Below are 130298 nucleotides of genomic sequence, written 5' to 3'. Positions count from 1 at the left end.
GGTTGCATTTTGGTGAGAGTTACGCGCTAATATAGACATCGTAGTGTCTTTTAAGAGATACTTATCTAGCAACAGGACAGGAAATTAAGAGTCTGCAGACCGGACAAGAAACTGTTTAATGTGAACGTCCCAGCTGTTAATGATTGGTTTATGAGTTATGCTGTTGTCCTTTGTGAAATGCCTCCCTATGCAGAAAACTTTTAATGGCAAATTTAATTTAAGTTCCAAGAAGTGCTGTGTTGCTTAGGGAATCCCATTTTTCCATCTACGTCTGGCACAGCATATTGGTGTTGTTATTGTTGTGATGTGACACCCAGGGAATGATTCCCACATTGACGCATCACTGACCACAAAATATGGCACATTTGGAGATTGTGCAAAAGTGTTTTGTCTGCAACACACAGAGAATGATCGGAACACTTTCCAGACGGTGATAAACAAATACAACAATTGTTTTGAAGAATGTGGGACTAATCTAATCCTGTATAGGGATGGGAATCGTTCAATACCGGTTCCTGAACAATATTTTTTTCCGATACTAATTTTATAAAATCCTTTTTAACAAAAATAAATGACAACATTACACATTATGATACAAATCTTTTTTTATTATTATTTTTCAGCTTCTTTACACCTATGTGACACACACTTTAGTCAAGTCTCTCAAAATACAACACACGTGAGCTCTGTCACGTGTAACATTAGACAGCCAATCACAAGCATTAATAGATCTTGGGACAAGTATGCTGCATGCTTATTGGTTCACTGACACTGATGAGATTTACGCTTTAGGTATTGAATGACAAGACATTTTTCGATACTATGGAGGCAATTTGGTCGGTGCCTAAAAGTATCGAAGTTAGGTACCCAGCCCTCTAACATATGTCAATAATTCACCTCACCCTTTGTATGCATCCATGGGAAACTTTAAGTTGCTATTGGTTTGAAACATAATGAATGTTATGTCCGTATCATTGGCTCATCCCCTCCACTCTAATGTGCTGCAGTGATTTTATTATTAACAATAAATCATGTGTTTGCGTCGAAGTCTCCCAGATTACAAGAATTGTTTACATGTTGTCTTTAATTGGATCCAAATGACCCAGATGGGAAACTATTTAAAAAAATGGATTGTGGGTGTTGTACACAGTTATTTATCAGTACAGTGACAAACAATGCATTCATTTCACTGGCAGATGTTGGCAGCTCACATGGAAGATCCACAGTTTGTACTAACATGGCATTCAAGAATAATTCACAGATATTTACCAGCAACTCTGAAAAACACAAAGCCAAGGCTATAGGAGAAGTGTCCCCTAGCAACTGCCTGTTTCTTTATTACATTTTTCTTGTGCCTAAACTCCATGGATCCATGTTTCCCTCCTGTTGGTCCTGTATTTCAGCATCATGTGTGGAAATGCAATACTTCATCAATATACTATGAGCAGATCTGACACCTGGGCAACATATTTCCCTTGAAACTTTAAAAGTTGCAAATTCCTGACTAGTTCAGTTCTCACCACTGAGCACACATGACGCATCAAGATGCTACGTGATCCTTTGTTACAAATATTTTTTAAGAATCTGTAATTTCTCTGAAATTTGAAATGCTTCCACCAGCTGTAATCTGACTTGTGGGAGCTTGACTGCAGATTCTGCAACATGTGTGGTTAGGCCATGCACTGCCAGGAACAAGTTGATTCACAAAAATGCAAAACACTGTAAATTCATCTTTAAAAGGCCATGGGATCTTCCTGTTATTACAATAGTCCTTTTTCTTAAACGTCAGTACACTACATTGCATCTTTGTTGCAACTGTTAGTTTTACAGACTTGATTTGGGATCGGACTCAACGGCCAATATCAAATGCCAATTACCAATTACATGATCTATGATGGGAAGCAAAAAAGCTTTTAGTTCTGCGGCTTTATGTACGTCCCAGTGTCAAAGAAAGTTATTGTGCCAGGAACCTTGTAAGTCTTTAGTGTCTTTCTTTTTCCTCTGGCAAGTAAATCAATGGATTCTGTAGCCCTGTTAATACTGCCCCCTCATGTTAGAGCAGTAGAGGGAGGAAGTGACTACATATGGATCTTGTTAAGATGCCTTGATGCACACTTTAGGTCACAAAGCACAAGGGGTGTGCGTGGGGTGTGTGTGTGTGTGTGTGTGTGTGTGTGTGTGTGTGTGTGTGTGTGTGTGTGTGTGTGTGTGTGTGTGTGTGTGTGTGTGTGTGAGAGAGAGAGAGAGAGAGAGAGAGAGAGAGAGAGAGAGAGAAAGGGACACTACAAATGTTATCTGTAATCCTTTTGCACAACTGCTACCACTCTTCTAAAGTCTTACGTATTTATAGGTACTTACTACCAATGGTACCTAAGTACCTAGTGTGACCAGAGCTTCTTCTTTTGATGTTCAAAATAAAAGAGCCATATGTATTATTGGAAATGACTAATGAACTGATTTGCACAACTGAACCTAAACATCGTCACGACTAGGGTTGGGCATCATTTGGATTTTGACGATTCTGATTCCAATTCCGATTCTTCCGGTTCTTATCAATTCTCGATTCCGATTCTTTGAGTGGTGGAGTTGAAACGGGTCACATGCTTATTTCACAAATAAGAGGAAAGTTTTATTTTGATTCAAAAATGGGTTGCAGTTTGACGGGGCTTTTTCAACGTAAAATAAAGCCACACTAGAGCACCGCTTACTGTGCTCCAAGGCTGCAACACAACAAGCGCCTGGCCGCTACGGAAACCAAAACTTGAGCATGTTAAATTTGGAACCCATGATCAGATTTGAAACCAAATCCTCCAAATGATTCCAAACGATTCCAATAAAGAAACGATTCCGATAGAATCGTATTTTTTGAAACGATTCCAAGTAGGAATCGGTTCTCGATGCCCAACCCTAGTCACGACTGCAGCAGACAAAAAAGCAAAGGAAAACATTTCAAACTGAGGGAACTCCTCCCCCTCCCCCCCACCACACACACACACACACACACACACACAAACTATTTCCTGAGCTCTCTGTAAACCACAGGTGATTATTTTCACCAGTTATCATGGGTGCAAAGTTTTAAGAGTGTGAGTGGTTAAGAGAGAGTGAATAAGCATGTGGCATTGTTTGTTTCACTGTCAAACAACACTTCCATAAGAGACAAATGACAATATGGAGTGTCTTTCATGTTTGTCAAACTTCAAGTTATCTCCAGGAAGTTACATGTGAGTTATCCATGTGGTTGCGTCATAATAGCTGTTATCAGTTTATTGTGATCTTTTAGCAATTTGATGAAATAGGCATCAAAAAGTGAAAGAGAAAAAAGTTGGAATATACAACTAAACACAAAAAGATAATATACTGTATATGACTACAGTAAAGACATATTAGTGCCCTTACTGTTGCTGTTGTATCGTCACAGTAGAGAGCAGGGAAGCCTGTTACTACGAGACATCATCTCTCTCGCTCAGCCTGAGTCATGTCTGAGAGACCAGGAGTGGACAGAGGAGCCATTGTAGTACTCACTCAGTTCCCACATCTGACAAACCTATCTCATCTGGGCAAGAAAATATTTCTCTCTTCAGCTGAGCACATGCAGTATTAGCTGAATGATTCTCCTAAATCATAAGTGGATGAACACAAACGATTAAGGGTTCTCTGTCAACTGACATCCTATCTGGGAATTACAAAACGTTGAGAATATGTGGAGGCTAGCAGCATATATCTTCAAGACAACTGTGACCATTTTGCTGTGAATTTTTCTCCTCACTCAGCAATTTCAGCCTCTTTTTCGTCACTACATCACATACCAGTCACACCCATGGACAGACAAATATGTAATGGTGGTTAGGAGATTCAACAGAGCAACTGAAGTAATAGAGGAAAAACAAATTAGGTTGTTAACAATGTGGAACTGAACTAATCTCTTAGACAAAGTACACCATCAGAGGGACTGAAGATGTATTGAATCATAACGTCTCCAAAGCACTGATTTATTGATCCCACGGTAACACTGGACACCCTACATATGTTCCAATATAGTTTATCTTGTGGTGCCTATTTAATGGGCATGACAGCTTGAATCTAAGTGTTATTTCAGCTTTCCTTACAAGTACAACATAGAAAGCCTTTGTGAAGATTTATTTTGTGTTGTTTTTCTCTAATCTTGCTCTGTTTGCACAGTGATTTAAGACTGCATGCATCCAAATCTGTGTCAGTGTTGTTTTTACACTATTAACTGCATATTCAGATAGATGAATGATGCACTCCATTATTCTCTTTATAAACCACTTCTCCTCTAAGCAGCTGCACATCAATGCTCCACTTCCTTGCCATCTTCCTCAGTATGAACGTGTTTCAAAATTCACATTCGAAATCAGAGAACGTAGTGGCCTCAGTTGAGACATTTGGCCTCAGTTCAAGGCAAATACTTAACAATCAGTGCTGTTACCCCTGTTTGTGTGATTGATTTGAACCTTCTGCTTGAGCTGTCCAGTCACTGTGTTTGTTTGGGAAGTGAGGAGAGGCCATTCTGCATGGTCTGCATGATCATGTTAAGAAAATTGTGTTTACATTTTGGCTGATAACTCATCCTCTTGTTTGTGTGACCTGACAGTCACGTGTTGACAAGATTCATTTTGTGGCTAATTTGTTCTGCATAGATAAACAGTTTGAGGAAATAAAGTTGTCAGAGTTTGAGTGATATTTATATTTATAGATTATTTGGACTCCAGATAGGGACTACTGTGTCCAAGTGGCATACTGCCTTTCTTTTCTGGAACATTTTAATGTGTAAATAAAAAAAAGGCAATATGTGACAGAATGACAGAATGTGCTCTGTATTCAAGCCACAACACTACCGCAATACTTTAGTTACTCAAACCTAGAGCCCTTTTTTCATTTCACTTATTCATAAAATATGTTAAGTTTAGCAGAGAAATACAGTGTTGTCAAAGTCGGGATATATTTTCCTCTACTACTCAGCACCAGCCAATGACCCACAGGTGGAGAGTCAGTGACTCGACTCATTGTTGGTTTCCCCCTTAAGCTCCACCCTGCCAAATTTCATCCTATAGATCCAGCTGTTGTGCTAACCTAATGACACTGCTCCAGTGTACTCCCATCAGCCATTTTCAGATATGACAACCCGACACAATGAGCCCAGGTAATGAGAGAGATGGACAAAGGTGCCCTTTTAACTCTATGGTTCGGACTTCAGCTACAAAACTGAAACTTGCAGAAGTACTCTGTTGACTACAGTTATCAATGGTGATGGAAGTTACAAAGACTATGGCTTTTCTCTCAAATTCGCTTCCTGTATATTTGAACGAGAAACTGGACAATAGTTAAATCATAGAAGCACATGAAAGCTTTATTTGTTGAGGAGGCTCAAGTCCTTTAGTGTTTAGAAGATACTCATACGGACCCTTTACAACCAATTACTCTCAGGAATTATATTCAGGATCTTTTGCCCTTCTGTTTGTGTTTCCATCACACATCTCTCATCAGTATTACCAGTACAGCCGATACATGGAGAAATTCTGATGGTAGTTTTGCCCTAAAGTCAGAGGAGTTGGACTCATTGACTCATATATAAACATGCTAATTATACTAACCTTGGTATAAATAAGATCCACCAAGTATTAAGTATGAAGATAGTGAGTCTCTATCACCCACTCCCTGTTATTCTGACATTTTGTACAATTCTTCTACAGCCTCACTAAACTGTTGTTACTCAACAGAGAGGAGTGTTATTTTCATTGCGATGCACCAAATCCTGTGGTCGGCAGAGTGTGAAATGGTCTGTTTTTTGGGCCCGTGCAATGTCACTGTTTATTGCATTACGGCTGTTTTCATCATTCAGCCAAAGAACCTTTACTGTGAATTGAACAAATACGTCAAAATGTAAAGGACCAATAAATACAAGCAAGTGATACACTTGTAGACTTATTAGAAACACATTTTCTGTTAAAGTTTTCATCTGTTTTATGAAGATGTTAATTCTCTAAATCCCAGCAGACCCGCGGCATTGTGCGCAGTCTTTGATATAACAGATTATTCATGTTATTATTTCTCAATTTAAGGTTACACCCATGACTGTGGCTCTGAGGCAAGCATCTGACAGAATTCTCATAGGATATTGAAGCTAGTTGGCATGTTTACATTGGCCAGATGTGCCTCTCCACAGCTCTGTGAGCAGCACTGCTGTCATACTTGTTATGTGCCAGGACGCGCCTGGTGATGTCTACAACTGTGGGTACACTGCATTTGTATTTAACAGATGAAACACTACAAGTCATTTAAAGTTAGAGCAGACTAAGAGAGATGTGTCCCGAGCTGCAAAGAGGATCATAGACTAATAAAGTGAGTTATGGTTATGTGGGAGACAAAGTCTCTTCTTGCGGAACAAGGAAAAAACTGTACTAATGCACTGTACACTGTACATACTGTATATTGAACTGCCTGTGCAAACTATGTTGCCACTCAATGTTATACAGCCTTTAGACATTGAAAATGTATTGCAATGATTAACAGAGGATACAGAATGGCCATAAAGGTGTGATGAAGGACTGTCACACTTATTCAATACAGGCAAAATGCTATAAAAGGTAATCAGATTTACTGACTACCATTAACGTCTCTTGCTGAAATAAGGAAAAAGGCCTGGAAAAACAAAAGGGTGTTTGACATCACCTGAATGAGCCTTTTCTTTTCAAACCAGACCACTGTGTATTAATATCTGACAGAGCCTATATGATTTCATCCTACAAAAAAGATGCTGCATGTCATGCATGTCATGCATCAGTCAGGTGGATTCAGGCATAATTTGATGCATGACTTTGTATAACCTGCTGGTGTAAAATACATTTCAATTCCAGTGCATGTTATATCCATGTTTTTCACCATCGTTTAATGGACATTATGTGTCCTTTTGTGCTTTGGAACAATAAGGATTGTTGGACTAAAGGCTGGATGTAGCAGTCTGGAAGAGAAGCGTTATCCACAACAGAACTGTGTTGTCATATTTGATCTTAACATGCTCACTAGTGAAGTCTGATATTAATGTTCTTCATCAGCTGTAAACAATAACAATCCAGAAGTAGTCTATGTAATTTCAAATGAAAGCATTACAATAACAATAGTACTAATTCATAATTAAATAATAAAATGTGGTCTGTGTGAAACTAGGACTTACACAGAGGCCAAAACTGGTTTTGAGGTTTTGAATACACCTTCATTGCAAAACCATCATTGCATCATTAGTTAATTGGAAGACTAAACCCACACTTTCACATGAAATTATATGCCAAATGTGTAATGTGTTGAGTCATCAAACAGTTCACAACAAACTGTGAGTCTGTTCACAGATAAGAGGACCTGTACATACCCAATGTGGCTTTCATGACAATAAGTGAGTAATCACATCCGATAGCCAGAGCATGTCAGAACAGCCGAGGACAAATCAGCTTTTCATCAGAATTTGTGAACCCCAATTACTTTAGAAATTCTTCATGTTTGTATTTGAGGCCGTAATGACAAGAATGCTAAAAACACCTCTTGACTTTTGAATTTTATTGATGGTATTAGTAGATCAGACATGTCAGATTATTGTTTTAATATTGTGAGAGCTGTGTATGAAGAAATTAAGTAATTTGACTGCTCAGTTTTTCTAATGATGAAAAGACGCAAATGCATGTGTTACATCTGGTGTGTTTCTAACCTGCCTTTTGACACCCAATTCTTTATTAACACATTAAATAGATACAAAATGAAAAAGTATTAACCCTAACCCTGAAAAGCATTCTGGTATCACTGGTATTGCTGTTAAGTTATTGTGCTGATCATTTTCTTGGCTGGTGTTGTCTTTTGAGAGTCATTGCCTTGAAAAGCCCCCTACTGCCGTGCAAAGGCAAAAGGCCGTAACTTCATCTTTGGTCGAAAATGAGTTATTGTCATTTTTAGGATATTCAAGATCTCCTTTATCATGTGGAGAAATATCTTGAGTCAATTTTTTTTTTTTTTCGAAAAACCTGGTGAACATTGATTAATGAAATAGGCTAGCATATTGGTCAAATAAAATGTTTTTGGACCTTATATTATTTCCTAGGGATATTGAATATCGATAAAATATTATTTTTATTATCATTATAATGATTTTCTCTATTCATTTCAGTTCCTTGTGGGGCTGGGTACAGCAACTACAGTATATTAATTATTATGGAAGAGCCTTGGACATGGATCTTTATTTGTTGGCAGATAATACAGAGGGTATACATAAGGCAGAGTACAGTCACTTCCAAATAAGGGTCAAAGGTCAAGTTTGAGCCCAAGATTTTTTTTATGTACAGACTTATCTTCATTAAAACAGGTAATAGCCAGATTTCCAGTGTCCTACCTATAATACATTTGCCTAGACAACAAAGACACTTGAAAGTCATTTTTCTCAGGTCTACGGTCTTTTTGCCTTTGCAGGGCAGAGTAGTCCCGTGCGTTTCGGCCATGGGAGTGTGGATGTTTGTGCGGACCACATGCCTTTATATGTGTATGTGCAATGTCTGTAAATTGTAGTAGGAGCTCCAGTTCTGCAACAGGATCTCAACATGCTCAGTGTTGAATTCTGATAATACTGTTCTTCATCGGCAGGCTCCACTCAGCCTAACATGCACAAGCTGTTACTTTATGTGTGTTGTATACCATCAACTGCACAGTTCCAACTCTGAGAAATGCAATTTAACAGTTTTGTGATTGATACACAAAATAATCCCATCATAAAGGACTACAAGGCCTCAAATTATGCATTTAGTCATATTAAGGAGTGATCAGATTTAAAGCAAAGTGATTAAGTCATTTATTTTTAATAGAAGAATCAACATTAAATAACTCCATAAAATGTGCCCTGAGTAAGACTAGGATTTACACAGAAGCCAAAACCAGTTTGAATACACCTTCATTGCAAAATTGCACACATCATCAGATGATTGGAAGATGAAACGTTGACGAAAATCAAAGTTGTATTAAGATTGCCGCACTTTCACATGAATGTATGTGCCAAATAGATGCTCATCAAACTGTGACTGTGTTCACAGACAAGAACCTGTAGAAACTCAAGGTTTTTGATTGCGTAATCAGCCATTATTCATGACATTTGATAGCCAGAGCATGTCAGAACATCCAAGGCTAAATTGTCACATCAGGACTATTAAGCTGTCTCATTTGCCATGTGTCTACATGTGTCTACTGTACATTTTTACTCAGGGTTATCCTAAATTCAGATCACAGTTACTTCATTCATCTATTTCTACCACAGACAAATCCCTGCTGGCACGGACCTCAAGCTCTCCAGCTTTGTGGAACTGCCTTGTTACGCAGAGACAACTCCTGCCTTGGGCTAATGAGCATGGAGTGAGATGTCCTCTGAACAAACTGCAAATGCCTTCAAAGGAGACATGCAGTGCCCCAGTTTTTGTGGCCACAGGGAGCTGTCTGCCAGGACTAAGGCTAACATTTTCTCTTGTTACCATAAAATCTCTGGTCAAAGATAACACATGGAAGGAGTTAGAGTGACCTAGAAGGCCTGGTTCTCAGGGGGAGACTATATGAGCAAATGTACAGTGTATCCAGTGTCTATTATAAAGTCAATCACACACATTGCCGACCCAGACTTGCCCTACACGTAGGATATTGGTGTCTTTCAGCTGGCAACATTTTTCTTGTCGTTTGTTCCCTCAAAGGCTGAAAACAAAGGTTGCACTTTCCTAATGAGGAAGTGAGGACAGAACAAAGGCTTTACAGTAAGAATGTGATGTCAAGCATTTTTAATCTATCATACTGTGGCCTTTGTAATCCTCTATGTCTAAAGAGGAGTTTGGGGTTGTGGCTGAAACCAGAAGCAGCCACAAGAGAGGACTTGCCCTCCTAGGTATCAGTAAACTAAGAAGTCACAAGCTTTTAAATAAATAAATAACCAAGGAATACTGGGAGGTTGATCGCTGAGATACGTCAGTGGTATAATAAAGACTATTTTTCTCTCCTCTTCTTCTGTTTCCCTGTCATTATCTTTCTAACCCGGTATCTCTTTTGCATTTCCTTTCCCTCGGTTCATCTTTCATTTTCTCCAACAACAAAGAAAAGTGCAGTAGCACCACTGATCATTTAAAGGGTCAAGGCCAGTTTGGACGCTCTGCTCAGCAGGCTATGGTAGCGACTTTATTAGCCTTTTTGCCTGTACTCAAAACGACTGCAAGAAACCTTCCTGCCTGATCAAAGGAATAAAAGAGACAATGACATCAGATTAACATGCTCTTCTGCTGGAGCTGTATCGATGATGATGTATCCAAAACACTTTGGATATAAGTTATTTTGGATTTTATATCCTACAGTGTAGAGCTGCACAAGGAACATCACACATTATCTGTCAAGTATCTGCTGAGGGAACATTTGCAAACACAGTGAGCGATTCAGGAGCATTTGATTTAGTCTCAATGTAAATGTCTTTATCGCTTATCTGAGAATCATTTTCCATCATCACTGCAGGAACAGATAAAAAAATAATGATCTGGAAATGAAACTGAATGAGCTCAGTATTGTACCAATCAGTGAGGTCGGCATGACTCCTGATCTCTGCATCAATCATATGCACCTCTTTACGACGCAGCTGACATTTGCCGTAATTATTCATATAAATTAATGATGCATATAATACCACACTATATTAGATGAGGTGTTTTGGATTCGATGTCTAAATCTCATGCCATCCCACGCTGTCACATCTTTGGCTGCGCCTCTAATCCCTTCAAAATAAAAGGTAAAAGGGTTCATGGAGAAAGGCTCTTTGGAGAGTATCATTTTACAGTATATTTTGCACAAGATATGCATTTAAAATAACAAGGTCATGGCCAGAATATTATAAATTCTGACTTCATGAGTTCCAACCAAAGCAAGTTTTGAACAAACGCCAACTTTTCATATTGTATTTTTATTTTGGTTAACTGTTTAATTATATTGTCTGTAAATGTTATTTTTCTTGATGGATGTCTAAATGTCTTCTTCGTACTACCAGGAATACAGTTCTAGTGGGTGGAATATTGATTTACTTGTTTGTTGGCATAAAAGTAGTCAAATGTAAATATATTAAGTCTATTAAGTTGTTTTTTTATTTTTGAAATTATCACAAATCAAACAGTAGCAAGAATTAAGACATATTGGACATCTACAGTGTAAATCCCACCTTTTCATTGTAAGACATCATTTCAAAACCTAAGGGACCCACGAGAAAGAAAGAAAGAAAAGCATAGAGGATGAAGGTAATAATGACATTTAAAACAGAGTTTTCCCACACTGAAAAGAAAAGGGTCTATTTTCTTATGGTCTTAGCCATTTTGGCATCCACAATTTTGATTAGCCAAGCCAACTCAAACACAGAAATCAGGGCATGTATTCAATCACTTTACAAACAGGAACAGTCCAAATGTTGTTTTAGGTGTAACCGCCAGATATTCGTCATTGCAACTGTGCCCACACTTTAAGGCAGATTAAGAATAATCAGTTTGATTGAACAAGTAAAGAAAATAAAAAATAAAAGTTAGTTCGTTTGACTATCCTCAAAAGGCCTTTAAGCCATGCCCAAGAGTCTGCAGTTTGCAACCATCTGTTGACTTTAATAGTTTGCAGGACAACTCAATACCACTGCACTACAAAAGACTATTCTGTTATGTTTGTTAATTCTGTGTGAAAAACCAGACTGATAATAACAGCTGCTATCATCAGCTGGAGTAAGCGACTTCACGTCTTCCATATCTTTTTCCTTTCATCATCACCCAAGACATTAGCTTGGTTCGATGACCCAGTGATGTCCCCCCAGGCCACCAGTATCTCTGCTTCCCAAGATAGAAGCAGATGACTGAGAGCATCCTGCTCCTCTGTGTCTCCTGTATCTGCGTCACTGCCTGATAATCCAAACTTTACCGGCAGCCTTCACTTGATGCTTTATCTCGACCTGGGAGTGCCAAAACGGATGCATGCCAATATGGGATCCACGTTCCCTAACAAGGGACTGTGAGCGGGGGTGTTGGGATCTGGGTACTCAGCAGTGATCCGAGTATCAAAGGTGAGTGTGTCAACAAGTCTCCTTCTTTATATAAATCCGCAGCACACAGAAGAGAGAACATTGTGTCGGATGTTGTTATCTACTCTAGTAACTGTTTACCTCTATGCTTTTTCTTTCAATTTCATGACAAACCCATAATGCAATTCTACTATTTTCCTTAACAGTACACGTCAGATTTGATAAATTGCGTGGCTGACGGTAAAAATCAAGCGAGACGGTACATTCTGAAGTTATAACTTGCCAGTAACCTTTCATAGCAATCATATAGCTTGTTACATGTGGTGTTTGGAATAATGTCACACTATCTGGCGTTCTGCTTTTATGCTGCCACAGTTGTCCATTGAGAGGATTTGTCATCTAAACCAGCAATTACACAGTTTTAGTTGTAGCCTTCTAATAAACATTCTGGATATCCTCCCCAGTCTCCTGAATTTCATCCAATACTCCAAGGCATTACATCAAAGGTCGTCTTGGTTTGAATGTAATTCTAATGCAGCTTACCCTACAACATATCTGGAACTAAACAGATATCTAGCAAGGTCATGTTGTGTGGTACAATCAGGTGACAGCTCTTTGCAGTAAACTCTGTGAAGATGAGTGTTGACTGCAAGGTTATAGAAGAGGTTATCGCAAACTCTTCACTGCCCATCTCACTCTGAGGACTACACTTCCGTTGTAACGTAATGCAGCCATACTTAAAAGAAGCTGTACTCGATATTCAGTACATTAATAAAGCAGTAAAAAAAGTGGTTGCATTTTTAAGATATAGTGAAGTAATGGCGTCCTGAGCAGAGAATGAAGTCACACTCCCTCTGTGTGTTATGTTATCCGAGCTTCGCTGTTTTGTTTTGGTAGCCAATCCGGCAACGCGTGCACGTTAGTGCCTTGTCCGTCGGTATCAGATGCCAAGGGCCGTGACAAAGCGTAGGTATTTGACGAGTTGGGGAACGGTCTGTGAGAGTCATGTGGAGGCAAACCCAGCCAACTTTTTCCCCAGTATATCAAGTGCAGCCCCTTTAGGGTTGGCGTTTCCTCCTAACCATGAAACATGTTGTCCAACTCTGCATTTGCAATCTGACATGTACAGTATGTGTAATCAAGTCCTTAAAGAGAGATTGACAAAAGTTTAACAGGTTCATCAACATGTATTTTGCATGTTTGAAGTCAATAATGACACTTCATTTTACAGTGTGGCATCGTCACAACAGACACAAACAGATGTCAACAGCCAAAAATGACCAAAAAGGTTGTTTTTAATAAATAGCAGCAAACTGACTGACTTTAAAAACATCAGTAGCTCTTTGAGGCAAACATGTAGCACTATTAGCCACCTGAAGAGCTATACTATCATTTTGTTTGCTGTGAAAAAGGATCATTTCTAGATGCAACAACCAGGGCACAGGCAACAAACAGGGTGCTGAGATGGGTTTAAGTCACACCTCGCTATAACTCAGTTTACAAATATAAGCCTCAATGTGAATCGCATAACAGTTATGAACATTTATGAAGGTCCGTTTTTGTGGAGAATTTCAAAATGGTCGATGCAATTGTGACAACTTCAAAAAAACATCGGTTTGAAATTTTTGGACTAAAAATGTATCATTTTGATCCCACCAGAATGACTTCTTTCCTTTAAACAAAATGGCAGATAACAAAAAAAAAAGAAATTGGCCCCCCCCCACACACACATACATCCGTAAGTAAACATTCCACATAAGCAAACAAGGACAGACCCGGAGTCCGTGGAGGGATCTAGACACACTCTTGGGCTATCAGCTCATCCTTCCCCCCCCCCTACACAAGACACATTTTTTCTCTCTCCGTGGCTACGGTGAGTGGTGACGGCTCTCCCGTTTTTATATTATCTAAGTGATACCCTCGGAGGCCCTGTTGTGCTTCTAGGATTGTACTGTCCATGTCTTGTTGTCTGTTCATTTCCCCAATGTTTCCATTCGTGGTTTTCTTTGGACTGCTACTGTAGAAACAGTATACTAAAAGCCATGATGACACAGCAGCAAGCAACCCAGGGACTCTTCCGCTCACCTGGAGAAATAAATCATGTTAAGTGCAAGGATACAACATTTAATTGATATGAACAAAAAAAAAAGGAAAGAAAATGAAAACACAATAGGCTTACCTATTCTGGCACACTTCCAGAAGATTCCTAGAAGCCTGAAAGAAAAAAACAATTAGAAAATGACAAGCAAGAACAAATGTCTGTTTATTTAGCTGTCTCCATTTATTTTCACTGCTTTTAAAAGTTAATTGTACTTTTACTGCACTAAAACAAAAAGACAAAAAAAAGCCTCTATTAAAAGTTAAAAAGAGGCTGGGCCCTGTGTTGATATGTCAAGGTGGGAGCTACACTAACTGGTAGTCAGACTCCTGGCACAACTTTCCAAGAGGACTGTGCTCAACTTCCTACAAAACCCAGGCAGCATCAGATGTCCATTACCATGTAAGGGGTGTTCACATTGGAAGAGAGGGGGACAGCAGGCAAGTCTTATTATCTTTAGTGACAGCTGAGGCAAATGTTGCATTCCAGGCCTTCACTTTTCTGATGTGCTTGTCGGCCTGTGTGAGGGTGTGTCTGTCTGAAAGTGTACAAGTTTAAAAGCCAACTTTCAAACTGACCAGATGGTGTCAGAATCTCTTTGTGATTTATTTTTATTTTTTATTATGTACAAATGTTTTTATGTAGAAAAGAATTCTTCCCCTCAGATGCCTATCACTACCACCCACAAATGATCTGCATAATGTGTGGCACCAAATCAACACAAATAACATCTAATACCTTAGTCAACAAATCAATCCAGAGGAAAAACTATTAAATCATCCCATCTGCCACTCTCTCATTTGTTGTTGGTCTGAAGAGGGTATCCCTCCCTGCTCTAATGGTGTGTGTGTGTTGTGTGTTGTTCTTGGGCTGTGCCAGACTTATTAGAAGGGAATCATGGAGTTTGCACATCCAAAAATAATAATGATCCAGTGATAATGAACATTTAGGCCTTCTGCTACTTTACTTGCCTCAAGGATCTTATTATTAGCTGAATAAATAAGCAGGTGTCCTTAGTAGTATAGCTGCAACTAATGTTTTTTTTTTTAATTGTTGATTATTTTCTTTATTAATCGATTAGTTGTTTGGTCTTAAATGTCAGAAAATTGTTAACAAATGTTGACCAGTGTTTCCCAAAGATGAAATCCTGAAATGTCTGTTTTGTGCAAAACTCAAATATATTCAGTTTACTGTCATAAAAGCAGTAAAGTGAGTTGCAGAGGGATGGATCATTTAAAATGATAGGGCTTACATACATACACTCCATTCAGATTCTACATTTCAAGCAGAATCAGCTTTATCACAGACTGTTTCTACCACAGAAAGAAAACAAACAGCTCTAATATAAGTTGAAATACAGAACTACTGAATTACTTATAGGATGGAGCAGAATGTATAGCACTTACATGAAAAACAAATAATGTGTATCTTAGCATTGTCACTGATTGCTGTATTACTACACAGTGGCAAGCACTGACTGAATTATAGTGGCCATAAGATAAGAGTGTGATCTTTTTCAATGTATTTATTCCACCCTGAGTCTTAGACTTAGATAATAAGTGATAGTAATTAAGTGTATTAACACTCCAAAGATTTGGTTATGCAGTTTGATATAACATGGTGTCCCAATCTAAGAGACAAAGGCTCAATTAATCACTGGAAAGACATCAATTGCAGCTTCATTGTTTAGTATCTCATATAGTATCTGAGCATACCCGGACTTGTTCTTGTCTAGCATACTGGGAGCCAGCGCTCTGATGTAGGCACAGGTACAAATCAGGAGGAGAATCACTGTTAACAGTGACTGGAAGTTGAAAATGGCCGACTGCAAGATGAAAAAGAAATTATATATTTAGTAACAGACATGATCTAGTGCAGCTTACAAGCAATACATCATACCAATTAGAAACACTGACTTCCCTTTAGTTAATTTTCTGTAACACTGGTGTCATGCTATACTTGTCACAAGGAATGTTGTTGTACCAGCTGTGCATTCTGTGTGACAAAGAACTGGGCTGGCTGTGTAGACCCAGTTAGACTCACACCATTGTCAAAGACTCAACGCCAAATAGCATGTTTTCGATGCCGTGTCAGTCAAAATGATCCTACATTTTCATATACTAATTTACTAAATCAATTTTGTGGCTTAAGAAAAATCTAAATCTCATACTGCCATGTGCCAAAACAAAGACCCAAGACTACTCTGCCAAGCTTTAAGCTACGTAGCTTATTTAAAAGCCATAACAAACTGTAGGACCTGACTTCATGCCAAACAGTCTGAAGTGCAGATTAGTGATTTGTGTTAGTTTTGGTGTGTTAAATGCATACTTTTCTAGCCTTTTGCCAATTGTATGTCTGCTGATGCTCCTGACATGGTAAGCAACGCTAAATGAGGATGATACTGATGAAATTGGCTAATAAGTCATCCCTTCCCTGTTTGGGTATAAATGTGTGGCTCTGTCCTTGCCTGTCATCTACACTGGGGTGCAGCTTAGTTGGCCAACAATACTGGACATCTCACAGTCAAAGACAAGGATCATCATACATGTAATTAACTACTCTGCACTCCAAAGCGGAAACTACCAAAGGGCTTTATAATTATTTCTGATGCAACCTCTTCCTGGAACCTTCCGTTTCTAAGCAAAGAAAGTATTGAGATTAAGTGTATTAATCCTAAAACTTTTAATGTAGTATCATTCTGGGATGCTCCCATATGTGACCTGAAATCCAGATATTTAAATATGATACATTCCTAACATGGTGATTGACATGCATTTTAGGCATTTAGATAATTTGACATAATCATGCATTATAAATAAATAAATAAGCATGCAAACTCTTTTTGTCTTGTTACCAGATAGCACTAACTACACTCCTGCCACAGCTAACTTAGTACTATATTACTACAATTTTATAGTTGGCAAAATGACAACATTATAACCGTTTTGAATTTTACAAGTGTGTATTTGGATTATATTTTGGACATTGTGATACATATGATTCTGCCTGCGGCGATCATACATGTGTGTTTGTTGTTGCTACATGTTTTGTTTAAGAAGGACGTTTTAATACATTTTCCGCTTGTCGTTAAGATTTCAGTTAAATAAGTTATTCTGGGAATAGTCAAGATACCTACTTACTTATGAGCTTTGGTTTTAAATATTCCCGTTATTGCAAGCTCAACTTTGTACTGCCGAGCCACACACATACATATAACGTTACATGCTCCCTAAAGAATGGTGCAGCTACGTGGCACACACCTCAAAACATTGCGATGCCAGCATTGTTTGTAACGTTACTCATTAATTTGCGACATATTAAGCCTTTGTTATCAAACTACTCATGTTGACACACGACTGCAACTTACGTGAGGATATGAAAATATAGGAAAGTGAGATTTAAGAATAGAAACATACATGTGAAAGATAGATTGGCTTAACGTTTAGCCTATTTTAGCTAGCCAATGCTAGCAAGCTAGTTTAGCATTTACTATACGTCCTGCTTTACACCGAATGCAAGCATTAGTTGTTGTTACAGTGTTTTTCGGACACAGATTAGACGTAGAACGTGTGTTATAGAATATGCTTAAAATACACTGTCAAAGAGCAGAAGCACTTGATTAATGAAAAACAACCTTACCATTTTTTGTTGTGAGTCAAAGCCACATTACAGTTCCTGCTCTCTGGAACATACGTAGCTAACGTAACCAAAGATGTTTACGTTACGTAACGACGCATTGCGCGCGAAACCTCGTTTGCTGGTTGGCTAAGAACCTACAGCCTATGCTGAGAACACAGGAGTTGAAGGTTGAAATTTCTTTCAAAAACTGTCAACAGAGAGAGCAGCATGAGTTCAGTTCCATACAAAAATGCCTTCGTTTGGACAACGCTGTAGTTAGCCCATACAATACAGTAAGTATTTTGAGGAAATATGTACGTTAAGTGTTTTACATACACGTGACCAAACCGTGAATTCCGACTAACGTTACCGATAATATTCGTTCCACAATGGTGCACTGGTGACGAAGCAGAACCCGGAAGTTACTATAACGTTAAATAAAATTAGTGTAGGGTGTATTTCATTAGGCTGTGAATTATAATACAATCTGAGGTATTATGGGAAAGAGAAGGAAGTGAACATCTGTATATTATAAGGCAGATATATTGCTGAAAGACTTTTTCAGTTGTATCACTTTGGCCACTGGTAACATGAGATGAGGATTCATAACATGTTTCAGACTTCACAATTATATATAATATATAATAAAACAAATCCTTAGTTTTAATCATATAGAGAAATTTGACTGGTATATTTATCTTTATATTTTCATACCCTGATAGATCCTATCCTCTTTTTTTGGTGACGTAAGACTGACATTTTTGTGGTCCACTTTTCCCTGAACGTTTTTACAATGAAGTCCCCTCCCTCCAACCAGCCACGGCAGCATCTTGATTGCATTGAAACCATGTTTCATAAATTCCCCTCAACCCTTCTTTCACAGACACTCCTGCAGACCTCTTCATGTAAGAAGAAATCTGTCAGATTATAAACCACACATTAATCATGTTTTGCATATTTTTTTCAACAAGAGGATAATGTGGATGTGGATTAAAAACTTGGTGTAAAAAAAGACTAAGTCTTCAAATGGAGAGTTTCCAACAGCAAGAGATGAGCAAGTGTACTTTAAACAGATGCACGTTCCTCTTAAAGGTACTGTAGGTAGGATTGCGAAGATCCAGGACTTAACCAAAAAATTTGAACATCAACAACTTCTCAGTCCCTCCCCCCCTTTCCGCTAAAGCCCAAAACGGTCTCCTAAGCCCCTCCCCCCACAAGGGAGAATGAATGTGTGTGCATGACCAGTGATTGACATGCAGTTAGACACCCCCCCTGGTGCATCTGAACAGGGAGCAGTGGATTTTTGCAAATTTTCTGCTTCATGTAGTTCTACTCGAACATAGGGTCAGTTTCAGCAAATATGACAGAAAGTTAGTTTTATAAGGCTTACCTACTGCACCTTTAATGTGATTATGTTTTAAAGGTTACAGTGCACTGACCTATTTAGTACACACATGCTGATTACTGTAGTCAAATCAAGGCTTGATGTATGTGCAAGCTTTTCTTATTTCTGTTAGAGAGAACATCAGGTCAAACTCTTTAGAATAATATTCATATTTTGATGCCAAGAGTAAAACTTTCTTCAAGGAATGGATGGAAGTACTTGCAGTGACACTGGTCGTGTGGCTTCTTTGCAGTTTTGACCCTCAGATGGGAATAAAAGTTAGGCTAATTACGCCACCAATGTTGTGCTGTCACAGGTTGTATCGTGCCTTGGTCTCTATACTTTTACACAACCACAATCTTCATTGAGAGTTGCTTTACATTTGTGACTTAGCAAGTTTTAAGTACTGTAACTTATTCCTATGTCAAAATTGGAGATGTGAAAATAACCTGTTATTGTGCGGCTGAATCCAGGGTTAGCAAGATGTTGTGTACAACATGATACAGAAGAGCTGAGGCCACGAGGGCAGCCCTTTCAGGCTAGCTATGTATGTTTGTTTAAAAGGATTGCCCTCTTGTCTAAATTAGTCATCTCCTCACAACCAGTGGTGCAAACAACCACTGGTACAGTTTCTATTCTAAAATGGGTTATTGACCAGGGTTTCACCCAGAAAAGTTTTCAAGTGTCTGTTTTTGACAAGGGCCCGCTGATGGCAGCATTAATGTAGAGCCAAATAGTTTCTGTGATAACAGAATCATGGATGGAATCTCGAAATTGAGAATTTAAAAAAGCTTTTCTTATCCCCGATAATGTCGATAAAGGGGGTAAGCTATGTTGACGCTGAGTAGTAGAGAGGCCGAGATAATCCACCAAGACGATGTTAAATATACTGTCGGTCTGAAACTTGTGACCAATCTCAGATGCTTTTGCTACCTTATGGGTACAAGACATCTTTTAATCTAGCCTATGTATAAGGAGTACTGCATGTAAGAGAAGGCACATTTTGTCACACAGCACGAGACAAAGTTTGACTCTGACCCATCACCACTTCATTGCAGTCTCTGCAATCAGCACGAATATAAGTAGTAAAAATCTCCATGGTTAAAGTACAGTAGTTTTTCAAACCTGGTCTTTGAGGCATGCATCAGTTAATTTATGGTCACACACACTTTAGTCTTAGGCCTTGATTCATTGTAGTCAGTGTTATATTTGCAACAACATACTGTTTCTATTTGTCAAGTGGCTTCAGGTAGCCAACACATGGAAAGAACAATGAATAAAAGGCTATGGCACAGTCTGCTGCTGTGATATATCGTGGACTAGCCAAAGAGTTCTCCTTTTCATCTTGAATCCTTTGTATTGGAGAAAACATGATGGGAAAGTCCAGTGAAAGGACAGTGAGAGGACTGGTTTAATAGTCCAGGCCCATTAAAGAGACAGTTAACTGCATTAGCTTGTTCTACTCTGTATGGACTCCTCATTGAAGACACAAGATGTATAATTACAGTAGAGGCTCTCTTTGTGACTCATTTGCTTAGTACTTCCTGCAGAGTTAAGTCTATTTTCATATGCAGCAATGCTGAAGAAATGACAATGAAAAGGTTGAGCAAAGAAATTACAGAGGGAGTAAGAGAGGAGGATAAGGGTTGTGTGTCAAAGCTGTGGGGAGCTTTTTTTGTTGATGATTTAAGCATTCCAGTGATGTGTCCGCCGATCGAGGAACTGAACAGGAAGACTTCGGGATTGACTTTGAAGGTTTTGCGCAGCTCTCCATTCCTGACAGACAGCGCTGTTTATTTAATTGGAGTGTCCTTCTGTCATTACCACAGGGTTATCGTCTCTGCACAACAGATGTTACAGTAACTAATGAGTAGCTGGGCTCTCTTTATGGGGTTAAAGTTGAACCCTTCATCCCCTTTTGTCCAGCCACACCCCTTCTCGAAGCACAAGGGGTCAACTTTAATCTGTTTCTTCAGGTTCTTTGTGCATGTGTGTGTGTGTGTGTTTGTGTGTGCGTGTGTGGAGAGGGCACATGTGTTTGTCTATGTCAGATCTCTGCTGTATGCCTCTGCTGTGTGTCTCATTTTGAATAACCTTGACCACCTGCTCTGTCAGCATATATGGTGGGGGATGCAAAGACAGAATAAAAAAAAAAAAAAAAAAAAGTGCTGTCACATCCTAACTTATTGCATAGTGTCTGAAAGAGGTCATTTTCATTTTTTCAAACATGTCCAGCTTGGCTAACTGCCAATTTAGCCGTCCTTTTCCCTCCATCTCCACACACTTTGCCCTGTAGTTAAGCAGGGAAGATGTCCAACTCACCTCTCACTTCACGTGGAAGCAGTAATCACATGTTCTGGCCTGAACATCCGTAATCAAGTAAAAGTTTCTCAAGCCCTCAGAAGAAAAATACCTGATAAGTTGCCAGTAAACCAAAAGGACATGTCAGGAACCATCTCCTGGATCATATTGTAATCCTTAGATCAACATCTTTCGTAACTGATCTGTTGAACATAGGCTGCTTCTGGCAGGAGACTTAACTTTAACTGCAGCAGTGAATCAGCTAGCAAAGGTATTAGCCTGAGGGCAAGGTGACATTACCAAACGAGCTCGCTCAGCACAGTCATTGAGCAGCGTAGTATTGGCAAATAACGTTTAGTTCACAGTATCAAGTAACTCTAAGAGCATGTATCCCACGGGCTTTGCCGCAATAGATGATTGGCAATCCTCTTAACTCACATCAATGCAATACCTTACATGGGATTGAACGAATGACATGAACATGCTGGCTCTTCTTAAAATGTCCTATTTCTCCCAAACCATCCATTAAAATCTAAATAAATTTGAGATGAGGAATAGTCCACGCAGCTGAGGTTAAAATTTCCCCTACAGTGTAACGTGCAGTTTTAATGGTTGTTACAAAGCTGTGTGAGTTTAAAGAGCTTACGCATGAGCTCAGTCTCTCAAGTTGATGTTTGTAGAATCTTCTTTTGCAAACTCTTGAGATGTAGTTTGGCTGTGTGAGGCAAGGATGTGCAGACTCATGTTAAGAAATATGTGTACTGTAGATTGTTGGATATACACACTGACTAAATCAACAACTGGGCCTTCTTTTAATAGTATTCTTCTATTTATCTTTAAAGCGTGCAATTACCTCACTGGTGGTCAGGGAGCCCACACTCCCATGCAAAAACCTGCCAAACTCTCTGTGTGGCTCCACTGACTCACAGTGACCCCTATTGAAGACACACCGGGATGTTTATTACCAAATCCAAGAAGTAAAACAATTGATGCAACTAGAAGACTAAGACAACCTTACAATATCAAAACGGATTGATAGGAGGGCTGTTTTCGAAGGAAGTCCTAGGACCAAATTCTAGCAGTAGGCCTACGAAACATCCAGAACACAATTCCGTGGGCTCGTTGCAGAAGCAGTGCATCATAATTTCACCTTGTTTCTTAATTCCTATCCGATTTTTTTTTTTTTGCAGGTTATGAGTGGTACAGTGCGACAGATCACTGTAGCTACTGATCCAAGCACCCCCTACATCCTGCGAGTGGACTGGGCTGTAGACCTGGGTGCTGGGTTCACATTAGCACTCACTGATGGCAACTCGGCATGGATCGGAGAAGGTAAAGACTTCAGATATGCAAAAACACATTAAGAATCATGGACTTCTCAAACAATTCCCAACGCACAATCTTCGGCTTATGCCTTCTACAAAGACTGAACTCTTTTGACCATTGACTAGACTGGGTTGTCACCAGGTTTACCATTCATCAGAGCTCCCAAACTGTGTAGGCACCTGGCTGAACCACAGTATTGTAACTATATTAAACTATCCTTTAACCAGAGGGACAGCAGTGACCTTGTTTCACCATCCCTCTTCACTCCTGTGCTGCAGCTTACAGGTGTAGAAAGTAGATTACACTCTACAAGGCTTGTCTTTGTATGTGCAAGTCAGTGTGTGGGTGTGTGTGTGTGTGCGTGTGTGTGCGTGTGCGTGTGCGTGTGTGTGCGTGTGTGTGTGTGTGTGTGTGTGTGTGTGTGTGTGTGTGTGTGTGTGTGGTTACATATACACACAAGTAAATTTTCTCTGAAAGGACACCTGGAACATAACCGCTCACTAGTTTTCTATTGCTGTCCATCTGCAGAGTTGACAGGCAGAGATGGGGTTGTGACAGCTATGTGCGGTCTTCTGGGTCCTCAGCGTTTCAGTGTTTGATGTGTTAATTGGGACCCTCAGCCCCGCGTGAGCAGCTGTGCAACAGCTGACGACATTCCCCTAGGTTTCTCGACAGGCTTTCTTTTAAATCCGCTTTCACATTGCTACATAATTAATGTTTATAGTTTTGCTCTGCAGTCTGCCATCACCTCTTTGGCCTTCCCTCAACTGTACGGATTTGAAACTATGCAAAAATGAGAAAAATGCCTTCTGTTTGTCCAGTTTCAGAGGATGAGGTGACAAGGGAAGTCAACGATATGGGAGCCACAAGGGAAAGATATGTTGAGGATCTTTTTCAAGCGCTAATAGGAGGCGAAGGAGGAAGGAGAGGAGGTGACAAGGAGGCGTATTCTTTTCACATCACTCCAGATCACTGTCACCTCTCGTATCAGAAGATCTGCAATGAAATCTCGGTGAGCAAAAGCTTTGGGCGGCTTTTTATTATAATACTCCGAGTGTGTAGCCAGTATGGTCTAGCTGACAAAACTTTTACATGTTTTAGGTTTTAAAGTTAATATAATAACATTTACAAGCAGCAGCAGCTTTGAGGCTGTGTTCAGACGGACAGCAGCATTGCATTAATGGGACTGCTGCCTTGGCACAGCAGTGATGCTAACGCAGAGGGCTCCGGCAAAATTAATGCAGGATTGGCTGTAAAAAAACAAACAAAAAAACCCCGTTGAATTTGGCTCAACTTTGCTGCAAGCCAATGCAACGTCATCAGGCATGTTTTACAAGCACATTTCTGGTAGATTGCTTTGTAATGTGAATGGCATATTTCTACTGTTTAATAAAATGTATTTAAATGTATGTCCCTGTGATAACGTTTTAGCGTCTGACACACCTTAAAACTTAGGAATTTATTTATCAAACTTATGAATTTTCAGTGCCAACAACATTCCCTGCAGGTGGCACAAGAGTCAGCATTGCAGCAGTTACCTTACCTTACCTGTAGATGGAGAATATCGACATGTCTGCAGTTTTAAACTGCTTACCTCTCTTGCCGACATATGGCAAGTTTGGACTGGAACTGCAGCTCTGAAACCGCTTTGGCTCCTGCGGGTCCATGGTTCAATGATATTTGCTGGAATTGGTTTTGGTTCCTTCGCATCATTGTTCAGGGACACATCACACACATATGGTAATGAACCAAAAGCTGATGAGGAAACTGTTATTGAAGATCAATTTTAGAGAGTTCTTGTTTATTCTTAATGATGTAGATCCATCAGTAGTTCACCGTTGAATTCCACATCATGCACTTCCCCCTTGTCACTGTTCCCCGAGGATAAACGCATCTAACGGCATACAACAAAATAGAAAGGAAGTCTTACTTTTTATAGAGGGCTGTTAAAAAGATAAGGGTTATAGTGTCCCCACATTAAAGCAGAATTAGAACGGCTTGGTTGCCTTCAGGCCACTGTGGAATAAAGCCAGAGATAGGAATCTTTCAGTCATCTAATAGCAACAATATAAGGCAGTTGTTTAATGGCTACAGCTCATAAACGTTTAGAGAAAAGGGTTTGCTGATTAAAGGTTTGTTAAACGGTTTGGTGGATCTCGCTTGCCTTAATGTAAACAATCAGTTCCCTACATAAAAAATCACCTCTTTTTGAATTTATGCAGCAGTCACTGACAAAGACATGCATTACATTCTGTGCTAAGGCGATTTTTACATACTGTAGTTCACAGAGAGTGACAGCTCTGATGGAGTACAGGTCACTTTGCTTTCAGTGGATTTTTGTGTTATTGTTTCAAACTATGAGAGGATGCTGTTGCCTCCAGGGAGCAGGTCACTCCGGGTCCTGGGGCTGCTGTGCAGGTAGAGGAAACCAGAGGGAGAAGGCCAAGGGGTTAGGGTCACTGTAGAGACCATAAAACCCTGATTTATCGACAGGGCCGTCCCCATCTTACAATGTTAAACAACAGTTGATTAGAGCCGTTTTGTTTTATTTGTCCAACTCACCCTTGCTTTCTTTGTGTCTGTGAGTGTGGGCTGTATATCATCGGCGCCGATACCGTGGGTGTTCGAGCACCCACAGAAAATACCGTGCACCCACGTGTGCCTGACTGCCAGTAGGCTACATTCATTTAAAATTAAACATTGCAATTGGTGCTAAGTGGAGCGTCTGTCATAATGTGATTGGTTATGTCGCTGTCAGTCCCCTGCTCCATATCCTATCCACCAATCACAGCGTCTCTTTGATGAAAACGCCTCCATCCCCCCCCACAGTGCGTGCATTTGCGTTAGGTAATCAGAGTGAGAATTAAATGGACAAATTTGTTATTAAAAAAGCAAACCTAATGATGCAAGTGCATCAATGACATCCACCACCAGTGCAGAGAGTTCTTAATTTCCCACGAAGATGATCGCGGTTGATACCCCAGAATCGGTTACTGCGCGCTAGATACAGAGCACCGCGAGCGGCCGGTCGTGGTGCTCCGTCAGGTCAGCGGTAGTTGGTGGTCTAGTTAAACTTCTCATCTCCAATCCTATCTGTATTTGTGAGAAGTGGCGCTGTCCTGAGTTGAAAGATAGCCTACTTTACAGCTTCATTATCGAAGGTAATAGTGGGTTTGTATCGGTCGCTGTCCGTTTCCTAAGGTTCTGAAATGCAAACATTTTTTGACTTACTTGGGCATGCGCCCATGAGCATCCACGGAGGAAAACATAAATCGGCGCCTATGCTGTGTATACAAGTGTGCCTATGTGTGCATGTGTCCAGACGTGCAGTTATACTGTTGGTTTAAGATGAGGTGGCCAGGCTAATTTACATACTTGGCAAAACGGTTATTTTTACTGTAAAGGATTTTGTAACTGCATGCCATATTTCAATAATGAAATGACATCAATAATATAAATACAGAATGGATATTCTAAACAACACATGTATTGTTTTTGTGGATGCTTTCTTTTTCAGACTAAGTAACACATAGAGGTACACATGATTTCCCCAAATGTAGCTTAGTTTAACTGTTAATGCTAAATACAATTCACAGGGATTGACTAGTGTTACTACTATGGATGTAGTAGGAATACGACCAGGTGGTAACATTAGTTAGGCTCATCAAGGCTTTGAAATTGCAATCATTGCTGTGTGCAGTATGTGTGTGTGGTAGACACAATTCTAAGAATCCTGGGGGACAGTTTGCATGAAGTGCTAACTACCACTCTTGTCTAACACCTGCTTCTTTTCTTCCCTTGTTTGCCTTTGTTTTTTCAACACGTCAAGAGGTTAAAAAGTGCAACATATTTTCCCAGCCAGATAATTTCAGGGTGCAGAAATGACCAAAAATGAGGCAAGTTTCCTCTGGAAATAGAAGGAGGCTGGAGACAAAACAGGTGGCGAACTTAAACTGACATTAATATTTTATGAATATGACCCCAGAAGTTGTAATGATGAATGTAATTTGGGTGTTCGTTGTTAAACTGCTACTAAGCAGGTGTTTTACATGGCTAAGTCAGACATGGTCTCCTCCTTAATTGCCTTTTAAGTACCAATCCGTCATTGGTGGAAAAATAAATATTCTCTTACAGACACGTAATGTTCTAAGGACTTTGGAGCATTCAAGTGGAATTAACAGATACTGTACGTCTGTTTAGGAACTTGATTTGGCTCCTCAACAATCTGAAGTATGTATATTTTTTCAGTTGTTTATGTAGGCATAATTGTAATTTCACTGACATAAGTTGATTACACAATTTTACTAAGCGCACACAGTCACACAAATGTTTGATCAGTTATCCAGAGGCATCCTGTCTTCCAGTACCACTAAACTACACAATTCTTACTTCAGACCAGCTTTCTCTAATTCTTGACAGTTGTGGTAATTGAAGCAGCACGATTCTGGATGAGTCTGGGTGGATGCATGTGACACTGATGTTTTATGTTTGTCAAATTTAACTTGTGTTATAGTTCACTGGGGATTCCAGCTGTGCGGCATGACGCCAGTAGTCCATGTTTTTCTTATTCTTATTGAATTATCCCAAATACTGAAGTGTGAAATGATTCAATATATAATTGTGAGTGTTTGTAAATTCACAGCCTGCGTTTGTCAATTATTTACAACTCTGATATTTGTAAATCATGTGTGCATGATCATTTTGCCAAAAGCAAAAACTTCATAGATAAAATGATGATAATACATTAATAGGTGACCTATTTCTGTCCTATAGCTACTTTAGCAACTTTAATGTGGTGATTCACTGGCTTGTTTTTCACTTCCTTGTCTTCATGTACATTTTTCTTATTTGTTGATCTTATTCATCTGTTTGGTGTCCTATTTCCTCTCTTTTTAGACTTTGCAGCTTTTCCACCCTGCTTGGTGGCATATCTCAAAGCTGTCTTATTTTAATTTTTTCTTTCTCTATTTTTGTGTCCCACTGTACCAAATATTGTCAAGCCATGTATCTAATAGCTAACCTCTGCACGTTGTAAATGCAAATGTCTAGTTCACTGTGCATATCATTTTCCGTAATAATATGTTTCAAAACGTGAAGAAAATGCAAACTGGAGATAAATGACAGGATAAGAGATCCCTTCATCAGGGTTTCCTTTTGGTTTTTCAAAACAAGTACTCCTTGTGTATTGATGTTCAGCCTTTGGGTCTTAATCCGTTGTAAAGCTGCTCATTGCTGTATTGAAACAGCTATGATACTGGCTCAGGGCTGCAACGGTTATTTTCATTGTGGATACATTTTTGAATTCTTTTTTTAAGTAATTGTTTTGTGTTTAATGTCAAAAAACTTTTAAAAATACCCACCATAATTTCCCAGAGTCCAAGGTTGCCAAAGGGTCTCCCCTATGTGATTTTTCACTTTATTATCTTAGGTTTTTTGCCAAAGTGCACCATCTGCCTAGCCTGGCTCCTCCCTCCTACGTACTTACGCTCAATTTTCATTTCCCTTCAGTACTATGTCTGGGTTTGCGGTATAGTCACATTTTTTGGCGCTCCAATCAGCGAACAGAGGGAGTGGCTGAGAACGATGACTTTGAGGCTGTGCGCTACAGTTGTAGTTCCGTAATGGCGGCGGAGAAAAATGCAAGCGAAGCCATTCGGTCTGTTGTGGCAACGCTGCCAAATATCCAGAAGTTAAAGCCCGAACAAAAGTCTTTGCTAAGTTGTGTTGGTTGCCATGATGTTGTGGCCCTCCTCCCCACGGGGTTCGGGAAAAGTTAGATTTTCCAGCTCGCTCCGTTAGTGGTGAAGGAGTTGGCTAAGGGCGAACACTAGCAATGCTAAGCCAACGTCACGACCAAACATTAGCGTTTGGTTATGGCAGATCCAGAGTGGCTCTGGGCAGATCCAATAGTTTTAAACTTCAACAGAGTACCCGCCTTCAAGGAAGTTAAAACTTGTCAATGGAGAGTGGCCAGACTCTCTGTACAAATGAAATGTACGAGAGTCTGGTAGGACCAGGCTACCATCTGCCTGCATGAGACTGATCTTTTTAATCACATTAGTCAATGTTAGCAGTGGCCATGTTTTGAGAGGCCCAAATACAAATAAAAACCCATTGCTGGTGATGCAAATTTTCAATCCCATGACGCGGCCAAAAAACTTTTCTTGTGGTTTCAGAAAAAATAGAATAAAATCTGCAATCATCCACAGTTACATGTTTGGCTTTTACAGTTGTAGTAAAGCTTTTGTTCTACTTTTAGTGTGTGGAAAATTGTGGTAGAACACCAATGCATTTCTCCTTCTGTCATCACCAGGAGGTTCCACATCACAGTATATTTTTACTGAGTTGTAGTTTGTCTCTCTGGTTGAGAGTTAACGTTAATAATGTCTACCTTCCTTGCGTTAAACGTCTCTCAACCCAATATTCTAGGCAGATAGCTAAGCGAAATTAACTATTTTAATTATTTTCCCCCACTACCTTTTCTGGTACTGTGCCATAGCATGGCCTTTGTTTATAGGAACATTCATATCAGGGACAGACTGAGTGCTGTCGCCCCTCACTTCCTGCTCTTTATCTGGCCTCACGCCTCTGCATGGCAGATGAAGGAGCTGATGGGACAAGCTGAACTCCGCTCCTTGCCCACACTTCCTATACTGAGCACCCGTGCCCACCCATGAACATCGTGTCTTTGTCATTATGCACACAGTGCTCACCCACTCATTTCCCTGTTCCCTGTTCCCTTGGACATAATAATAGAAAAAAGGGGATTGGACCACTGACTTCATATTTTTCCCTCATATGAAATAATATATTTGATCTTTATTATTATGAGCTGGACTTTTTGTTTGCAACTGAGATAAATAAATGCCAGAGATCTTTAATCTTTGAATTCCAATAATGCTAACTTACTGTAATATTATTGATTACTAGTTATTGATTAATGGGGGTAATTGTCCTCTAATCCATGGGAATAAATGGTGGGTGGTGGTTTGTTGGACAGTGTGACAAGGACAGCTTTGTGTCCTCTGTGCCCACAGAGTGTGTGTTGTGGTATCTTTTTCACTGGGACTGTGTTCTTTTGGCTTTGTCCTCCACACCTGCATCCCCTCTTCTCCACGGGTTTGACCTTATGGTCTGGCTAGCTGTCTGGAGACTCACACACAAACAAACAGTTAGACCACACACACACACACACACACACACACACACACACACACACACACACACACACACACAACACACACACACACACATCGGACAGTGTTTTAATGTCCGGCAATAATCCTGAATCCTGAAAGATTTTACGTTCCCATGTTATGTTAAATCTTTTTAGTCTTTTTTGATGATGTTCTATACAAAATGATTCACCCCAAAAGGTTGATCTTTTGGGGTTTACAAGGTCATGATATTTATCTCAGACTCAGAGAGATGCAGGAAGCATCTCATCTTATTTTAGAGGTTATTTCCTTTTCTGTCTTTCTTGTCATCTTCGCTGCATTGATTTTTTTCATTGCGATAGTTTTAATTGTCATAAATCAGCCCACCCTGTCATATAAAAGTCATATGTCTAATGCTGTTAAAGGCTGAAACAACATCTACGAACAATTTGCTTATTTTATTTAACACAGTAGAAAAATGTGGCAGTGGGTCGTGGATCACAGACAAACAGTCTGACCTCCCACACCTTTGCATAGGGTGGCAACAGTGTCTGACCTTTAACTTTATCTCTGTGTCTCAGGAGAGAAGCAGAAGCTCAGGAAAATAAAGGGAGCTTTGTAGCCCTTTTCTGTCTTTCAACAAGGAACTTAAATCAATAAAACACAGTCATTACTATCTATCTACATTTCCATATTTATATTTTGTTTAGTGCACCCTTACTCTTTCCATCCTGCACAACAAGCTAGAGGTAAACTTTTGGTGATCTGGAATTCTCATGTTTATGTTTGTTTTTCTTAGAAAACTTGAAAGTAAAGACGGTGAAACACACAACCTTTGCTATTTAAAAGAAGGAACAGAAGAAATAAACAACAGCTGCAGTATCATTTACAATGTTAATCCAATAAATAAGGGCTGTGCTTCCAGCACTTTAGATGTCTGTATCTGGTGTCTTAAACTGGTAATACCATGTTAACACACTGGTCAGGAAGATTTATGGTCTTGAACGGTGTCAGTGGGTAAAACATTTATGACAAAGTTGGACATTTGACATTATAATGGAGTGAGACTTGAGTACTTGGAGTGAGTACAGTAAATGTAGGACATTGCAACATCCTTTAAAGTGTGGAAACATTAGTGTATTCAGCATTTTAGACTTCAAAGCCTTTACATTATCATTTCTAACAGGGCTGATTTATTGCCAAATTTCCTTTCATCTGAAAGCACAGGTGGTAAAAGGGAGATGAGGGGTCTGTGGAGAAGATAGAAGAGTTTAGAACAAAGCTTTCACAGTTATTTTATGTTCTTTTTTTTAACAGGGACAATACATGTAGACATTGTTACATTCAAACAAAGTGCAACCGATGCCAGGCCTTGTCCCTAGTTAAGCTTTCAAGAAATAAAAGACATAATACAACAGTCTAATATGAGTGAGCTAAACATCAGCCCTTCTTAATGGGCCTCTTCCTACCTCAGCCTCGCTGTTTCCTGTTAATGGTGGACCATCTTGCACAAACACAGAATCACCACAAAATGTACTTGCCGATGACTTATGAAGCTCAGTATCACACAAATTACCTCTAAATCCCTGAGAGGGGCCTGCACTGTATCACTGTGACATCCTGATGTTCTTTTTATGAGCTCTTGGGAACCTCATCCTCCTTTAGATTCTGGGTCTCCTCTGTGTCCCCACCCTATTAATAATTTTGTTAAATCACAGATTTCCTTCTTTTGATCAGACTGGCAGCACTGGCACTGAATAAGCATGTCACTATTCAAAGAGATTTTCTACAGAATTATCACTTAATCTATATTGATTGTATTGTGGAATGATACTGAGTGGACCGCACGTGAGCCCCTGTGCATGCGAAAGCGGAACCCAAAGCGTAATGGTGGGGAGGCAAACATCAGGAACTATTGCGAGGTGTGAGCTGCAAGGTCTGTAGTACATTGCCATTGCAAATATCCCATTTACATTGATTGAGTTAAAGGGCCAAAACTCGTCTATGTTGACTATAGCGCCCCCTAATGGCCGATCTTCACAACATTTGGTACAGAGCCTCAGAGCAGCATGCCAAACAAGCATCACAAGTTTCATGTTGACAGCAATTACTACGGAAGAGAAATTGCAATTGCAAGTGTTCCATTTACAGGCATTGAGTTATTGGTCAAAACACATAAACGTTTATTATAGCGCCCCTTAATGGCCGATCTTTGCCACATTTGGTACAGAGCATCATAGTGGGATGCTGAACGCAAATTATTCGCTGATAGCATTTAATTTGGCCAAGATATGTTTAAGTTTGTGTTTGGTAGCTATCTACAAAAATGTGTTTGGTCGTAAACTGCGCATACTTTAATGTAGCAAAATTATTTTGATAACTTTTGGTCAGGTCCCTCTAGAGATGCTATGTGCCAAGTTTTGTGCAGATCGGATGCATGGCCTAGGTTGTACATATTGCGCAATATTGCGAAAAAACTTATTAGCGGAAATGGACATGTCCTATATAATTAGATTCAGCTTGATTCAAGGAACACGTGGATGTACGTTTTTTTTTAAGATTATTTTTTGGGGGCTTTTCCCTTTATTACATAGTGACAGTGGATAGACAGGAAAGGGGGAGAGAGATGGGGGATGACATGCAGCAAAGGGCAGCAGGTCGGATTTGAACCTGCGCCGCTGCAGGACTCCACCAACATGGGGTGAGCTAGAAGCCGCCCCGATGTACGGTTTTATAATAATAAATATAATACATAATAAACACGTTTGACGTCATTATAGATGTACATGTGTAATTTTTGGTATGTGAGGTCCCTGACCCATTGCAATTTTTATCCGATAAAGATTATTTTGATAACTCTTTGTCTGGTCGGTCTGGAGATGCTACGTACCAAGTTTAGTGCAGATCGGTCATACGGTCTAGGAGGAGTTCGTAGGTTTACGATGAATTGCGATTTTTCGCGCATAAACGTTTAGGCGGAAATGGGCCTGGCCTATATCAGGAGATTCACCTGAGTTCAGGGAACGCATGGATATGAGTATTTTTTATGTGCGATGTACGGTTTGGGAGTTATAGGGCCAAGTGCGTTTTTTCTGCTATAGCGCCACCTGTCGGTGGAAGTGGGTACATTTTTGTGTCCGAGGTCCTTGCAGGGTTCTGGACCAGTCCTGAAAACGGCACCGCCCTACCATGCACGGTTTAGGCTTGAGAAGCGGAAAAATAAGAAAAATCATAATCCTTAGGAAAACAATAGGGTTCCGCAGCTCCACTTGATCTGTGAACTGAGTTGCGTTGCAAACGCGGTTTCCAGCCCCCTCGGGCTTGGACCCCTAATAATTTGTGTATTCGCCTCTTGATTCAGATTCACCCGAAAATGTAATGAGTTCTTCTTTGGCACGTGCTTCACCCTTCCACCAAGTTTCATGAAAATGGGGCCAGTACATTTTCCGTAATCCTGCTGACCAACAGACAAAACCGAACCTGAAACATAACCTAGGTAATTAGCACTAAACGCAAAGTACAGCTGAGGCGGATGGGAATTTCATTCATTTTGTAGGCATCTGGTTGTAAATGCCAAATAAAAATTCTAACCTGATGGTGGTGCTTAATCAAAAAAAGAGGATCAACAACATCATGCATGAAATTCATGCATGAAATTTCATACATGAAAGTCAGCACAGAGGATTGTGCCAATTCATCTCTTAGATGTTTGATTTTAGATGAGTGAACCATTTGATCTGCTGGTGGCTTTAGAGAAAAAAATCAGGGAGGGAGAGAAAACATAGAGCAGAGAAGAAAATTTGACATTGAGAGAAAAGGACTACCAAAGCAAATAAGGCTAAGGTAGTGAAGCTGTGACAGCGATGTGAGGCGAATGTCCACTCAACATGTTCAGGTTCACCAGTGGAGGGGAAAACAGCTGTGTGGCCTGCCAGGACAGCGGACAGAAATGACAAGTATTTTATGAGATCTTTTGAAGATGGCGGCTTTATTACAGTGGGTCTGTGACTTCGACACAGCCCAGTGAAGATTTAGCACTTGATCACCTTCTGGTTTCCCAGAGCCTCATGAGCTATGTGTGTGTGTGTGTGTGTGTGTGTGTGTGTGTGTGTGTGTGTGTGTGTGTGTGTGTGTGTGTGTGTGTGTGTGTGTGTGTGTGTGTGTGTGTGTGTGTGTGTGTGTGTGAGTGTGAGAGTGCGTGCGTGCGTGCGTGCGTGCGTGCGAGAATCTCCAAGGCAACAAGCAAACAAAGTTTGAACAGCTGTTGATATTTGGTGTGGCAGCTTTGATTTTTGACACATTAACTAAATGTTCAAAAACTTCCACATTTGCAGTGCCTCAGCCCCGCTCTGTGATTTTGTGCCAAAATGCAAACCAAATGAGGAATTTTTTATTACATCTGAAGCCTGTCTGTGATTCCAAAGGGTGACAGACAAGAAGCAACAGAGGGGAAACTGTGTGCATAGTTTACTGGTGACCAATGAATCCATCCTGTATTTCTCCCAGACAGAAGAAAACACGTCAGCATCTTATAAAAAGCCTCCCACTTCAAAGAAAATGTTATGTAATGGTTTGTTGCACCTCTATATTTCAGAGCTTCTTGAGCTTCTAAGGTGCAAATGCTTACTCCTTTTTGACTGTAAACAGGTTTTAGAAGCTGCGTTGGATGTGAGATTATTATCAGCCCCTTACTCATGTCAAGATTGAAGTGCCAGATGTGCTTTTCCTGGGTACTTTCCATCAGAGTCTTTGAGAGGATCCCCTGGTACTCCCAGGGCAGCTGAGATATATAGGCTTAAATCTGTCCTGTTGTCTCCTCCCAGTCGGTCATGCTCAAAGGGAGGCTCCCAGAGGGTATGCTTACCTTGTGCCATGAACTATCTTAACTGTCACCTGTCAATGCAGAGGAAGACCGATTAGGAGTCTGCGGTCATCCCCCATTGCTGAACTCCTCAAATGTTTATGAAAAATTAAACCTGACGACCAATATGAATGCTGATGCTCATGCAGTTTGTACTCTGATTTGATGTTGCGGTCTCATTTTCCTTCTTCTTTTTCTACTCTTCTTTCTTCAGGTGCACTTGGGTTCCGTGGAGCTCCAGCCAGCTCCAGACCCTCTAGAGCTGAACCGGGAGATGATTTGCCTGTCCCTAAAGCGCAGTACAGGTCTGAAGTCAAAAAACTGCCAGCTGTTGGAGGAGAACCGTAGATTGAAACAGGAGCACCAGAGAATACTCAGAGAGTAAGGATGAGGAGGAAAGCATCCTTGTGTTTTCTGCTGATGGATTTAAATATGTGTTTATTAAAGTGCTCATATTATGCTCATTTTCAGGTTCATAATTGTATTTAGAGGTTGTACCAGAATGGGTTTATGTGGTTTAATTTTCATAAAACACCATATTTTTGTTGTACTACACATTGCTGCAGCTCCTCTTTTCACCCTGTGTGTCGAGCTCTCTATTTTAGCTACAGAGTGAGACAAAACACTTCTGTACCATCTTTGTTGGGAGTCGCACATGCATCGTAAGTACTCATACGAGTATGAGGTCGTGCCACGCTAGCAGCTAGGCGAGCATCATAACGTGTGTTAAAAAGTGACGCACGTTCGTCACGGAAGTAAAGGCTGGACTACAATAGAGCTGTTTGGAGCAGTTTGTGAACAGTGTTTTCTGTTGGAGATGGTAAGTCCCTTTGGGGTAGACTTTGGGCTTTTTCACTTTGTAAACCTATTGCACAATGCACAAAAAAGATATATGACACAATACAGGAAAGGGAAAAAGCACAATATGAGCACTTCAAAGAATACGTGATGAAGAGCAAATGTCAAGATTGAATGGAAAATACCCAGAGAGACACTAATTATTTTCTTAGAATGTTCAGCGCTGGTATTTGTTGGTTGTTTGTCTTGTTTGCGGGCAAGCTCTTTTTTGCTTTTTATGTCACGCTGCCAGCTGTTTTTATGTACAGCAATCCCCTAGTATGACATCATCACTGGTCGCCTATTTGGGAGAATAAAGGGTTCCACCCGATGTTGCAAACTGGGCTTGGGATTTCTAGGAACTCATTTCAAATGATTCACTTGTATATCTTTCATTTCATATATCACTTCTCTTCATCAGCATAAGTCTTTTTAGCAAATTACTCTCAGAAGGCAAACAAACAACAACCCTACAGCTTTTAAAACTTGTGTTTGCACATGCACGTATGTCCATGTGCAAGTGGGTGTCCATTTTCCTGCGTGTATGTTTTGGTGTGCTTTAATTGTTGTCTTGTTATGTACTGTCATGTATTATATTGTACTGTCTACAAACTGATTGATATTAAATGTATGTGTGCAGCTGTTGTCAGTACTTTTTGCCCAAGACAAATTTCCCTCGGGACAATAAGGTTTATCTTATCTTATCTTTTCCCACCAGGCTGGAGCAGCAAGTTGAGGATAAGGAGATGTTGGAGGGGGCGCTGTACTCACGTTTTGTCATGGTGCTGAATGAGAAGAAGGCCAAGATCAGATGCCTGCAGGATGCTCTCCGCCAGCTCCAACAGACTGACGACCAGCAGAGAGATGAGGACGGGAGACAAAGGTCAGCAGACTGATTTTGCATGCCTTCAACTAATTCTGTGATGCTCTGGCATAACTTATAAATGCAGGTGAACCAGTGAAATATGTTTTATTCTATGTGTTCACATATATTAGTTTTGATACACAGCAGGATTTACCTGTTAATAGTCCATATCGACGACAATTTATTAAGAGGATTGCTCCGGTGCTGCTGGCAGATCTGCCGGCTGTCCCTCATTTTAGGCCGGATGTCGCTCACCTTCCGCTTTCTTTGTGTTGGCATTCTAAACTCCGGTGGATTTATGAGGACTATGGTTAACTGCTCCTCAGATCTCTGCAGGGTAAATCCAGACAGCTGGCTAGACTATCTGTCCAATCTAAGTTTTCTGTTGCGCGACTGAAACAACTTTTGAACCAGCACATTCCACCAAAACAAGTTCCTTCCCGAGGCTATTTAGCAGAGGCACCATTATTGCATCTGGCGCATAGCACTGCCCAAATGAATTGTGATTTGTTTAAAGAAATGCCAATATACCACAGCACGTTTTTCTCCCATTCAAACTGCACACATTTTGTAAAGTCATTAAAACGCCATGGTTATAAAGAAATATTTTAATCTCAGATGTTATAAAATAATTCCTAAATAAACCTAGTTTATTCTTTATAGCACATATAGTCTTGCTATAGCCTGTATAGTCTATAGGGGTGCACGATTCAGAAAATGTCACGATTCGATTCAATATTGATTTTTAGGCTCAAGATTCGATTCAAAATCGATTTTCGATTCAAAAACGATTCTCGATTCAAACATTCACAGTATGTAAATGCAGTTACTTTCCCCATGTGATTGCAGTAGAAAAAAAAATATGAATTGATTTTTGGAATTCTATGAATCAATTTTGAATCGGTAGAGCTTGAATCGCGATACGAATGTGAATCGATTTTTTTTGGACACCCCTAATAGTCTATCGTTATTCCAGTGTTGTCTAGAGGCTAACTTTGCAGGAATTGGTCTGCATCAGAGCATGTGGCAATCAATGTAGCTCATTTACTGTTTAGCAGTGAGAATTTTGTTTTAGTATTGCTTTAACCCTTGCAAGTTCTGTTTCACAGTGCTGTCAAATCTGTGTTTGCCACACCTTTGGCTTTTGCAGAACACAGATGGTGGCTAATTTGTTTCTTTACAAGCCTGTGTTATTACATATTCCATCATCGCAGGCCACAGTTTATGGATGGAAGATTTTACTCATAAACACTGCTAACGTGTCTGGCTTTGCCACCGTCCCTTGTGGTCAATAATATGAAGTATTGAAAGGTTTTGCAAGTATAGTAAAATGAGATGCTGTATTTTGTAGAACATATTTACACCGTAACTAAATTTTTCTGCTTTGTTCTACACACTCTCCCACACACACACACACACACACACACACACACACACACACACACACACACACACACACACACACACACACACGGTTTGTTCTACATGAAACATGTTCTCTTCTTCTCTCAAACTTGTGTCTTTTTCTTTAGTGACAATAACACAATTCACTGTGAAGACGACAGTCAGGACACAAGACATGAGGCAGTTGAGAGCATCCATTCATCTCAGGAGCCAACTATTCTCATCACAGGTGTGTGTGTGTGTAATGTTAAGTGCAGCTTTTTTTATTTATTTATTTATTTTTTACTTTTTATAGGGAAAACTGCTCCTAAGCCAGTAAAACATGTTCTGCTAACTCAGAATAAGTTATTGGGTATTACAGATGAATAATATTTATGAGGAAAAATCAATTGTTTTCTTCTTTGCCTGCGTCAGAATATGTTGCAATATCAATGATAATAGCAAGACTGGAACATCTCCTTGCCCTCTAATTACTGAGAATTAAATAACAAAGGCTTTTCTCTCGGGGGAAGGCAGAGCCTAACAAATGCAATTCATAACATGATGAGAATTGGAAGTTCGCTGTGTATTTATGAGTTTAAGCTGAAGGATCATTTGGGCTCAGGTGACAGGATTATGTTTCATAAAGTAATTTAAAACTTTGGACACATTCCTGATCTGGGACTTTCTCGTAGGTCACCTTTTATAGAAATGTACTGTTGCAATGACACACCATCAGCACATTGTGCTCCAATATTCCACTCACTTACACATGCACCATGGTTTGGTGGAGCTGGGTGTGTAAGTATTGAACATGGCACGTTTTCGCCCATTCCCGGTACTCCTTGTTATGTCATAGGTCACAATGTGACTCAGTATTAATGCAGACTCTAAGTGAGACTTTCCTCGAACTGATTTTACTGTCTAATAAACTTGGCAGTTGAATGTAATTGATCATGTAAGCAGGGGGTTTTACCATAAACTTAAAAGCACACACAAGCAGAGAGTTTACCCTCGGGTAGCCAGGCTCTGGGAAACACGTGCCAGTGAGTCATGAACCCACCCAGCGGAGTCTGCTATGATTGCTTCAACATGGGCGGCCATGAGGTGGTCTAACCCCCTTCCCGCGTCATGCAGTGATGTCACATGTCCTGAGTCATACCCCCCTGTACTACATTCTGCTGGGATAACCCACTGATCGCTCTCTCTCAGTGGCTGTGTTTGTGTTCAGAGCCAAACTCGACTTCCAGAGGTTAATACAGTTGCAAAACACATTGATACTGTAGTGACTTCAGCAGGTTCTGTTGTTTGGCTCTCATTTTCTCTCACTCACACACATGCACACACACTTTCCCCATCAGTGAAGATGGATGGAGGTTGTAGATTGTGCAGTATGGGTCTTGGCTCACACACTTTGTTGTTTGCCATCCAGCAGGGTTTCACAGTACAATGCCTTCTTATGTTTTTAGCTTGTCAGTATAAATCACCTGGCATTTATCGCCATGCCTTGATGAATTTGTCCCTGTATTCTCTCCATATTCAGAGCTTTTTAACATTATGAGTGTGTTTCAAAAGTTTTTGCAGTATTTACACTAATTCAGCTGTCCAACAAATCCGTCCCTGGGTGTGGTCTCTTTTGGCCATCACTTGGCTGTGGTGGAAACAAGCCATCCATTCATGTCAATGGTTGTTGCTTAATGCATTGTCATTCCTTCTTGTTTATATTGTGCAGCCTTAGTCTGGTAACCCCAGCAACCAATCAATTCACAGCAACCTTCATAGGGATCTAAGGACATTAAAACATGCGACCTAGGACAATATCTTGTGTTTACGAATACATTTTTGCAATTCAGTCTCCACCCATTTAGCTTTTGCAAAATTTGACTTAGATCAGTGCACAATAGCAAATTGATGTTTTATTTGCATTTAGAAATCTACCCAAACTTTAGCCTTTGAATTGATTGACCCCATTGAACCCTCGTGCCTAGGGGTGTGTTTTCATATTAACAGAGCCTGATAAGAAAGAGTGATGGCAGGGTATAGTTGGAGACAAAAGAAGAAACTCTCTCTTTGACATGTTCCCTCTAGTTTAGCATCTGATAGTCACAACATAAGGACGCATATCACTCACAATGGTGTGACTGAAGATAGAAGAGATAAAGATGAAATAAGGGGAATGAAAGGAGAGGAGGGGGGCAGTGTGACTCAAGGGATGAAGGAGTGTCTAAGAGGGAAGAAAGAAACTGATAAAAACTGATGGAAGGGGCCCTTTTAACATTCAGATGGACTGTAATTTCAGACTTGTTAAATATATTTAGATTTTTTATTTCTACATTACAAACAAGACAATACAGTCAAACACAAAAAGGGGGGGGGGTTACAGAATATTCTACAGAATCTGTAGTACATTTTCAATATGTATTCCACATGTAATGTCAGGCTTGAATCACTCTTCATTCATTTTACTGTGGATAGCAACAGAAGCATTCATTCATTCATTTGAGTGTCAGACAGCTAATCAAGTATTCTAAGTATTTGTTTTTATCTGACACAACAGCTCAATCTGCCAATCTTTGAATTTGAATGGGCTATCTCAGCAGGGTTAAAGGGCAAACTGGTGTGTCTGTTTGTATGTAAACCATCCTATGACTGAACTTGTGTGGAATGCCAGATCTCTATTCCCGATAAAGGTCTCTGGACTTTTGGGTGTGAAGTTGTCCGGGGTTAACAGAGGTTATCTGAAGCAGTTTGTCCTGAGACAGCCACAAATGTGCGACAAATGACACTGATGGAGAATCGGTTTAAGCAATGGAGATGGAGAATTTGGGCTTCAGTAATGAAACCAAAAATCTCAAGAATTTGGGACAAGACATCAGCGTGCAGGCATTTAGAGGCATTTGTTTTGAGGCATTTGAGGAACTTGCAGTCCAAAAGTCAGAGGAAGAAATGTAATTAGCATCTACAGTAGTACCTTTGATTTACAGTAGACATGATTTTATTATTTTATTATTAACTACCCAGGTATATTAGTGACATAATTTATTAAAGATGCGTAGCAATGGTAAAATGGTAAAAAGTATTGATGTAGTAAGACCCACAGTATGAGAGGTGGTTTTCTGAACAGTTCTATATTTATACATCTATATCTATGTGTTGTATGGAGGTCGTAATCTGGTGTGCCATGGCATCTCTGTGGACCGGACCTTTTCTGATGAGGAAGATGAACAACCGAGCCAGAAGCGTAGGTTGTGTCACACCCCGAGCCCGGAACCTTCCGAGCAGGAATAAAACCACAGGTTAGTCAGATAACCAAGCAGCCAATGTATCACCGTATTTGGTATCATAGTTGTTCTTGCCACTGCTTCCTCCGGATGACCTAAATGTTTTAGTTCATAGCTGTTTCGTGGCGCATTTTTTCATACAGTAGCAGTACAACACTTATCATCGGGGAGATTAGATGGAACAACAAGATTATATATTGCAGATCTTCTATTAAGATAGTGTCAACATAACACACAATATCTCCAGTCATCTGTCAGTTAAATAATAAGCTGTTCCATGTGGCCTGTGGCTCCAAACCAGAGTTTAACAAATCCTTTCAAGCTTTGTTTTATGGCACTGAAACATTTCAAAAACCACTGCAGGGACTGATTTGAGGTGCCCTACTGAATTTCTATACTCATTCCTTCCTTCATTAAAGGAGGTTGAATCATTCTTTTGACGTCATCATTGGTGTTACAGAAAAGCCCAAATATGCACACTTCCCAGCATCCAACAGTGGCAGCTCTGGGCTCTTGCACATTTCTGCATAAATATCTGGTTTTATTGATCTTACACCTTATTGATTGTACTGATTACTCATTAGGGAGATGCGATACTCCTCCTGCTGCCTCTGACCACAGCACTGGTTTCAGATGTGGAGCTGGTCTCCAGATGCCATCTCCTCCTAATAAACAGGGCATTTGTGCTTGTACTAAAAAAACAAAAAAAAATACAAATATATATATCATATTCTATCCATGGCATCTCTTGCCTCAAGAGTCTCATGACTCTTGACTCTTCTGATTTACCCTTGGGTTTGTGAGTAGAATTTAGAAAATGCATGTCTATGGGTGTGAACATCTTAACAACATGACTTTAGAAAGATGGACTCACTGGTGGGTCTGACAAGAGTTTAAAATATTAATCAACTTCTGTTTGGATTTTCAGCGGTGTCTCCTGAGCATCCGGCTCATACATACAATGTTGTGAGGTCTTTCGCTATCAGCAGCTGCATTTTTTCTCATACTGACGCACTGCAATAGAATGACCAGAGGTTCTTGGACGGCTGCCTTTTCGGACTGCAAACATGCTCAGACTAAGATTGCATCTGTGTTTGTATGCTACTGCTACAAAAAAGTCTAAAAAGCAACATTCATCACACGTATGTGCTATATCTGTATTTAAATATTCTATATTAAAATGCCCAAAATAAGTAATAAGTAAATATTTAACACAACAGTAACTTTAACATCTCCAGATTCAGTGGGGTAGTAATATCAACCTTCAGTTGTTATCATGTTGTCAGTCAATATTTGGTGCATTTGGTAAGTTGATTACCTCTCCTACTTTTGTTGTAGTGACACTTCTTTTAAATCTAAAAACCTCATAACATCCTCCCACAGCTTACATTTGGGTGTTGGCTGGCAAATAAACAAAACAGAAAATGACTGCAATGTGTAGTGTAGCTTGGTCCAACTAAGCAATGACAGCAGCAGCTTTTGAGTTCCAGTGAAAACATGCACTTCTTCTTCTCTCATTTGCACCCTCGCTATTACTTTCTATCATTTTCATTTGTTCTGTACTTCTTGGGCAGAATACAAGGTAATAGTATTCAGCCTTGGCTCATATCAAGATATTTAACTGTATTTCCCAAACTGCATCTCTATATTGAGGGATACAATATTAAATTTGAAATGTGACATTTGTTTTATTTGTGTTAATTATACACAACCTCAAACTTTTTCACTGTCTCTATTCCCTTCGGTCTTTGCATCTCTTTCTCCCTGTCTTGTCCTCCACCCTCCTCCTCAATGAATTGATGACATCCGGGACTCATCATGAACACGATTAAAGACCTAAGTCTGAGGCTTTCCTTAATAACAGGTTTCCGTGATCCCTCTCCAGGTATGTAGCAAGCTAGTCAACCTCACCATAATACAAACAACCAAAACAGTGACAACCAGGCAGCAGTGTCCTGGAGGTGTCCCCAGATGTGGTGCCAGATTTTGTCCCAGATTGAGAAAGCAATTCCCAAAAAGCCTGAGCATGTCACTGCCATCTGGTTTGCTTTAACTGTGACAATTACCTGCCACACCTCTCATGAGAGACTTCAATAAATCAAAAGACGAATAATTAATGACGCTTTTTTTTTCTCTCCAAACACTCCAAAGACTTCGTGCTCCATTCGGAGCTGCTGTCAAGACTCTACCCAGATGCGTTAGTGACCATGTGATAACAGGCGCTCAACGCCACCCAGTGCTTCCTCAGGAACTACTGGTGCTGGTAATGAGAACATGGCAGAAAATCTGGACCAGGAGTATGGAAGCAATTTTTTAAGAGTTTGACTTTGGCTGCCAAGACCCTCAGCCTTGAGACCAGACAAAGAGTAACAGCTATTGAGGGACAACAGGCTACACCCAGAAAACAGGGTGTCACCAACAACGAACCAAAGCTGCTGTGTTGCTGCTTATTCATCATGTCTTGCTGATGTTTTCCTCCTTCTTTTCATTATGAAAATAAACTGTACACCATGTCTTTCATTTCCACTTTCTAAGCTAGCATTTTGCGAACAATAATTTGACCTTCCCCTTGTTTCTCGTTTTCATCTGGCCTTTTATTCCTTAAATGTTCTGTGGCCCAGACTAGATGAGGGGTGTTATGCAGAGGGTTAATAGGGTTATGTTGTCTCTCTGTCTTCACCTCCTTACCTCTTCCATTACCTCTGCTACCAGCTTCAGGTCCTGAGGTCATCACAGTGTGTCTTCACACTGACCGTAATGAACTTATGGAGACCAATTCAGAGTCTTCATCTGACCATTCTACCTTTTGACTTCGGGGTCTTCCTGCTGTCTTTTATGATTTTGATGATACTTAAATGTCTGCTGAAGACCACAGGTGGCCGTCTGGATAATCCCACAACACGCGCTTGCTGGTTTAGTAATCCCCACAGGAATGTCACACTCTTCTCCTCTTTACATCCCATAATAAGGAATTTTATAAAGGGAAGCCCTGATCAGTTTCTAAGGATCATTTACAGATGCGTGATGACAAAGTGCCAATGGAGGATGAGACCAAGTGTGAAAGATTAGGAAACTATAATGAATTGAAAATGAATGAATATTGTATTTGAATAGAACATGATGATATATTTTTTTCTAATTTAAAAGACATTTTAAATTCTGTCTTCAATCAGTTGATTCAAGAATACATATTTGTATTTGATTTTCCCTGGAAATGTATTAAATATGCATGAAGGAGAATAGTATTTTATTATGTGAAATATTGTAAATGTTTTTATATGTTGTCTGGGTTAATACCTATTTTGAAATGTCTCACAAGACAAGTTGTGTTAATTTCAACCTGACTTAAATAAACATTTAACTTTGCAACTTTGCCTTTTCAGCATTTACTAAATCATAAAGTCACTGCCCATTTAGGTCATTTAAGCTGCAAAACATGATGCATCTTGGGTTTTACATGTGACACGTTTCTGTCATGAGAGTTTTTATACTGTACAGTGAAAATCAACACTATGGAGATGCTTTTAATTTAGAAGTGTACACTGAGAACAAGTTGTGTGGGTGTGTACACATATATACACACATATATAGATATAATATTTATCATAATAAGAATGTAATATTAAATAATTATAAAGAAAGTATTTCATACTGAAAAAAGATGTCAGTTTGCCTTTCTGTTGATACAAAAGTAAAAGTAAGGAGATATAACGTTGGAGCTGTAGCAGCTGTACATGGTGGCCTGTGTGGACACATTTGTATAACTAAATGTATGACAGACATACAGTGAAGTCAGTGCATCTACCACAGGTTTCTGTTTGAAAAGATACTCTAATAATTGTTTAAAGCATCCAGTTAATTTGCATATTAATTAGGAAAACTGACAGTGAAGTTTCTTTTGGAGCCGTAAAATAATTTCACTTTAATTTCCAATAGGCTCAGATGGATTTCAGGGGATGATCCCACTTTGTGTTGGTTTGTCAACAATTAGGTTTAAAAGTTGGTAAATGTTGAATTCCTGTTAGTCTATAGAATTTCTTCAAATTTTATATAATTTTGGAATAAAACAGCAGAGTCGCAAACACGTGACCTTCTAGCAAAGAGTCTGTAGATCAACGGGGCCATACAGCAGCCCATGCAGCTGTATGGGTTAACACTGTTTGTGAGAGAGCGATGAAGGCTGTGCCAGGCTGAAATTAAACGTTCAGTCTCTTGCTTATCATCGTCATTCACTTACTGCGTGCACCTGTAGGATTCTCATCATCCAGGGGAATGACAGGAGTCTTCCTGCTTTCCCGCCAAAGAGCTGCAGTGAGACAGAGTGGTCATTGTCTGTCGGCCTGGGCTGTGCTCTCACTGCTCACCGCCTTACACCGTAATGTCTGAAACAACTTGGCCTATCATAAAAAAAAAAAAAAAAAAATGTTTAAAACATGAAGATGACAACTCATTGGAGAATATAATCAAATACCATGAGTAACAGTTTACTCACCCTTCAGAAATGTTGGACCAATATGGGAATGCTTCCACTTTGGATTATTGCACTCCAGCCCCCTTGCTGCGTGAATCAAACACATTTTGTGATTCAATAAAAATCAGCAAAGCATTAAACACGTTTTACTTTCTTCTTCATCTGTTGATTTCTCTTTCTAACTCAGAAATGTAATTGGTTTTATTGCGCCGGTTGTGTCAGACTGCATTACCTGTTGCTCCTTTTGCTCACAGTGGGCAGTACGCTGTTTCTGCTGGGGGCGGCACACATATGGAAGTAAAGCAGTGGGCAGGCTGTTTAAAACTGAGGGAATATATTTCAGGGCAATAGAAAACCAGCAGTGAGACTTCCTGCTGGAGCACTTTGAATTGAATGTGTAAGCGTCTGCTCTGTGTGTAAACTGTATGTGTAAAACCAAAGAGCTAGTCTACGTATATACATACATCTGACTTCTAGCATGGCCTTTATCGTTAGTATAACAGAAAGACCATTATAGTCAACATACAACAACTTTCCAGATGTTGTATATCCATTGATAATGTGGCAAAAGAGTATACATCTGAGATAACATTGCTTACACACATACCATAAAAGCCACATATATTGCAGCAATATTCTGTATGTTACAGGTAAAACTTTACTCAGCAGAAACCACTCCACATTTAGTGCTGACTTGTCTTCCAGTCGTGGAGTCTTTTCTGCACTGGTCTACAAGTTTTGCCAGTGGCAAATAGTATCCGCTTTGTTTCAACCCAGTCATTAAACAGTCTTTTGATCATTACAAACAATGAGTGGTTTCTCTTTGACATGCTGCTGTGAACTGATTGGCCTCATTATTTCATTAAACCCAATGTTCTGCAGGGTTTAAGAGGATGGTAGTTGAACATAAGTGTGTGATAATGACAACCTGCTGCAGAGTGTGCTCAAGGCAGACTTTCTCTCTTTTGACATTATAATGCAGTTTGTAAGAAAGGTTCTACATAAATATCTATTTACTTTATATTTATTTAGATACGACTTGTCAACCAAGTTTGAACGATAATGCGTGCCGCTTATTTTGTTACCCTGCTTTAAGAATGAGAAGGTTGAGATCTGACTCACATTTATGCTCGTTAACGTTCGCGAGTGTGTTGGCTTGTATCACTATCACATTTTTTTTATGTTTTTGCATGTGAAAGTACTACTTAGAAATACAGCAATGTATAGTTACCACTTAGCAATTTCAAATATCAGTGTGTGCCACCCAAGCATTTCACGGATGACCGAAACAGAGTTTTATTGCAGTTTTACCAAAACATCCTTTAAATTGGTAATTGAAACCAAAGAAACCAAAATGACTTTCTACAGTTGACTTGATTTTCTCTCATGGCTGGGAATGCATTATGTTATTATCTTGACTTCCTCTTGTTCAGAGACCAAAGGATCGACAGGCTGTCCACATCGCCTTCTCTCGTGTAGGCCTAATTGCTGCCTGGCTTAATAACTGAGTGTCTCACACACCCATTTTTTGTGGTTGGAAGTACAGTGAGAAGCAAGACTCAACCAAGACTTTACCATAGGGAGTCACGCAAATGTCATAGATCAATATTTCTTATACGTTAGTGCTAAATTCTCAAATATGACACAAACTTAATTTGAAATACTGTAATCCTGAGTCCCCAGAGGTTACGTATAGGGTGATTACAGTAGAAGGAATGAGGTTAGAGAACTAAATGGTTCCCACAATGATGCATTATGTTAACTGCAATTGGCAAAGATCTGTGACGTGGGAATGGTCTGGTTCTGGTTATCAAACCATTTTCTTCCCCCCCACCTCTCTCTCTCTCACTCAGTTCCTGTCTTTGTTCCTTTGCTTCTTTGCCATCCTTTCAGGTTTAAATGGGTTTGCTAGAAGGTGGCAGGTGTGGTGTTTTTTTAAAAAGTACAAAAAAAACAATGGGGGTGGCAGTAGCTCAGTCTGTAGGAGCTTGTGTTTGGAACCGGAGGGTCGCTGGTTTAACGCCCTGTACAGACCCAAGTACGGAGTGGAGCACTGGAGAGCTACCTGTATTAAGGCTTGGGTATTGCCAATGATTTCCCAAATCGATTCAGATTCACAAGGTCTCGATTTGATTACATTTCCGATTCAATTCAACATCAGTTAGGTTAGGGAAATTTCAGTTACAATACCAACTTTGCTTGGATATAAAAGAGATTCTCAGAGAACTTATGCTGTAAATTTTACAAGCAAACAGCAACCCTCAGATATTTTTATGATGCGCCAGGTTAATGTTTACAATAGGAATTGACCCCCAAAATGTTTCTGGTGGTTTATACATCCATAGTGAAAAAGCATATATTAAAAGATTGATTTAAAGATTTAATTAATCAATATCATATCACTCAAACAAAGATCGATTTTAATTAGGGAATCAATTATTTGAACCCAGACCTATGTGTATTACATTTTACAGACAGGCCTTAAAGCGACTTTGAGTCCATGAAAAGCGCTATATAAATTCAATTTATTATTATTATTATTATTATTATTGTCTTAGTGATTCAGCCTCACCTATGCTGTGATTTTACCTCTCACTTCTCATGTTTAGTTTAGTTTATTAGTTTATAATGTTGTGGACAGTCCCCTTTAATTAAATGCAGAGTAAAAGGAGCAGCTTTAGCCCCCGGCCAGCTGACAATAGGCATCCTAAAATACAATGGTTAACAAATTAAAATAAATGACATTACGTCTATAATGACAGTAGGCCTAAGCAAAAGGGATTAAGACATACAAACAAGTAGCACACAAACAAGCAAGCAAGCACAGACGATGGCAAAGGCATTAAAGCAGTTCATGCAGTAAAAGCAATACAAAGGAGACAAAGGAAAGGAGAATAGTCACAGAGGCCACATGGAGAGCACATAACATGGAGGCAGGCAGCAGAGATCAGGCAGCAACAATGACTATGTCACATCAAACACACATCACATCTGACTGATTAACGTGTGCAATTATAGTTGTCAGACAGCCATGTTTTAAGGTGTGTTGTAAAGGTGGAATATCTTTGCCAAGACTAAAATAGTAATATGTGATGATGTATGTATAGTATTGTACTGCGTTACGTTTTACCCGTGCTTACCTGTGCTTGAATTGAATTGACTCGGAGAGACAAAGGGAGAAACTTGTCAACCATCACCTCTTTAGTAGAGCTGAAGTAGAAAGACATGCCTTTAATAAAATGGAGCCTTAATCTGGTGTTGTAGCATTTGGAGTTTGCCAACACCACATGACTGAAGAGCAGAGAGAGATGTAAAATTGTAAAGAAAAAAAAGAAGCACTAGATGAATAAAGAAATAAAAGGTAGAGCAGGTCAATGGCTCTCACTGGAGGCACCAATTAGTGGACAGCGGGGCAAACCTAAGTATCTGTGTCACAGCCGTCAGACCGACTGCCAGGCCACCAGCTGTCAGCGCCATGACTGACACCTGCCTGCTGATTGACACCTGTTGCCTACCTGATTGACACCTGGTACTGAGGACTCCAGACAGTTGTGCCACTAGTGCAGTTGTCCTCACAATGGCTTTTTTTTTAAATCTTTTTTTCTTTTTAATTATTTTTATGTTGTTCGGATGTTGTAGAAATGAGCGGGTGTAGCATTGAGCTGCTGCTGTCTGGTTGTGTTTCTGTTAAAACACAGTTCATAGTTTACTGTAACTTTGCCGAGTCTAAAATACTTCTAAAACATGTTAGACTTGACTAGCAAGGTTAGGGGCTAGCAGTTTTGTGCAGATGTGTCCATCATTTTCCATTGGAATATAAACAAGAAATATTTGTATATACAATTTTACAGACCTCCAGAACAGTAATAGCCTGTGTTATGACTTATCGCATGGAACATAATGAATATACATTGCAGTAGATACATCTTTTATAGTGTGCAATTTTTACGTATTTGAAAATTTTTCCCACCAATTCATGTTCAATATTTAAAACGTTTTTTGTTGTATTTGTGTTTGAACTTATAACGATTGGTTTACTTGTAATGTACACTCATTTTACTGCTAATGTCATGTTTATTAGTTTATTGATTGACTGTATGTATGTATTTGTAACAATTCTATAATAAGCAAATACCTGGAATGAATATGGGATGATATATTGTTATCTGTGTGACTCGCAAATACCAAAATCAACACCAGCCGTCAAAAATCCCACATTAGTCACACTGTGGCCTGTATAATGTACAATTACTTTTTCATCAGGCTTCTTTTGTGGTATGACAATATCGCCAAAAATGGTCTTGAAAAAAAATTGCAAAATCTGATTTTGTTCTGAATAAACATGATTAAAATCAGTTACTGTTGTCACTTACTGTGCCTCGCTTCAAGGTTCATGTCTGTCCTGAGGCAACTTCATGCTCTAAACAGGGTTCACTCACAAAAAACATACACACACACACATGCTTGTTTCCCTGTACCTTGAGAAATCACAGTAAGATGCATTTACTCTCTATGTCACAGGTTTGGCTTTTGTTTGACACTTAAACTGTACATCTGGTTTCACACTGCTATTAATTCATTTGGCTTATTTCTACAGGAGCAAACATTTCAGGTGACTTCACAGTGATTCCAGATTTCTTCTGTTCATCTTTAGATGTATAGATAGAGGATTTCCTTTTACAGAATCAGAGAAAAATCCTGATCAAGATGGAAACTGCGCAGCATGTAATCAATAAAACACATTAAAATCAAAGCAGCTTTGGCCTTCAAAATTGTGAGTTTCAGTAGTACAAAAACCCTTGAGGTCAGAGAAATTTAACGCCCCTTTTATGCGGTATGGGGCCGGAGGTAGACCACCTTTATAGGTTATGTGATATGTGGGTCATCTTGGGGCCCTCACAGCAGATCACCAGGATCAAACACTCTTTGATTGGCTCTTTGACTCATTGATTTATGGGTACTGAAAGGCAACAGGAGTTCCACGGTTACACATAGAGACGTTTTACACGGTAGTTAAGTGACTTGCAACTTTTAACTTAAAGATGACTCAAGTGAGAAGGTGAACTAGTAAAATCATAAAAAATTCCTGTAACTGTAAACTAAAACTGAGTAGTCGTTAATTATGCCGGGGTCAGGTGGCAAATTCTACCTAGAATCAGGTCAGTTTGAGCTCTTTGTCAAGTTCTTTGGTTAAAGTATGAAACCTGTTTCCTTGAACTTTGACATCAGAATGCAATCCGTCTTGGTCAGTAGTGGCAGGTTGTACTCTACATGTGAAATAGGAAATTAGTCACAATTGACAAGCTGTTAACTCCAGCTTTCCCGTTCTGTCTCACCAGTGCTTCTCTGGTCTCCTCTCTTTCTCAGAGTCCGACTGTCCAGACGAGTCCAGCCTTGTAAAGGAGAGATGTACTGTGGGTAACGGGTGCGGAGCCCTGAGATGATTACAGTGCACAAAGGTATGGAAGAGGCTCGTACGACTTTTTACAAGGCCTTCAGGCTTCAAGGGCAATCTTCTATGTGAGAGGCTTATCACCTCTGCTCCGTCTCTCAGCTGGTGTGAGCACCTTCAGAAGGCAACACCAGGATTGTGAACAATAAGTCCACTCCACTAGAGTCAGCATCCAGACCCATCCATCAGTTGGATTCACATGCAGAAGCCTGTATGTCTCTTAGGCTGTCATTTACATTATTATATATTACATTATATATTATTAACACTATAAACAGGATACCTTTCTGTAACCTTCTGCTGATGTCATTCATTATTTTGAACTGTTGAAATAAAACCGGCTCCTATGTCAAGTATGTTGGAGGGAAACAATATTCTGTCGCTCTTAAAATGATCAAAGCTGAAATAAATGTTGATTTGTTTATACACTGGACAAGATTAATGCACCTTGATAAGTTGCAGGTGCCTTTTTCCTCTGCAGTTACTCTCTAATGTGTAAGTGTAAAGCAAAAATGATAGCAAAATTGCACACAGCTAAAAACATTGAACACATCATTCTGGTTTTACAACAGATTAGTTTTTACAAACATATTGGATTTTTTTTGTCACCCTAGGAATGTCGACTTTAGGTTCAGTATATCAGCTCTATATCAGACATTTTTAAATGTCACACACACACACACACACACACACACACACACACACACACACACACACACACACACTCAGCTAAGCTAAGCCCTCCTACATTTCTAGCAGGAGCCAATCCTGTTGATTATTAGGTAAGAGTAGATAAACTGCGGTCCGTCCTCTCCCCCGTGTGGAAAAGCCAAGCACAAAGTTAACTACTGTTTGCTGTCTCCCCAGTCAGGTAGTCGTCATGATAACACATTTCCATTTGAGATTATCCATTTTTTTTCAAACTTTTTTTCTAAACACACAATCACATTCCAATTAGAACTTGTGTCTACAGTTTAATAACTTCTTTATTTATAACTTTATTGATAAAATTTGTTTTCGAAATCAGACAAGCAAGAGATCTGCTACTCAAAAAAACTGTCTAAATTGGCTCACTGGGGTGGATGGGAAGAACTCAAGTCACTAATATTGACAGAAATGTGTTGTTGGAACAAACAGTATGCTGTGACTCAAATTTAACCAGAGACACGTCTGCACCACCCTGTTTCCATTGCGCACCCTTGGATATGACGGGTGCGCTCCACACAGAGAGAGCATCAACATCAAAGGTTGGTGATTATATCCAGCAAGCGATAGAAACATGACGTACTTATAATAAAGGTTTGTGGTTGGCATAATTGATTTCTCATTTGATATATGAAAACATCAGATTTGGAACTTGTCTAAAGTGAAGATGCACTCACAGTAAAACGACAGAAGTGTCCCTTGCACAAATGATCCACGTGATTTCGGAGCAGTCCGATTGGGTCAGAATGCCCCTCTCGGGCAATTAGTTTTTTCCCCGCCTCCCCAAGGTGTCTCATTCACTTTTCAGATGGACGCTCTGCCCCTCCTCTCTGACACTGACGAAATAACAGTGTGTGTTAGGCAAAATTGTAATTGTTGCTTGCCAGCATTTAACGCTTTCTGTCGCATCGTTCAGAACTCCGGAGTGGGACTCTGCAACTCTGGAGCATCAAGGAGAAAAGAAAAGCGCACCGGGGAGACAAGTGCTGTTGCGCCAATTTGGAGTGGACATATTTGGGCACTTTTTACGCACCCATGTTACGCACTGGGACTAACTGGATCTAGGGACAGTATAACGATTTTTGTTTATTTTATGGAATAAAACACCTTTAAACGTAAGTTTTTCTTCTGTTGAATGAAATATGAATATCGCTCGCAATGAATGCATTGTTGGCTTAGCCTATTGTTTTCTTGATACTTAACATTTTATTATGATATGGAGCAAATGTTTGACAAATAAAATAACAAATAAATATATTTCAGTTAGCTTCTCAGTTTACAAATTGTTTGACATGACGCCCTCAGTGATGCCGCGTTGTCCTTAGATAACCTACACTGGTGTGTCCCGCTGCTGAGTGAAGTTCCAAAGTCAGCCCTGCGGATTGGAGTTTCTCAGTTAATTTCACTTCATTTACAATTTAAAAATAAAAATAATGAATACCAATGCTATTCATATTTCTGTTGAACAAGCAGCAGGTGTTTCTCTGAAAAGAAAGAAAACAGTCAAAGAAACGGCACCAAAAACAGAAGTGACAGTTTCAATCAGCTCTTACTGGATGACAATATCAGTATTTCAGCTCCCAGTAGCAGATATTTTTGTGTCATAGCGGGGAGCATCTCCGAGCTGCAGGACCATTGCTCCAAAAATCTGCTGTTCTACCCCCATTTGATGCTTAAGTGCTGATGTTTCTTTGCATGACTTTTTTTTCTTCTATTTCCTAGAAAACCTAAAGACCTGGACCTATTTCTCTTATTGTTTCCCCAAAGTTAGTGTCCATTAGGGTGGGTCCGTTTACGTAGACGATACCCGCCCTGAAATATTTTAGATGATGGTCTTTTGCTCTTGCCAATTGTCTTTGTATAGTGTGAGTGTCTCGGGTTTATGTGACCCGAAGGACAAAACAAGAGTTAATACAGCACCTTAGTGCTTGTTTATACAGCATTTTGGCCAGCTTAAATTGTTTTAAATATGCTCTAGAAATAAACTGTACTTACTTACTTTACAAGAAACAGGGTTTAGAGAGCAATTCTCAACAAAGTAAACGGAAGTACATAATCCTTGTTTTGTCCTGCGGGTCCCAGTGACCCGCAGGACAAAACAAGGATTATGTACACAAGGGTTAAAAATGACAACACAAGGGTTAAAGAGTATAAGAGTTTGCAGCCCCCACTGCGACCCACCACCTGTGTGGGGTGGAAATAAGGACAGGGGGGTTCACTGCTCCTGTCTCCCAAAGCCCTGCAGTTCGACCCCACTGGAAGCTTTACCGTTGCTTAATTCTAAGGAGCAAATGAAAGTATTCTGCTAGCTAATGTGATGTGTCAGATAAATGTGATGTCTCTTGTTTCTATGGGCTTTTTAAAGCGTCAACATATTCTTAAGAGAGAGAGATCCATTCATTATTATCTAGAAAAAAATCTTCTTATTTATATTGGTGGAAGTTTAGATCATGTAGGTTGAGTATTCATTTGTTAAAAAAAATATTTTAGGCTCCACTAATGTCTGGACATTTCATATTTTTAAATTTTTATATAAGGAATATATATTTTTACCCAGGACAAAAAATATTTTAAGCAGACATTTCTATTGTAACTCACCAAACACATGTCTCCTATGGAACATGTTGATGCACTAAAAAAAACTAAAAGAACTAAAACCTAAAGACCTTGTATAAGTTGTTTCCTAATGCATATTTATGTTTTATTTTTTCAACAGATGATACCATATATAAAGTATATCCTGTGGTTTTATTGTCTCTGTGAAGCTGCAACTGCAACAGGTATGGTTTGAATGAGTAAATGCTTCAACCCCCCTCATCCTCTTTCCTTATTCCCAAATCTTCCCCCCTCTTTCTTTTCTTTATCTTCCTCCGTCCCTCCCTTCCGCTTACTCCTTCTCTTCCCCTGTCCACCTCTGTGAGTTTCACTAAACGTAAAGTAATTTGACATGGTCAAATTTAGCTGGCGTCTATACTCTTTAGCTTATCTGCAGAAAACTGACTGATGTGTTAGCGGTACCTCACAGCATTACATTTTCACTCTGTTCTTAAAGTAGAAGACTGTGATAAGACCCCTTCAGTCTTCCTGTAAAACCTGTGAGACTTTACTCAATGGTGAAGGTGACAGTGATGGCCAATGTGGTTTACATCTTGGGTCCCCCTGGCCCCCCTGACTCTCCTGGCTCCCTACGGATGGACACCTTTCAATTACACTCAGCTCCCAGTCTGGAAATAACAGCTGGTTTCACCCCTTATCCTAATAAGGCCCTATCTAAAGCACACACACACACACACACACGCTCATGCCTCGGGGGCTGTCCCACCACTGTTTCCACAGCATTCCCCACATTGTTCCTTGTGACCCCCTCCCAACCCCAGTGTGAAAACAAATCTCCCTCATGGGAATATCTATCTTCAAGATGTGGGATTGCATGAAATATCCTTAACCCAGAGCGGCAATGTAGGTGTGCAACATGAGCAGCAAGTGTGCAGCTGAGAATAGAGTAGGAGGTCATGAAAAGGGAGATACATAATATTGTCCAGTGTGCAGCACGCTGATGACATATTTCACATCTTTTTATGTGGGTTTACCTGTCAGCATCATGTAGGCCAAGGAGGGATTATTTGAGAAGAAGAACTAACATGCACAGAACTCAGCAGTGACCTAACATAAAGTAATGCAGCCATGACTCCACCGTTTAACCAATTACCTCTAACTTCATACAAACATGCTGTACATACACTGCAGTCAGTGTTGAATGTGTTCCCACACCCAACATTTTAAGGATGAGGTTTGACTTTCCAAGAACGATGTTTTCTTTTATTAGGCTGGGTGTAGTTGTCACACCCCATCAATGTAAATGATTCGGGCAGTTTATAGTGTCTATGGTTAGAATGAGAGTAAACAGAAGAGACATGTATTTGTAGGGAAGAAAAAAAAATAAGAAAACAAAGAGTGGCAAAAAAGAAACAAATAATACAGGATTAAATATATTTATATGATTTGAAAATTCTTTGCTTTTTGCCTTTCAGCCTCCAACACATTATCGATCATTAGACCAGTCACTGGGTCCCTCTCAGGGAAGGTAAATCTTCCCTGCTTCTTCTCCACCATCCCAACCTCAGCACCAGTGATCAGTCCCAATGGAACTGCTATTTATAGCAGAGATTACTTACGAATCAAATGGACCAAAATAGAAGGAGAAGTGGTATCCACAGTGCTGGTGGCACAAAATGGAGTCATCAAAATAGGCTCCAGCTACAGGAACCGTGTATCAGTGCCCAGTCACCCTGAGGATGTGGGTGATGCCTCATTGACAATGGTCAAGCTGCGTGCCAGTGATGCGGGCACTTATCGGTGTGAGGTCATGTATGGAATTGAGGACACCCAGGATACAGTAAACCTTGATGTCAATGGTAAGAAATTCATGATATCCTTCCTACATCATACAAAAGATTCTAAAATTGCTTCCCCAAATTACTCTCTCATTGTAGAGGGGGGTTGCTGCAAGGGTTTAATAATAGTGAAATGCATTGCAAGTGGGGATAGAAATGTAAACGATATGAGAAAACTATGGACGCTCTTCTACAGTATTTACTTTGATAGCAGCAGCTACCCAGTAGTTACACAGAGTAACCACAGTTTGCAGTTCTTTTTTAAGAGGCGATGCCCTCTTAAAAAAGATTAGACTTTGGGTCCCTGTCCATTCAAATACTGCAATGTTTTAATTCCAGTGTTCAGTCATCAACCCAATACACCATTAGAGCCCAAATATGGAGGTATTCATTATTCATCATTTGGCAGAACAAAGACTATGTCATTACCTCATCCATCCCTGTATTCTTGGGTGCCACCTTGTCAGTAGAGATTTTTCTCTTGGTGGGCCACTCAGTGGGTGTTACCATGCCTTTACTGAGTAATAACAGTATTCCCCAATATCCTTCCTCAAATTTACACATGTTTAAATTATGTATATGATGATCCAACAACAATAGTGCTGCACTCTCCTTGGGGGGTGTTCCTTACCTAGTGTCATTATGTGCACTCTATGTGTCACTGGAGAAGTATTCTGGTAGATATAACTCATGTTTTGGGGATGTAGAAAACATGGGTGGGGTGGGGGGATACTGGGATAGTTTTGGTTTTCACTGGTTTGCAATCTGCACAACCTCTCCTCCAACTATCTGCAATGTTAATTAGGTCTATCAATCATATCTTCTGCGTCTGTTTACTGTCCACAAATATGGGGATTTCAGGGCCATGGCATCAGCTACAGTTATCTTGTTCATTTGTGGTGAACTGTAGAGTACGTTGCTTATCCTCTTGGTGTATTACAAAGTTCCTTCTTTCCAAAGAAGCTGAGAGACTCGATTATTTCACCCATGGTGTGTGCTTTATATGACATTTGACATAATTTATAGCACTAAAATTATGCTGGTGAACTCCAGATCACTATGTTCACGTTTCTATACAAAACCTCATGAAGTTTTATCTTCGGATGGTCATGTTCTTCTTCTATTTGTTTGCAGGTGTTGTGTTTCACTACCGGGCAAGCACGAGCAGGTACACTTTGGACTACCAGAAGGCAGTCCAAGCTTGCCAAAACATTGGAGCAACCATTGCTACATATGACCAACTGAAAGCAGCCTATGAAGACGGCTTCGATCAATGTGATGCCGGCTGGATTGCTGACCAGACAGTGAGGTTAGCTGCATTTTAGTACTCTGCAATGAAGTCATTTCTTTTAAACAACACTGCCATTCAATAATGATACTTTGATTGTATTTGGAGGTAATGTACAGTTGAAAAGAAAGATGATGTGACCTATGTGTTATAATCGCTATTTGTTTTTCTGTCTGTACAGATACCCAATTACAAAGCCAAGGAAGGGCTGCTTTGGCAACCTACAGACCAAACCTGGTGTTAGGTCATATGGGACCAGGAAACCCACGGACACCTATGATGTATACTGTTACGTAGACAAACTTGATGGTGAGTCAGCCACAAAATTAGGATTTTGTAGTTCCCAGCAACGAGGTGTCGTTTAGAGGCACTGACACACCCTCTGAATTAAATTAAAACCTCCAAATGAGCACATTGCCAAAGCAAATTATTTTTACAACTTATAAGACCACTGTGGAAATAAACGTTATCGTTTTTCTTAAATACTGCATTTGTGAGAATGTGTGATCTTATCTCTTATATATTTTGTTGGCGGAAAACAGTTCCACATGTTGTAGAAAGGGGCTTAGGGTTCAAGAGAAGCTTCTAATAATTTGATTCTTTGAATCGAAATTGATTCTTTACCATAAATGGTTTTTGAAAAGTCGGCAACCAAAATGTGACAATAGGGGTTTAAAATGTCTTTGGCACTGCTTATGGGAAGTCCTCACTTCTCAGCCAACAGTCTTTGTCTGTCGGTTCATTATCCAGACTGTTACTGCTGATGGACTTGACTCCACTCAGAGTGTTTTATGAGCGTTAACATCTGTCTTCACATATCTTTAACTCTAGTCAGACCTCTGTAGTTGCTCTTTTTATCTGGGATTTGTGCAACCCTGCTACAGAATATCATATCATTTTTTATTATTTTGGCACAATTTGCAAATCATTTAGTTGTGTATGAAGCTATCAGTCAGTTTTGTGATATGTGTATTATTAGTGTTATGATCAGATGTATAAAATGGTGTCAGCCAGGGAAAGAACATACGTCTTCCAATTAGCGCTTCAACCCTTCCACGAAACTATGCATGCATTTTTGACCTCGCTGTATTCTGGGGCAGTTGTACATGACAACTAGGTGTGTTCTCATTCATTACACACACACATACATCAAAACACTCTACCTAGGAGTTACAGTAATTGCTTTGTTTTGCTAAGTTGGATCGCTACATTGTGTATTGATTAGTGATGTAAAGTTGCCAAAATACATCTTTTGTCTGGCACGTTGCCTTCATTAGATTTTATTCATTAGACATTGTGGTTGCATTGGTATGTGTCTTATAGTGCTGGCACACCACAACGGCCTGGATATTCATTAGTATAATAATGTTAATTAATACCAGGTAATTTTTCTGCCCTTTTTATATGTTCTTGGAAAACAGACATGTTTGGCTGATGTGGTTTGGTGGGCTTTGAAGTTGAAGGGAAATGGCAATATATTTTAAAGGGCAGACAATGTACAATAACATTACCATGTAAATAGTGAAGTTTGGTTATCGTAAGTAACTGTTTGTAGAGTATTGCATGTCTCTCGTCTGCTCTTAAGAGGGAAGGCATCTGCAGACATCTGGGTGGAAAGCATCTCCTAATCTCAATGCCATTGTAAATCAATGGGAAGAAATTAAAATGTTACGCCCAAGACTAACAAAAAAAAACACGTAGTCAGTCAGTCATTTTCTCCTCTAATTTTGTTTGGTTTCCATCAAGATCCCACCCTTCTGTAGTCTTTAATTTTTATTACCCTGCAGGCAGAGACAAATGTTTAGAATTGCCATAGTTCAGTGACCTTTCTGAAGGTATAAACCCTTACAAGAACCACATGTAGGAAGAAAACATAGAAGGTGTTATCTTGTTCACTCACCCCGAAGGAAAAGCTAATGTCCTGAAGTACAGACACATTCATTGACAGGCTAGGCACATTGTCGGCATTGCTATCCCACCTCAGATTGATATACTGTTGTCCTAAATATGTTTGGTGGGTGATGTTTTGGGGCGGTGCCTTGCACAGCTTTGACTTTTGTCTGCTGTTTTTTGGCTATGTCTCTTCTGAAAGGTGAAAATGATAAAAAAATCTGTAGCATAAGATTACTCCAAATAATAAGCTTTTTAAATCGGTTTTTGCTATGATGACTGATGGTTTGTTGTCATGTTACCTGAGTTAGTTCTTGAGTTAGTTCTCTCTTTCTCTAACTCTTTTTATTTTGCTATCTTTCATTCAGGTGAAGTGTACTATGCTCCTGTGACCCATAAAATGACTTTTGAGGAGGCCAGTACAGAGTGTAAGAAGAGGAATGCTCTTCTGGCAACCCCTGGCCAGCTTCATGCTGCCTGGCGACATGGTCTGGACAGATGTGACTATGGCTGGCTCTCCGATGGCAGTGCACGACACCCTGTTGCAGAACCCAGAGTGCAGTGCGGGGGAGGTCTGCTCGGCGTCAGGACCATGTACCGCTACAGAAACCAGACCGGCTTCCCGGAACCAACTATGAAACTCGGCGCTTACTGTTTCAAAGGTAAACTCACTCACAAGGTCTAGTATATTATGTCATGAAACAAAGTGTTACCTGCACATGGTGGGTTGTATATGTTTATATTTTGGTTTAGACAGTGACACACAATGAGTGAAGGCACAGACCATTCCCTGTCAAAAACAGGCCTAGACTGTGAGAAGCTATGATCTCATCTCCTCTTTGCCTCTGCTCCCCCACCCTTTGATTTTCTCCTTCTTTGCACTACTGTACACATTCCCACATCTGAACCAGACCAACATTTTGAAATGTTTACAACCTGTCTCATCTTGTGTCCATTGTTCTGGAGGAATGATTTTCTTGAGAGCATTGCATGTTACGTGGCTGAGTAGTCTGACAGATTGCAGTGTCGAGTTGACCTCACTGTCTCACATTTTAGCTTCCCGCCCATTTTTATGGCAACAATAATTAGCCAAGCGGAGAGTAAGATCATAGTGGTGGCCTCTGTTTACTTTAGAAAGCATTGGACAAGGCAGTTCTTATTCTAATGGGGGGAATAATGACTGATAGTTTGCTCAAGAGTTTTGTTAACAGTCAGTATCTGTCTTATCTGTCTGTCTGTTTTTTATCTTTATTACTTCCAGCTGGGCTAATCAAGGCTCCTTAAGCTTCATCCTTATACAACCTAACTGGTGATGAGAAACAAAGTAAAACAGTTTATGCTGCTGTTTAAAATATCCAAATGTTTTATATTAGATAATATCATATTTATGAAAGGCCAGAAGCCAAATTAATTGTTATTCCACTCATAACAAAGTCAAAATAAATCTGGTTGTGGAAATTCATCAACTGAGCATTCTGTTAATCTTATTCACTTTCTGTGGACTTGCTTGTAGGATCCATTTAGATATGCATGGAAACGACTCCTTTGTGCAAACCATGGTGATTACTAACCATGGGAAGACAGGAGAATATAGCTATGGATCCTTATAAATAGTGACACTTCATGGTTCACTGGAAGTTAGCAGAACTATGCTAATCCCTCCTCAAAATAAGAGTGTTCTTAACTAATCGCTATCCCCAGGGTAAAACCAAATGACAGATGATAGTTGCCATTTAGATAAACAGCAAAAGTAACTAACACCTCACCTGTCAGCCTTTTTAGTCTTGCTATCTTACTCCCTTTTTTGCCTTTCTCATCTTGTTTCCGCTGTCAGAGTTTGCCCTCCGTCATTCTCACTTGTACTTATCAGAGCAGACGTTTGGATAATGGACAAAGCTACTGCTGGACTTCTAAATTCAGTCATCCTCGGTGACCCCTGACCTGGCCTTTCCATCTTTACAAATGAGAGGTTGAACAGATAAGCTGCCCCCTGCCTGGCCATTTACTGCCCCTGAGCTCTGCTAGCTCTCGCGGTGATAAGTCCCCATGGAGTTCAGAGGGCACACAAACAGGCCACCCTCACCTCCTGCTCTGTGTATTACATGTCAGCTCTCTCCTGTTGTATTTACGGCCCTGTCTAAGTGCTGTTCAAGTACCCTTGTTTGGTTGGACTCACTCCATCATATCCTGCTTTCCCACTCTCAATAATATCTCAGAAACTATGTAAACCTATGTCAGTTAGACTACACAGAAAGACAGGGAGAATAGAGGGTTGGTGCAGAGGGAAAAGTGCGATAATTGGTCTCTGATTGGTCTCTGCATTGGCCCAGAGAAAACAAAGGCCTCAGTAACAGCATCATTGAGATAATGCACTCTCTGAGAGCAGGCACTATTTTTCCTGTTAGGGAAAAAGTGTGTCTCACACCTTACATCAGAGATAGTTTCATGAAGAAAGAGGACTAGTACGTAATGGCCAACAGCTGGCTTTACACAATCTGTCTGCACCAGCGAGGAAAGCTTTCTAAGTTTCTTTTTATGGGTGTGGGAAAATGAGAGAGCATGTGAGGACAGAGAGGAAAGAGCAAACATAATGAAGTAAATTAAGGGACTGACTCATTAATAAAACCCTAAGTAAAAGTAGACAAGTTAATTAGTGACTGAGAGATGAAACAAATTCATGGGCTGCTGTTCAATGACACAAGTAAACACTAAAATTGTTGGAGGAGAGACAGTGCAAAATGTACAAGAGAGGACAAAAATAGTCAGGTCAACTCAGACCAAACCACAACACTAGATTCCTTCCTGTTTAATTTCTCAGTTAGAGTAACGTTTATCCTTTCAGGCAGATCCGGACATGTTCAGAGAAACATTCAGAGTACACTTAGTTTTTCACAGAAAATAGAACACTTTGAAAATGATCTCACCTGCCAAAAACTGACGACAAACTATCCAACATCATCAGGTAAAAGAGACAGACTATTAAGTTGAGAATCAGCATGATTATATTTGCCTCACTGATACCTTAAAACAGAGATATTCAACAGGGGGTCCGTGACCCCTAGGGGGTCTTCAGAGTTAGTGCAAGGGGACCTCCAAATTATGTTTAAAAAATGTTTTGAAAGTTTATTTTTTCAAAAATTAAAATATGTCTGAAAAGATACATTAAAATGAATCTAACATTCTAATAGCAAAGATAAATTGGCCTATTTGTGAAAAAAAAAACATGTAATGTACACATTGAGGATAAGCTTACTATAGGTAAGGTAGCCACTATGGCAGCTATACAGTTAAGCCTAAGGAGTCACCGCCATTCATTTTTATCCATCCGGCCTTGTATAATGCAACTTAATTTTATACAGTACATGGAGTAGGGGGTCCCTACTCTGTCTCTCTTTCAGATAAGGGGTCCTTGGCCTAAAAACGTTGAAGACCCTGGCCTTCAAATAATTGAGATTATTTGCCAACAATTCTGATGCAGATAAAAACTTTGTTCCATAACTAAGCGTTGATTCCACTGTTTCTTTGAGAACATTGTGTGAATTAATGTTAATGCAGGTTATAAACAACATTAGGAGTTAAGAGAGGAAGTCCTTTGCAAATGTTTCTAGGAAATTTACCTCTGGGTATATTGTGGCATATTGGTCTTTGACTGCTATTTGACTCATAAGGCTTGTACAGAAACACTTTTTCAGATTATTGTAATCTTTTTAGATTTTTTAATGTATGTGCTTATGTGTGTTTCTTAGGAAGGACTAAGTTGATCAACCAGACTTCCTTTGTGGATATGTCTGTGGTAGGAACCACCACCATCAGCTCCCCCACCTCCATCCCTTTACTGGAGAGTAGCACCACGACGCTAAGCCCAACATCTGAAACTGTATCAGAGGCAGACGAGTCTCCAGATTCTGCAGTTCCTACAAAACCTCCATTTATGTTCTCTACCAGTATGACTCCATCTCGCTCCACTCAAGCAGGCCAAGAAGAAGAGTTAATCACCACAGTTGGACCCACCATCAAAGAGGAACATGACGATGATGAATATGTAACGGCCGCACCAGACGTTGATGTTGATGACTTTGTAACTGTAAATGTAACCTATGTGGAATCCGCTCCCCACCGCGGGGACACATTTTCAGAATCCCAACACACAACAGAGAGCACTGATTCCACAGAGTCAGTGGTTAAACTCTTAGAGGGGCCTGATGATCAGTCAGTAATTGAGATCAGCACAATCCAACCTGATGTCCCCATACCAGACGACTCTCTCAGCACAGAGCCCATGTTTGCAAAGGGGAAGACTGAGGAAACAATTGTGGATTCTGGGATCACCACAGCCATGACTTCCGACCTCACTGACACTCCAACAGAATCAACTGAACTGACCAGCGAGGAAGTGTTCAGCTCCTCAGAATCACCCGCAACAAATGGGCTTTATTCAACAACACCATTATCAGACTATGTTGAAACTGTTTTTCATGTAGAGGGAGCGTCACCTTCTCTGGCACGCCAAGATGACAATCTCTCATCTAGCCCATCCGACAGCACTAGTATCATTGATGGAACATCAATCCCCACAACCGTTCCCACAACCGTTCCCACTGTCACCACCTTTATGTGTAACACCCAACCTGGCAGTGAGGTGAAGGTCACCACCACAGGACCGCCAGAGACTACCAGCACTGCGGCACAAACCACCCCTCAAACCCAGGATGTAGAGAGCACATCTGCAGCTGCGATAGCCGTCACCGCTCCCATAGATGTTGGAACCTCAGCTGAAGATGTGACATCGGCAACAAGTGTACATGTCTTTGATGAGTCCACCACTCAGGTGCCAGAGCACAGCAGTGACTCCTTGACAGAGGACAACACAGCAACAGAGATGGGCACCGAGTTCTTTACATCCGCTCACGTGGCTTCAGCTGTGTCTGACACAACCACCTCTCCAGGTACTGTGGTCGCTGGTGAACAGTCCGTCCAAATGACCACTGCCATGCAGAATGTATCAGGTAAGACATACCAACAATTAATTTAATCTTTTAAAGTTTCATTTGGCAACTTTGAATTCAGGGCAAATGGTTCTAATTTAAGTGTAGTTCAGATCTGTGGTTGTGCAAATAGGATATGGTATTGGTATTGGTATGAAATGGTAAACAATTGGAGGAGGGCCTGACTGAACAAAAACAATCCTCTTGGAGATAGTTACAGCTTTCCACATTAAAGCATTGTTTTAGGCTGGCCTGTAATTTACTCAAGTTCAATGAGCTCTGCAATTTGGTCTCAAAATCCTCAAATAGTGTGTGTCCATTATACTGGAGGGTGATACGAATTTGTTGTATTTGTCGCTCTGTTTTGTTTTTTCTGTTTGTTACAAGTTGATGCACTGGTTTGTTGAGACTTTGATATTTCGCATGAATAGCCTTTTTGCACTATTTATCATTATATTGCATTGTACTATTGCTGGGAGATGGGAGAAGCTGTGCTGTCCAGGGTGCTGAAATAGAGAGAAAGTTTGATTTTGACTGCCAGTGAAATGTATTGTGGTTGGAGTAAACTGATGTAATGTAGACATATCTAAGACAACGTGTTGGGCCTCTGCTGTTGGGCAATTGGATTTTTGTTATTTAACCCAGCCAGCTTTAAACAAGTACTGCTCTTGTTCTTTTTTCCTAACTGACTTTACTATTACTCCTAGATAATTTAAATAACAATGTTTAGTTAAGGTGCAGGGACTTGCTCTCTAAATTACTAATTAATCTACACAAGCAGTTACTGTACATCATACTGATACTAATGTTTGCATGGTGAGTCAACTCCTTGCATGCAAGTTCTTCTATAATTAACCAAGTTGAAGTGTTTTGTTTTCCGGTTCCCTCAGGCTCATGTTTGTGTGTGTTCTCAGTGTGGACTACTGCTGAAAGACTGCTTAGCCTCAGGATCTTCTCAGTCAGTCCAGCTGAGCAGATGTCCTTATAATTATTGTCACATAGACAAGCGAGATGGGAAAGAGAGAGGGAGAGGTGAGAGATGGCAGTAGAGAGAGAGAGAGAGTGGGATCAGAATCATATCATCGGTGGTGGAATGTAACTAACTACATTTACAAGTACTGTACTTAAGTAGAAATTTGAGGTACTTATACTTTACTTGAGCCTTTTCTTTTCATGCCACTTTCTACTTCCTCTCCACTACATTCAGAGAGAAATATTGTACTTCTTACTCCACTACATAATAATAATCTGACAGCTTTAGTTACTAGTGTAAAATGAGATGTATTGAAATGACATTTCATCTGATGAAAGGGAAGAATGTAAGATGAGATTTATTTTGTGAATATTTAGTTAACTAATGACCTTTTAGGGTTACTGAAATAAGTCACATATTTCCATTAATTGTAGCTTCATATTGTATTGTGTTCCTTGAACAAGGGAGCTATCTAACATGTTGTACCCTGCCTGTAATTCAGTAACAGTTAGGTTGGTGGAGGGATATGATGTTGAGATGATGAAGCACGTTTTTTTATAAGTCTTGAGTTGTCCTACGCTTAAGGAGTGTCATTAAAGAATGGACCAAGTTACACAGTCGAAGCTGTCTCCGTGCTCTTACTCTAGCCACGTCCCGAAAGTACTTGTATGTAATAACGATGAGTTAATAGTTAACGCCAACAATAACTAGCATTAAGATTTTTGCACACAAAACACATGTTTATGAAATACAATGTTTTTTAAATAAATTAAACTACCCAACAATAACAGCCTACAAGTCCAGCTGAAATGATTAGCCGATTAAACACAGAACTGTTTTGACCGTTTCCACTTTCTAAAATGTGAGTTTTTTTCCGCACTGAGTACTTTTACTTTTAATACTTTAAGTACATTTTCCTGATGATACTTACTACATACACACTTTTACTTAAGTAATATTTTCAATGCAGGACTTTTACTTGTAACAGAGTATTTTTACAGTGTGTTATTAGTACTTTCTAGGATCGGAATACTTCTTCCACCATTGCCTATTATGAATAAAATGTTCCTTCAAAACTTAATATAAAACATAATTCACTAAGGTTGTTATGACTTATTATAATTATATAATCTGTATTTCTTCATATTTGTGGTGCTACAGGAATGACAAAATCTTACTATTTGAGTTATGTCAATTATGTTATTGTAGACATGACTTGAAGAGATTTAGTTACAGCAAATTGAGAATTTTTAAATACATATTTAGGCCATGACTTTCAGGTCAACAGCACATGATCTCACATGCAAACAGCAGCTGTATCATTTTGTACTCCTTTAATTTGCTCTCCAGCTGAGCTGCAAAGATTGCCATGGTGACTCATCCCTTGTCCCTGAATAGCAGCTCATGTTAGAGCAGAGGGATCTGTTGAATTGGAAAGGACACAAGTGAACACATTGGTCATTTGGCAGTTTTGGGAATTTGGTCTGGATTCGTGGTATAGGTGCCTGGGAGAGCAGTAATCTGTACTTCAGGTTATACACACTCTGAACTGCTTGTGTGTTCATCAGCACTGTGTATATGCAGGGTGGTCAGTTTAGTTGCCAAGAGTATACATTACATAATATTTTGTATGTTTGTGTTTGCACGTACAGTACTGTATATGAAAGAGATACAAAATCTGTCTGTGTGTCTTTGCGCATAGTGTGTATTTGTACTGCAAATCACCATGCATTTGCAGTATTTCTCTCCTTCTGTGTGCATGCACCGGCTTACTGACAGCCAGCCTGGCAATAACAGTGTTGTGTTGGCAGTCTACCTGAGTGAGCGTAGATGCTTTTTTTCCACACAGACTGGACACCACCTCAAGAGGTGATGTCATTGCTAACACAAAGCCACCCCTCTGTATGAGGACAGCTGGAGGCTGCCTGACCAAAGCGAGCGATTAAAGCTACTTTTACTGCTATCATGTGATGTGGCTCAGCTGAGGCACTCGAGGGCTCTTCTGCCCTCCCAGTTCGTAATTCAAGACACATACATATCAAGTGTTTGTAAGATATATTATGAAATATTGAAAACCTTCAATTCACTAAGGCTTGCTAAGGCAGAGCCAGGCTAGCAGTTCCTCCTGTTTCCAGTCTTTATGCTAAGCTAAGCTAATAATTAACCACTCGAAGCTGATTGCTAGCTGAGGTAGTTATTTGTCCTATAGAGCTATGTTTTTGTCTAACCCCTATATGAAGACTAGGGTGGCCAATGCTACCGTGGGCTGCTTCGATTCAGTCATTCATGTTTAATGTAGCGTTGGGAACTTCAGCACAGCCAATTGACTAGAGGGAACAACCTGTGTGTGTGTGTGTGTGTGTGTGTGTGTGTGTGTGTGTGTGTGTGTGTGTGTGTGTGTGTGTGTTGTATTTTTGTGTGTGTGTGTGTGTGTGTGTGTGTGTGTGTGTGTGTGTGGCGTCCATTGCCTGAATTCCCAGGCCTGGCCTAGGTTTTAAACAGGTGTCTTTCTGCAGAGCTGAGCTGGTGCAGGTGTTCTTGTTTGCAACCAATAATCTTTCTGAATCACCATTAGAGAGCGAGAGAGAGAGAGAGAGAGAGAGAGAGAGAGAGGGAGAGAGAGAGAGAGAGAGAGAAAGAGAGTAAAGGAAAGGAAAGGAAAGTTTGTATATCAAACATAACACGACCAGGCCCAAACCAAAGTAATTAAATTGTTATTTGGCCCTAAATACAGAATACAAATAGGCATATTACCTGAATACTGTTAAAAGTATCAGGTTAAGAAAAGTTCTGACGGTGTAAAGACTTAGTGCACACAGCATAGCTATAGAGACGGGTTGCTACAAAAAGCAGACTCCCAGATGAGCACACACACACACACACACACACACACACACACACATACTTGGCCTTGAACACATTTAGACTTTTTATTATTATGACTTGAATAGCTTTGTCTCATTAATTTGATTATTACCATTGGTATATTGTTATTATTGTTACTTTGGTTGTTGAATTTGTATTAATTTTGCATGATGCTTTCGCAATATTGTTTTTGTTACATTCATGCCAATAAAGCTAATTTAACTGAATTGAATTGAGAGAGAGAGAGAGAGAGAGAGAGAGAGAGTAAAGGAAAGTTTGTATACCAAAGGATTTCATGTTGTTGACTGTAAACTATTTTTCCTCCTCTTTGCTTGTACTACATTATGCAAACACTGGTAAACAATTTAGGCGCAACAGGACCAAACTGTAAATTTTAGAATTAACTATTAACTGTTAATTTTGCCATCTGCGCTATGCATATTATTGGATTTGTCGACGTCATGGCTCACAAAACTGGAATGTCTGTTCTTGTAGGGAGGATAGCCAAGTTAGTCAGAGGGATCAAGATGACTTCCAGAGATAAAGGGCTGTTGTTTGGGCCAGTTTTCATATGAGACATGGTCCTTTCTACAGACACGTCATGTGGACATTCAGTGGGCGTCATCAGGGTTTTTCCTTACATCAATTCTTTTTTTTTTCATTCTTCTATTAGTTCCCTAAATTGAGCTGTAATATAACACTCTAATCTCATATCTAATATCTTGGTGGTTGGGTTTTGTACGGTGGCCGGGAAGTGCAATGCAACATTACAAAGAATGAAACACTTTTACATTTTGGAAAACAAATTTACATTTTGGAAAACAAAATAACATTTTAGAAAACAAATTTACATTTTGGAAAACAAAATAACATTTTAGAAAACAAATTTACATTTTAGAAAACAAATTTACATTTTGGAAAACAAATTTACATTTTGGAAAACAAAATAACATTTTAGAAAACAAATTTACATTTTGGAAAACAAAATAACATTTTAGAAAACAAATTTACATTTTGGAAAACAAAATAACATTTTCGAAAACAAATTTACATTTTAGAAAACAAATTTACATTTTGGAAAACAAAATAACATTTTAGAAAACAAATTTACATTTTCGAAAACAAATTAACAAGATGCAAAACACTTTTACCAGTCCCGAAACAAATTTACAAATGACAGATTCTTCACGGAAAGGGAATGTACCACATACCGGAAGTGATGAGGTTTTGTATACATGTCGCCTTGACTACGGCAGTTATGGATCGAATGCGTCAATAGAGCCGCCATCTTGGAACAGGGGATGCACTGCCTTATATACTGTCTATGGGCCGTCCTTAATGCATCAGCGTCAATGTAGGCAAAGGTCTAACGGAAATAAAATCACTATAAATCGTCAAAATCTCATGCGATGTTCTAGTTTTTTTAAACAAAAGACAAAGAGACTAATTAATGTGTTAATACAAAGAATATTTATTATAATCAGTTCACAGATATGAGTACAAACGGAAACTTCACCCTTCTGAACTAAGAGGTTCTGCTTCAAAGTGAAGTTTAAACAGACTGAAATGTCCAGGCTCACTCCCCAACTAATGATTCATTTATTTCTGCATGTATTTATTTATTTAACGAGACTTTTAATTCGTGTTTCGTCGTCCACAGTCCGAGTCCCGCCAGACTCCCTTTAGGAAACCTGTGATTTAAACTTCAGCAGGCTGTGACAGTCCGCTCCGTTCAGTCCTGGATCTGATTCTCCCGGGCTTCCCTTCCCTCCAGCGGGCCCAGCAATACGGCCTGGGTCTCCAGCTGCGTGGTGTCGGTTTTGGCTCCCAGGAATGGGCAGTGAGCTCCAGGTCCTGCAGCTGCAGACGGACTCAGCTGCCCCCCTGCTGTAGCTTCGATCCGGCCGCGGCTGTCGATACGTTCCCTGTTTTTCCAATGTTTCCGTCAGGTCCGCGTCATATAAAAACTCCAAACACCGACCACACGTAAAGTCACCATAAACTTCATTCACGCCATATACTCACTCACAACAACACAAATTGACTGCGCTCACCAACAACACCTCATCACTTCCGGTATGTGGTACATTCCCTTTCCGTGAAGAATCTGTCATTTGTAAATTTGTTTGGGACTGGTAAAAGTGTTTTGCATCTTGTTAATTTGTTTTCGAAAATGTAAATTTGTTTTCTAAATAATGTTTTATTTTGTTTTCCAAAATGTTTTTTTCATAAATTTGTTTTCTAAAATGTTATTTTGTTTCAAAATTTTCCAAAATGTAAATTTGTTTTCTAAAATGTTATTTTGTTTTCCAAAATGTAAATTTGTTTTTCCAAAATGTAAATTTGTTTTCTAAAATGTAAATTTGTTTTCTAAAATGTTATTTTGTTTTCCAAAATGTAAATTTGTTTTCTAAAATGTTATTTTGTTTTCCAAAATGTAAATTTGTTTTCCAAAATGTAAATTTGTTTTCCAAAATGTAAATTTGTCTCGAGCTTTGTAAAAGTGTTTCATTCTTTGTAATGTTGCATTGCACTTCGCCCGCCCACGTAGTTTTGTGTAGTAGTGTAAGGCAACTATCTTTTGGATTTGGACTATTTCCAGCCAGACATCTTTTTTATTCATATAAATACATAAACCCATTTGAGGCAACATAGCGTAGGTGGAGGATGATAAAATTGTAACATTGCATGCTGAAAAGGGATTGATATTCTGCTTCTGTGTTAGACTTAATATCAAGAGCAGACAGCTGCTGACATCTGAAATCACTTAGTCTTTGGAACTCTAATTAGATAATACACAATAACATGAATAATTCTACAAATTAATAGTCCTACTATAAATATTACTTTTGTGGAGGTCATGATTTGTATTACTGTAAGCATTGGACGCAGTTGTTTTGATTCAACTCTCCTACTACTATTTAAGCAGTAGATTGTGGCAATGTTTTTTTGGGTTGTAATATACAGTATGGTGTTCATGTTTTAAATTCTACAAACATAAGAATGTGTTCTGAAATAGTTGCATATGATAGTGTATATGCCATAAATGTTGTTGGCATACTGATTTACTACGATTCATATTTTCTGTTTCGATTGTGTTAACTTTTTCAGTGAAGACAGGGCCGTTTTACCATGAGATTTATCTTGTAAATAATATTAATAGTACCTTTAGTAAATCAACAGATCAAAACATTTTTAAGTACTTGGCAATGTCTATGTTCAACTGGCCTCTTGATAATATTTTATTTTTCACAGCAATTTAGAATATAAATCTTTGAATTATGGTTTGGATGAAGTTCAGACACAAATATGCTGGAGAGAGATTTATTTGCAGTGTTTTGCAATGTTTGTTTATTTCGAAATGTTTTTAGAAGAAGGATTTTGGGAGAATACAAAAAAAAAGAAGTGGATTCTTTGTTACAGTTACAGTCACATTCTAAATCACAATTTAACACATACAAATTCAGGTTCAGCTTTTACTTGTAGTTTCTTTTAATCCATTGACTCGTCAGCAGCTGCAGCATAAGTAGTTTATACACTTTTATTTGCAAGTGTTTAGAAACAGAACCCCTCGATCAATTGATGCTTTTTGCTTCTGCCTGGTAACGTCCTTGTCTTTCTTTTCATTAAATATATGTTGTCTCATATTACAAGCCGAGATAACCTTGGTGACATAGAGGTATTTTCATAGACTTGACAAAGCTTCCTCCAGAGCGACAGTCCAGAGCCACCAAAGTCATGTAGTGGTAATCCCCATGTCTAGTAAACTCAATTTAATGTGAATGTCTTTAATAGTTACCCCATAAAATTAATCTTTAAAGGAGCCGTTCCTTTGTCTCCTTTCTCTGTGATGTATTTGGTGTTTGTCCACTGACAATTAAAACAGCACCTCTTAAGTGTGATGTATGTGATAGTGTGACTATCTACAGTATAACAGAATGTCATACATACCACTCCCAGAACTAAAATATAAAGTTGTAGTTTTATTTTTTTTATCCATTATTCCACTATTATTCCATTATCCACTTTCAGTTGCTTTGCAGTCAAATTGCCACAATCTGCCCTTATGTTCATTTATTTTCATTGCAGTTGACCAAGATCCACATCAACAAGATTCTGAGTCTCCTGCCATACCAGTTGTGCCTGACCATCCCACCCCCTCCATAGCAGATGGTGAGCCCATCCTGCAGAGTGGAGACCCAGACCTTTCCTCCCTAGCTGCGGTAACCATCACTCCAACTGTTAGCTTTATAAATGGTAAACATGAGATCACATTAGAGCCACAGAGCCCAGAAGAAAAAGAAGCCAAAGGTACCCAGATTTCGACAAATGTGACAACTCTGAGAGCAAGCGATGAAATAACCACGGTGTTTTATGATAGTTGGACTGATCTGGCTGATGATAGCTTCATTGAATCAACAACAGAAATGACAGCAATACTGACCTCTACAGAGATCCCAGATGTTGATGTTGATGTTGATGAGAATGACTCTGACATAATCCCACTAGTTGAATCAACACCTCCTCACATACTCCCTGAAGCAGATGACCTGACCACAAAAGGCTACACACAGAAAGACACAACCTCTGTTCCAGCCTCAACAGTAAAGGACACAGAATCGAAAAGTACACACAAAATTGAAGTTGCCACAGACGCCACTGAGGGGAAGAGTGATGTAACAGCTACCTCTGCTGACTTTGTTCCTACAGTAACACCAGCTGAGCTAGAGATAACCAAAGCAACTAAAAAGACCCAAACCATAAAGGCTCATGAGGAAACCACCTCTGTCATAACCACATCTGTACAAGAAGAGGCCTACGAGTCAGGGAGGACTCCCACGTATGTTAAAAGTGACTCAGGAGTGACTCAGACAGAGAAGGCTAAGGACCAACCATCTGTTACTTCTTCAACTGAACTTTACACAGCCAGTGATAAAGTTGACATCAAACAGGACACAAAGAGCACATTTGCCACTCCAGCTGCTGAAGACAGCACTCAGTCTATGTTACAGACTGTACACTCTCCCTCCTCTGATGACGCTGATGGGAAAACACCAATATCAACAACTAGTGACTCACAGACCTCCACTCAAGATGAGAAGGGAGAGAAAGAGGCCAAAACCCCAAAAGAATTTGCCTTCAGCACAATGGATCCTTCAGTATCTAGTAGTTCTGCCTCTCCTGAGCAGACAGACAAGACTGAGATAACACCGGCTGTAGATGTAGGCAGCACTGAATCATCAGCATCTGCAGCACCTACCCTGGCTAAAACTTCAGAGGCTACAGTCACAAGTCAGGGAAGGAGTACAGCCAGCCAAATGCCTTCCGTCTCACCTAATGAGAAAGTTGCGACTGATGCAATGTCTATACAGGAGGTGGATTTAAGGGTTCAAACAGTAAACTTATTTACAACCAGCCCACCATCAATTACTTCAGCAGGGACAACATCATCTTCAAGTTTAAGTGCTACAAATCCAACGGATCAAGCTACGTGGGAGAGTGAAGTAACATCGCAAATAGTAGAAACAGCAGGCACAGATAAAACATCAATTTCTGCCACTGGTGAGTTGGAAAAAACGTCAGCACCCACCACTATGCACGAGGAGTGGAAACAAAATGAGACAACAACTCCTCCCTCTCATAAATCCACCACAGCGACTGGTTCCCCCTTATACAGTGCTATTGAAATTATTAAAACAACAATGGCCTCTTTCACAGGTTATTTTAGTCAGTATTCAACACAGAGTGCAACACTCATGACTGAATTACCTGAGAAAACTCCCAGTGGTGTCAAAGATGAGGAGACTTCAATAGATCAAACTTCCTCATCTGTAGCTACTTCTACTTCTCCAGTCGATAGCATCGTCGAACCAGATGAGTCCTTTTCAATCGGAGCTTTAACAGTGGAAATCTCAAGTGTGACTGAGGACACAAAAAAGATACAAACTCTAACCGTGGCCCAGGTTAGTGTCATTACGGAGACAGCTTCGTTACATCCTAGCATTGCTGAACAAATTACAGATGACCAAACTTCTCGTACCACATCAACAGGAGCTAGTAATGCAGGTACCATGCTCATAACAGAAAAATCAGCTGTTCAAACAACACAATATGAAACAACTCATGGTTCAACCACAGCAAATACTGTCTCTTCATTGTTGATTACAGAGTCACCATCAGTAACAGCATTGCATGAAACTGAAACAAGTGATACTTCGAAAACAGCTGTCAATACGGCTTCATCATTATACAGTACTGAAAAACCAACATCTGTGTCACGTGAAACACAAGAGACTGTAACCACCAGTAAGACTGAGAAAGCATCAGTAACACCAGAGTCAAGTTCTACATTCCCAACAACACAGGAAGAGAGCTCAGGTGAGCCGACTACTGAGACGTCCAGCAAAGATTCTAAAGGTCGTACAGCTTCATCGTTGTTTAGCACTGAGAAGTCAACAGCACTTCCATTTGGGGAAAAAGACAGTGCTCTCACAGCTCAGACAGAGAAGTCCTCACTCTCTCCTGTTACTGATAAGTCAGAGCAAAGTTCGATTTTCAATCCAGCAGATGAAGAGGGCTCAGGTGACCAAACCCCTCATATGTTCACTTCTACCTCTTCTGTCACAGGGACATCTTCTCTCTACAGTACTGATGCACCAACAGCAATGTCACCTAGAACAACAGAAAGTCTTGACATACTTGAAACAAAACTGCCATCACTTACGAGAGAACCATCGGTTTCTCCAATCTCTGATGAGACACTCACAAGCTCACTAACAATGTCTCCAAGTTTGGCTTCTGTTGTATCATCCATTGATCCAGCCATAGAGGATGATGTTATCAGAAGCGAACCTACAAGGGTGGAGTCCATTCCTTCATCCAGAAGATCAACCATGAGCCCTGAAACAGCATCCTTGGGCCTTCACACTACCAGTGAAAGATCTGGAGACATCAGTGTTGATTTCACTGGAGAGTCATTACTTTTGGCAACCACTCTGTCCTCAATGTCTAGCACTGAGACTCCATTAGTGACAGCATCACATGAAACTGAAATAAGTGTAACTTCAAAGCCAGCTGATATTACAACTTCATCACTATACAGTACTGAGAAACCAACCTCAGCATCAGCTGAAACACGAGAGTCTGTAACAACAAGTCAGACAGAGAAAATATCAGCTTCAGCAGATGTAAGTTCTACTTTTCCAACAACAGACGAAGAGAGCTCTGGTGACCAAACCCAAGAAATATTCATTCAGACCTCCTCTGTCACAGCTAAATCATCTCTTTACAGCACAGAGGCATCAACAGCAACATCTCCTGTTACAGCATCTGCTGTTTCAGACACTGACACTAAAGTTATTAGTAGTGAAATTACAATGGTGGAGTCCATTCCTTCATCCAGTGAATCAACCATGAAACATGATACATCATCACTCCTCATTAGCACAGATTCAAAAAGTTCTGAAGCAAACACTGACAATTTCACTGAAGAGTCAATCCTCACAGCAACTACTGTCTCTTCATTGAGAACAGAGTCACCATCAGTGACAGCAATGCATGAAACTGAAACAGGTGATACTTCGAAAACAGCTGTCACTTCAGCTTCATCACTATACAGTACTGAGAAACCAACCTCAGCATCAGCTGAAACACAAGAGTCTGTAACAACAAGTCAGACAGAGGAAATATCAGCTTCAGCAGATGTAAGTTCTACTTTTCCAACAACAGACGAAGAGAGCTCAGGTGACCAAACTCAAGAAATGTTCATTCAAACCTCTGTCACAGCTAAATCATCTCTTTACAGCACAGAGGCATCAACAGCAACATCTCCTGTTACAGCATCTGCTGTTTCAGACACTGACACTAAAGTTATTAGTAGTGAAACTACAATGGTGGAGTCCATTCCTTCATCCAGTGAATCAACCATGAAACATGATACATCATCACTCCTCATTAGCACAGATTCAAAAGTTCTGAAGCAAACACTGACAATTTCACTGAAGAGTCAATCCTCACAGCAACTACTGTCTCTTCATTGAGAACAGAGTCACCATCAGTGACAGCAATGCATGAAACTGAAACAGGTGATACTTCGAAAACAGCTGTCACTTCAGCTTCATCACTATACAGTACTGAGAAACCAACCTCAGCATCAGCTGAAACACAAGAGTCTGTAACAACAAGTCAGACAGAGGAAATATCAGCTTCAGCAGATGTAAGTTCTACTTTTCCAACAACAGACACAGAGAGCTCTGGTGACCAAACCCAAGAAATGTTCATTCAGACCTCCTCTGTCACAGCTAAATCATCTCTTTACAGCACAGAGGCATCAACAGCAACATCTCCTGTTACAGCATCTGCTGTTTCAGACACTGACACTAAAGTTATTAGTAGTGAAACTACAATGGTGGAGTCCATTCTTTCATCCAGTGAATCAACCATGAAACATGATACATCATCACTCCTCATTAGCACAGATTCAAAAAGTTCTGAAGCAAACACTGACAATTTCACTGAAGAGTCAATCCTCACAGCAACTACTGTCTCTTCATTGAGAACAGAGTCACCATCAGTGACAGCAATGCATGAAACTGAAACAGGTGATACTTCGAAAACAGCTGTCACTTCAGCTTCATCACTATACAGTACTGAGAAACCAACCTCAGCATCAGCTGAAACACAAGAGTCTGTAACAACAAGTCAGACAGAGGAAATATCAGCTTCAGCAGATGTAAGTTCTACTTTTCCAACAACAGACGAAGAGAGCTCAGGTGACCAAACTCAAGAAATGTTCATTCAAACCTCTGTCACAGCTAAATCATCTCTTTACAGCACAGAGGCATCAACAGCAACATCTCCTGTTACAGCATCTGCTGTTTCAGACACTGACACTAAAGTTATTAGTAGTGAAACTACAATGGTGGAGTCCATTCCTTCATCCAGTGAATCAACCATGAAACATGATACATCATCACTCCTCATTAGCACAGATTCAAAAAGTTCTGAAGCAAACACTGACAATTTCACTGAAGAGTCAATCCTCACAGCAACTACTGTCTCTTCATTGAGAACAGAGTCACCATCAGTGACAGCAATGCATGAAACTGAAACAGGTGATACTTCGAAAACAGCTGTCACTTCAGCTTCATCACTATACAGTACTGAGAAACCAACCTCAGCATCAGCTGAAACACAAGAGTCTGTAACAACAAGTCAGACAGAGGAAATATCAGCTTCAGCAGATGTAAGTTCTACTTTTCCAACAACAGACGAAGAGAGCTCTGGTGACCAAACCCAAGAAATGTTCATTCAGACCTCCTCTGTCACAGCTAAATCATCTCTTTACAGCACAGAGGCATCAACAGCAACATCTCCTGTTACAGCATCTGCTGTTTCAGACACTGACACTAAAGTTATTAGTAGTGAAACTACAATGGTGGAGTCCATTCCTTCATCCAGTGAATCAACCATGAAACATGATACATCATCACTCCTCATTAGCACAGATTCAAAAAGTTCTGAAGCAAACACTGACAATTTCACTGAAGAGTCAATCCTCACAGCAACTACTGTCTCTTCATTGAGAACAGAGTCACCATCAGTGACAGCAATGCATGAAACTGAAACAGGTGATACTTCGAAAACAGCTGTCACTTCAGCTTCATCACTATACAGTACTGAGAAACCAACCTCAGCATCAGCTGAAACACAAGAGTCTGTAACAACAAGTCAGACAGAGAAAATATCAGCTTCAGCAGATGTAAGTTCTACTTTTCCAACAACAGACGAAGAGAGCTCTGGTGACCAAACCCAAGAAATGTTCATTCAGACCTCCTCTGTCACAGCTAAATCATCTCTTTACAGCACTGAGGCATCAACAGCAACATCTCCTGTTACAGCATCTGCTGTTTCAGACACTTACACTAAAGTTATTAGTAGTGAAACCACAATGGTGGAGTCCATTCCTTCATCCAGGGAATCAACCATGAAACATGATACATCATCACTCCTCATTAGCACAGATTCAAAAAGTTCTGAAGCAAACACTGACAATTTCACTGAAGAGTCAATCCTCACAGCAACTACTGTCTCTTCATTGATAACAGAGTCACCATCAGTGACAGCAATGCATGAAACTGAAACAGGTGATACTTCGAAAACAGCTGTCACTTCAGCTTCATCACTATACAGTACTGAGAAACCAACATCAGCGTCACGTGAAACACAAGAGACTGTAACTACAAGTCAGACTGAGAAAGGATCAGTAACACCAGAGTCAAGTTCTACATTCCCAACAACACATGAAGAGAGCTCAGGTGAGCCGACTACTGAGACGTCCAGCAAAGATTCTGAAGGTCCTACAGCTTCATCGTTGTTTAGCACTGAGAAGTCAACAGAACTTCCATTTGGGGAACAAGACAGTGCTCTCACAGCTCAGACAGATAAGTCCTCACTCTCTCCTGTTACTGATAAGTCAGAGCAAAGTTCAATTTTCCCTCCAGCAGATGAAGAGGGCTCAGGTGAACAAACCCCTCACATGTTCACTTCTACCTCTTCTGTCACAGGGACATCTTCTCTCTACAGTACTGATGCACCAACAGCAATGTCACATAGAACAACAGAAAGTCTTGACATACTTGAAACAAAACTGCCATCACTTACGAGAGAACCATCGGTTTCTCCAATCTCTGATGAGACACTCACAAGCTCACTAACAATGTCTCCAAGTTTGGCTTCTGTTGTATCATCCATTGATCCAGCCATAGAGGATGATGTTATCAGAAGCGAACCTACAAGGGTGGAGTCCATTCCTTCATCCAGAAGATCAACCATGAGCCCTGAAACAGCATCCTTGGGCCTTCACACTACCAGTGAAAGATCTGGAGACATCAGTGTTGATTTCACTGGAGAGTCGTTACTTTTGGCAACCACTCTGTCCTCAATGTCTAGCACTGAGACTCCATTAGTGACAGCATCACATGAAACTGAAATAAGTGTAACTTCAAAGCCAGCTGATATTACAGCTTCATCACTATACAGTACTGAGAAACCAACCTCAGCATCAGCTGAAACACAAGAGTCTGTAACAACAAGTCAGACAGAGAAAATATCAGCTTCAGCAGAGATAAGTTCTACTTTTCCAACAACAGACGAAGAGAGCTCAGGTGACCAAACTCAAGAAATGTTCATTCAGACCTCCTCTGTCACAGCTAAATCATCTCTTTACAGCACAGAGGCATCAACAGCAACATCTCCTGTTACAGCATCTGCTGTTTCAGACACTGACACTAAAGTTATTAGTAGTGAAACTACAATGGTGGAGTCCATTCCTTCATCCAGTGAATCAACCATGAAACATGATACATCATCACTCCTCATTAGCACAGATTCAGAAAGTTCTGAAGCAAACACTGACAATTTCACTGAAGAGTCAATCCTCACAGCAACTACTGTCTCTTCATTGAGAACAGAGTCACCATCAGTGACAGCATCACATGAAACTGAAATAAGTGTAACTTCAAAGCCAGCTGATATTACAGCTTCATCACTATACAGTACTGAGAAACCAACCTCAGCATCAGCTGAAACACAAGAGTCTGTAACAACAAGTCAGACAGAGAAAATATCAGCTTCAGCAGATGTAAGTTCTACTTTTCCAACAACAGACGAAGAGAGCTCTGGTGACCAAACCCAAGAAATGTTCATTCAGACCTCCTCTGTCACAGCTAAATCATCTCTTTACAGCACAGAGGCATCACCAGCAACATCTCCTGTTACAGCATCTGCTGTTTCAGACACTGACACTAAAGTTATTAGTAGTGAAACTACAATGGTGGAGTCCATTCCTTCATCCAGTGAATCAACCATGAAACATGATACATCATCACTCCTCATTAGCACAGATTCAAAAAGTTCTGAAGCAAACACTGACAATTTCACTGAAGAGTCAATCCTCACAGCAACTACTGTCTCTTCATTGAGAACAGAGTCACCATCAGTGACAGCAATGCATGAAACTGAAAAAGGTGATACTTCGAAAACAGCTGTCACTTCAGCTTCATCACTATACAGTACTGAGAAACCAACATCAGCGGCCACGTGAAACACAAGAGACTGTAACTACAAGTCAGACTGAGAAAGGATCAGTAACACCAGAGTCAAGTTCTACATTCCCAACAACACATGAAGAGAGCTCAGGTGAGCCGACTACTGAGACGTCCAGCAAAGATTCTGAAGGTCCTACAGCTTCATCGTTGTTTAGCACTGAGAAGTCAACAGAACTTCCATTTGGGGAACAAGACAGTGCTCTCACAGCTCAGACAGATAAGTCCCACCTCTCTCCTGTTACTGATAAGTCAGAGCAAAGTTCAATTTTCCCTCCAGCAGATGAAGAGGGCTCCAGGTGAACAAACCCCTCACATGTTCACTTCTACCTCTTCTGTCACAGGGACATCTTCTCTCTACAGGACTGATGCACCAACAGCAATGTCACCTAGAACAACAGAAAGTCTTGACATACTTGAAACAAAACTGCCATCACTTACGAGAGAACCATCGGTTTCTCCAATCTCTGATGAGACACTCACAAGCTCACTAACAATGTCTCCAAGTTTGGCTTCTGTTGTATCATCCATTGATCCAGCCATAGAGGATGATGTTATCAGAAGCGAACCTACAAGGGTGGAGTCCATTCCTTCATCCAGAAGATCAACCATGAGCCCTGAAACAGCATCCTTGGGCCTTCACACTACCAGTGAAAGATCTGGAGACATCAGTGTTGATTTCACTGGAGAGTCATTACTTTTGGCAACCACTCTGTCCTCAATGTCTAGCACTGAGACTCCATTAGTGACAGCATCACATGAAACTGAAATAAGTGTAACTTCAAAGCCAGCTGATATTACAGCTTCATCACTATACAGTACTGAGAAACCAACCTCAGCATCAGCTGAAACACAAGAGTCTGTAACAACAAGTCAGACAGAGAAAATATCAGCTTCAGCAGATGTAAGTTCTACTTTTCCAACAACAGACGAAGAGAGCTCTGGTGACCAAACCCAAGAAATGTTCATTCAGACCTCCTCTGTCACAGCTAAATCATCTCTTTACAGCACAGAGGCATCACCAGCAACATCTCCTGTTACAGCATCTGCTGTTTCAGACACTGACACTAAAGTTATTAGTAGTGAAACTACAATGGTGGAGTCCATTCCTTCATCCAGTGAATCAACCATGAAACATGATACATCATCACTCCTCATTAGCACAGATTCAAAAAGTTCTGAAGCAAACACTGACAATTTCACTGAAGAGTCAATCCTCACAGCAACTACTGTCTCTTCATTGAGAACAGAGTCACCATCAGTGACAGCAATGCATGAAACTGAAAAAGGTGATACTTCGAAAACAGCTGTCACTTCAGCTTCATCACTATACAGTACTGAGAAACCAACATCAGCGTCACGTGAAACACAAGAGACTGTAACTACAAGTCAGACTGAGAAAGGATCAGTAACACCAGAGTCAAGTTCTACATTCCCAACAACACATGAAGAGAGCTCAGGTGAGCCGACTACTGAGACGTCCAGCAAAGATTCTGAAGGTCCTACAGCTTCATCGTTGTTTAGCACTGAGAAGTCAACAGAACTTCCATTTGGGGAACAAGACAGTGCTCTCACAGCTCAGACAGATAAGTCCTCACTCTCTCCTGTTACTGATAAGTCAGAGCAAAGTTCAATTTTCCCTCCAGCAGATGAAGAGGGCTCAGGTGAACAAACCCCTCACATGTTCACTTCTACCTCTTCTGTCACAGGGACATCTTCTCTCTACAGGACTGATGCACCAACAGCAATGTCACCTAGAACAACAGAAAATCTTGACATACTTGAAACAAAACTGCCATCACTTGCGAGAACGAACTATGGTTTCTCCAATCTCTGATGAGACACTCACAAGCTCACTAACAATGTCTCCAAGTTTGGCTTCTGTTGTATCATCCATTGATCCAGCCATAGAGGATGATGTTATCAGAAGCGAACCTACAAGGGTGGAGTCCATTCCTTCATCCAGAAGATCAACCATGAGCCCTGAAACAGCATCCTTGGGCCTTCACACTACCAGTGAAAGATCTGGAGACATCAGTGTTGATTTCACTGGAGAGTCATTACTTTTGGCAACCACTCTGTCCTCAATGTCTAGCACTGAGACTCCATTAGTGACAGCATCACATGAAACTGAAATAAGTGTAACTTCAAAGCCAGCTGATATTACAGCTTCATCACTATACAGTACTGAGAAACCAACCTCAGCATCAGCTGAAACACAAGAGTCTGTAACAACAAGTCAGACAGAGAAAATATCAGCTTCAGCAGATGTAAGTTCTACTTTTCCAACAACAGACGAAGAGAGCTCTGGTGACCAAACCCAAGAAATGTTCATTCAGACCTCCTCTGTCACAGCTAAATCATCTCTTTACAGCACAGAGGCATCAACAGCAACATCTCCTGTTACAGCATCTGCTGTTTCAGACACTGACACTAAAGTTATTAGTAGTGAAACTACAATGGTGGAGTCCATTCCTTCATCCAGTGAATCAACCATGAAACATGATACATCATCACTCCTCATTAGCACAGATTCAAAAAGTTCTGAAGCAAACACTGACAATTTCACTGAAGAGTCAATCCTCACAGCAACTACTGTCTCTTCATTGAGAACAGAGTCACCATCAGTGACAGCAATGCATGAAACTGAAAAAGGTGATATACCGAAAACAGCTGTCACTTCAGCTTCATCACTATACAGTACTGAGAAACCAACATCAGCGTCACGTGAAACACAAGAGACTGTAACTACAAGTCAGACTGAGAAAGGATCAGTAACACCAGAGTCAAGTTCTACATTCCCAACAACACATGAAGAGAGCTCAGGTGAGCCGACTACTGAGACGTCCAGCAAAGATTCTGAAGGTCCTACAGCTTCATCGTTGTTTAGCACTGAGAAGTCAACAGAACTTCCATTTGGGGAACAAGACAGTGCTCTCACAGCTCAGACAGATAAGTCCTCACTCTCTCCTGTTACTGATAAGTCAGAGCAAAGTTCAATTTTCCCTCCAGCAGATGAAGAGGGCTCAGGTGAACAAACCCCTCACATGTTCACTTCTACCTCTTCTGTCACAGGGACATCTTCTCTCTACAGTACTGATGCACCAACAGCAATGTCACCTAGAACAACAGAAAGTCTTGACATACTTGAAACAAAACTGCCATCACTTACGAGAGAACCATCGGTTTCTCCAATCTCTGATGAGACACTCACAAGCTCACTAACAATGTCTCCAAGTTTGGCTTCTGTTGTATCATCCATTGATCCAGCCATAGAGGATGATGTTATCAGAAGCGAACCTACAAGGGTGGAGTCCATTCCTTCATCCAGAAGATCAACCATGAGCCCTGAAACAGCATCCTTGGGCCTTCACACTACCAGTGAAAGATCTGGAGACATCAGTGTTGATTTCACTGGAGAATCATTACTTTTGGCAACCACTCTGTCCTCAATGTCTAGTACTGAGACTCCATTAGTGACAGCATCACATGAAACTGAAATAAGTGTAACTTCAAAGCCAGCTGATATTACAGCTTCATCACTATACAGTACTGAGAAACCAACCTCAGCATCAGCTGAAACACAAGAGTCTGTAACAACAAGTCAGACAGAGAAAATATCAGCTTCAGCAGAGATAAGTTCTAATTTTCCAACAACAGACAGAGAGCTCAGGTGACCAAACTCAAGAAATGTTCATTCAAACCTCTGTCACAGCTAAATCATCTCTTTACAGCACAGAGGCATCAACAGCAACATCTCCTGTTACAGCATCTGCTGTTTCAGACACTGACACTAAAGTTATTAGTAGTGAAACTACAATGGTGGAGTCCATTCCTTCATCCAGTGAATCAACCATGAAACATGATACATCATCACTCCTCATTAGCACAGATTCAAAAAGTTCTGAAGCAAACACTGACAATTTCACTGAAGAGTCAATCCTCACAGCAACTACTGTCTCTTCATTGAGAACAGAGTCACCATCAGTGACAGCAATGCATGAAACTGAAACAGGTGATACTTCGAAAACAGCTGTCACTTCAGCTTCATCACTATACAGTACTGAGAAACCAACCTCAGCATCAGCTGAAACACAAGAGTCTGTAACAACAAGTCAGACAGAGGAAATATCAGCTTCAGCAGATGTAAGTTCTACTTTTCCAACAACAGACGAAGAGAGCTCTGGTGACCAAACCCAAGAAATGTTCATTCAGACCTCCTCTGTCACAGCTAAATCATCTCTTTACAGCACTGAGGCATCAACAGCAACATCTCCTGTTACAGCATCTGCTGTTTCAGACACTGACACTAAAGTTATTAGTAGTGAAACTACAATGGTGGAGTCCATTCCTTCATCCAGGGAATCAACCATGAAACATGATACATCATCACTCCTCATTAGCACAGATTCAAAAAGTTCTGAAGCAAACACTGACAATTTCACTGAAGAGTCAATCCTCACAGCAACTACTGTCTCTTCATTGAGAACAGAGTCACCATCAGTGACAGCAATGCATGAAACTGAAACAGGTGATACTTCGAAAACAGCTGTCACTTCAGCTTCATCACTATACAGTACTGAGAAACCAACCTCAGCATCAGCTGAAACACAAGAGTCTGTAACAACAAGTCAGACAGAGAAAATATCAGCTTCAGCAGATGTAAGTTCTACTTTTCCAACAACAGACGAAGAGAGCTCAGGTGACCAAACTCAAGAAATGTTCATTCAAACCTCTGTCACAGCTAAATCATCTCTTTACAGCACAGAGGCATCAACAGCAACATCTCCTGTTACAGCATCTGCTGTTTCAGACACTGACACTAAAGTTATTAGTAGTGAAACTACAATGGTGGAGTCCATTCCTTCATCCAGTGAATCAACCATGAAACATGATACATCATCACTCCTCATTAGCACAGATTCAAAAAGTTCTGAAGCAAACACTGACAATTTCACTGAAGAGTCAATCCTCACAGCAACTACTGTCTCTTCATTGAGAACAGAGTCACCATCAGTGACAGCAATGCATGAAACTGAAACAGGTGATACTTCGAAAACAGCTGTCACTTCAGCTTCATCACTATACAGTACTGAGAAACCAACATCAGCGTCACGTGAAACACAAGAGACTGTAACTACAAGTCAGACTGAGAAAGGATCAGTAACACCAGAGTCAAGTTCTACATTCCCAACAACACATGAAGAGAGCTCAGGTGAGCCGACTACTGAGACGTCCAGCAAAGATTCTGAAGGTCCTACAGCTTCATCGTTGTTTAGCACTGAGAAGTCAACAGAACTTCCATTTGGGGAACAAGACAGTGCTCTCACAGCTCAGACAGATAAGTCCTCACTCTCTCCTGTTACTGATAAGTCAGAGCAAAGTTCAATTTTCCCTCCAGCAGATGAAGAGGGCTCAGGTGAACAAACCCCTCACATGTTCACTTCTACCTCTTCTGTCACAGGGACATCTTCTCTCTACAGGACTGATGCACCAACAGCAATGTCACCTAGAACAACAGAAAATCTTGACATACTTGAAACAAAACTGCCATCACTTACGAGAGAACCATCGGTTTCTCCAATCTCTGATGAGACACTCACAAGCTCACTAACAATGTCTCCAAGTTTGGCTTCTGTTGTATCATCCATTGATCCAGCCATAGAGGATGATGTTATCAGAAGCGAACCTACAAGGGTGGAGTCCATTCCTTCATCCAGAAGATCAACCATGAGCCCTGAAACAGCATCCTTGGGCCTTCACACTACCAGTGAAAGATCTGGAGACATCAGTGTTGATTTCACTGGAGAGTCATTACTTTTGGCAACCACTCTGTCCTCAATGTCTAGCACTGAGACTCCATTAGTGACAGCATCACATGAAACTGAAATAAGTGTAACTTCAAAGCCAGCTGATATTACAGCTTCATCACTATACAGTACTGAGAAACCAACCTCAGCATCAGCTGAAACACAAGAGTCTGTAACAACAAGTCAGACAGAGAAAATATCAGCTTCAGCAGATGTAAGTTCTACTTTTCCAACAACAGACGAAGAGAGCTCTGGTGACCAAACCCAAGAAATGTTCATTCAGACCTCCTCTGTCACAGCTAAATCATCTCTTTACAGCACAGAGGCATCAACAGCAACATCTCCTGTTACAGCATCTGCTGTTTCAGACACTGACACTAAAGTTATTAGTAGTGAAACTACAATGGTGGAGTCCATTCCTTCATCCAGTGAATCAACCATGAAACATGATACATCATCACTCCTCATTAGCACAGATTCAAAAAGTTCTGAAGCAAACACTGACAATTTCACTGAAGAGTCAATCCTCACAGCAACTACTGTCTCTTCATTGAGAACAGAGTCACCATCAGTGACAGCAATGCATGAAACTGAAAAAGGTGATACTTCGAAAACAGCTGTCACTTCAGCTTCATCACTATACAGTACTGAGAAACCAACATCAGCGTCACGTGAAACACAAGAGACTGTAACTACAAGTCAGACTGAGAAAGGATCAGTAACACCAGAGTCAAGTTCTACATTCCCAACAACACATGAAGAGAGCTCAGGTGAGCCGACTACTGAGACGTCCAGCAAAGATTCTGAAGGTCCTACAGCTTCATCGTTGTTTAGCACTGAGAAGTCAACAGAACTTCCATTTGGGGAACAAGACAGTGCTCTCACAGCTCAGACAGATAAGTCCTCACTCTCTCCTGTTACTGATAAGTCAGAGCAAAGTTCAATTTTCCCTCCAGCAGATGAAGAGGGCTCAGGTGAACAAACCCCTCACATGTTCACTTCTACCTCTTCTGTCACAGGGACATCTTCTCTCTACAGTACTGATGCACCAACAGCAATGTCACCTAGAACAACAGAAAGTCTTGACATACTTGAAACAAAACTGCCATCACTTACGAGAGAACCATCGGTTTCTCCAATCTCTGATGAGACACTCACAAGCTCACTAACAATGTCTCCAAGTTTGGCTTCTGTTGTATCATCCATTGATCCAGCCATAGAGGATGATGTTATCAGAAGCGAACCTACAAGGGTGGAGTCCATTCCTTCATCCAGAAGATCAACCATGAGCCCTGAAACAGCATCCTTGGGCCTTCACACTACCAGTGAAAGATCTGGAGACATCAGTGTTGATTTCACTGGAGAATCATTACTTTTGGCAACCACTCTGTCCTCAATGTCTAGTACTGAGACTCCATTAGTGACAGCATCACATGAAACTGAAATAAGTGTAACTTCAAAGCCAGCTGATATTACAGCTTCATCACTATACAGTACTGAGAAACCAACCTCAGCATCAGCTGAAACACAAGAGTCTGTAACAACAAGTCAGACAGAGAAAATATCAGCTTCAGCAGAGATAAGTTCTAATTTTCCAACAACAGACGAAGAGAGCTCAGGTGACCAAACTCAAGAAATGTTCATTCAAACCTCTGTCACAGCTAAATCATCTCTTTACAGCACAGAGGCATCAACAGCAACATCTCCTGTTACAGCATCTGCTGTTTCAGACACTGACACTAAAGTTATTAGTAGTGAAACTACAATGGTGGAGTCCATTCCTTCATCCAGTGAATCAACCATGAAACATGATACATCATCACTCCTCATTAGCACAGATTCAAAAAGTTCTGAAGCAAACACTGACAATTTCACTGAAGAGTCAATCCTCACAGCAACTACTGTCTCTTCATTGAGAACAGAGTCACCATCAGTGACAGCAATGCATGAAACTGAAACAGGTGATACTTCGAAAACAGCTGTCACTTCAGCTTCATCACTATACAGTACTGAGAAACCAACCTCAGCATCAGCTGAAACACAAGAGTCTGTAACAACAAGTCAGACAGAGGAAATATCAGCTTCAGCAGATGTAAGTTCTACTTTTCCAACAACAGACGAAGAGAGCTCTGGTGACCAAACCCAAGAAATGTTCATTCAGACCTCCTCTGTCACAGCTAAATCATCTCTTTACAGCACTGAGGCATCAACAGCAACATCTCCTGTTACAGCATCTGCTGTTTCAGACACTGACACTAAAGTTATTAGTAGTGAAACTACAATGGTGGAGTCCATTCCTTCATCCAGGGAATCAACCATGAAACATGATACATCATCACTCCTCATTAGCACAGATTCAAAAAGTTCTGAAGCAAACACTGACAATTTCACTGAAGAGTCAATCCTCACAGCAACTACTGTCTCTTCATTGAGAACAGAGTCACCATCAGTGACAGCAATGCATGAAACTGAAACGGTGATACTTCGAAAACAGTTGTCACTTCAGCTTCATCACTATACAGTACTGAGAAACCAACCTCAGCATCAGCTGAAACACAAGAGTCTGTAACAACAAGTCAGACAGAGAAAATATCAGCTTCAGCAGATGTAAGTTCTACTTTTCCAACAACAGACGAAGAGAGCTCAGGTGACCAAACTCAAGAAATGTTCATTCAAACCTCTGTCACAGCTAAATCATCTCTTTACAGCACAGAGGCATCAACAGCAACATCTCCTGTTACAGCATCTGCTGTTTCAGACACTGACACTAAAGTTATTAGTAGTGAAACTACAATGGTGGAGTCCATTCCTTCATCCAGTGAATCAACCATGAAACATGATACATCATCACTCCTCATTAGCACAGATTCAAAAGTTCTGAAGCAAACACTGACAATTTCACTGAAGAGTCAATCCTCACAGCAACTACTGTCTCTTCATTGAGAACAGAGTCACCATCAGTGACAGCAATGCATGAAACTGAAACAGGTGATACTTCGAAAACAGCTGTCACTTCAGCTTCATCACTATACAGTACTGAGAAACCAACCTCAGCATCAGCTGAAACACAAGAGTCTGTAACAACAAGTCAGACAGAGAAAATATCAGCTTCAGCAGATGTAAGTTCTACTTTTCCAACAACAGACGAAGAGAGCTCTGGTGACCAAACCCAAGAAATGTTCATTCAGACCTCCTCTGTCACAGCTAAATCATCTCTTTACAGCACTGAGGCATCAACAGCAACATCTCCTGTTACAGCATCTGCTGTTTCAGACACTGACACTAAAGTTATTAGTAGTGAAACTACAATGGTGGAGTCCATTCCTTCATCCAGTGAATCAACCATGAAACATGATACATCATCACTCCTCATTAGCACAGATTCAAAAAGTTCTGAAGCAAACACTGACAATTTCACTGAAGAGTCAATCCTCACAGCAACTACTGTCTCTTCATTGAGAACAGAGTCACCATCAGTGACAACAATGCATGAAACTGAAACAGGTGATACTTCGAAAACAGCTGTCACTTCAGCTTCATCACTATACAGTACTGAGAAACCAACATCAGCGTCACGTGAAACACAAGAGACTGTAACTACAAGTCAGACTGAGAAAGGATCAGTAACACCAGAGTCAAGTTCTACATTCCCAACAACACATGAAGAGAGCTCAGGTGAGCCGACTACTGAGACGTCCAGCAAAGATTCTGAAGGTCCTACAGCTTCATCGTTGTTTAGCACTGAGAAGTCAACAGAACTTCCATTTGGGGAACAAGACAGTGCTCTCACAGCTCAGACAGATAAGTCCTCACTCTCTCCTGTTACTGATAAGTCAGAGCAAAGTTCAATTTTCACTCCAGCAGATGAAGAGGGCTCAGGTGACCAAACCCCTCACATGTTCACTTCTACCTCTTCTGTCACAAGGACATCTTCTCTCTACAGTACTGATGCACCAACAGCAATGTCACCTAGAACAACAGAAAGTCTTGAAACACATGAAACAAAACTTCCATCACTTACGATAGAACCATCGGTTTCTCCAATCTCTGATGAGACACTCACAAGCTCACTAACAATGTCTCCAAGTTTGGCTTCTGTTGTATCATCCATTGATCCAGCCATTGAGGATGATGTTATCAGCAGTGAACCTACAATGGTGGAGTCCATTCCTTTATTCAGTGGAAAAAATAATGCAACAGATGAAACATCAGTTACTCCTACAGAGGTTCTCACAAAAGCAACAATGATTAACACAAAGGGGCCGTTTTTGACAACAGCATCACCTGAACCTGATACAACTGAAGTTTTAAAATCTCATGTAACCAAAGCTTCTTCTCTCTTCAGTACTGAGAAATCAACACCAGTGCCACAAACTGCTTCCAGTGAATCTCAAAGCAATCTTCCATTCTCTACAGTAACAGATGAAAGTCAGATAGCTGAGACTCAGAGCACATCACAGCCTGGTGTTGAATCAACAACCCAAACCTCATCACAGTTCATGACAGAGGAGTCTAAAGATGCTACCCAATTTTCTACCACAATTGAGCCAATGGAAACTGAGTCAGGAAGTGGGGATTCTACTGAAGTAGAGGAGTCAGGAGAGGACACATCTGCATTTTCAGATGAAACCCCCTTCAAAACACAGACAGCATCTCATCAACCCTCTGTGGAACAAACAACCTTAGCAATAACCACATTTAGAACATCAATTACATCCATATTTGTTGAGGAAGAAAGTTCAATTGATAAACAATTCACAACAGTCACAACAAGTCCCTATACATTTGAAACATCTCAACCCATGGCAATTCCCAAGGTCACCATGTATACCTCAAAGGAAACCTCTACTTTCATTGACATGGAGAGCTCTGGTGGCTCAACTGACGAGGATGATTTGGAGTCAAGTCCAAATGGATCTGGTGCAGAGGTATACATTGCGACTACTACAAAACCCCAGGATGAATTTACTGTGGCCACAGATGACAATAAGAGCACATCTGACACGTTAAGTGCTGCTTCTTCGACTCACTCCAGTACACAATTTACCAAGGAATTTGTGTCATCAACCCAATCACCACACATGACCAGCACTGAGCAGGGCAGTGGGGTCTTCACAGATGAGGATGAGAGTTCAGGTGCTGATCTTTTCAATGGATCAACTACATTTGTACCAGTAACAAGTTATCCTGTGATGTCCACGACTGTAGCAGCTACAAATGGAATCACTTTGTCATCTATTGCTATTGCTGTTACTGAAGAGAGATCAAGTGACGAAACAACAGATATGTCCACTGACGATGTTTTTACCCAAAAACCTGCTGGCACCGCAGTTTCTTCTCTTCACAGCACTGAGAAGCCAACAGCAATGTCTCCTGAAATGCAGACATCGACAGTTCAGGGAAGCTCAGATGATATGTTCTTTCAGAAGTCATCTTCAGCTGTTTATAACACAGAGTCTCCTGCTGTCACTTTGGTAACATCTTCAGCCGTAGTGGATATTGAAGATAAAGAGATACAGAGTACAGCCTCTTCCCTGTTTAGCACAGAGAAACCTAAAACATCAACAGCATTGCATGAAAGTGGACCATCTGATATTCCAAAATCTGCTGTAATTGCAGCTTCTCTCTACAGCACTGAGAAGCCAAACATAACAACAGTATATGCTGTCACATCTGCCCAGTCGGTTAACACATCTATATCTGTAACTGATGAATCAACACAGAGTTCAGCCTTTACATTAACAGAGGTAGAGAGTTCCGGTGACCAGACCACTGAGATGTTCACCTCAAAGCCATCAGTGATGGAGAGCGTCACATTTGGAGAAGCAACAGGTGAAACCGAAACCTTTGTGTCAATCACACCAAAAGCTGATGAGCAAGTTTCCTCACAGGAGGGTGAAATTACTCCAGATGCAGAAAGCCCCATCACTTCTGAAGTGACTTCTGCTTTGAGCATTGGGAATGAAAGTACTATAGCTGAGCACATAACGCAATCCTCTTATATAACTATGTCCCCCCATACAATTGGAGCTTCAGTTAGTGATCACTCTACAGTTGACTTCACCACAGTAAGCTCTAGCAGTGAACATAAGCAAGATAGATTCTCAGCAATGTCCACCGCTATTCCCTCCATTATATATCACAGTGTTACAGATCAACAGGTTGTGATCATTACTCCCAGTAGCAGCCAAGCCAAGACTGACCAAACTGAACAAACACCAACCATGGTTCTGCATGTGTCTAAACCATTAACCAGCACAACTATCATATTCACAGAGGATGCAAAAAATGAAGATGAGCTGTTCTCTGCAGTTACAGACAGTATAAAGGAAGGCAGCTCCACTCCTGAGCTTATCACCAAAGATGATAATATCATTGATGCCGACACTATCTCCATAGTTCCCTCTTCTTCATTTTACCCAACCATCCAGACAGAGGAAGCTGGAGGTGTCACACCAGTTACAATGACACAAATGCTGGAGATAACAGAAGAATCGGAGGGTTCAGGGACTGATAGTACCAACTTACATGCAACCTCAGCCATTAATTCATCATTAACCTCTGCATCTTCTGAATATGTATCGTCCACTTTAAAACCATTAACTGTGGAAGGTTTGTCTAGTATGCAGACATCCAGCGAAGAGACGGTTACATTCGTACCACAGGCCACCCCAGCTACTACTCTGTCCACAAAGTCAAGCTCTGAAGAAACATATGATTTAACTACACCATATACAGTTTTCCCTATTGAGACTCATTCCAAACTAGTTCCAGAGCTGGTGAAAGATGATTTATCAGGGGAAGACACTGCTGATAATGCCACTGAGTCTATCACTGAAATCGCCACTTCCTCATTTTTGCCTTCTCAAACTCTAACTGAAACAACCGACCCAAGCTCAGTCACTTCGGTGTTCAGTGAGGAGTATATGGTCAGCACAGTAGAAAAAGAAAAATCCATGACATCTTCACCCACAGCCGTTACAGCCACAAGTCATCGCACAACAGATGAAACATTAAGTTCAACTATTTCCACGCAAACGGCTGTACCTTCAGTTGCTGTCACACCACACACACCAGTGTCGACGGAACATGGCACAGTGAAATCAACCAGTAAAGCTTCTCATGATGAATCTTTAGGTGTCAACGACGCTGATGAAAGTTCTGCAGAGACAACTTCAGGGTACTCTGTGGATGGACGGACAGCATTTGAGAAGCCAGTGATATCTACATCCTCTACGCTGTTCAGCACTGAGAAACCAACTGTTGCCCCTGATACAGGACATCCAGACGTCAATGATACAGACACTTCAAGTGATCAAACTTCTGGTATAGTGGCAACAGTGAAAGCCGGACCGGTAACATTTTCCGTTACCTCACCTGCACCTGAAATTGCAGTATCAAGTCCTGCTTCCAGTCTTTATAGCACAAAGAAGCCAACGGTCACATCATCTCCTGACATTACTGGGAAGGATATATCATATAGTTACACTCATGTGACAGAGCCTGTGACAGAGGCAGCTGCCTCTCTGTACAGTACAATGAAAATGGACCAAATGCTATCCACAACAACACTTTCTCCTCCCTACAGCACAGATATATTTTCAGTGGCAAGTAACACAGATGTTGCAGGTGAGGAGGGCTCTGGGGGTGAGATATCAGATACCACAACTGCATCACCTAAGACAGTGACATCTGAGGGTGAAAATACTGTAGCCACTTCAGTCTCCCGTCAGTTCAGCACAGACAAACTCACCACAATGACCCCAGAGGATGAAACGAGCAAGGCAACCACAGAGATAGAGAGAGCATCACTGTCAGAAACAGTTTCACCCCCTACCGATGGTGCAACATCAACCCCAGCACATGAAGAGAGCACAAGGGACCCCATGACCTCCACATCTACAAAAGAATCAATTTTGACAGGGTTGTATCTACAAAGCACTTCAAAGCCTGATGTTATGGTTCAGTTTGTCGCAACTTTTGTACCAGAACTAGATACAACACCATCTGAGGTGTCCTTTCAACAGGCCAGGTCTGAAATCACGTTCACTGATCATCCCAACATTGACATCTCCTCTGAGAAAACTGTGTTGGCCACAACCAGACCAATGTTGCCCAGTGAAGAGTCAAGCCATCCCTTTGAACCTAGTGATGTGACTCCCCAGACTGAAGTGACAGCCATGTCAATGGAAGATAAGACAGCTGAAGCACAAAGTCGAGCACCTATACCCAAAGAAATTTCAACTGATGCTGAAGGTAGCAGGCAAAATAGTAAAATACCGGAAACATTTACTGATGCTGCAATAACTTCACATCCTAGCGATGAAACAGTACATTCTAAAGGGACAACTCCAAAACTTGCAACTGACAGATCTGCAAAACCTAAAGAAGAAACTTCAGCTGTTGGGACTGCATCTACTACAGACTCAAGCTCAGTGGAAACATCTGCAGAGAGTTCAAGTGAACAAACTATAGAGGCGACAGCTTTGTCACTTTTAACGCAAACAAAAAAGATTCAGTCCCCAACTGTGTCTTCACTGTTCAGCACTGAGACTCCATCGGTGGCTTCCATTTCAGATGATACTGATCAAGTGGCCTCTAAAGAGTCATCAACAACATCAACCAAAATGGTGACAGTAGAGAGTGAGCATACTGCCACATCCCCCTCTGCCACTGATACATCAACTGCTGTGTCACTTGAGACAGACACTTCAACAGATAAAGAAGGTTCAAGTTATGACATTACATCATCAGAGAGTGGGGAGATCCCTGTATCAACAGATTCAAGCATTATCATTTTAACAGAAGCAGAAGGTTCAGGTGACATGACAACTAGTATAGTCAATCCTGACTCGGTCACTCCAGCTGTTTCATCCCTGTCCGGTACTGTTGACTTGGATGTTATCACCAGCATGTTATCACCTGAGATGGAAAACACCCAAACAAACAAGCCAGAGTCATCTACATATGGCCAAACAACACATTCTCAGGATGCATCACTGACCACAACTCACCCTATGTTTACAAGTCATGAAGCAAGCCAGATTACAGAGGTAACAACTGTGCCTGCTGCCTCTTCTTCAGTGGGTGAACCTGTATCTGCTTCGGTGGAAGATGGGACAATTGAACCTGCTGTTGATCGGGGTTCAAGTGGTGCAAAGATTGAATCATCTCCAAATACAGATGTCCAAATAAGACCATCTCCAGAGAATATATATGATGAGAACATAGATCATTCGACTCCAGATTATGAAGCACCAGAAGAAAAGGCATCCACATCACCTGTAGTAGCAGCAGCAGCTATTACTTTGCTGCCTTCTGCCTCAGCTCCCATCAGTACAGCACCCTCCTCTAGTTCTGAGAGTGGTTCAGAAAGCACCAGCAGCTCAGAGGAAAGCATGTCCACAGTGCGCACTGTTAAGCTGGATGGCGATGAGGTTGAAAACATCACCTCTGAGCTTGTATCTGCCACAGCTAAGTCACCCTTCATCCTTAGTACTGGGGCTGAAAGTGGGTCTGTCAGTTCTGGGAATGCATCTGTCAGCTCTGACAGTGTGTCTGGGGAAATGACGACTACAAAGAAACCAAAGATCCCCATTATGGAGGAACAGTCTCTGTCCCCAGATGAAATCCAGACTGTATTCAAGGTAGATGCTACCACAGCTTCAAATATGGAGTCTACAAGTGCTGATAGCACCTCTGGGAAAGAGGAAGTTCTGGGCAAAATTGAGGGCGATGTCTCTCCTCACACTGAAATACCCACAAGGACCCATTTACAGTTCACAACAATGACACCAGCTCAAGCACAAAGCCAGCCAGTCTTAGTTGCATCCGTAGCCACCACTCTGTCATCTTTTTCTGAGGAGAATGACAAACCGGACAGTGACATACCACTCATTGAAGGAGAACCACCACTAATAGAGGAGGACACAACTGCGATAGTTGACACAGGACTCGATTTGGGGCACACTGTTGTTGGCGAGACTGTTGATATTCCAGGTAAGTTTTTTTTTAAATGGCTTTCATTCGAATACAACAAAATGTTTAAGCTCAGAATAAATTTCCTTTTTATACAACCTTTTTTTTTTTTTTAAATCTCTTAACAGGACTTTACTCATGCACAGACAATATTTGTCTGAATGGAGGATCTTGCTACAAGAGTGGCAGCATCTATACATGTAGCTGTGCTCCTGGTTACAGTGGTGATCGCTGTGAAACTGGTAGGATACTATAAATAATTCCTCTCACAATTTCTCACTGCCGTAACTTTTACCCAGGAAGTATCAAATTAATCCTAAAAGTGTGTTTACTGACATAGCAACTACAAGTTTTTTGGCTGACTTTTGTTATTCATTATGTTTGTTTCTTATGTAGATACAGATGAGTGCCAGTCAAACCCTTGCCGCAATGGAGGTACATGTGTCGATGGGCTGGCTTCCTTCACATGTGTGTGCCTCCCAAGTTACTCCGGGCTGTATTGTGAGGAGGGTAAGTTTGTGGTTATTTTGATTGATTCTCTCCACAACTTCTTTCTAAGTATTGTTTCACACTAACACAAGCTTATCATTTCATTAGTGTTGTAAGTGGTTCCAACCATCCATCTTGTTTAGTCTAAGCTTATACTATTTTCAAATGACAGAATAAACAATTGTCACCTCATATGCAGGACTTGCATTTGGTAATATGTTTAGACAATTAATGTAATCACTCTCCTGAACACCTGGGAAAGAAACCAGAAAAGACTGAATCATTTCAATTTCAGCCAAAGCCACAGAGATACAATTAAAACGTATTGTCTTAGGTTTCTCTAGGGCATTATCTGAGTCATAAACACAATCTTTATCTCATCATCACAATCACTTTTTAGTAGTCAGGTTTTAGTATTGCTTGATGATCTGTCATGTCAGATAATACTTCAAGCACCCTTGAGCTTTAATTTCCACAAGTTTCAGACATGCAGACATTTGACACATTTTCAGTGTACCCTATTTCAGACATTTATTTCTCAGTGCCAAGTCAGATGTGGTGTACACTACATCGCAGGTATGCTAGACATCACTCACTATTTCCCTCTAAGACAAGACAATTAGACTAGACATTAAAGTTCCTGGGTACTCTCCTGGTTACCAAGCTTATCTACACAAGGCATTTATGGAATATTGTACAAAGATGAATTTATTCTGAAGTTCCCATATTCACTTTAGCTTCCTAGTTGTGCCGCCCTTTGAACCCAAGTGTGTTAAACCCAGGGCATGCATCATCTGCTTTGGCGGATTTCTCTTGACCAGAGTCTACTCCCTGAATTTTGTCAGGACCACTCATCAGCGAATCACACCCATTTACTGTGCTCTGACACAGCTGTTGTCTGAGAAAGTTTTGGCAGTAGAAAATGAGAAAAAGTAACAACCCAGTGAAGGATTCTGCCTCTGTTTTTGTCTGTTAATGTTTGGAAGCTGGAGTGAGGAGGGAAGGGAGGAACAGACAGTAACTGAGTTGCTGCAGTATACAGTATGTTGGGAAACATAACATTGGTAGGGTCAAGATGAGGCTGGTATCAAGGTGTAACAGAGAAAATCTACAATCTTTGGTGAAATAAGATAAAAAAAAATCTATACCCATTTTATCACCTCACCTTATCCGAGAAAAACATTTTAAATCTCATCATCTCTTGAGTTTCTGGGTTACACATAAGTTTGACCTGTTTGCAACTGCATAGTTCATGCTCCATTCATTTAATTTGACTGTAATTAGGAATCTTAATTTACTGATTCGGGTTTGCATTTATGAATACCTGTGATGCACTCTGAGAAGAACCATTTGCTTTAGCATTTTAATCACACGTGATGTTAGGGGGTGTAGGAACTAATCCATCACATTGTTCCTCTTTCATCTGGATTAGAGACAGTAGTCAGAGATGTTAGCAGGCCATGAAGGGTCAGTATACTCAGGTTTTAGGAGTACTGTAGATTCAGTAGATTAGATGATGTCATACATATTAAGGTGGTGAGGTAAATAGATACTTGGATGAATGTAAAATTGTGTCCTTTGAAAATGTTAATGCATCACATGTCTGTCGATCTGTTGCAAATCAGTTTTTTCTGTATACCTCATTCCCTCTCGCTTTCTCTCCCATCAGATACAGAAACATGTGACTATGGCTGGCACAAGTTTCAGGGCCACTGCTACAAGTACTTCCCCCACAGAAGAAACTGGGACACAGCAGAGAGAGAGTGTCGCATGCAGGGGGCTCATCTCACCAGCATCCTCTCCCACGAGGAGCAACAGTTTGTCAACCGTAAGTTAAAGTTCACCATTGTGCATAATCGATAAGTACATGAACCTGTTCAAGTCCTACATTATGAAACTTATATGATAAGATTGAAAAAATACAAGATCTCCTTTAAAGCCACTTCAAATACACATATGTGGCTGTTGAGTGAATGCAGGAAATGATTCAGGCATTGCAAATTCCATCGCTATCTCTGTCTTCCTTATGCACGTTCTGTAACTGAACAGTCCTAAAAAGGACATGGCAACAGGGAAACATAATCTGCTGTGTTGCACTCTACCCTGTATGGCAGGTCTTGGACAGGACTACCAGTGGATTGGCCTGACTGATAAGATGTTTGACAGTGACTTCCGCTGGACTGACGGCAGGCCTTTGGTAAGATAGGTTGCTTTCCCATAAATTTTTGTCTCAACAAACGTGGCACAGAGGGAGTGTAAATATTTGGAAAAGATGCCGGTGACGGATACATACGTCATCTTGGGAGAGTCGTTCTTTTCAGGGGCTGTGGTGACTTTCTCATGACGTACTCTCCTCTGCCTCGTATCGCTACACCCTGGTGTGTGACTGCTCTGGTAATAAATCTGATGTAGCATATACTGTAAGGCACCACCTTAAGCAATGTGAGTCCAGAAAACCAATAGCTGCAACAATGCAAGAGGATGACAATCCAATGTAAAAAAAGTAGGCAAGATGGGAAAAACACACTTCTCACGAATGCAGTGTTTATTAAAACAGCACACAAGTGGGAGCTTGTGTGGCATATTGGTTGTAGCTGCTGAAGATCACCCTCACTAGACAGGAAAGTGGCTAATTACTATGTGCATCCGTGTCATACAGATTGATGTCCTCACTTCAAAGATAATCCTCCAGGACCAGAGATAGGGGAAGCATAGTGGCGGCCTGGGGGTGAAAAGATAAGCATGGGCCGGCTATGGAGACCTTTGCTCAGCTGAGAGATTGAGGGGTGATGAAGGTGTGAGTGACGCTGTATATAGGGCAGTTTGGCAGGCGTAGACAGGTATGGTCCCCCTTCCACCCCCACACAAATCAGAAGGTCTGGCCAGCAGGCAGCCACCCGGGGGAAGGGCCACCAGGCAGGCAGACACACAAATGGACAGCACCTGTGCTCAGCTGCAGAAAGAGAAAAAAGCCCAGGGGGTCTGGGTGGGTGGTCACCTCCAGTGGATTTAATAATAATACATAAGACTAGTGTGACAGTAAATAACTGTGTGTGTGTGTGTGTGTGTGTGTGTGTGTGTGTGTGTGTGTGTGTGTGTGTGTGTGTGTGGGGGGGGATCAAAGTTTGTTTGATTGTTTTGAGGAGGATGCAGGCCTGCTGTGCAGTTCATGGGTCACCCGTTTGTTAACTAGAAGTGAGCTGAGCAGGAAGTTGGTGTGTGTTTTTTTAACCATAATGACAGAGTAGCAGAGCCTCAGGGCATGATTGGGGGAGTGGTGGTGGTGGGGGCTGGGGGGGTCACAGCTTTGAAGAACCTGTTTGAACCTAGAATGCGCTGAAAGACTGCAGGTAGCATCAACTCCTGTTTGATTGCCCCACAGCACCACAGCTGTGCGTATACTGTACAATTGTGTAAATGTGCATCTGTGTTTATGTGGATTTTTGTGCCTGCAGCATTATACACGTAATGCCAGGCATGCAGACGGTGTGATGTAATCTGTGATATAACACTCATTCATAATCTTGGTAAAAGTTTAATGAACACTGTCTTTTAGAAACTGTTAAAAAGCACTATTATGGTTTCTCATTCTGTGGCTTAGTGTGAGATTGGCTGAACACAGTTTACAAGCCCATTTTATAAATGTGTTGTTTTATGTGCCTGCAAGTGTCCCTAACTGCTGAACTATGATTAGGTCACTAGGTTGCTGAGTTTAGGTTTTTAAGTTGGCTCCTGGAAACATTCAGTTGCTCCCTCTTGTGGCCATTCATTAGAAATACTGTGATGGGAAACTTCTGTCAAAAACAGCACAGGAGCTCTATTTTTGGGATCACTTCTGTGAAAGAAGATAGGTGGTAGTATCAATACATGTACAGATTTGTTAACCCCACTGGTGTCTTCAGTGTGATGTCATGCACTTTATCAAGCAAACAAAATATACATAATAGAAAACTGCTGCTCCTACAATAGATTATAATGATGAATAAAATACAAAAATCATAGCATCTATATCTATGTTAGGGTTAGTGTCTATGTTATGAAAAGGGTTATAATAAGATGCATTTACATTCCATGAATGGTTCTGTAAAGGGCACAAAGCCATCATAATGTCTTACCCTTTATATTCTGCTCTTATTTCAGCAATATGAAAACTGGAGGCCCAACCAGCCTGACAGCTTCTTCTCTTCTGGTGAGGATTGTGTTGTGATGATATGGCATGAGGACGGCCAGTGGAACGATGTTCCCTGCAACTATCACCTCACCTTCACTTGCAAAAAGGGCACAGGTAAAAATACTTTTGTGTTTGCAGAAATTATCTCTTACTTTACTGAATGCGTGGATTCAGAGAGGAGAAAATACAAGTGTTCTGTTTCTGTTAAATTCCTCACTTAAATGTTATCTTCACCTCTGCTTCTCAGTGGCCTGTAACCAGCCCCCTCTGGTGGAGAATGCACGTACCTTTGGTAGGAAGCGTGAGAGGTATGAGATCAACTCGCTGGTAAGGTACCAGTGCAGGACAGGCTTTATTCAGAGGCACGTTCCAACTATCCGTTGTCGTGGGGATGGACTATGGGATAGCCCTAAAATCTCCTGCATGAACCGTGAGTACAACAAGTATGGCTCTCAATAGATTGTCTCTCACTGTTTAGGATTTTGATAAATAGTATGAAATTCTTTAGAGCTAATATATGCTTTTACTCTAACAGCATCGAGCTATCAGAGGACCTTTATCAGAAGACATCAACACAATAGTCTCTACAGCATTGACAACTTTAAGAGATGGCCAGACGAGGCCTACCGCGTTCAGCATCAGCATCAGCGCTACCGGGGAAGAAGAGACAGGACCGAACATAAGCGGAAGAGACAGTAGATGCCATGTAACATGGCAAAGCTTCCCCGAGACGAGAACACATGGCTGATGCTTGTGTTGAAAGAGGAAAAGGATTCCCCAAGAAGAAAAAGCACAAGAGAAAACTCATCAAAGAAACCAAGAGGATAACCTGCAGTTTTCTTGCATTTTGAATGACGATGGAATCTTATGAAGTGCCTTTTAAAAAGATGTTGATACATCAAGGGGCACTGATTTATGACAATGCCAATGTGGATTAAATACTTTCAGCTGGCTACTGGAAAAAGCAAAAAATACACTCATCAATTTTTTTAAACTGTGGACGTTTTTTCTTTGTCCTTAGCGTATCAAATAATACAATCACGACTGTCTAAAACCTTTGTACACACTGCTATTTAAAATCACCATAAGTGTTCCTTATTCATAGAAAAAAGCTGTTGTGAAATAATAGTGCTTATGTCATGTAAAGGAATTCATTACGTTGTTGTGCTGTTTTAAGCTGGACTTCATTTCAATGAGCATGCATACTAATATATATTGAAGTCTTCAAATGTTTAACTATGTTTATTCTATTTCAAGACATCCAAGTTCACCGAACAGAAATGGAGACATCGATGGCAGTGATTGATCAAACAAAGGACTCATAGTTTATATACATGGAATATTATATCACATACTTACAGAACTGTAAACCTTTGAAAATAATCTTTCTCCAGTCTTCAAACCTAATCAGCATTGTTTATTAGCTTTGCTAGCAGTAGTTATTAAGATTTCAGATAAATAATACACCCATGTCTGGGGAATTTTGACCAAACTGCTTAATTAACGGCTAGAGACCTTTTTGTGGTGGCAGCTTTCAAAGTAGCAAACACCTTTCATTAGCTCCTGCCGTTAATGGATGTCAACAATGACTTGTATAGATAAATGTTCATGGATAGATTTCTGTACAGAGAATTTAAAAGAAAAACACATTTCTTTAGTGTGATTTTTTTGCAATTTAATATGAGAAATTGCTCTCTAAGTAGTTACCGACAAAGCTTTATCCACTGATGGAAATCAATGTCCATCAACAATTTTCAAATGAAATTAGCCTATATTTTCTGGTCATGTGTGTTCAGTGCGTAACTTACAATTAGTTGCTGCAGCATTGTTTACAATAACTGTAATGCTGTTCATAATTACACATCCAAGTGTTTTGCTCTTACCTGTTGCTGTTGTGCTTTAGCCTGTTATGGTTTTCTAGGTAATGCTTTTCTTCTGGACTCTGTTATTGTGGTCGTTTGAAATCAGCCTACGAGAGAAAATGTATTTTGTGAAACACTCAAAAAGACTTGAACATAACGGCTGTTTAGGCACATAATTTATTTTCAAGCTGCTCTTGATCTCCTTACTTGTAAAATACAGGTAAAATATTATTCTGTTACTAGTCCCAGCCATGTTCTTCATATATTTGTGTTGTATGTTTAACAGGAGACCAGCCACAAACACAGACAGTCTGAATGGGATGCATTGAAGATGAAAAGTTACTTTACAATACAATGGATTTCTTCGTATTTTTACATCTTTAATATCAGCAGTGGACCAAAGAATATAGAGGGCCCCATCGGCTGCAAAAATGTTCTGTAATATTATCAAAATATTTGTGGTTATGTATGTCACCCGCATTTTCTTATGGAAAGATTTGTTGTACTTGTCTGCCTGTGAATGTCTGTGTGTGTGCCTTAATGTGCATATAATATCATTTTATATTTATAACTGTTTGTTTTTAAATTTTACAATGTGAATGTCTGGGATGTTTGTGAATTTTTTTTAAAGAGATCAAACTGTTTCTTTTTTCCTGCTTTAAATCACCAAAGAAATAAAAGAAATATACGGATATTATATAATAACATTTCATTTGGACTTTTTAAGGAAATGTATTGAAAAAACTGTATGTTTGAGTGTTGTGCATGTCCTCCCTGGGTCTGTGAGCTTTTCTGCAGGTGTTGTGGTTTCCTCTTAGTTTTTTTAAGACATGCATTTTTGGTGGACCAGAGAGTCCATATGTTTATCTTTCTGTTTTGTAGGGCTTTTATGGAATAGCAACCTTTTAACGCTATCTGGATTCAGTATTGTAGGCCAGTAAAGAGGCTGAATGAATGAAAATGTTAGGTCCTCTTACGCTAAGGTACATTTTTGCATAGAGTAAGTAGTGTGTTGGTTTCACCAGTAGGTAGTGCTATCAGACTAAGCCATAAACATAAGTTGTTGTCTGCCCAAAACCACGGAAAAGGGACTTTTAATTTCCTTCACCCACACAACTCATAATGTAAGGAATTTACACTGAATTCTGTGAATCACGCTCAGTCGAACATCATACCAATGTCCCGTTAAGTCTTGCAGTCTGGCACATGCATCAAACACTTCTGAAAAACCCATCAGACATGTTCTACAAGCTTCTAGGTAGACATACATTCAGAGGGAGCAAATAGGAGAGTTATAGCAAACATATGGAGTAAGAACTGGATTAGGGAAAAGTGAATGCTTGTGCTGAAATGGCTGATGCTGCAGAACTGTGGACCTGCATAAGTATACCACACTACAGTTTGTTTTAGTCAATAGTATGGCTGTAGGTGGCTCCTCTTGAATATCAAATACTTCTGATGCCTACATGGCGCTGCATAAAGGAAGCAGATGAATTCCCTTGGTGTGAAAACAGAAGCTTTTTCAGTACATTACAATGCACCACTATTCCCAGAGCGCCTCCTAACACAGCAGTGATTTGAAGTTGACATTGGCACTGCCTTAGAGCACAAAGCACCATTACCAAGGTAATAACATCAAGTTGGTCGATGTAATCTTTGTGTAAGTTTGGATTGCTGTGGTTTTCACTGTGACTGCCCACTCTGTCATTAGAGTAGACTTGACTTGTGATTAAAGGCTGCTCCTTGGTGCCCCAGCAAGAGTAAAACCTATATTCTTGCCTCATGAAATGCAGATGTCTCATGGGTGATCTGTGGAAAAACCTGGCCCTCTCAGTTCTCTCTGGGATTTAACAGGCTGTCTTAGTTTGTTTTGGAAAAGAAACCCACCCTGGCTCCTCCTGATTTCCTGGGTTTGACAGGCGTTTCAGACTCTGTCTAGTCCAATGCAGATTGTCTATCATTCACTCAGTACTCTGCTATTTTCTGTTCACATGTTACTTAGTCTGGGGCGTTATCAGACTTGCTGAAAGTCAGCACAACATTTGAACGGTTGAAACCACAGAAGAAAACCAAATGAAATGTTAAGCAATACTCCAACAAAATCAGTCAGCAATGACATAGTGGTTGTCCACAAGAGCAATTGCTCATCAATTTAACTGTCTGCTTCCAGCATAAACAAACCCAGAGACAAAGAAAAGCTCACTGTAAGCCACGATTGTGCAGAAAATGCCTTATTAGCTCAAGTGTGTAATAATATAGTTTACTCCTCAGATTTTAGTTGATAATTCGACATCATTATTATACTTTTATATGCTGAAAAAATTTGAAAAGTTCTGCACAATCTCTCTTTTTTTCCATTGCTATCTGCTGCATTGTCCACAGAACAAAAAGCTTGCTTCAATGGACTTTTCACCATCACACACATTTACATTTCACTGCTGTATCAACCTAAATCTGACCCCATTCCCATGCATTCCCACAAGCACTCTTAAGCACTGTGTTACTGTCCCCTTTGTCTAACTTAAGGGTGGGCTGGCAGCCTGGCACTGAATAAGAAAAATGCCAAAGAATAAATGAATGTGAGGAGAGTCTAATCTTAAATCCTCTCAATGACATGGATTCATGCCAGATACATGGCCCCTAATTTGGCAACTTAAACAATACTATTTAAATCTCTGCTTAAACCTCTGTATCTTCACATAAAGCATGTTGATGTGGTTCCAGTGAAAATAAAAAATGTTATTGTTAAAAAAGGGACAACAATTGATTAAAAGTCATATTCTTTATTTCAAACTGCTTTGTTGAAAAAGGTACATGGTGATACGATACAAAAATACCTTTTTTAATGCACAAGTGTATACAAATGCACAAGTGTGAGAGACATTTTTAAGTTTTGCTTTTACATACAATGCATCACCATATTACTACAACCTGCAGTAAGTACCATATGTCAGTGCCCAGGGTTAGAAAAAGTCTAACACAAATATCATATTGTTTTGGTAACGGATACCTAAAAAGGTTGCTATCTTCTGATTATGGCACACCTTTAGATTAACAGCTCTGTATGTCCAAAACATGCTCACTGTGGTCCACAGGACACAATTGTTATGGTTTTCTGTTGGCTTTTTATTTTTTATTCCCAAACATGTATTCAGATCACTACAGCATAACTATTAGTGAATCCTTATTTAGGAGTGATCGTCAGTACTGCTCAGGTCTTTAAAACAATAGAGTGCTAGTGGAAATGTACCATTTACAGCTCACAACCTCAGTAAGAACTTGTGAAACTGTCACTGCAGTCATTGTGGATTTCAGCCCCAACATTTTTGCTACAACTGTCAAGACAAGACAATCACAGGTATGTTTTTAGAAAAAGGTTGTGTTCAGAACATTAAAAACCTAAAACTATAGTGACAAACATAAAAAAAACATAAAAATGTTAAAACAAACATACTGCATGAGGTTACAATATTTAAACTGTCTTTCAAATTGTAATTGGAAGTTGATCTGATGGGAGCTATCAATGCAGAAAAAGTCACAGTCCATTGATACATTTACATTCGTTTTCCTGTTAAACTGTAAATTTGATCACAACTCCTCAGGTTAAAAGAGAGAGGGATCCAGTTGAATACTTACTGCAGTAAAACACGGTTATATCCTTAGCTCAACAGTGGTAGTTATGTTCATGGCGTTGTTATCAATCTAAGGTGTTTTATTGATGTGATACTTGATACATGAATAACATGTTACATTGTTTTGTTCTTTAGATACATTTTAAAGCAGCAAATATCATCTGCACATGAGCAGAAGCGCTCTAAATCTTAAACTTCACACATCTAATCATTCTGTGGAAGTCAAATCAAACTTAGATCATGTTTTACAATCATCGTTCTGGTCTCTGTCATATCACTCATACATTAACACTGTTGCCTTTTCCCCAACAGTCTCTGTAAAATTAATCAATGCACAGTTAGAGAAAAACAAAACTTAATGGCTACAAATATTTTGTCATTCATTGCATATGGAAGTAAGATGTACAGTATTTGTTTTTAGAAGTTAAGGAGGGTTATCACAGTTTCAAAAAAGTATTGAGCTCATGCTAGCTAAGATCCAAAGCTTGTCTGCTTTATTGTGGATTTTATTGGTTGTGGTTGTTGCTGCTCTTTGGTGATTATGGCTTCCCTACTGCTACCTACCACCTCACTGCTAAGCCTTGTAGCAGTAGACGCCGTAAGACTTTTGCATCTTGTCTGGGAATCCAACAAAGCGCACTGCAGCTTCTGTGGGGCTGCAGTTCTTGCGGGGCCTGGCAATGGGGTAGCGCACACTTCCGTCAGCCAACCAGCCGGCATCGCAGCGATCGTAACCCTCGAGCTTCCAGGCGGAGTACATGTGACCCACCTTGGCAATTTCTGCACCATCGTCTATGCACGCCTGCACAGCCTCGTCAAAGGTCAGCCTGTCGGGCTGGACCAGCCAATAGAAATGTCCTGACAGCAGAGTGAGCAAAAGTCAGTCAGAAGAAGACCTTGCTCTTTTCTTTAAATAATTTCTGAGTATATTACTACTTTTTTTACACATTGGTCTACCAAACAAGGCCATACATAGCAATTTTTAAACAAAACCATAAATTGCACAGTTTTTACTGGTGCAAGAGTAATGCATACCAAAAATAAGAAATCACGAAAATGAATAAACAAATAAAAGCAACTCACCGTTGAGTTCAGAAGCAAAGCAGAACACGTCAAAGCGGCTTATTTGTTTGTCAGGACGGCCATAGCTTCTGACGCCAGGCCCGTGATTGGTGCCTCCACAATTCTGTCTGGGTTTGGTGATGGGATACTGTACTGTGCCATCATTCAGCCAGCCAGCATTGCACCAGTCCAGGCCGCCCTTCCAGGCCTCAAACAACTGGTCAAAGGTGGCGACAGAAGCATCCTGTCCTTGACAGGCCTGCACAGCTTTGGGGAAGTTCAGGTTGTAGCGGCCCACAGGGGGGGAGTATGGGAACACAACACCTGAGCGAGGCAGAAGGCATGAAATGAATATGATAATAATGTTAAGCTATCAGGATATGGATATGGACCGGAAAAGATGGAAAATGTGTTTATGTTTACTGATGTTGAACAGTATTCAAATGTGATCATGGCTAAATTCTTACAGCGGTTTGGATAAATCAGCACAAGCTGTCTGTTCTTTTCCTTTTCCACATGAAAAGGAAATGTGGATGTTTTCAATAACTAGAAATAAAACCATTGCTGAGAAAGATGATTGATCTTGATCTTTTCATTTTTACACATGGAAAGTAGTGATGGTCAAATGAAGGTTTGCGAACAACTGTCTTTACTTTCTGAGCTCACTAGATGGCGCTCTCTGTTCAACAAAGGGTTTGAAAATACACTGAACTGCCATTCATTTAACCTTTTTCTTTCAACAGAGAGCGCCATCTAGTGAGCTCAGAAAATGAAGACAGTGGTTCGCGAAGCTTCATTTGACCATCACTAATGGAAAGGACACACTGGTGAAAGAGCTAATGTTAACATAGCTGGTATATTAACTTATACTTTAAGTCCTATCCCTAAGCTAAGTTTCGGAATATATATATATATATATATATATATAAAAAAAAAAGATTTACCATCAATAAGACCGCCTTGCACATCCAAAGTAATATCTTGCATGCTTTCTTCCACCCCGTTGATTATCTCACAGCGGTATCTTCCCTTGTCATCCATGGAGACGTCAGTTATTATTATGGAGGCATCTTCACTGTCGTGCTCCTGCAGAAAGACACGGCCCTCGAAGCTTCCGTAGGTTTTCTGGTGGAAACCCATTGAAAGCAGCACATTCTCATTCAGTGCTTCATCATCTGCCACCTTGGTCCATTTGATTCGGCTACCAATGGCACCAAAGGCCATGGGGTCTTTGGACAGGAGCCGACAGGTCAGGGTGACGTTGCCACCTAGTTTAGCAAAAGCTTTATCTGGAAAAGAGAAAAAACATGATTATAACTTTGTTGTGGTTTGGTGATGGTGATTAGGCTTATGATACTTGGACTTGCACTGGAAAATATAATGCAATGTTTATATAAATTACAACTATATTTTACACATTGATTTTGTGCTTGGCATAAAAAATGAGGGTCTGTTTGAGAAAACACCAAAAATCGAAAAGACCCCAAAGCTGCTTTTCCCAACTTTTCCTTTATTGTTCTTTCATAATTATTCCACAGCATGTTTTGGCATGTGTGTACTGTTTGTATTATTGTACAACATGGCGTACACACAAAAGCTTTCTCTCACACAAAACCATCAATGAGTCTGGGTGTATCCTGTTCACTTGATTAGATACAGTACTGGACAGCAGCCAGTATTCAGCCCCTGGAGCCAATCGTCCTCTTCAGTCTCCTTCCTGCTCTTGTCAGTCCTATGAACCTTTGGTTCCTCAGACTTAACACTTAAAATGAAGTGCCTATTTTTCATCCGCTCCATCTGATTTGTGTAAAGTGTGTCACAAGTAAATAAATAACAAGTAAAGAAAGCAAATAATATAGTTAATGATACAAAATCTAGCTGTCATCGTTCTTTTTTGTTATGTGTGTTTCCTCTGGGCACCACTGTTCAAACTAGGCCACCCTTTAACTCTGAACAGCACGTCATTTGCGTCTCACCATGGGTTCCCACAATCTCCCTGACCTCCATGTTTAGACCTCACAGGGCTTGCTTAGTTAAGAGGACCCCAACCAGCAAGGGGCCTCCTATGCCAGGCAATAATAAGCACCAGATGGATAGATGTACACAACCTCTGACCCCCACCATCACAGGTACAGCCTTCAACAACCAGCCTTGTAAGTGGAGTCAAAGTCTGCAATGCACAGGACTTGCAAGATAATATGGTAATTACCCAACTGAACAAATCAACTGGCTTTTTAGCTCTAAGTAGTCTACCGGCATAACTATTAATCTTATGCAACTCAGCTGTTTTTGGCTGAATCCTGGATCAGTGTCGTTGCCGAATCCCTGTTTCTAATTTCCCTCCCACTTACTCAATAAGGATGAACTGTGTCTAAACCAGTCTGTCTCTCCTTTCTGACTGAGGAGGCCAGCATTAGTGTTGAGGCGCCTCATTTTGAACAGCAACACAAGAGCCATGACTGGAATAATGTCACTGGCTCCTCAACAGGGAAACCTTTCCCACATGGGCAATAAGGAAATAATAGGAGCCACTGGCTTGCTGCCTTCCGCCCTGATCAACCCATTCCTCACACACACACACACACACACACACACACGCCACACACACACAGAGTAACACTGAAACAACTTCTCATCAACCCGTGCCTAAATTGTTCCAATCCTCCATTCTAACCACACAGCAGATACATGTTTGGACTTTGTTAGGTGGTGCTCAGATCATTAGTATTGAGCTTTCCTGCAAAAGGATTTAATTAGCAGTAACACTGCTGACAGACCTAATCTAACCTTGAGTCCAACCTAAATGACGTTAGACTGCAAACTTCATATGCCTGAGACTCCTTTTATTACCCAATAACCACACCCAGTAGCCTCACTCGCCTCTTGACTGGTCACTAAGATGCCAGGTACTTTACGAGTTAGGAAACACCCGTTTAGCCTCTGCTAATTACTAAAGTCTTCGAAAGCAGAGTCTAAAAGCAGTCTGGACAAGAGTCCTCTTTACCCGTTCTGTCAGCGAGGAATGACTCACAGCTTCACTGTGCCTCATAAATTCTCTGCATCGGTAGCAGTTGCATGAAGTGCGATTGAAACCTGTGGGATCCAGAGTGACTAAGCTGCTCAAAAGCTCTGGCCAAGGTGAAGCTGATGGTGACGTCAACAGCAGCTCACCAGATGTGATACAATCCAACATTTATGCCTAAAAATGTCAAAATTTCGAAATCTTACTCAGGAAGTCAGAGTAGATAGAATAAAGGGGTTCATTGTACTCTCTTATGGAAACATTGTTCTGTACACAAAAACCAGCCGCTGGATGTGGTTTGTAATCCTAAAATATGAGATGAAAGGAGGAGATTGATCAAACATCACAGTGCCAACATAATGCTGAGAAAAGCTTGGAATGAATTACTTTATACATACTAACCTAATGCCTTATAGATCACTAAATGAAAGCATAATAAAGAACTCTGTCTCTTAGACATATCATATATTCTGGAACAACCTTGAAGCTAATGGTTTCGTGAGACAGTAGCAGCAGACAGAGAGACAGGCATGTTCAAAGTAATTTCACACTCTTTCCTGCTCCTGCGGTTACCAGCAGACATGTCCCACAGGAGATTGCGGCCCCGACCATGTGGGGCACACTACACTCATAAAGCAACAGCCGGTTGTGTGTACTTAGCCCTTCAGGAAGAGATGGAAACCTTTTTTTTCTTCTCTTTGTCACACCTCATCACCATCCTATTTGTATATGTCTCTCTGAGGTCAAAGGTGGTGTGAAATTGTCACATTTAACATAAAAAGGGGTCATCAAATAATTCTGAATGGCTTCTATCTGAAATTGTTGTAGAGTGCAGCTGGGGAAAACACAGCAAAGAAGCAAATGAACACACGTGCATGACATAAAAAAGCTCTGCAACTGCAGCCAAGACCCACTGCCATTTTATGACCGAGCACAATTCTCTCTCACTCTGTTAGAGGTTGTAATAGCAAGTGATTGGAACCATATGCTTCGTCGTAACACCGCACTGTAAATTAACAATAACATTACAGTGGTCCAAGTCTACTTAATGACCTATATATTCTGAAACTACAACAGTGTAATTATGCTGTTAAACCCCTTAGGATAATTTTTGCTTTATTATTGAATTAACAAAATGTTTAATTGGCTCAAATCCCCCCTCTTTAAGGATGGAAAACATCAGAGAGCAATCATTGCCTGTTTATATCGGTGTGTGCCACAATGTGCCACACCCTCTGACAGAGCAGCTAGATATGAGATGCTTTGCAGTATCACAGCTTTGTTCTCTTCTGCTGCTGCTGGCCCGCTTGTGTCAATATGGAGAAAGGATTAACAAGCACAGCTGCGACAAACACAGGAGGCCAACTCCTACACATTAATTCCATTAAACTCTTTCCTGCTCTCCGTCATTCAGAACCAGCACAAACACAGAATGTGGGTGTGTATCGCTCGCTCACATGGGTACACATATGTTGTCCTCACACATATACTGTACTGTATAGCAAACTATCATTTGTGAATTAACACAAATGCCAAAAAAATCAAACATGGCTCCATCAACATCTCATCTCCTATTCTAAACGCATTTTCAACTCAGTCCCCAGCCCCAGCCCATTTCCAGCCAAGTTCCTTTTCCCACCCAGTCCTAGCAATGGAGCCAAGCCTCACTAACCAACAACTACAGTGAGCATTAGACTTAACGGACTATTACCTCACAGGGAAAGACAGAGTCATTGGCTTCTGTTCAGCATGGGGCTCTATACGTTTGGCTGCGAGTCATTAGTCTTTACTTCGCTCCTGTCAGACTGCCTGTTACCATGGAGGATTTCCAAAAGCTCCCAGTGCCAGACTGAGTCAGTAGGTTTAAGGACAGGCAACGCCCCGTGAACAGACAGAGACTACACAGCTCATATGGCTAATAAAAGCCATACCGTATGGAACAATGATTAGGCTCGCCTGAGCCTAGCCAATGTTTTAACGTAATGCAGACAGTGAGGTCATGTATAAACATAAGTGTACTGTATAGACACAAACACAGTCACACACCTGTGACATCACTGGCTAATGGGAGAAATTCCAATGTTTGGATAAGACAGCAGGATCTCCTCCTAGAGTGAAACTATTCTCCCCACAGACAAACCATTTCCTCCCGTCTTGAAAGACAGAGAGCTGAGACAACCCTAATTTGATAATTTTATATATTGAGTCAGCTTGCAGGGCTGCTGAAAGTGCATTAAATGTCACTCATATAACATGAGAGCTCCTACTGTTGGTAGAGCTTCTACCATTCTGGTATTTGCAGCAACCATCTCCGTGTGTCATCCTGCATGCAGGTGTGAATTTGAATCATAATAGCCTCATGATGGGGTGCAGGTGCTCTGTGATAGGATGTCTTTAATTTTCTGTCTGCCACAGGAAGAAAAAGACTAATAAAATGACAAGGTCAAGACTTTACTGTCGGAAATTCCTGACTATTTTTGCACTCTAGTAAGAATTGACATCCAAACAGGGACAAGCACGACTAGCCCAGTTTCAGCCACAGAGGCTCCTGTGACCCATTTAGTAAGAGTACAACCAGTAGTATTAGTGGTGTGGTTTTCATTCAGTAGTGCGGGCAGTGAGCCTCTGTGAATGACAGGGTGATTTACAGTTTTCACCAGCCAGTTCATGCTCTGGTGGTCTGTTTGTGTCAATGAGTCAATGGTGAGTCACACTGTGTGTGTGTGTGTGTGTGTGTGTGTGTGTGTGTGTGTGTGTGTGTGTGTGTGTGTGTGTGCGTGCGTGTGTATGTGTGTGTGTGTGTGTGTGTGTTACCCCAGAGACGCCTCTGTTACCTACTGATACAAAGACCCTGTTGTTACACAAGCCTGAGCTGTGGTACCACTTAACTCAGGTCCCTTACACAGCTCATTGTCCAGTTCTTCTTTTTCTTAATTCACAGTAATATTCTTGCACATACAGACACATCATGCATTCACAAAAGAGGGCACACACAATCACCCACATACCTAAAGATCAAACCTTTTTACATGATTTCCAATCTTACCTGTTGGTGGTGAGGGAGAGCTCGGCATACTGTATGCACTGCCAGCCAGGGTCAGGGAGATCATTGTAATGCACAGCAGACTCGTCATTTTCTCTTTTTTTCACACAAAGGGCCCTCTCCAATAAAGATATAAATATAAAACTGAATAGAAAAAAACTTAGCTTTAAATATTTTAAAAGAGCCAAATGTTAGCTTGAACTATTTTTCTTCTGTTTTAATTGATATTCATCTAGCTGTCCCTCTTTCTCTCTGTCTTTGTGCAGCAGCTGCCTGTGGTGCTACTGGAAAGTTTGGGCTCCTCAGAGGTCTAGACAAGTGCCTTTTATTGTAGCCTTACATGGTTGAGACCACTCCCCCTCCCCTCAGCCCATCACCATCCACAGCTCTATACTGGCTCCCATTTGCCACATTATTTATAAAAAACTCCCTCCTCTCCCTTGAGAAAATAATGGATAGAGCAAACCTCCAGACAATTAACCTGCAGATCATTATCCAGAGTAACATGCGTATTAGAAGAAGTGGAACTAAAGTGACTCCTATGAGGAATGCAATATGGTAAAAGAATTACAGAACTTGGGTAAAACCCTTGTAATTCCTCATTAGAGACAGTGAGTGAAACATAAAATATAAAAATGATTTTGCTCCACATCCCTTTTCTCATGACCTGCAGCCTTGCTATGTTTTCACTCTAATTCATTCTGGTTTACACCCAATTTAATTATGTCTGTTTTATGGTCTCTTTATCAGGATTAAATTACACAAATCAAAGTTAATGTTCATAAGTTAAAACATTGTTATATCATGGCCTGAACTCTTCTCTCTGTCCATACCCACACAGACTCACTCACTTGTAATAAAAGTAAGTCACTTAACAGCCTTGTTGGCTTATACATATATTTAATGCAAGACCATTACATGTAAAAGGGTCATAAAGATTATGAAGGCCTGCCTACAAGTCATACTTTGCCTTATCCTCCTTCCGCTTCTTTTATTTAGTATTACTCTCCTCTTCACTTTCTTTCTTTTCCCTATAGCATTTATTCTGTACATACATTTGAGGCTACATGTTTTTTCTATTTGAAAGTGTTTAAAGTTGTGTTATAAACATCTGTAACTGAGATAACAAGCAAGCTGATACCCACCCTCCCCAAAGTTAGACATTTCCACAGTTGCTGTAAATTATGTGAGCATGTTTCTCTCTTCTCTTCTGATGCTGTAGCAGAGCAGAGACAGGAGAGCAGCTTTAGGAAGTCAGGACATAGATTTGCGACCAGCCTTAGACCAGGGAGGCTGTGTGGTCTCTCCTAAATGTTTTCTCAGCCATCCACATTGTCCTTTAAAGATGGCAAGGCTGGGAGTGGAGAGACACGCTGCAGATGCTGTTCAGGACCTCTCCATCACTGGAGTTATTACAGCTGGGAAAACTCAAGCTGTTTTCTTTTTCTCTGTCTCTCTCTTTTTCTCCTCTGCCCCGTCTGCCAATCCTTCAAACCCCGCAGAGATGTCAACAGAGTCCATGGTGGGACTCAACTATAGTCTTGCCCTGGGCACATCCTATCTGCCCCTGCTTCCAATCCTCTGGAGATCTAAGGAACTGTTACATAAGGTGACCATAGGCGCCAGTACACACAGTGAAATTATAAACATACATCGCCCCAGCGTAAGGGTGCAGAGACTCATGACTCATGACTGTGAGCTACATTCACCTATGGCAGCATCTGTGAGACACTTTGAGAATATCAAAGCCAATGTAGTCCCCAATTTAGGCAATTTTACTGTTAACGGCAAAATTGCTGCTTAAAAGCAAGCACTTCCTTCCCCCCTCCCCCCCATCAACCAATCACCAACCACTTGTGAGCACATTATGTGTGAACATGTGTTTGAAAGAAAAGACTTTTTCCCATTTAGTCCTGCTTGACAAAATAATCAAAAGAAGAATAGGTGGCAGCAGCTTTGGCAGTGCAGGTAGATGCCGTGTGCATGCATGATAGAGGTGTAAAAGAAACCAGTACAATGTGCTGCCATTCCATCAACAGATATCTAAGCCACATAAGAAAACTGTGAATATTTGGGTAGTCAACATAATTATTTTTGAAAGACCTTGGCAGTTCATATAAGAACTACAGTGCGGCTTTGGGTTTGGAGAAACTGTATAGTTTGATTTCTGCTCAACATTAAAACTCCTCAGTGTTCTCCGCTAATGAAATGTGAGTGATGAAATGTTACATAATTGCTGTAAATTACCAGCTGCATGAATATATAGATACTGTAGATAGATAGATAGATAGATAGATAGATAGATAGATAGATAGATAGATAGATAGATAGATAGATAGATAGATAGATAGATAGATTACTGCTTTTTTCTTTTTCCATCTGCATGTCTTGCTTATCTACAAGAGCCAAGAAAAAGCTCTTTGACCATGACATGTTCTTCATGAATCATTTAATGGAAGTACTTTTTGGGGAGAATTTCATTTCTGATGACTTTTCCAGACTGAGAAATATCAGAATCAGAATCAGAATCAGAATCAGAATCAGAATCAGAATCAGCTTTATTGGCCATGTTTGCGTAAACAAACAAGGAATTTGACTTTGGATATCTGATAAACTTTGACTATAGCCAGGTTTCCTTTTAAATATAATACAAATGTTAAAGAATTTCAAGATAATCGGCAAAAGAAAATGCAATTAAAAAATGCTAATTCAAAACACGTTTCCATCCACTACTGTTATGCGAATAATAGGAGTTGTTTCATCAACATAGGTTTATTCTTGCTAATTCTCCAGTCAGGTGCTATTATACATTTGCAGAATAATGGGGTGATGTAACAATATGATGTAATTGAAAGAGCGCCACTTAAACCAAAAATACAGAAAACGTGATGGAAATATAGTATTTTTGTCAGTTTCATGTATTAATTTGAGAAATCTGATGTTTTTGTCTGCCAACCTTCTTTCGTCATCCATGAAGGAGAAGCTTCAGTAATGTTTAAATCATGCTTTAAGTACCTTACGATTAACTCACCAAGTCTGTTTCCATTGCATTTGGTCGCATTTTGCTTTAACTTCACTTTTCCACCTCAGTCAAACACAAAATGTGCAAATTTAAAATGTGCATAATTAACTGGTGGATGAAAACCACTTACTGAAGCTACAAAAGTCCAACAGAGAAAATATTGGAATCCTTACATTTAGGAACTTACAAACTGAGTACATTTAAAATGTAAACATTTATTAATACGCAGACCTAGGCCTAACCTCAAACATGCAGTATACTTGAGAGTCTCTGTTGCAAAAGAAGCTGCCCTGAAAATGAGCATTGGCATCTCCATGAATAGCACTTTTCCGGTATTGGCAATGCTGTTGAGCTGGTAAGTCTGTTCATACAAGACTTATCACATTAGTAAGAACATGTGTCAATCTTTTGTATATTGATTAATATGGTATAATATTATGCATCTGAATATGTGCACATTTGGGAGAACAGAATGTACTGGCTTGTATATATGTATATTGGATGTCTTGTGGCGGTCCCACCCAGAGACTCCTTCATGGGTCTGTTGCATCAGAGCCAAGTCTCAGGGCCATGAGCGCATTCACAGCTGGCTCTCTGCAGCCTGAGCTCCCAGCTCTTGGATGGGTGGTACAATTCCTGTTAAAACATAGAAGCCCTCTGGGTCCAGGCCATCAGGGGCATACATAGGGACAGGATGGCTTGCGAAAAAGTGACAGTCAGGACCTATGGGAATATCTTATATAAACCTTTCTGTAAGGCTGAACAGGAAAAGGTCAAAGCTGAACAAGCATGGGTTAATGCCATGTTAGCCTAATTCACATAAGCCACCGCCAAACATGTGGTCCTCATTATCTGCACCAGTATAACATTTGATTAAACTTGGAAACATTTCTGCTGATGACGCGGGGATAATACGCTGTTCGCTCCCGGTAGTAAGGCAGTGATGAAACAATGAAGTGAGCAACTGGGGCTTTAAAATGTCTAGGTGGGATGAGAAAGCAAAATGGATACATACATGAGCAGAGTAGCTCTGACGCAAAAGAAAGGAGCTGGCGTGGTCAACCCAAATCCCTTGAGTATTTCTTTAGAGTATAAACATATATTATGTAATCCATATCAGATCAGAGAGGAACGCAAAGTGCATGTCTTATTTTGCATTTTGTAAAGAATATTCTCAGTCATCAGATCCTGAGTAGAGATGGTTCCTCACATGGAAGCCTTCGCTTCTCTGGCCGTTCTGTGTGCCATCTGTGTGCAGTGACTTAATGGTATCCAGGGCGGCAGTGGCAGCAGCGTAGTAGAACTGTGCTTGGGTGTTAGCACATGTCATCCATCTGCTGGCTTTGACACGGAAACACACAAGCCCCAATGCAGCAGTTACTGTAAGAAACCCTACAGGTTCAAATGATTCTTCACAGCCAAGTGAATCAAAAGATCATGAAACAATTAAATGTACACTTACATGTATGTCTGGTACGGGTGACTGGCTTGGATTATTTTCTGTTGTGATTTGATTTTGTTTCTCTTTTGTCTTTGGTGTCCTACCATCAGACATCAATATTCAGTGGTGGACTGTAATTTGTTTTAGTACACTGTACTTCTACTCCATTACATTTAGGAAGAAATATACTTTTTGACAGCTGGGGTTACTTTGTAGATCATACTTTTACTATATAAAGCACATGGTAATCTTAATAAATTCAATTCAATTCAATTTTATTTATAGTATCAAATCATAACAAGAGTTATCTCGAGACACTTTACAGATAGAGTAGGTCTAGACCACACTCTATAATTTACAAAGCCCCAACAATTCCAGCAATTACAGTAATTCCCTCAAGAGCAAGCAGTGCGACAGTGGCGAGGAAAAACTCCCTCTTGGGAAGAAACCTCGGACAGACCCAGGCTCTTGGTGAAAGAGCCTGGAGATAAACTGTACAGTAATTTACAAAGTAGTTAAAAGTAGCTTCACTTCGACCAGCCACAGCCTTAAAACACTGCCTACGCAGTAAGGCAATTAGTCTTATCCAATACTGATAACACTCTATGAGGAACCATTCTTAAAGGTCCCATGACATTGTGCTCTTTGGATGCTTTTATATAGACCTTATTGGTCCCCTAATACTGTATCTGAAGTCTCTTTCCCGAAATTCAGCCTTGGTGCACCCACTAGAGCCATTTCTGTGTCTCTAGCTATTGAGTAGGAGAGAGGGGGGGCAAGGTGGAGGGTGGGGGTGTGGCCTTGACCAACTGCCACTTTGCTCGTTTGAAAGCCATGATGTCTCTCTCTCACGGGTGGGCCAAATTCTCTGGGCGGGCAAAGCAGAGAAAGGGGAGGTAACCTTGCTCCTTATGACCTCATAAGGAGCAGATTGGCTCATCTGAGCTGTCATTTTCTCAAAGGCAGAGCAGGATACCCAGGGCTCGGTTCATACCTATCGCCATTTCTAGCCACTGGGTGACCATAGGCAGGCTGGGGGAACGCATAGTAATGTTAAAAAATCTCATAAAGTGACATTTTCATGCCATGGGACCTTTAAAAGTAATGAGTACGCTTCGTTTTGATACTGTAGATACATTAATACAAAAAATACCAAAAATAATTCTGCATGTCTACCAAAGTAAAAGTATGAATATGGAACTTTTACTTGAAATATAGTATTTCTACAGTGAAGTATTAAAACACATTTTACTTAAACCTGCAATAACTGATTTGGTTGGCCACTTGGGGGCAGCGGAAACAAGTTGTGAACGTAACATTGAGTACATCCCATGTCCCTTATTTGATAGCTCCTCGACTCCTCAGTCCTCGGCTGAACCTGAAGTTGTTCTGTCCCTCCTCGGTGAAGGCCGTCTCAAAGCTCTTATTTCTGCCGCAAGGACCAAGGAGCGAGCCTCGAGGAGGGATCATCGAGGAGCTATTAGGCGAGGATACACAAGAGCAGCTTTCCCAGAAGCCTTGCAGCTGAAGGAGTTGCTAACTCCACCCAAACAAAGACGCTTCAGAGGAAAGGACATCTCATCCCTCTAAAACACATTTGCTCGTTGCTTCACTCCTCCCGTGATTTCCTTGCGTCTCTCCCGTGCCTCCTCGGTGGGAGGGATTAAGAGGCGAGGAAGGGAGGCAGGTGGAAGAGTCGGGGATGCAATTTAAGCGATATGAGATGCATGATTGACAAATCATCTGATACCCTTTTTCCTCCAAAATTAGCATGTATATGCAGTTTTTTTTTATATGTGGTAAAAAACTGCTAAAATAGGCAATAGGCTCCTTTCCCCATTGCCAGTAGACAAGTAGGCCTTTCTGTTCTTTTTCTCTGGCGTGTCACGTTTGAAGTCACAAATGCGCCGGAAAAAAGGGTTAGTAAACATTCAACAGGTGTCATGTTTCCTTCACTGCCAGTCAGAGCTGGAGCTGATACGTGACTACTGCAGTCATTTGTCCTGGGAATGCATGCTGATTGTAACCTTTCCTACTAAAAATAAAAGCCAGATGTTAGTGGGTGAAATACTTTTTTGGCCAGTGGCATACTTGCAAAGAACTGTTTTTTTTTACACATTCAGCAGTTACAGAGCAACGTTAGCATTCATTTGGAATTGTGTTTCTGGGCATCTATATATTTACTCTCTTTTAGCTCTGCTTTTGGTCTCCACCAACTCCTAAAGGAATATCTGGCTCTGTTGCTGCTAAATGCTTCATTATATGTTCACCAGATAGTTGAAAATAAAAGTAAAAGAAAATGATCTCATTACCTCTTCATCCAGTTATTTTTCAGATGGCATCTTAAATAGATAAAGGATGCCAACTCTGAATCAGTCCTCACTCTGAACCGATAGAAAACTTTTAAGAGTTTAAGAGTTATAAGAGTTTAAGTAACGTTTAAGAGTGTTATATCTGTCTTGAGATCCAAGCCAAATGTCTGTCATATTGATACGTCACATAAAATTATTATATTTAAATAAATATCTACAGTAGAACACACATAGGATTGCTTTTACATCATAAGGTAATTGTTTCAGTATTTAAATACTGCTGTGTCACAAGCAGCCATTTGGTTCTGCTTTTCTCTTTGTTTCCTTTTTCTCCTCCTCCCATCAGATGGTTTGCCTTCTTCTGTCACTTGGCTGCCAAGCTCTCAGCAGGGGCACATGTGGGTGTATGGCTCCATGTTAGCCACAGCTGCAGAGGACTGTGGGAGAGTCAGTGCAGTTACACAACTTGAGATATCACGCCAGTCAGCTCACAATATTAAATCATGGTGTTGAGGGTGGTTGTTCACCATTGGGGGCCTGGATATTGGCAGGGGGTTTTGCTGTCAGCAACCAAAACTACATTTTTTGACAGAGTTGATCAAATAAATGAGTTGTATCAATATGAATAACTACGGACAACACATGATTATTTTTATCGTAAAAGCATTGACATTTGAAAAACTGAATCTTTATAGAACCACTGAGATATCTTTTACTAACATTTCTTGCAGACATTTTTGTCTTAGCTTTTCCTAAAACATCATCTGTTTGAAAAACGTCACAAGTGAGAGTGTGCAGCAGTGTTGCTGGCACACATTTACACACACTGTAACTGACAGAATACACCCCAGAAGTTTCTTAGTAACACATGACTCAGAGCAGTATACGTATGTCTGAGTCACACCTCACAAAACAAATGGCCCATGATCTGAATGCAGAGTGAGGTTTAACTGGAAGCTGCACCTGGATTGATTTGACCTGTGTTTGAGGTGAGCTAATGGAGTCTGGGTAGCCATGACACAGTGAGTAACCCATGGAGATTGCCATGCAACAGTCATAGAGCAATAGAGCAAACTCTAATATAGTCTCCATAATTAACAAGAATCAGGAAAGAGGAAAAGATCCTCCTCAAAAGTGCATACATGAGAGATGCCAGTGTGATATCTGTGTGTTCCATAAAGATTTCACTGACAATGGAACTTTCAAACACTGCTGTTTTTAAAACATGCATTTTTTTAATCGTATTAATTACAATTCATGAACACTAGTCAAGTGTATTCATCTATTTATTTTGCCCAAAATCAGAAATCCAACGGGCTTTACTTTACAATCTGTGCAGCAATCCCAGACAGGGAAGCGTGCTTGAGACAGCCATTACAACACAGTGAACATTATGTCAACTTCAACGTTAACTTTATTTGAAGTTATTATTTGTCCCTGAAGGGCAGTTGACTTTGCAGCATTGACTGCAACATTATAAAACAAACATGAAATAACATAGTCATGGCAACACAGACTCAGCAGCACTGCATCATTGAACTACACAATCATCGGAACAGTAAAAGGAACAATATGTGATGGCTATCATGTAATCCCCCTTCTTAAAAGTATGACTATCATAGCATTATAATCCAGATAAAAAAATGTTCAGCCATAAGAAGTTTCTCCATAACTGTGTCCAAACCCTCACTTAACCTAACTTATTTTAGGCAGCAAACTGACATTTTGCCTAATCATAATTTTTATATATTGTATATCTAGTATGTGAGTGGGACTCTAATCGGTGTAGTGCTTTAAGATGGAGTAGCTATATCTAAAGAAAAAAGCAGAGAAGCGCAATTAAAAAAAACAATATCTAAAACAGGACACTATGTTTTTGAACAAAATTGTAAGCAGTAACACGATTCGAGTAAAATGGGTTGAAAGATGCAAAACCACTGGCATGGTCCTTTAAAGCAATAAAAATACGCCTCTTTAAATGTTTTGATTGGAAAGCTGTAAATTCCATACTGAAAGAGCTGTGTAAAGAGAAACAAAACGGCGCCATGGAAACCCTAGATGTAATTACAGTATGTTGTCAAAGCCCACACATTTCTCTTCAGGTTTTCTGGGATGCATTCATAGACCACATTGGCACAGTTAGAGAATTTACAGTTGCCCCGGGAAATGTGTACATTCATCATCTATGGGAAGCCAATTCAGTTAATTTCTGGTAAAAGTTCAAAGAAATGTTAGTGCTAGACCTATAATGTGTCATCATCTACAGTATATGATTACCGGCTTCCCCTTTCGTTACTGGGTCCTGCAGGCTAGTTTCCTCATTATTTCTCAGCTGTACATATCACTAGCCTTCCAAAAAGCTAGCCTATGTAAGAACATACAGTATTCAAGTTTTTTAACTTAATTTCCTAAATCATTTCCTAAATCATTATCACCCAATTTAATGTATTTAAAGAGATTTACGGTTGGAGTTAAGATCAAAGGGAAATATTGATTTGAATGGCTTGTTGAGACACAGTGAGGCTGGACGCCAGAATTTGGTTGAAAACAGCTTTATTTGAGAGGAGAATTCGGCATCAAATGACAATTGAGACGTTAAGGGCTGGAGTGTAGGGAGATAGTTTGGATGGATTCATGGCAAATTATTGCACCCATACCAATTTAACGAATAACACAGGAGCCAGCACTACAGCCATATGTGGCTGTGTTCATGATTGATTTAAGGAGCTATAAAAAAGTCATACAATCCATGCAGACTTCAGGGTCCCGACCGGAGCTCTGGCCAAGGACACGGGCGGGGTCATTCAACCACCTGGCATTGTGAATAAAAGACAGCTTTAATCAGTTATCCAGCATGCTGTTTATACATAACTTGAAAGTGGGCTTTTTGCCTCCATTTGCTGATTGGAAACAGATGGTGTCCAAACAAGACCAGTAGATCAAAACTATCAGTAACTTAAAAAAAAAGAAAAAACATCGCAAAATTTCAAATTACTCTGACCAAAGAGAATCACCCACACACTTAACATATGATGGACTGAAAACTGTCAGCTAACCAGAAAATCGTTATCAAACGGAGAAATCATTTCACAGAACAGCTGGACAGGCATGTGAGACGTCAAGACGATCTCCCCAAAGCTGGTAGTACAGTGAAGTTATAGATACCATATGTTGTCAGAGGCTGAAGGTGAGGACTTAAAGAAAAAATGGCTTCAAGATAAACTGAAAGATTTTTTTCAAGGCATGTGTTTAACAGAGCGCAGTAATTATTCCAGAGCAGTTCCTTCATTTGTAAACGATTACACATAACACACTCATTTAGAGCCAAAAGCAAAGGAAAAACTGATGAAGAGAGCCCAGTTCTCTGATGAAGAGTGCTTCTGCAGCTGTTTAGAAACCTTTCTTACTTATTTGCACTCATAAAGCTTGTTTCAAACAAAATAAATGCCAAAATACACAAGTTACCAGGTATTCTAGTTTAGAAAGCAATGACTTGCCATAACTATAGAAATATTTAATCAAATACCTACATACAGATACAATACATTTAATACACATACAGTATTAAAAAACTACTAAATACAGTAAATGTGCAGAGAAACGTGTTTATGTATTTTTTTAAACGAAGACAGTTTACATGATTGTGTTGCATGGGCTACATAGATTTGTGGGCAATAATAGCAATTCTCTTATTAAACCCATAAGAAATAGTACCACATGTGCAGAAGCATGTTATGAGTACAGTTATACCAATTATTTACACCATAGCAGTGCTTTTGCAAAAAAGCACACTTTTCACAAATGGTTTGTTGATATTAGTGTACTTAAAAAATAAAAATAAAATGTGCCAACTCAGTGTCCAGAACTTACAAGCTGATGACCTGATTTAGGTTGGAAAGTTAGTTTTATGAAACGTTCAGAAAAATACCATATTTCTGTTAGCTTACAGTAAATTGAGACAATGTTCAGTCTGATTGGGTTTCCTTGCATTTGTGAGGAAAAAAGAGCTTGACTATATGCTGGATTTGGACATGCTGGTTTCTGTATTATCGTGAGTTGCCAATACTTTGTGTGGCAGTGTGACTGATAATTGACATAATATTGAGTTGGAAGTTTAGATCTTTATTAAAAGATGGGTGTCAAATCTCCTGGCATTGAAACACAAAAAACGAAAACACAAAATTAACGATACCTACCTTTGAAATTCTCCTCAAATTGTGTATCTCTTTTGGTTTTCGGTAAATGCATCACACACGTCACACTGTATTGTCACTTACCTATGTTGTTGAGTTATTTACTTAATAAAACCACTGTTAAAAAGGGATGTTGTTATTCAAAAGGAGAATTACAGCTGTCGGTCTGATTGTCTTGCTGGCTGCTAGCCTATGCTAATTTAAAAGATGAAAATGTTTAAACAAAAATCATTTATGAGGATGTGAAGACACTCACAGGCTACATGTAGGATGGTTAAAGCTTCATAATCATCAAATCCCACTCAGTCGTGTGTTAGCTACCTGTCTATGCAGAATGACACATCTGTGAAGGCAGAAGAGTTCTTGGTTATTTTTTTTAGCCAACAACGGCATCCAACTCAGTTCCCCCCATTACCCCCAACCCAACTCCTTGCCAACCCCCTCCCCTGCCACACAACATCTCTTCTCACAGAGGATCCTTTGTGTAACAGGAAGCAGTGTGAAAAGAGAGAAGAAACGAGAGAGGGATGAATTTGTTCCATCCTTTCCTCTTGTCGACCCTACTGAACAAACCCCTGTTTGACAGTAAATAATCTTCAGATGGAGGGATGGTTGTAAAGTTATTATCAATCCCTCAACATTGCTGAAGTAATCATTACAGCTCAAGTCTCTCTTTGTCTCTCTTGTTTCTTTTTTCCACCTTCAGTCAGACGTTGATTTGCATTCCCATGCAGGGCAGGACACATGCTGTGGCCTCTTTCTGTAAAATAATTTACTACCTCTGTGCTTTCCTAAAGGAACAAGGTAGAAGGAAGCATGAGGCAGACACATCACAAAAAAAGAAATCATGAAAAGAATAATGAAGAGAAGAAGAAGAAGAAGAAGAAGAAGAAGAAAAGAGAAGAATGGTTTAACACCAAGGATTTTTACTATAAACATACACCATACTGCTTCTTTACTTCAACCTTTTCTCATTACTGGTATGACTCCACAATGCTGGAGCTTTCCCAGCATTTTAGGTGTGTGGCTGTGATCACACTCCAAGGTTAAGTATGACGGTTTAAGGTCAGTGATTCATAGATAATTTGACGTACTTTTACGAGGATGACCAAACCCCACCCACCCAAATGAATGACTAAACTTGTGAATGAGTGTCTTTTGGGGGTATCAACCCCTGGATTTCCTTAGTGTTTCGCTATATAAACCTTCCAGCTCTGCACTTACAGAACAAGATATATCTCACTGCTGTTTTCTGTCCATGCTGATATGTAAACACTATTTCAATAGAAGTGCTTTTAAGCAGTCCCAGTGCAGGGACCAGGGGTGGGCCAAGGGGGTCGAGGTTTGAGGACCACCCTACAATCCTTATAGACAGGAAGGCCACCCCCCAAACCTCAAATGGGTTCAGGAACAGTGTTATGGTACAGTTCCCAGCTGTTCTTATTTTCCACTGAGGTCCCTTAGATATGCAACAACTGAAGAAACAATTGGGTTTAATGGAGTGTTTAAACGTGTCGCTGTTATCTGTTCTCCTGTGTTCTGTATAGCAGTGACACAACCTACTGCTTAATGTAATACAAAAATGTATCTACTAGAAATTCACTCAAACTGTATTTGTTGCCAACTGAAACATCACAGCTGCATCCCTCCGTGCAAACCTCAGGATGTTTTTTTTTTGTTCCTGACAAGAAAGGGACATTTTGTGAAACAAAATATGAAGCACAAGAGCTATGATCCAGAATTTGTTCAGCAATCAGATCCAAGAGAGTTCAGGTTTCCACCATAGCTGTCTAACACTGGTGTGTTCTGGGCAAAGTAACAACTCTCTTTTATAGCCTGACTGTGTAATGCTCTCTTCATGCCCATTCCCTTTCATTCTCCTCACAGTCTGTTTCCCATTCACCCTTGCCCCCGTACACCTCTATTCTTCTCTACCACTAAATATAAAACTGCTCCTCCTCCTTTGTTCATTAGATGATCACTACTACACAAAACAGTGTCATTTGATAATGAAAAAGGACTGTGAGCCACAAAGATCACCTATGGAACATACACATGGGTGCAAAGGGAGGTGAAAACTGGACACATGACTCATGGGGTCTTGAATACAACAGTCTTTTCATTCGCTCCTGTCGTGCCCTTGAAACCATTTTACAGCTTCGGCTAGTGTATCTCTGTTCTAAATCAGCCTGGCTGACTGCGCTGCCATTTTAACAATGATGTGCAGCTGCTTCCCTGTTCTGGGGGTCTACTCTGCAGCATGAGAATAGCTTGCACATGTCCCCTACAGAGGAAGTCAATGAGAACAATTGAGGGACAAAGAGAGGGGAAGAGACTGTTTCTACATTGTAAAATGTCCTAGAATGTTCCCCAAAAAATACTTAAAAAATGTGTGTTTTGTCCTTCAAAGAACAGCAGCTTCAGTCAGCTTGAATTTGTGACTGTTACATTGTTTGACAACAGACAAGGTATCTAGGCATTTATTGAAGTCTACTCTAATCTACTCCTGCAGCATAATCCATGTTTTTCATGTCCATCTTTATGCTCCGGTATGTGTCAACCACCCATATTTTCTCCAAATTATGGCCCAATGCACTGCATGTGTCAGCTGTTTCTGTTGGCTGCATGTAAGCAAATGCAGTCAAACCACATCTATGCCAATTATTTACATAAAAGAAAAACACAGCATCACTACATTTCTGTTGCAGTGCTCTTCTGAAAGCATAAAACAATGAACAACCATAATTGCATTTCTAAATAGGGCATTTAGTGCAGTTTTAGCCGATAATACATATATAAAGATTTCGACAGGAATCCTGGGGACACCCATGTGTATCTCCATGTTCACTTCACGTGCAGCAGTGACTCAGCAGCACATTTATCCTCACCTCCAAAAACTTGAAGAACCATGTGTGGAACAGTAATGTTATTTGTGTAGTGTTGGTATATACAATATGCAAGAGCTCCACAGTTCACTTCAAAGAACCACTGAGAAAATGTAACTTTTTGTGAGTGTTAGAATGGGTGGAGGTCGGCTTTGTGCTCACAAACTTCATATTAACAATCTCTCATCTGTCTTGTGTAATAGTCCAGATGCTGCAGCTGCAGAAAACAAGGCACACCATACTGACAATAAAGGCAGCCATAGGATGAAGTTACCTCATGATATTCATTAAGATATCCCTCATGTACAATGGCAACAATTGTTGGTAAAATCCTTTGCATTGATATAATTATTCTCCTCTATGGGGTCTATACTTTATAGAACATTACTCCCTTGGACTGGACCACGTGCATGCTGTAGTCCCTGCTGAGCAAAAAACCTCATTGGCTGCTGAACATCAGTGTGTTTCCAAATCTATTCTTCTGCCTTTCCCAGCAGTAGGTAAGTAGTCATGGAAAACCTGTGCAGGCTTAATGTTAAATACATTATTGAAAAAGTGTCTGAGAGAAACAGAGAATGGCAAGATATTAGGGCCTGCTACTGTCATCTGTCTTGTTTCATTGTCAGTTATTGTAACAGGCTGTACAGAGGTGATTTTTCTTTCAGAGCCATCTGACGCAATGTGGAAACTCTGAATGTGCCTTTTGGTTACCATCATCTTAATGTATCAAGTAAGACAACATGCACCCCAATGTTTGAAATTGGTAAGTAAAAGCTGAAGTGCTCTGAGTCACAATTTGGGCTGAATATGTTTTCCTATTTTTTATTTATTTTTTATTTGAGTAGTGCATATTTTTTCCAACCGAGGCATTTCAACACCTCCACATGGTAGCATTACAGCATGTTTAACATGATGTATGTTAAACGGTATAAAGTTTAAGTGCATGACACCGGGCAAAGATCCACAGCAGTGGTTACCTGTCACAAACACTAATTGAAGTATGAAATAATAGAACATCAAGAGCAATTTCCTGTGTCAGCAGGATGTACTACATTTTCACAGTTATGTGTATGTTTATAGTCAGATTTATTCATTTTGGAGTCTGCTTTAGGTTGACCCTTGACACTTTTTGTACTGTACTGTTGTATGTCTACAGGATCCTTTTGCCAGTATTTGTCACTCCCCACCTCCAGCCCGTCACTCAAACACCAAGTGCTTATTGTAGAAATTTCAAATTCCTCTCAACTCAATGGGAAATAGTCACAATGTTGGCTGGTCTTAAATCATTTCTCCATGCTATACATCAAATGTGCTCAAATGTAGAGAAGGTTGAGTCTAACTTTGTCCAAATTAAATTTTATACGCTGACCTTGTTGATGCTGTTGATTAATAGATTAACATCTACCGCAGAGAGTGAAAAGAAACCTTTTTGCACAGCAGGTGACAGCAGGAAATGGGTCATATCTGTAACATAAAACTGAATCAGCAGAGACTGAGGTCATAGCTGTGTCAGTTTGTTTCAGAGTCACTCTCAGCGTGAGCTGCTTAGCTTTGAGCTGGCCTGGCCTGCTTTGAGGGAGGCCCAGATTCGCTTTCAGTAACAAGTGGACCCCAGTAGGCCTTAGCGAGATTACGTAACCCAGTAGTTCTGCCATCTACTACACTATCAGGGCTATAATGTGCATCCCTTGTGTTCAGTTAGCAGAAGAGGTGGAATTCAGATAGGTAACATATGGATAGAAATATATGAAGAGTACTCGTTGATTAATCTTTAACCGAAAGAGTTAAGAGCATACTAACCATGATAAATATGCACTCAAAATGTTGATGCCCCATCCTTTCTTTGAAATTGATTCAATCAATGTGCACAAAAGAAAATTGAACCTATGGACACATAAATGTATGACTTTTTAAACAGCTTGTCTCTTGCATATGTTTTGAATTGTTATTGCCCATTGATGATTGGGCGCTTTTTTAGCTTTTAAGATTTGTTGGCTTAGATCACAGCCTTAGAAACAACCACTGGTCTGCTGCAAATGATTCCGCTTAACACTGATCCATTGTTACCAAAAATGGGGGGGAAAAAAACATTTGGTACCACTTATTTCTGAGGGGTCCCATATGTTTCCTCAAGCATTTAGAGCTGCTGGGAAGGACACCTGAGATTTGTCTTTATCTGATAGTGTTCTGTGGGAATATTTATGTATTAGGTTTTAAAAACAGAGCAGGGGATGTAGAAACAAGTAAACAATCAAAACTTTCATTCTCAAGTCTAAAACATGCCCTACTGTAACTTGTCCAGCAAATCAAATCTCACAATCCAACAACAGCTCTCTCTGGCTCATTGCCTCCCCCTACCCGCAAATGGCCTCTGTCCATTGCCAAGGTAGCCACACACAGACAGTATGCAATGCAAACTGACGACAGACTCAATGTACAATATATTGTCTGACAAACTGTTTCCGTGGTTTACTTTGATTATTGTGGTTGCCGAAATGCTATGCATTTTTTCCTTTAGAGCTTCCCGTACAAACTCACATGCATGACCCATATGTTGGAAACTATAACCTTACTGGTGTGCTGACAGCTTACAGAATTTGCACATGACACACAAACTCTCTACAGGGGAACTGCACCCTCATGTTGGTGAGGGCTGCTGTTTAGTGATTCATTCATGTACAAAATACTGGCACATAAAGTTCCTCTAATGAAAGCCTGCAGATATTGTGCTGCAGGATTTGGAAAAGGCATATTGCTGTAGTTCCAGACATTTCTCATTTATGCTTCTCTCATGATATAAAACACAAAAGCATGGATGGATTTTTCTTTACTGGGAAAATAATAAATATACAATCCCTCATCTCAGCCAGATTATCATATGCAGGGCTACAGGGGGCTGGAGCTGTTCCCGGCTCATATTGTGGTGGTGGTGGTGGTGGTGGGGGGGTGTAGACCGAAAATCATATTCATATTTTCATAACTTTTTGTTTAGAGTTTCCAGTTCACCTAAACTGAACCTGGAGTAAACCCTCACAAGAGACACAGGGAAAACATGTGTGAGAATGTGACAACCA

The 130298-nt window shown here is 40.3% G+C and overlaps 4 protein-coding genes and 1 long non-coding RNA gene across 9 annotated transcripts; 2 read left to right on the top strand and 3 right to left on the bottom strand.

The window, feature by feature from the left end:
• Positions 1-13231: 13231 nt before the first annotated feature.
• Positions 13232-17924, bottom strand: tmem167a (transmembrane protein 167A). Its single transcript, XM_039803291.1, has 4 exons — positions 17802-17924; positions 15878-15987; positions 14244-14278; positions 13232-14149 (listed from the first exon to the last, which is right to left on the bottom strand). The coding sequence occupies exons 1-4, from the start codon at positions 17802-17804 to the stop codon at positions 14079-14081; spliced, it is 219 nt and encodes a 72-aa protein (XP_039659225.1). The 5' UTR covers positions 17805-17924; the 3' UTR covers positions 13232-14078.
• On the top strand, positions 17923-51454 carry LOC120560614 (DNA repair protein XRCC4-like). 5 transcript variants are annotated; one of them, XR_005639495.1, is made up of 9 exons: positions 17923-18073; positions 22656-22797; positions 23613-23803; positions 35024-35190; positions 36365-36529; positions 38044-38144; positions 41058-41190; positions 43010-43060; positions 43327-44541. XR_005639495.1 is itself a non-coding variant. In XM_039803288.1 (8 exons), exons 1-7 carry the CDS (start codon positions 17945-17947, stop codon positions 41180-41182), a joined length of 1020 nt encoding a protein of 339 aa, XP_039659222.1. In that variant the 5' UTR covers positions 17923-17944; the 3' UTR covers positions 41183-41190; positions 51014-51454. The 5 variants fall into 5 exon arrangements, 4 of the variants coding, with proteins under 4 accessions (XP_039659222.1, XP_039659224.1, XP_039659221.1 ...); XM_039803288.1 differs by lacking the exons at positions 43010-43060; positions 43327-44541 and adding an exon at positions 51014-51454; XM_039803290.1 differs by lacking the exon at positions 43010-43060.
• LOC120560616 lies at positions 41029-49095 on the bottom strand. Its single transcript, XR_005639496.1, has 5 exons — positions 48787-49095; positions 45879-45920; positions 45668-45733; positions 45413-45572; positions 41029-41165 (listed from the first exon to the last, which is right to left on the bottom strand). It is a non-coding gene; the product is annotated as an uncharacterized LOC120560616 (long non-coding RNA).
• On the top strand, positions 50769-103297 carry LOC120560528 (versican core protein-like). The gene is made up of 13 exons (XM_039803149.1): positions 50769-50805; positions 51014-51064; positions 55835-56218; positions 57332-57506; positions 57667-57794; positions 59744-60037; positions 96219-96332; positions 96487-96600; positions 98249-98407; positions 98694-98776; positions 100720-100864; positions 100998-101180; positions 101286-103297. Exons 1-13 carry the CDS (start codon positions 50769-50771, stop codon positions 101447-101449), a joined length of 2031 nt encoding a protein of 676 aa, XP_039659083.1. The 3' UTR covers positions 101450-103297.
• A 2082-nt stretch (positions 103298-105379) lies between these two features.
• Positions 105380-113674, bottom strand: LOC120561427 (hyaluronan and proteoglycan link protein 1-like). The gene is made up of 4 exons (XM_039804546.1): positions 113375-113674; positions 108251-108595; positions 107328-107630; positions 105380-107102 (listed from the first exon to the last, which is right to left on the bottom strand). The coding sequence occupies exons 1-4, from the start codon at positions 113460-113462 to the stop codon at positions 106819-106821; spliced, it is 1020 nt and encodes a 339-aa protein (XP_039660480.1). The 5' UTR covers positions 113463-113674; the 3' UTR covers positions 105380-106818.
• Between the last annotated feature and the right edge of the window lie 16624 nt (positions 113675-130298).

The sequence above is a fragment of the Perca fluviatilis genome, chromosome 6 (assembly GCF_010015445.1).
Source record: "Perca fluviatilis chromosome 6, GENO_Pfluv_1.0, whole genome shotgun sequence".
NCBI lineage: Eukaryota > Metazoa > Chordata > Actinopteri > Perciformes > Percidae > Perca > Perca fluviatilis.
This window is presented reverse-complemented; position numbering and strand designations above follow the sequence as displayed.

Coding starts and splice junctions, on each gene's coding strand:
- tmem167a (XM_039803291.1), bottom strand. Junction 14,279..15,877: donor CTAGACAAGAACAAGTCCGG/GTATGCTCAGAT, acceptor TTTTTCTTTCAG/GCTTCTAGGAATCTTCTGGA. Junction 14,150..14,243: donor CTGGAAGTGTGCCAGAATAG/GTAAGCCTATTG, acceptor TTATTTCTCCAG/GTGAGCGGAAGAGTCCCTGG.
- LOC120560614 (XM_039803288.1), top strand. CDS start 17,945: ATGCTGAGAACACAGGAGTTGAAGGTTGAAATTTCTTTCAAAAACTGT. Junction 18,074..22,655: donor TAGTTAGCCCATACAATACA/GTAAGTATTTTG, acceptor TTTTTTTTGCAG/GTTATGAGTGGTACAGTGCG. Junction 36,530..38,043: donor GATGAGGACGGGAGACAAAG/GTCAGCAGACTG, acceptor CTTTTTCTTTAG/TGACAATAACACAATTCACT.
- LOC120560528 (XM_039803149.1), top strand. CDS start 50,769: ATGCCGGGGTCAGGTGGCAAATTCTACCTAGAATCAG. Junction 51,065..55,834: donor AAAGGAGAGATGTACTGTGG/GTAACGGGTGCG, acceptor TTTGCCTTTCAG/CCTCCAACACATTATCGATC. Junction 57,507..57,666: donor ATTGCTGACCAGACAGTGAG/GTTAGCTGCATT, acceptor CTGTCTGTACAG/ATACCCAATTACAAAGCCAA.
- LOC120561427 (XM_039804546.1), bottom strand. CDS start 113,462: ATGACGAGTCTGCTGTGCATTACAATGATCTCCCTGACCCTGGCTGGC. Junction 108,596..113,374: donor CTCTCCCTCACCACCAACAG/GTAAGATTGGAA, acceptor TCTCTTTTCCAG/ATAAAGCTTTTGCTAAACTA. Junction 107,631..108,250: donor GCAAGGCGGTCTTATTGATG/GTAAATCTTTTT, acceptor TGCCTCGCTCAG/GTGTTGTGTTCCCATACTCC.